At 37.8% G+C, this 144,179-nt stretch overlaps 3 protein-coding genes across 28 annotated transcripts; 1 reads left to right on the top strand and 2 right to left on the bottom strand.

Moving 5' to 3' along the window:
• Positions 1–960: 960 nt before the first annotated feature.
• Positions 961–23,026, bottom strand: LOC120423882 (calcium/calmodulin-dependent protein kinase type II subunit gamma). Of its 10 annotated transcripts, XM_052707954.1 has the most exons (10): positions 22,591–23,026; positions 19,950–20,294; positions 8,139–8,229; positions 4,760–5,305; positions 4,546–4,698; positions 4,339–4,486; positions 4,031–4,247; positions 2,735–2,920; positions 2,526–2,620; positions 961–2,471 (listed from the first exon to the last, which is right to left on the bottom strand). In XM_052707954.1, exons 2-10 carry the CDS (start codon positions 19,981–19,983, stop codon positions 1,431–1,433), a joined length of 2,511 nt encoding a protein of 836 aa, XP_052563914.1. In that variant the 5' UTR covers positions 19,984–20,294; positions 22,591–23,026; the 3' UTR covers positions 961–1,430. The 10 variants fall into 10 exon arrangements, with proteins under 10 accessions (XP_052563914.1, XP_052563912.1, XP_052563913.1 ...); XM_052707952.1 differs by having other exon boundaries at positions 2,526–2,920; XM_052707953.1 differs by having other exon boundaries at positions 961–2,620.
• Positions 23,027–28,534: 5,508 nt separating this feature from the next.
• Positions 28,535–38,507, top strand: LOC120423880 (transient-receptor-potential-like protein). Of its 3 annotated transcripts, XM_039587841.2 has the most exons (9): positions 28,536–28,758; positions 31,940–32,243; positions 32,313–32,550; positions 32,617–32,759; positions 32,817–33,967; positions 34,027–34,150; positions 34,224–34,587; positions 34,651–34,873; positions 36,801–38,507. In XM_039587841.2, the coding sequence occupies exons 2-9, from the start codon at positions 32,062–32,064 to the stop codon at positions 38,261–38,263; spliced, it is 3,888 nt and encodes a 1,295-aa protein (XP_039443775.1). In that variant the 5' UTR covers positions 28,536–28,758; positions 31,940–32,061; the 3' UTR covers positions 38,264–38,507. The 3 variants fall into 3 exon arrangements, with proteins under 3 accessions (XP_039443774.1, XP_039443773.1, XP_039443775.1); XM_039587840.2 differs by having other exon boundaries at positions 28,535–28,758; positions 34,224–34,873; XM_039587839.2 differs by having other exon boundaries at positions 28,535–28,758; positions 32,313–32,759.
• Positions 38,508–42,689: 4,182 nt separating this feature from the next.
• LOC120423878 (plasma membrane calcium-transporting ATPase 1) lies at positions 42,690–139,698 on the bottom strand. 15 transcript variants are annotated; one of them, XM_039587836.2, is made up of 6 exons: positions 139,422–139,698; positions 139,334–139,359; positions 137,552–138,035; positions 67,977–71,914; positions 67,671–67,769; positions 42,690–50,322 (listed from the first exon to the last, which is right to left on the bottom strand). In XM_039587836.2, exons 4-6 carry the CDS (start codon positions 71,224–71,226, stop codon positions 50,285–50,287), a joined length of 3,387 nt encoding a protein of 1,128 aa, XP_039443770.1. In that variant the 5' UTR covers positions 71,227–71,914; positions 137,552–138,035; positions 139,334–139,359; positions 139,422–139,698; the 3' UTR covers positions 42,690–50,284. The 15 variants fall into 15 exon arrangements, with proteins under 15 accessions (XP_039443770.1, XP_039443762.1, XP_039443771.1 ...); XM_052708492.1 differs by lacking the exon at positions 42,690–50,322 and adding an exon at positions 65,334–66,615; XM_039587828.2 differs by having other exon boundaries at positions 67,671–71,914.
• Positions 139,699–144,179: the final 4,481 nt, after the last annotated feature.

Genomic DNA, 144,179 nt, shown 5'->3' with positions numbered 1-144,179 from the left:
GGAGGTTGACGATTTCGCATCACCGCCATCATCACCAGAAGACGTATCAATTGACGATGTGGCTGGACCAGCAAAAGAAATGCCTGCAGGTGCAGATAATCCTCACGATAATGGAACACGATACCATCCTTCACGAGATGTTGCGAGTGCCAGCAAGGCCGTTTAGGTGATGTGTGGAAGCTGCTTAGATAGTGGTAGATTGCATCAAAGGAACTACAGAGAATATTTCAGCAGACAAGCTTAAGAAAGTGACAGCGTCTTCGGTACTAACAAGAAAAGGAAATCAGCATAGGAAAGATTTCGTACTGACTGCACCAGCTATCGACGACACTGGTTCGATTTCGTGGGTCATCGAGAATTATGTTTTGAGCGAGTTCCAGCAAAAGTTTTTTTTTAATCTATAACGGCTTCCTGTACGCCGAAAATAACGGAAAACTGTTGGATTAAAAATACAAACACATCGGATCCTGCGGCGAATGAAGTTGAGCTGACACCATCGGCGATGTCCAGGACGTTGATAAAAGCAGGGAATCCTACTGTGTGGGCCGTGCTCCTCAAGCGGTAGCTAATATCAGAGGAACTACAAAAGCCATTTCAGCAGAAGAGCTTTTACAGTGTCTTTTGTACCAATAAGAAGAGGAAATCAGCAACTGAAAGATCTCATTCTGACGGCCCTTGCTTTAGACGACACCGATAAATAGCTTTAAATGTCTCTGCTGGATCGATATCCACCGGCGTTAGAAATCAAAGTTTCCTGTAAATGCGTTATATAAAATTGCTCAAGAACCTGCTGTAGCTACTTCTTGAAGTCCGTTTTAGAAACTGTTAAATTCAAATATCAGCGTTCGCAAAGAAAACGCCTACCGTTCGGCAACACGCACAACACGATGAAAAACGATCAGTTCGCTTGCTGCTCCCATGTTTATGGCAGTTTCTCTCGAAAAAGTACACCAACTCGGCCATAGATGATACTTCTTTATTCAAGATTGAATGGTACTCTGATTATATACATTTCAGCTACATTTGTTGTGATTACAGTTACTTCAAGCATTCTTTAACAATATCTGAGCCTAACTTAACGCAACATTTATCATGACCCTAAACCTTTTTCTCTCTTTTTCTTGCGTAACTTGTAGTTTTAATGAGACCTGACTCGCTTTGCTACTAGAACTAACGCAACGAACAATTTGAACGTTATAATGAGTGTAACAATGATGGGTGGATGATGCTGCTAAACAACGAAGAAATGTGTTTGGTTGAGAAATGCAGAGAAAGAAAAAACTAACGACTAACATTGAAAGGGATGAATTAAGCACAGACTGACGATGAGAGGAAACGGGATTCGAGGAAGGTGACGGGATGTGTGCTTGTGCGATGAACATGGAATTTAAGCGTATTGTCCGCAGTTCGAGGACGCTGACCGGGGTCGGTTATTTGTGGATGCTGGCCTCGATCTGTGCCTGGATCTGCTTGACGGCCGAGCTGGTCGTGGACGAGGAGGTGGAGGTGCGCTTGAGGAACGAGTTGATCGACTTCATCGATCGGTTTTCGACGGCATCCTTCGCGCCCCAGTCGACGGAGATGCTGCGGATCTTCATGGTGTTTTTCAAATTGTTGGCGCTTTCCGTTTCCGACGTCGTGTGGACGTGGCTTTTGTGGAGCTTCTTCACCAGACAGTCGTCTTTGGGCACGGTCAGTGCGGTTTCCGTCGCGAAGATTCGGTTCTGCTCGAGGTATCGCTTGGCAACGCTGTTGATCGCTACCGGGACGTCCCGGCTGCTCATCTGGTTGACGCGGAACTTGGTTCGCTTGACGGTTGCGCTGGCCGTGGACGATTCCTTGGTGGGCGTCGTCGTCGTCGCCGCGGCCGATGTCACGTCCTGCTGTTCCTGTTCGGTGATCTTTTTCTGTTTGACGATCGTTTTCTTGACGGTGACGGTTTTGGTTCCGTCGGCGCTCAACTTGCTGCTCTTGGTGGTTTTGGTGACGATCACCTTGGTGCCTTCGGACACGGTCGTCGTGGAGGAGGTGGACGACGTCGAGCTCACTTCCTGGTGCGATTCTTGAATGTGGGTAGGAGGTAGAATGGCGTTGCGATCACAGAATTTGGTGTAGTTCTCTTTGAACACGGAGTCGTCGTTGCACAGACTGATCGATTTGGGCAGGAACTTGAACGTCGGCAGCTTGAACGGGTCATTGGCGAGGAAGTCGGGCTGCTGGGCGAGCTCGTTTAGCTTGTTCTGGGCCCGGGACGTTTTGACCTTCAGTTTGGATTTGAGACTCTCGAGGTCCGAGTCCAGGTCGGCGGTACTGAGAGTCGTGGGGCTTAATGGGCTGGTGGGTGGTTTTGGTGGGGTGGTTCCGAGGTTGATGTTGCTGTTGCTATTGTTGTTACCATTCAGTGTACTGTTGTGCTGTTGTTCTGGGAGGTGTTTGGGGTCACAGGTCACGGGTGGTGGTTGCTGATCCTCCTTTGGGGTTTTCATTTTTAGTAAGTCGGATAGCATTCGTAACTCATCACATACCTTGATCTTGGTGGTGGTGTTGGTTGTGGGAAGTTTTGGAGTCACTTCCGGTTGCGCCTGGCCTCCGGTGGTCACTCCGGCGGACTGCGAATGATCTGGGAAAGATGAACGAGAGTGATGATCAAGTGGGATCGCCGTGATGGATGAGCTTTCGAGACTACTACTGAAATCGCTAGCACTACTAATACTACTAAGTTTGTTGGCATTACTGAGTTCGCTGCTGTTGCTGCTGGCGCTGCCGGTGTTAGAGACTACTTCTAATGGCGCTAGTGCGGGGCGATGGGGCGATGATTGTGGTGCGGTCACTTCCGATGAGAGTGGTGGCGGAGGTGGTGACAGGGTCGAGCAACAGGAAGTCGACGACGATGGGGACAGAAGCAGCGGGTCATCCTCGTCTGTAAGTGATATACACAGAGAGAGAAATGGATTTGGTTTGTGTGATTTTGGTGGTCTCCTGTTGCTCTTTGTTCGATTTAATTTTATGGCCAATTCGCGCTTTGACGCCGGAAGGGGAAAATCGGGAGGTTGGTCGACGTTTGATAATGGTTAGTAGTTGATGCTCAAGGTTCTGGCGTAAGCCTTCGCTTTTTGTAGGCTGGTTTGAAGATGAGTTGATTAGACATTGTGCGAAAATACAGTAACGTTCAACACGAAAGTAAAAAAGAAGAGGTGTTAGTTTTAGTTTGTTCATAAAGTTTTGTATTTTGCGATCAAATTGCACTTAAATCTAATATCACTTGCAGCAATTATAAGATATATATTTACACATTTAAGAATTTTCGGAGGGGCCCTAACAGCTATCATCGCGATACGAGCTAATAATACTAATCGGTCAAAGTCGATTCGCTGGGATTGTGTCTTCTTTGGGTTTCGGTGGTCGTTGGTGATGAACTACACGCACACACAGTTATAGATAGATTATGCTGGAGTCCGGAGGTTGGTTGGGAGATTGGGAGACGTTGGTTGAGGAAAAGAGTAAGATACAAAATAACTTGGATCAATACTTGTTGCAACAAAGAGTTTTACATTCAGACTAATTTTTGAAACGTTCTTCCGAATCATTGAAGATAAAACAAATGCATGAAATTCGTTAGATTGAATGCCCTCCGTGATCCCCAAATGGTGTTTGTTAGTTTATTTCTAAGCTATTTACACAGGAAGCTCACATATTTTAGCTCTGCTTTTTCAGGCTGTTAATGTTCCACCAACACTGGCAAATGTAAGTCTCGAGCAATGTCTCGATCTGCAAAAAGTACAAAGAACAATCAAACAACGAAAAAAAAGTCCATTTGGAACGTAAAAATGCGATGCGATTAAAACTAAAATCTCGATCATCGTCTGCGTCGTCCTATTCGTCCGAACCTGAGGGGAATCAAATTTGAGGCAAAAAAAAAAACAAACGGCAAAAGCGCGCGCTGGCATTCCAACAACTACTAAGCTCTGGCCAATCAAATTGTCATCAGTTTGTACAACTCTCGGTTGGGTCGCAGCACCGACCAACTTACCTCTAGCTAAGCTGCCCCTCCGGCCTCCGCTGGCATCGCCACTGGTTCGCCGCATCAGGAGCGCCCCCGCAGGAATCAGGTCCCCACTGGGCGAGATCACACTCTCGGAGGCCTGGTCGAAGGCGTACCGATTGTTCGGGGACTCGTTCCACTTGGAGACCAGATCCTTGAGGTTTTCCTTGTCGATCTCGGCGTCGTTCTGGCGAAAAAAGATCAACTTTTGAAATTGAGACTTCGATGGAGAAGCATGGTCTCTTACTAAAAACACGAAGAAACCATGCGTTTCCACCGAATCACAGCCTACTTACGTGTACATTGCTGTTGTTGTCATTGCTGTCCTCTAGCAAAATTGGTTTGAAAACGGGTATCGAAGGTCGCCGAGGATTCGTCGGGTAGTACTGAGGTTTCCGCTTGATCCACTTGTGTTTAAGGGCCTGCTCTGCGTTGATTCGTTCGCTAGAAAGGACGTCGCTTTTTATTGAAAGCTTCTCAGTGTTGAATTTAAGGCCACTCACTTGGGATCCTTCACCAGACAGCGGTTGATAAAGTCGATCGCTTCCTCTGACACGGTGTCGAACGCCTCGTCCAGGAAGTCGTACCGACCGATCGTGATGTTACCCATGGTCTGGATGTCGTCCTCGCCAGCAAAGGGAGAAAGACCGGATACGCTGTCAAGAAAAAAGAAGATCAAATTCAAGTTATATCGCACTTTAGTCTAGTACAACTCACAGCACGTAGGCAATTACGCCGACGCTCCACATGTCCGTCGCGAATGAGATCGCCTCAAAGTTGACCACCTCGGGGGCCACAAACTCGGGCGTGCCAAACAGCACCTGCAGCTTGTTGTCCGGGTCGTACTCGCGGGCCAGCCCAAAGTCGATAATTTTTATCCGATTCCCGCTCTCCGTCAGGCACAGAATATTCTCCGGCTTCAGGTCCAAGTGCACAATGTTGTTGCCGTGGATGTACGCGATGGCGTCGCAAATCTGTCGCATAAAGATCGAGCAGGCCTTCTCGGTGAGCAGGAACTTTTCGTCCAGCACGCGGTCAAACAGCTCGCCGCCCTGGACCAGCTCCAGCACCATGCAGAACGTCCGGTCGTACTCGTAGGCCGCGTACAGCTGGGCTATTTTGGCGTGCCGCAGCACGTTCATCATGTGGACCTCGCGTTCGATGTTCTTGCGGTCGCCTTTCTTCTCGATCTTGATGAACTTGGCCGCCAGCCGGAGGCCGGTTGATTTGTCCGTGCATGTGTGAACGACGCCGAATTTGCCCCTGGTGGAGGAAAAAAAAAAATCAATAAACATTTACTTTGCAAACAACATTCAATTTTCTAAATTATTTTTTAAGAAACCTAAATATGTGTAAACTTTAAAAAAAGAAATTTAAGCCATCATGCAATTTCATACAAATCCAAATTATACACAAAAATCCTTACAAAAATCAGGCGATTAAAAAATCCTCGAAGAGGATCAAAAAATCGTACGGAAAGAATTAAAAACCGTACAGTTGGTAGCCTAAGGCATGAGCCATTAGGGTGTAATATGTTTGTATGGAAAAAAAAAATAAAATTGTCCAAACTTAGTGAGCACAGTACATTTTCAGTTCCTTTTGAGGTCCTAAACAACTCCTCAAAATTTGGGAACGATTGGTTAAGTCCTTACTTTGCGCAAAGCGATTCAATTTTATATGGGAATTTGTATGGGAAAGGGAAATCCAATTTTTTGGATTTTGATTTTTATAAAAATCACGTTTCACGCTATATTAAAAACGGATTCATATTCGGATGCTCTGGTTCTCTATAACTTTGCCAAAAAGAGTATGGTGCTAGTTTGCTCCTAAAAAGATACAGCGTATTCAAAACTGGTCTAAAACGTGATTTTTGCTCTAAAAAAAGCAGACAAACGTCAAAAAACTAAAACAAACCGAACTAACCTAGGGGTTATTGGATGAAAAAATCATGTTCAATAAATAAAAAAACACTTTTTTCAAACCTTTATTTAATTTCAAGTCATAATTAAAGAAACATGAAAAGTAAGCATTGTAAATAAATTTGAGTAACTTTTACTTTAATATTTCATCAGGAAAATATTATGCATTGGTGGTCACCTTGTCATTTTTCGTTCAGCCCAGTTAACGATTATCATTCGGTGACTGTGGGCTACGTTCTCAGCCCATTTACCGAACAAGTACTGTATTGAGGAAAATTTATAAAAAATAATTTTTTATTCACATTTAAGATTCTTTGTAAAGAAACGTCATTATGGCAAGTAAATTGTTAAACAACTCCATTTCTTTAAAAAGTCAAATTTCCACTTCATTTTGTGATCCGGATCACCCAGTGCATTGTTGAACCAAGATTATTGAAACTGTTTGTTTTCTGAGTGCATAAAATGTCCTGAACTCAATCACTGAACTCAATGGTTATGTAGACATTAAAACGCAATATGGTTCTTATATGCAATAAAGTAATTTATTTTGCCTAAAAACACTATTCTATAACATTTCTGATTCAACTAAACAACATCAATTTAACACGATGACAATCTCCAGTGGAACTGCGTGTCGTCCCGAGCGTTGATATTTCCACGCCACGTAAAGATCGATCCCCGGTTGGGGTAGTCCGCCGAGTAGAGGAACTCATTCTCGTGGGTATTCCTGATCAGGTAGCGTCCATTGCCGAGTTCCTGAATGTCCCAACCGCCCTGGATCACGGGATGGCTTAGCTCCCAAACAAACACGTGGCGACGATCGCTGTCATAGGTGTAACCTGCCGCGTACAACTCGTTGGCCGTCCGGCTTGGCCGGATCCGGTAGTTGTCTCCGTCGCGGACAATGTTCCACTGTTGCAGGTTGTTGGACACGGTGACGTGACGCCGATTCTCGTTATAGCGACCACCCAGGGCCAGATACTGGTTCTTGTGGGCACTTTCGATCTCGACACAACCCGTCGGAATGGCCGCTCGGATGTTCGGGATGACCGCCAGGACCAGCAGGGTGGCCACTGCCAGAAATGGAACGGAGCGCTTGAAGATCATGTTGGAGCAGGGTTGTACTGATCTATGGCTGAGCTGAACTGTGAACGCTGTTCTGGAGAGCCACCGTCAAGGTTGAAAAAAAAATCTCTATTTATAGTTGTACTTTCACTTTCAGCCTTATCAATCTAGTAAGCGTTGCACTGTCGTAGATCCCTGCATTGTGTGGATTTCCCGTAATCAATTAATTAGACCGGTGTTTTGATCAACGTTTCTCTCGCGCGATTATTCTGTTGTGACAACATTCTTTGCTGAAAATGTTAGTATTTTCCAAGATGAAGTGTTTTTTTTTATTATGCTTGGTAAACTTTTTTTTCTTGATCTTTTAGGAAATTTTGATTAATTTTGAATTATAGCAAATTATATAGATTTTTTGAGGATCTGCTCAATTTATTGAACATTCTGGTATGCTAATGATTCGTAATTTTTGTCACAGTTTTTCAAAAATATTTTCTTTGAGCTGACTAAAATCTTTGTTGAGCTGCTAAAAGATGGAGGCACAAATGATCTTGGTCAGGATTTTATAATTTTCAATTATCGTTGTTCTCCTCGGAATTTTTTGACTGCTTTCTGCTCCAATTTTATGTTTTTTTGCTCCCTTAATTTGTTTATAATTCCACCCAGAAAACGAGTTCATCATTCACACCGCATAGCAACGGAGAGTTTTCTTTTCGCTGGTCAACGATTTTCACATTTTCCAAAATAAAAAAGGAACAAGCCAGCTGACAGCTTAGTAACAGCCGTCGCCTACTTTACTAGTGACGAAATAAAAAAAAACGTTGCAATAAATTATATTTCGGCGCAACCAACAGCCTACTTGACCGACCGAGTCCTGTGTGTTGTGGCAACACGTGACAACAAACCGTCCCACCACAAGCAAATTGTGAATAATTCCGACGCACAGCCGCCTACTTTGGCGACGTCTTAGACTGTGGTGCCACGTGACCACCTAGTACAGGTCACCTACTTTAACCGTGGCGGCGCAAACAGAACAGGTCGCCTTGGCATTGAGGGTAAATCGGACTTTGAGAGGAAAAACTATTCAAAAAAAATTGTGTCGCGGAATCTCTTACCTTCCGATTTCGGTGCTCAGCTCGTACAGCTGTTTGGCATCGACTCCGCGCTGAATTTCCACCTCACGATAGGGAAACGGTGGTGGCACATCTGTGAGAAAAAAAAAAATAGAAAAGAAAAGGGAAGTGGTCAGTCAAATTAGTGAATCCCGGCAGCAATCAACGTCATAGTCATAGAAAGTAAATGTTTCGGAACGTCCCTGCCCCTGCCCTGATGGCAAAACAAGAAAATGCATCACTCTTCTTCAATTCTTCAGCGGCAGATGTGCGCTGCCAACTTGCCAACTTGTGGGGTGGGTGCACGAGCAGACCGCGATGCGATGAGGCAATTTAATTAAATAAACCAAGTCTGCCGAAACGACCTGCCCCGGGATGACCCACCCTTCCTCTCCCCTCACGTTGTTGAGGGAGGGATGTTTGGTCCGACGGAAGGGCACTGAATTCTCTTGACCGTCAAAAAAAGACGACCAATGGGGGAAGTGAAAAAAATAAAACTTTCGACGGCTGCCAAAAAAGAATCGATTCATTTCACACATCGCGCAGTAGACTTTTCGGGGTGAGCATTCATCTGTTTGGCTACTAGGATCTCGTACTCGCACTCACACATACGTGCGTGACTAGTAGACGGATGTGAAAATAATAAACAACAGCAGCTAGTGCAATTTGCATAGTAGGCGCGAACAATTTATTGTGGGGTTGGTCGTGTGTGTGTGTGTGTCTGTGCGGAAGTAATATCTGTCTGTGAGCTGTTTTGTAGCACCGACGTTGACGTCCGGAACTGAGAAAACCACGCACGTTGGGTTTTGGGATGTTTTTATAGATGTTCTGTGTACATTTTTGTGTGCCCACTCACTTGATGGGTTTTAAATTAATTGTTTAGGAGTGTATTTTTAAATTAAATACTTAGAAACAATATTTGAACCATTTAATGCGTATTTTAAACAAGGTTTGGGGCCAAAAAACTAACAAAATTTGAATTTCAATTCATTGGTCCCAAAATTTAAAATCTGCAAAAAGTTGAAAAATAGTTAAAAAAACAAAAAAAAAGTCATTGTACATTTTTCTATGACAATTTAAATTTTCAGCAATAATTATCATTTTGCCTCCTGATTTTTTTTTGAGGAATTTGTAAAGGGCGAACAAATAAACAACATAAAATAAAATTGGCAATAGCCTTGTAGTTTAAACAAAAACAAATATTTTGAAAGAACTAGATAGAAAAATATACGATTCCACGTCAAACCAGTAGGATCCATACGATTTCTTTTGTTCCGTGAAAAGGGTTGTCTTAGCCAAGTAGCGTTTTTGTCGATTTTTGCAAAGGAAAAGTTTTTTCGACAATATTACGCCCTTTTAAAATGTTAGTCTTGGTTTAAAAATGTTGAAATTATTTTTATTCGAAAAGATCGGAAAATTTAAAGAATGTTTCATAATTTAACATTGTAAATCGGACCATTACTTGCTGAGATATCGACATTAGAAAACGGTGGGTTGTTTGGGTGAGACTTAGAAAACATCAATTTTCCTGTTTTTAAACACTTGCATGGCAATATTTCAGCAACTAAGGGTCGTATTAACAAAGTTCAAAATCGTAAAATAAAGAGAATTTGCTCAGCTTTTCAAAACTATTTTTTTCAAAGGTGGGCAAACATGTGCACTAATTAAAAAAAAAATGAAAAACTGCGACTATTTTCAAAAAAGTTACTTAAAAATGGCTTTAACTTGAAAACGGTGCACTTTATCAAAATTTCACTAGAGTACTTTTTGATTGCAAATTTGATTTTACATTGAAAAATGAAGTTGAAAAATTTTTGCGATCAATATTTAAATTTTTTGAAAAAATCTGTATTGATTCAAAAATTCATAACTCTGTCAAAGATTTTATGCACAACCTGAAAATTTATGGAAAGTTGGCATTTGATGTCCTCTAAAACATATATAAAAAATAGTGTTTTTTTTTTGCAAATCAGGTTTTAGTGCCAAAAAGTTAAATAAAAAATCACCAATTTCTTTTACCGTGTGTCATTCTTTTTCAGTGTACTGCCGTTCTACGCATAATTGTCCCATGTCAGTTTTGGAAGATTTTGACTTTATGACATTTTTAAATTTAGTTAGATGTGTACTTTAAGAAAAACACATAAAATCTGGTACTTTGTTCGGAAACTCATTAAAAACAACACCAAGTCTGTTTGTCCCATCGTTAAACTTCTACGCATAATTGTCCCACCAAGTATTTTTTTGCACGGAATCATTAGTTTTACTAAGCATTATGTCTTGTTTACCCGTTTTATAGCAAGAGAATCACAAATAAGGGTGATAAACTGCTAACTGGGGAGATTAGGGACACATAGGGCGAATAGGAACTCACGGGACAATTATGCGTAGAAACACAGAAATCGGTCGAAAAATTTCAATCGCGTTTTTCTCAGTTGCACTTTTTTGAACATGGGACAATTATGCGTAGAACGGCAGTGTAGTCCATAACCATATCCATACCTACAACTTTGCCGAAGACACCAAATCGATCAAAAAATTCCTTCAAAAGATACAGATTTTTGAATTTTCATATATCGTTTTTGTATGGACAGCTGCCAAATTTGTATGGAAAATTATATGGACAAACTAATGATGCAAAATGGCTTCTTTGGGCATACCAAGGCACCAAAAAAGTTCGGATTAAAAAATACAAAAAATCGAATGAATCTGAGAGAACTTTCAATCAAATGTTGTCTCAAATCAAAATTGGCCAAAACTGCCTATCGCATTGTTTACTGCAAAAAAAGCCTAAATCGAAAGACATAAACCTCTTAAAGATATAGAGAATTTACCTACAATCTTTCAAATAGTAATGAAGTCCACAACTGGTACTGACAATCCTTTAACTTTCCATTTACTATTTTTGCACATTCCAAATTTCATTTCGTACCCATGCAAACAAGATGAAAATATATTTAGCACCATGCCCCTCCCCTCTCTTCCCCATACAACGTTTTGGCATCGTCTTCCGTGGAAAATATTTTTCTCACAATTCGAAATCCACAGGAAAACGGATGCTGGACGTCGTAAAAAAATGGCGCGAAATTAATTCATGATTTTTTCTTCTCTATCTTCCTCTCCTGCTCCAAGATTCATCAACCTTTTCCCCCAAACATAGCAACAACCCGAGACTTGTTTTTTGGCAGAGGTCACCACGATCTCGTCGTCACCACGGAAATTATCACCAGCGCCAACTAGATATTTTCATCGTGATCATCGCCCCGTCGTGCCGGCCTGCTATGTCGACGCGAGTTGGCGACGAGACATCATTGACAGCGTTGTCAATTTCGTCACTTGTCGCCTTCCTGCTTCAAGTCGTCATCTCTGTGAGCACATCTCATGAGCTGCTTGAAAATGCTTTTTGGCAAAGCACTCTGAAACATTCCTAGCCCGTGTTGGTTCGTTTCGTTCCGGGCTGCGGTTCTGTTTTCGAAAGTGGCAGCTCCCGCGGGGATGTGAAGAGGGTGGCAATTATTTCTGCAAATGCATCTCTCTCTCGATATATCCCCGAAGGTAATGTCCCGTGGCTAATTGAGTGCGATTGTCAACTGGGACAGGTTTAGATAAATTTAATTTAGTGCTCTTGAGGCACCGACACTGACGCCGCGGCCATTTGGGTGGTGGCAGATCACTGCTAATTAGGGGTTGCAAAAACAGGTAGTTGGTACGGAAAAATTGGGTGCGGAAAATGGGTGCTTGTTTCGGGGTTTTAGCAGCCGCCAAACGAGCGATTTATAAATAAGCATGCGGAAACATTGTAAAGCTTTGACTAATGGACAAGTTGGATATCCGTTTTTGAAGTGACAACTGTGGATTTTTTTTTGCATACGGCCACTGCACATTTTATTTCAAGTATTTGTCAACACCCTTCAAAATATCCCCAAAAATCAGGGGGGAAAAAATGACTCAAATTGAAATTGTTTTATACAAAAACTTGTAAAATCGATTTTGAATTATTCAGAGTAAATTATATAATGCTATTTCATGCATCTTAAACCACATAAATAAATTTAAATCTCTTAACAAATTTTGAAATTTAAGACCACAGATCGCGACCGCGGTAAAAGATAAAGCAGTTCAGAAAAAAAATGATTGATTGTTTGCTGATTTTTGATTGTAGCATAATTATAATGATGTACAGTCTAGACTCGATGATCTGAGACCTCGATAATGTGAAGTTTTGATTTTCCGGATATGGGACTTCGGATAATAACGGATTTTGTTTTCTTTTTTTTGAGTTCTGCGAACCCATTCTAGGCAAATTTGAAGGGGTTTTTGCCTTTCAAATAACAATATTCATTTTCTCAATATTTCATAACCGTCATTTTGGCCGTTATCTTAGATCAGGCCTGTGCAACGTCCGGCCCGCGATGGCTTTTCAAAATAGTTCTATGACCGGCCCTTAAGGCTGTTCATGAAATATTAAATAAATAAAATGATTGTCGGAATTATAAAAAAAAGCTTAGGATCAAATTTTTCCATATTATAACAACATTGTTTGAATTTAATTTTATGATTGTATAATTTTATAATTTCTATACTGTTTTTTTTATTGAAAAATGGAGCAAGAAAACAAAATTATCCATTTCGTAAAAATTGTGAAATTAATGAAAATTTAGTAAGAAAGGCAAAAAGTTGAGTTGTTGTCTAAAATGTACAAAATGACACTCAAATTTAAATTTCTTACAGTTTTAATTGTGTTTTTTCTGTTTTCTATTTTTTTAAATAAATATTCAAGCAAAAACTCCTGTATTGTTTAGAACAACTTATCAGTGATAAAGTTTTTTCAAAGCTTTAAAAAGCAAATTATTCATACCAATCGCTGCAAATATATATGAAAAAATAAAAAAAATGTCAAGTCAAGAAATTAGGCAGCAAAAAATTTTTTTTTTCATAAACTTTAAATTTAGAAGAATGACGAATTGAAATTGAATTACCTAGTATATTTTTTTAATTTTTTTTTATTTTGTGTGTGTTAATTTTAATATATATTTTTTTAATATTTGAATAAAAGTGCACAACAACGCAAACTTTGTTTGAATAAATTTTATTATGTCTCTTTAATTTTTTATATTGTAGTGTTGAGGAAATTTTACTTTAAAAAATTGCAACGACGATTGAAATATGAATGTTTTTTTTTATAAAAAATAATATCATGCTATTAAATTGCAATCGTCAAAAACAAAATCTAAACAATTAAAAAGAAACAAGAATAAAATAAGTCAAATAATCGCTTTTTTGAAAGTTATCTTTGTTTTTCATTTCTTTCAAGATACATGAATCTTTTTTGCAACACTAGTTCTTTTATTTATTTACTTCAAAAGATTCCAATCATAAAAAATGTATATATAAAGGCATGTGTTTACTTTTTAAACTTTTATCAAATATTAGTTCCGGCCCGTCACTGCTTCAGAATAATCAGATCTGGCCCGCAGGGCCAAAAGGTTGGGCACTAGAGTGTAACAAAATTGAATTTTTGGCGGGCATTCAAGGGTTTGTTCCGGTGAGCATACTGAGCCCAAATCCCAAATATGAGCTTGATTGGACGCAACAGGAGCTGGCGCTCCGCCCTTCAATTTTAAATGGGATTTAACCTGTAAAAAAAGAGAAGATGCGCATCTTCTCGGTACAGACCTTCAAAGTTTGGCATTTTTTCGAAAAATCGTCCCCGGCAAAAAAGATATGCGTCGCACCTCGCGACGCCCGAGACGCCATTTGATTTTGCTGGGGCCGATTTGTCGAAAAAATGCCAAACTTTGAAGGTCTGTACCGAGCTCCAGGGTGCTCCAAACTTCAATGTTATATATACCAAAAGATGCGCAAGGATCTGGCCTACACGCCAATGATGTTTTTGGCAAACGCATTGGTGGCCAAAATGCCTCAAAAATAGACATTTTTGAAAAAAATCTTTTTTTACGGGTTAAATCCCATTTAAAATTGAAGGTCGGAGCGCCAGCTCCTGTTACGTCCAATCAAGCTCATATTTGGGATTTGGGCTCAGTATGCCCACCGGAACAAACCCCTGAATGCCCGCCAAAAAGTCAATTTTGTTACATCCTATTGGGCACCCCTGCTTAGATTCTTCATTTCTAAATCACTTTAGAGTAGTTTTAAACTAATCTGGGGTCATAATTAAGTTCGATCAAAAATAAGACTTCGATATTTTTTTCTTTATTCGATTATCCGAAGTTTATATTTTACATTTATACATAGAAAAAATAAATGATGGTAATATTCATCAGGAAATCGTGACAGATTTTGTGGCAAAATAAATGATAAATTTTACCCCAAAAAATGATGAATTTTCATCAGTTTTTGATGAATATTCATCAGGTTCACATTTTTACATATTTTTTATGTAATATTACACAAATAAAGAGGTAATATTCAACCTACCAAATTTTCAACATTCCAAAATTCAACTTTTTTTTCTGTGTAATACAAGTATAATAGAATTATTTTAATATTTTACTAAACTGAAAATTTCCCTGCTCTTTTTGGTGCATTTTATTCAACTTTTAATTTAAATAAAATCCTAAAAAAGATTGTTTTTCCAAATAAAAAATCAATATTACTTTACAGATCCTGAAAATTATAGGTCAGCGTTAAAATTTTGAAGCTGTGCAGATTTTTTTTAGAAATTTAATTTTTTCATGTTTTTTTTATAATTTTTCCTGTTGGAGCCGAAAACCCCAGATTTTACATAAAATCTTTGAGAAGTTACGTAACTTTTTCGACGATTCGAACAAAAAATAAAAATGTTAGAATGGTCTAAATCTTGAAACAATGAAATAAAAAAATATCATGGTTTCTCAGGAATTTAAAAAATTAAATTAAAACCTGTTTTTAGTCAACTTCGCTCTATTTCTATGTGTCTTAAATCGTTTTTGTGGATATTTTTGACGTCTCACAGAATTTTTCACAAGTGCTGATTAATTTGATGTCAACGGCCGTTACAGATCACCACCATTGAAGGTAATGTTGGCGACTATGTCGTTAAAAAACATATTTTTTTATTTCCATGGCAACTCAAACGATCAGGAAAATGCTAATTAATTGTCGGACTCTCCCAAAGTTCACCGAGATCGGTTTCCCACCCAGTTCAGTGCTTGTGTATGATTTAAAAGAGCATATTTTTAACCACCAACCTTCTCCACCGACATCGACTGCTACTCATGGCCTGCTGAACACGCGTGTGTTCGAACGATCGCATGCTCACTTGCTCACCGTCACTCGTCGACCATCTCTCAGCCTACTACTACTGCTACTAGCAATGCTGTACGCTATCTGGCAGCATAATTTGCGGGTAAAGGAAAAGTATTTTAGTGAAAAGTGCAAGGTCAAATTCTGGCCTTAGTTTGAGCGGAACGCGCCGCCGCCATCGTCTGAAAGTCATCGCCGTGTCGTCGGTGTCTAAACTGCCATTCGACAGCTCAGTTGGTCGAGTTCTGCGTCTTGACACCTCACCACCCGCTCGAATTCAGATGTTTTGCACTTGTACTACCCGTTTGGATGCCGTTAAATTCAACGTTTGTTTCTTTCTAGAAACAAGAGGGCTTGTAGTCTCGTCTCGTCGATAGAAGGTGCAAAACAAACCATCACCCAACATGAGCGTGCTTTTGGTCGTTAGAATCGATCGCCAGGGAACGTGTGGGGAGGGACACCGACTGCCGCTGAATAACTGAAGGAAGCCAGTGGCCGCTAAAAATAAAAATCGAGTGGCCAAAAGCGTTGCACAAAACGACGGCAAGATGTGGAAAATGAAAAAGGAAAAAGAGAAAGAAAACAACACCACAGAAAAAAAAAACGAAAAGAAAAAAACAAATCGACTGAGTAGGCTGCGCGACTGCCGCTGGGTGGAAAACCGATAGACAATTTGTTTATAAGTAAAATATTTTCCTTCTCGTCGCAGCGCCAGTTGTTTTGGCATGGCTTGCTTGTGTGTCTATAGGTACCGACCCTAGCGCGGCGTCAAGTTCGAACGAAAAATGACAGAGTCTTGGTCTGGAAGTCGGCAATGCAATGAGATGACGGGAAAGGCTCACTCGGTGATGCGTTGAAGTAGGTCGTTTTCAACTGGGTGAACTAAATTTTAAGGGATTATTGTCTTGTCAGAAGGGAAAGTAGTACGTTGGTTGTAATTGGTGATTCATTATTCGTTGTAGGTAAGGACTTCTCACAAAACGAAAAGTTGTTTCTTGAGCAAAGAGTCAAATGTAGTATTTCAGATGTTTCAAAACATAAGGGTTGGTTTTAAAATATTTACAGTATTCTATATTTTGGTATAGTTTCAGATTATCGAATAATAAAAATAACAATATTATTTATTTTTTAGCGTAAAATTCCGAGTTGGGAAATTTAATGTACTTTTCGAATCTACATTGACCCAGAAGGGTCATTTTTTCATTTAGAACAAAATTTTTCATTTTAAAATTTCGTGTTTTTTCTAACTTTGCAGGGTTATTTTTTAGAGTGTAACAATGTTCTACAAAGTTGTAGAGCAGACAATTTCCAAAAATTTGATATAAGGGGTTTGCTCATAAACATCACGAGTTATCGCGATTTTACGAAAAAAAGTTTTGAAAAAGTTACTTTTTGCGTTTTTCTTCGTTTCGTCGTCCGTGTCTGTCGCGGGTGACTATGAACGGCCATGATCGATGACGACCAACGAGATTCGAAAAGTACATTAAATTTTCCATAAAATAACATGTTCCAAAAATTTTTACAGTCGAGTAACGGAAAATGGGAGAATTTTTAAAACTTTTTTAGTGTTTTTTTTCGATGAAAAATACGTTTTTTCGGAATTCTGAGTGCGCCATCAAATCGGGCGTCTAATTTTACATAAAAGTCCCTTTGACACCAAATTTCTATCTCATCACCGTTTCAGGCTGCAAATTATTGAAAAACACCTCTTTTTTCGCATGTTCAAAAATGGAAGGGGTCGTACCGCCCCTCCGTCACGAGATATCAAAAAACGGACCTCGGATTCGTGATCAGGGACAAAAGTTACCCCTTAGGACAAAGTTTCACGCAAATCGAAGAGGGGTCGGGGCAACTTTTCCCGATTTCGTGTGAGTTGGTAGAGAATTACCCAGTTGTAAATTTTGGCTATAAATGCTATGATTTCATTCTATGAAACCAAGCGCCTCCATTGTATTTCTCTTGTTCAGAATGAAACCATAAAGGCACCTGGCTTCTTCGCACGGGATTGTGTCATTTCTGGAGTTTTTTTAAAGGTCCAATAAAGGAAATTGGCAAAATAAACAAAAAAAAAATGAACCTTTAAATAAAAACTTTGAATTTGTACTCAAGATATCGCTGGAAATTAACTAAAAATTAAATTCTATCGTGTTCTGGGTGCCCAAATCTATCATACCTTGACAAAACTGAAGCGTTTACTGACATCAACTTCATTTATCACCGTATTGCCGCCATCTTGAAAAAAAAAAAACTCCTCGCTCACTTTAGAGTATTTTTGTACCAGTTTTGATCGGAATTCTTAATTTTAACCTATTGATACCTAATACAGTCGACTCTCTGGCTGCGATCTTCTCGATATCAATATTACTCCATGTACCGATAAATTCTTCAGTCCCTTCAATCTGCATACTTCGATTGTCTTTATTCCTCGATATTTTCTCTTGCTTGAAGGATCTCTTCCTCGACGGCCCCTTGGATTCTATTTGCTTTAAACGTCTATTCCGGTTGTCAATAATTTCACTTTCTCATGGCTTGCATAGACATTTTTCTTTGAGAATCGAAGCTTTGAAGGGTTAAATTTAATTTAATGTTTAATCATACTTATATTCTTTAGAAGTTTTTTGTTCAATATTTCTTTGTTTGTTTATATTTTTAATGTAATTGACAATTATTTTCATTTTAAAATTGGTTTGGAAATGCTGTTTGATTGTTGATTTTTACATTTTATGGAAAGTGTTTGATTTGAAATCATTCTTTGGGTAAGAAATACTTTTGCTTTTTTGAACATTCAATTTATGTCCACGCAAAGCCGAGATATTTGCATTTTAGTGAACAAAAAGTGTCGAGTTTTCAAAATTTATGGTAAGGCATATATTTTGGAAATTTTTATTTTGCTCGCTCAAAAACGATATTTGTTAATAACATTTCATGAAAAAACATCAGATTTTCTCACAATGTGACGTAAACGACAAATAATCATAAATCAAAATTAATTTTATTAAAGTTCATATCTCCAAGCTGTGAACGTGATTTTTTTTATGTATGTACATTCGAATGAAACAAATTCATTTATAAAAAACTTATTTTTTCAAAAAAAGTTACCCATTAGAGCTTTATTTGTTCATATCGAGAAGAGCACAGAGCAGTACTTATAAATATGTCGTTTACGTCACATTGTGAGAAAATCTCATGTTTTTTCATGAAATATTATTAACAAATATCGTTTTTGAGCGAGCAAAATAAAAATTTCCAAAATATATGCCTTCCCGTTTGTTATCATAGAAGCCAATGTTTTATGCTAAAAACGCTTATATACCAAGAATTTTGAAAATTCGACACTTTTGTTCACTAAAATGCAAATATCTCGGCTTTGCCTGGACATAAATTGAATGTTGAAATTTCCTATAAGCTGAATGCATTAGTTTTGGCTGCAAAATGTTTTGGCTCGTTTTGGGGAGTGATTTTTGGAAATTTTTTGGCTAAAAAATAAAATTTTTTCTTCCAAAAACGCCCTGCCATGCCCAAACACAAGCTTTTATGGACTATGTCTGTACAGGAATTTGTTCAGGGGACATTAAAGTATAACTTGAAGCCCAAGGCGACCAAATTTGAATGACTTTAGTATGATTGTTACTCGCATTTCTGAAAAATACTCGAAAAATGCACTTTTTTCATTCAAGCTCCGCGCGCGAGTTGTAAACCATTTTTGGGAATTTGAGCACAAAGATTTGACAACTTTTCATTTTTTTGGGACGGCCTAGTGACCACCCTGTCGATACCTTAGTCACTTTCAACGAGTTGAAAATATTTTAATGCCCTTAAAGTTAATTTCAAATACTGTACAGAATCGAATCATATATATTTGTATATTTGACCATAACCAAAATGTAAAAAAAGACCAAAGTGATTGTTTTTTAAATATTTAAATCCATGAATGTAAAGTTAGTCAAACTCAATACCTCCTCTTTAGAGTACTATTTTTGCAACTGGGTCAAAAAACGCATGCACTTATTATTACCCTTTAATTTTTCATCCATCCACGTGTCAATTCGCTCAACCATGCCGCGTCGCGTCTGGGCCAACAGACATGGCCAACTGCGTGACGACCTGGAATTCGCACACACGACCGCCAACCATATAGAGATTCTGCTTGCGTCCGTCCGAAGCGCGTAAGCCCTACCCCCGCACAGCAGGCCATGTGGAGACGCACGGTGCCTCATTTCCAATTACCCGATATGTATAGGATTCTGTTCAAGATCATAAATTAAAATTCCACTTGACCGTGCGAAATGGCCTGCGCTGCCCAGAGTGCCACTGTGCACTCTAAATATTTTTTGTTTACACTGTGAAATTTGAGCACTTGGGTGAGGGAAAATATAGAATCCAAACGATCGCATGTCGCCAGGAATTTTATTGGACTTTGCGACCGACCGACGACGAAAAAGAGTGGAATCTGAGCGGACAAATCAACATCACGAGCGTCATCACCATCTTGTTATTAAATATATGCAAAGTATATTTAGTAGGAGGAGAGTCAAATATTTGCGTTTTTCTTATTCTTATTCGGCTACTTACCACCGACGGGATCGGATTCGTCCACGTGAATCATTTTGTGTCTGCTGTTTGTAGGTTGAAAACTTAAAAACTGACGCTTGTTGAACGAGCTGTTAGACAGCACTGTTGACTAGCCAAAAAGGTGTGAAAACTATCTCCACTCTCGCACACGATATTTTTTGTTTGCTCCTTTCGATGGATTAGAGGAGATCTTTTTTCTCACTTTTTACAAATCGCCACGCCACAGACTAGAATGGCATCCAAGGTTGGCACCGGTTACCGCACAAAGTTGTCACACTTCACTTCTGGGTGTTTGCCCTTATTTTGGTTGAGCTCGTTGCGTCACTTTTTTTTCTTTTCTCTCAGCTGGAATGTTGACGGATGATGCGTGTTAAGAATTTGGCGTGTCGAAGGTTACGGTTTTCGTGGAAGAGAACGGAATTTTCCGATTTCGCATAGGGACCATCCATAAACCACGTGGACACTTTAGGGGGGGGGGGGGGGGGTATGGCGATTGTCCACGCTCCATACAAAAAATATTTTTTTTGTATGGACAATTGTCCACGAAGGGGGGGGGGGGGTTTGAGATTTCCAAAAATGTGTCCACGTGGTTTGTGGATGGTCCCATAGAAAGCGCACGGTTTCTCACGTGGCTCTTTCATTCATCGAAGTAGGCATTTGGTAAACTTCTTCTGGCATATTTACAATTACTTAACCCTCTACAACACAACCCCGCTTTTAGACGGGCTTCGATTTAAAAATCGTTAAAAATCAATTTTCCAACTAATTTTTGATCTTTAAATGCATTAAAAAGAAGAACTCATAAAATATTAGATATTTTTTGGGTTGAAAGTTTTACTTGTTTTTAAAAATGTCCTTTTCACTAATTTTCCTACATTTTATGTAAAAAAAGTATGCAGAATTTTTTGACACAATATTTTTGCAATTTTTTAAAGCAACTTGCTTGTATTGTTCCAATTTACAATTAGCTTAAAAAAGATTGCAAAAATATTGTGTCGTTTCAAAATAATCGAAGAATTACAAAGCGTAACGCCTGCGCACTATGCGAGGTTAAACTGTATACCTCCACGCGTTTTTTACAATTTAAATGATAATGGTGCCATTTTATAGAAGAATAGGCAAAATTTAATGATAGGAGGTGGTAGAATAGGCCAAATACTACCAAAAACAAACATAAACTAAACAAGATAGAAGCAAATTAAATTACTAAAAATAAAACTAGAAAAACATAAAACAAGAGAAGTAATGTTTTTGTAGTTGTCATTAGAGGGTTAACTTCGAAAATTGTAATTAGCATAGAAATTTGAATTTACGGAAAGGAATCCGATCTCCTTCAATGGAAAAGTGATTTAGCGGAAATATACCCATTTTAATGACTCTAAGCCGCTTGACCAATCAACATTTCTGGATTTTTTTTTGCAAAGGTTCAATAAACCAAATTTCCAGTTTTTGCTTTTTGGATGTTTTTGAAATCGCCTTGAGTCATAGGTATTAAAAAACACTCAAAAAGCAATAACCAAAAATATTTGGTTTATTGGACCTTTTTTTAAAAAAAAAACTCCAGATTTTTAGATACATCAATAATGCAGAGTTGCTTGCTCATTTTTATTAGAGCTATTTGCGAATTGCGGATCAACTATGGAGAGTTGTTTGCCAAAAACTTTTAAAAATATTTTTACCAGCCTAAGAGAACACTAACAAAACCACAATAATTTTGCTTTGATGACAAATTTCTAGGGGGCTGGCTTTCAAGAATGAACACAAACACAAATGTGTTTTTATTTTTGGAAAGAAAAACATCAAATACGCTGTAACCAAAAAGTAGACAAGTCGAATACTCGTATTTGCACACATATTTTTAAAACCAGAAAAATGTAAAGATTGACCGAAAGACACATGCTCCGCTCCTGTCATCCCATTTTTAAAACAACTCGAAATTCCTTTGGCGTTATTTTTGTCAACTCCGCTTCTTTTTTCCTGGCAATCTGAATGACTGACAGACTTCAGACTTCAGGTTCGGTCCATCGCCGCCATTGATTTGCTCATCTTTCCAATCCATTCTTCTTGTTCCTTCGCTCTATTTTCCGTGTCCGGTTGTTTTCCACCCTTCAGTGAGTGATGTAATCAACCTGACTACTTGGATCACGATCAAGAATAATAACAAGAGGTAGAAGGGTGCGCTCCCGATTAACGCGAGATCATTTTTCATTTCTGGGCCAACTGCGCAGCGAAGATTCTGGTGGCGATCGCAGCAAGCTGCACGACACTTTGCTACCCATTAGAACAAACGGACAGATTGAGGTTTCATGATTGTCGATTTTTATGTCGAAAGTATTTCTTTCTCTTGTAAAAAGTCCGTCAAGGAAAGTGTACAAATGCCTCCTTCGATCGAATGCAGCGCCGGTTCCCGAAAAGATCGTAAAGTTAAGTCTTCTTGGGTGATGAGAAAATAAACGTTTGCGAAATTGGTGGATTCCTTCACTTCACACAGACGCACGCACGCATTGTGGCTGTGTGCGTGAGCACACGTGTGCCGCCGTGTAGCGCACACACGTCATTTCTCACGGCAGTTTTCACGATCACATCACAACGACAGTGAAACCTCTTTGTAGCTATGATCTGCGATCGCGAATCTCACTACCTTAATTTCTGCAGATTTTACGCACTTTTTCTTGCTGGATTCCCCTAAACTTCCCAGCCTCCTTCGATCGTTTTCGATATTCGCAATGTTGCCCGCAGAATCGCTCACTTTCCGCACGTTTTATTCTCCTTTTTTATTTTTGGACAAAATTTATAGTTATGTATTTTCCCCGCGGAGAAAGCAGAGTTTTCCCGTTTTTTCCTTTCTCTTTCTTTCTCGCCTAGGCACTAGGAGTCGCGTCGCAGTCTTCTTCGCAGTTTTCCTCTTCCGCCGTCGAAACTCGCGATCATCGTAGTCCGACTTTGCACGCGCTAATTCGTTTGGGCTTTTCCCTTTTTCCTTAACTATTTCTCCTACTTTTGCTTGCTTCTGGGCTAAGCTGCTGCTTTTTGCTGCTGCGTCCGCCAGGCAACAATATCGAATGATCACTGACGGGCGGAAAATCTCCGAGCTGCGCTCTTGGCTTAGCTTTTCACTGGGTGAATTTTCCCAGGCGGAAAAGCGCGGCGAAAATCCTTGGGCCGATGGTCATCATTCTGTTGGCACTCACTCTCATCGTAGTAGCCGTTGACTTTCGCTCTCATGCTCACGCTAACGCTCAATGACCATGCGTCTCCATCGTGCACCACCACCGCCTGCTTTGTGGGATTTCTTTATAAATCTGCCCGTGCCGCGAATTGTTGTGATTCGGATGAAAATGTCATAATCTTAACACGATATCATTGGGTGCGTTCTTGGGCGGCGGCGCTTAGTTGCCGTGGGGGGTGAGTAATCAAAATACATCCGGGATGTGGCGGAAGTAAAATTGGACGGCCCCCACGCGATGGTTGGGAGCCAAAATAAGTTAATGGCAGGATTTATTCATTCATGTTTGTTTCAGTTTACATTAACACCAGCATGTGACGCTGTATGAATGAACGATTTCTATAAAAGGAGAAGCAGCAAGTTTGCAACAGAAACAAAATCAAGTAAAATGTTTTATTAAATCTTTTAAAGGTAGTTTAGGGGTCATACAATCATAAATATGAAAGCTATTTTTTACGTGCCGCGATTATCCGAAATGAAATTTTTCCAAGGCATTCGGATAATCGAGCCTGAATTTGCATGTTTTTGAGGGTAACATTCAAAAATACATTTCCTTCAATTTATTTCAATTGCAATTATGGTTTAGATTTTGACATAATACACACGACTTACAGTATGTAAAAAAAGTATTTACACCCCTTGGGCACTCATTACAAATTGTGCTGAAAGTATCCAAAATAAAAAGATTACCAAAAACCTAGTACTACGTTTTGTTCAGCAACTAATACCGAACATTTTGACTACACAAGTTCTTAAAATGTTATGTTCTATAAAAATTTCCAGAACAATTACCTAAAAAAACGCAAAAATGGCGCAAAAAAAGTTTGTACACCTTTTGATTTGTTTACAAAAATGAAGTGATTTGGTAGTAAATCATCATTGTTTTTCTTTTGTAGCTTACAATAGTCATTCTTAAGCCTTTTGCAATTGAATTTAGTTTGAATATAGAGTTTTACAACAATTTATATAAAAAGTTTGTTAAACTTTAGATATTTTATACAAAACTTATCAAAACCTTTTTTAAGAAACTTTTTTTTTGTCAAATATTTATATAATGTCCCAAAAACACTTAAAACACATTTTGGAGTAGATATAAAATGATTTTAGCCAGTTTAGGATCGATGAAATTCATTTTTTCTTGAATTTTAGTACCTTCTCGGAACAACGCCGTCGGGAAATCCGCCGGCACCGGAACCGGTTCGTTTTTCGGGTGACCTGCTATGTATCATCGGAAAGGGCATAAAATTTCCGTTCTTTTGATATATAAACATCTAGGGTTTCTATAAAATCCATCGTTTTAAACACCTAAGCAAAAAGTTTTTTAGTTAGTTACCGCGCGGTGGAAGCCTTGCCGTGAATAATATAATGCCGTGAAATAAGGAAATCTCTTCGTTTGATTGATGTTTGCGATGGGTCGATAGGATTTGGATTAAATGGATAACCTTTATGTTATATGGGGAGGGGGGGCATAAGGACCACCCCCCCTCCCATTTTCAAAGGGGTCATCCACAAACAACGTAATTGTGCTTTTTTTTAATGGATGGTTATTCTGTGGTTTTATCACTAAGCCAAGGCGTCTTGGGGATTCTTTTCGACGGGATTGTTCCGGATCGGAAGAATTTTGCAATTAGGAGTCAATTAATCAAAACAAAGAGTATTTGCATGGCAAAGTAACGGACAAATTCATCAATTCTTTATTTCACTTAGTGCAACAGTATCTTCTTAAACTAAAAAAAACGAAATTTACGGCAAGGTTGTCAGGACATGACAGTCTATCGTAGAACCTCCCCTGGCCTCAATTACAGCCTTAGTATTTAGTGTGACCTCCCTTGGCCGCAATCACAGCCTGGCACCGCCGTGGCATGGACTCAACGAGCTTCCGGGTTATTTCTGGTGTGATCTTCTCCCACTCGGCCACAATTATCTTTTTCAGTTGGGGGATGCTACTTGGGCGCTTCCGGCTTACGTTGACCTTGAAAATTGACCACAAATGTTCTATTGGGTTCAGGTCAGGGGATTGCGCCGGCCAATCCATCACGTCCATCTTTTGCTTCTCGAACCATTCTTTAACGATTTTGGCCGTGTGCTTATATATACGCAACATTCCCCGAGAGCAATTCTCTACCAAAACCGGAAATGGATTTTATTTGTATTTTTTTGATTTGGCTCAAACTTTGTGGGGGCCTTCCCTATGACCAAATAAGCTATTTTGTGTCATTGGTTCACCCATACAAGTCTCCATACAATTTTGGCAGCTGTCCATACAAAAATGGTATGTAAATATTCAAACAGCTGTAACTTTTGAGTGAATTTTCTGATCAATTTGGTGTCTTCGGCAAAGTTGTAGGTATTGTTGAGGACTTTTGAGAAAAAAATAGGTAAACGGAAAAAAATTGCACATTTTTTAATCAACTTTTTTTTTTACTAAAACTCAATTTCCCAAAATATATATTTTTTTATTTTCGAGATTTTTTGATATGTTTTAGGGGACAAAAATCCGCAACTTTTGAGCTATAGAGAAACATGGTCAAAAAATCTGCCCCCTAGTTAGGCTGGTACAAATATTTTTAAAATTTTTTGTCACCCCCCCCTTCAAAATTGACCCGAAAAATCAGGGGGCAAAAAAAATATTTTTACAATTAACTTCAAAATTTCAATGATAATTCAAGTGCAACCAGCTGAAATCAAATTAAAATACATTCTCCTGCGTTTAAAATCATTTTTAGCATGTTTGGGTTTATTAAAAAATCTTAAGATTTTTTGAAAATTTTCGATGCAAAATCATTTTTTTCGATACAATTTTAGTTTTTGTCAGATCTTAGATTTTTTGAAAACTAATGATTGCAAAACAACTGAACTAGTGTAAAATGCATTTTAAAACACTTTTTTCATTTAAATGTGAAGACTGTGGCTTGTTATTTAATTTTTTTATTTTTTTGCCCCCCCCCTTGACCTCGGCCAGGGCCGAGGGACAAATTTTTTTTTAAATATTTGCATCGGCCTTATGAATTTTTGAAAAAAACAATGATTTTTGGAAAAAAAATCGAAGTTTCATGCAAAAACAAGTTCGACATTATTTTTTAAAGCAAAACTGAATTTGCAATCGAAAAGTACTTTACAATTTTTTTTTGATAAAGGGCTCCGTTTTCAAGAGATAGCCACCGAAAGTTTGATTTTAGCGATTTTTTGCAATTTTTCAATTTTTAATAATAGTGACCATGAGTGACCATTTCTAAAAATATTTTTTTAAGAAAGGTTCAGAAAATTTGCTATGAAATTGTCTAAGAGACATTGAAGATTGGACCTCGGGTTGCTGAGATAGAGCCGCTTTAAGAAAAAGAAACACGAAAATTGAAGTTTTCTAAGTCTCACCAAAATAACCCACCATTTTCTAATGACGATATCTCAGTAATTAATGGTCCGATTTTCAATGTTAATACATGAAACATTCGTGAAATTTTCCGATCTTTTTGAAAAAAATATTTTGAATTTTTTTGAATCAACACTAGCATTTTAAATGGGCGTTATATTCAACGTTTGGCCCTTTTAAAATGTTAGTCTTGATTTTAAAATTTTCATTTTTTTTTCGAAAAGAAAAAAAAAATCGCGAATGTTTCATGTTTTAACATTGAAAATCGAACCATTGGTTGCTGAGATATCGTCATTAGAAAATGGTGGGTTGTTTTGGTGAGACTTAGAAAACTTCAATTTTCGTGTTTCTTTTTCTTAAAGCGGCTCTACCTCAGCACACCGAGGTCCAATCTTCAATGCCTCTTTGACAATTTTATAGCAAATTTTCTGAACTTTCCTAAAAAAATATTTTTAGAAATGGTCACTCATGGTCACTATCTTTAAAAATTGAAAACTGCTAAAATTTCGCTAAAATCAAACTTTCGGTGGCTATATCTTCAAAACGGAACCATTTATCAAAAAATCTGTAAAGTACTTTTCGATTGCAAATTCAATTTTGCATTAAAAAATAATGTCAAACTTGTTTTTGCATGAAACTTAGATTTTTTCCAAAAATCACTATTTTTTTTTAAATGTATAACGCGGCGGCAGATTTTTTGACCATGTTTCTCTATAGCTCAAAAGTTGCGGATTTTTGTCCCCTAAAACATATAAAAAAATCTCGAAAATCAAAAAATACGTATTTTGGGAAATTTAGTTTAAGTGAAAAAAAAGTTGATTAAAAAATGTGCATTTTTTTCCGTTTACCTATTTTTTTCTCAAAAGTCCTCAACAATACCTACAACTTTGCCGAAGACACCAAATTGATCAGAAAATTCACTCAAATATTACAGCTGTTTGAATATTTACATACCATTTTTGTATGGACAGCTGCCAAAATTGTACCTATGGAGACTTGTATGGGTGAACCAATGACACAAAAAAAGCTTATTTGGTCATAGGGAAGGCCCCCACAAAGTTTGAGCCACATCAAAAATTACAAAAAAATGGTCGAAATCGGCCGATTTCGTAGAGGCTCAATTTTTTTTATTTGGCTCTCTAAGATCAAAGAAGCCATTTTGTGTCAATTATTCTCCCATACAATTTTGTTACAAAATGTTACGAAAATATTCGAATTTCCCTAAAATCATATTTTTAAATTGTTTGTCAAGTTTTTCAGGTTGAAGTTTTTTGCACTAAATTTCAACAACATACCATCAATTTTCCTTTCGATTCCTTTTTTTTACAAAGTTGCCACCCACACCCCTATGTTATGACTACTTACAAAACATCAGCTTATCCGCGTAACACAATCGAGGAATCGGTCGCCACCCGACCACAACAAGCCGTGCAACATTGCAACGTCCCTATTGTACCGAGTTTGTCAATAAAAATAAACCTGCAAGTAAAATTAGCATTGTCGTCGTCGTTGTCTACCTTGACTGAAGGACACACGACGGCCAAAGTGCAGCAATATTTTGCAAAACTGAAAACATGTGCACCAGGATTTAATTTCTTCAATCTAAGTAGGCATTGCTTACTGACTCAAAGAAATGCACGTGGAACGTGAGTGTTTTCAAGCTTCTTTGCTGGTATTTTCTTGGAGGATTCGTTAGGGTGGATCACATTTTTGCTTAACAATTTTGAGTGAATGAGACAAACAGCATTTTTTAATTTATGAAAGCTAAAACCTTCCCGACAAATGTTAGCTAATTTTGATGATTTTTAATTGATCATTCAGTGAAATAACTAAATGCAAAATGAAGGAACAGTTAGAATCACTCTAGCAAGCCACAGTAACATCGCATAGCAAATCAGCTGTCGTCGTTGGTTCAATTGGATTAGAACTGGAGGAATGCCCGGAACCCGAAAATCTATAAAACCCCGACCGGCGGTGGCCAGCCTTTTTGATGGCTTCTGCAAGTCACAGTGGACAGATCGCGGCCGTTTGCTTCTAGTCTAGTCGCTAGAGGGGGACCTCGCTAGGGTGCGGTTCTTTGGCGGTTTTGGTGCGGGTCAGTGTTCGGTGGGTTCGGTTTTCCGACGGGGAACACTGTGGATTGACCGGACCGTGAAGAATCCTCTCCGCATGGTGGCGGAATTTGTCTAAATCGAGACAGCTGGAAGAGAGAGGTGTGTGATACGTTTTTTTTCTGAATTGTGTCAACTCTAGAGGATTTGGCCTTCGTGAAAGTTTTGTGCAAAACATTTAGCAAGGAATTTCAGTGTACATGGACTGGACTGTTATAAACGGCGATCAAAGTAAGCGCAGTTAAAAAGAGAAGGCGACCATCATTCTGAAGGAACAATGATCATCACCCTATCTTAAAAAGGAATGTGAAAATCATCACCAAAATTTGTCTTGATTTGTGGATAACTGTTCCAAACAACTTGTAGATGTATACAGCAATTTTCCACGAAAACAGCATGATTCGAAAAAAAGTTGTCCGATCGGGCCCAATATTGGTGTACAGTCGACTCTCTGGCTGTCGATCTTCTCGATATCAATATTGCTCAGGCTGTCAATAAATTTTTCAGTTCCTTCAAGCAGCTTGCTTTGATATTTTGTTCTATAATTTGATACCTCCCGCTCTCGAAGGTCCCTTCAATATCGACAACGTGAGAGTCTGTATTTATAATTTTTTTTTGTTTTCCCATTAGGGTAACCTATGTTGTGTTAGGGTGGTCCAAAAAAAGGCCAATTTCGTCAATTTTCGCAAATAAACACATTATCCAAAAAATCATAACTCCGCGTAATTCCAAGTGCATTCAATGTCACCCGGAAACAAATAAAAAAAAAATTACAAACATGTAATTTTTTTAATGGAATTTTAAGTGCAATTAACTGAAATCAATTTAAAACGTATTCCCCTGCGTTTAGAATCATTTGAACAAGTTTGGGTTAGTTCAAAAAACATTTGATTTTTCAATGTATAAAACCGCACAAAATGTTTTTTGGCAAAAACTAATTTTTCGTTAAATCTAATGATGCACGGTGTGTTTCCTAGAACAAACTTAAGATAAAAAATTCGGCATGTCTGATATTTGGCACTATGAAAGGAGAGCTCTTTCTTTTTCTTCCATTTTGTAGGATTTTTCTTCAGAAAAGTTAATGAAAATCGAGGGTTCATGTTCATATCCTTCAAATTGCTTATGAATATGCCTCAAAAGATTCTTAATTACATATTTGACCGCCAAAAAAAATGTTTCCAAAACAAATTTAGCAAATTTCTAGGCTTTTTTAAATTACCCCAGAATCCAAGCTGGAAACTTAAATACGATCGAATAAAAATATTCTATTTATACAATTTGTCATGAAAGAACATCAACAGCTAGCCCAGATACTAAATCGAGCATAACACATTGTAGAGGACAGTTTTCTGAAAATTCCCACAAAACAAGTATCAGTTTTGGTTCAATTTAATCAGAAATATTCCCAATTTTGTAAAATAAAAAGCGACTTTCTCCAAAATCTGGATTTACTTCCCATTCGAATAATGAACACCGCCTACTTAGATATTTCGATGCAAATATTTTTTGAAGCATTCAACTGTTATCAAATTTTGATGAAATTTATGGAAATTATTTCTATTATAATCATAAAAAAATCTAGTGTGAAAAATATGGTTTGTCATTTCAGTTTTTCAATTTCGACTTCGGCCTTTCATAAACGGCTCGAAAAATTGAGGGCAAAATATTTTTTTAATCAATGGAAATTGAAGTGCAATCAGCTTAAATCAATTTAAAATGCATTCCCCTGCGTTCAGAATCATTTTTAACATGTTTGGGTTTATTAGAAAAAAAAAAATCGATTTTTTGGAAATTGTCGATGTACAGTTTTTCCGCTAAATTTTTTGTTTTTGTCAAATCTTTTTTTTTTTACCAATGATTGAAAAACAACTGAACTAATGTAAAATGCATTTAAAAACACTTTTTTTTTATTAAAAAACAACGATTCTTAACCTTCTAGGCTGGTACCCCCTGCCATGTATATCAAGTACACAGCAAAAAACCCGATGGTAAAATCGCATGCAAAAGCATGCACATCACCTTCGTCAAAATAAACACTTAATATTACACACGGCATGTACATTTTTTGCAAACAAAAAAAAAAGTTGCAACCGACGGGATTCAAACCCAGCACCAACAGTAAGGACTGGCGCCTAAGCCCACTCGGCCATCAGACCGATGAAAAGCTGTAAGGATAAACGCATATATGAGCTTGTCATTTCGGTCAAGTAGGTTTCCCATACTGTTGGGCTACATATTTCAGGGTGTAAAATCACATAAAATTGCAAAAAATAATGCAATATTTATTTTACACCCAGGCCTTTTACACGCAGCTGGATTACTATTTTTTTAGCTGTGTAGGCCTGGTATCACCGTTGAGAATCGCTGATTTAAATGATGAGACTATGGCTTGATATTTAAATTTTTGAAAAATTTTGTGCATGGCCTAAGCTGCCGTTCTACGCATGATTGTCCCATGTTCAATAAAGTGCAAATGAGAAAACACACGATTGAAATTTTTTGACTGATTTCTGTGTTTATCACTCTTATTTGTGATCCTCTTGCTAAACAACAGGTAAACCCGACATAATGCTTCATAAAACAGGTGATTCCTTATAAGAAAATACTTGGTGGGATAATTATGCGAAGAGTTACAACGATGGGACAAACAGACTTGGTGTTGTTTTCAATGAGTTTCTGAACAAAGTACCAGATTTTATGTGTTTTTCTTAAAGTACTAAACTAAAAATGTCAAAAAGTCAATATCGTCGAAAAATGACATGGGACAATTATGCGTTGAACGGCAGTAAGGAACATTCAAAAAATATTTACAAACGGATGTCAACATTTCAATGGAGACGGTCGTACTTTATGACTTCCCTGTAATTCGTCATAACGGACAACAGAACATCACAATCTGCTTTTATTTATTTATTCACAACATTCCGGCACAGCTTTTGCTGGTCATCATTCCTTACAGCGAGGGCTACATACTTACGGCAATGCCACCACACCTTTCGATAATTGGATGAAAACCAGTTCACGTGTTTTTTTCCTGTTTTATCCGAAACGATTATTCATCATTTCTTCGTGTACCATGCGGCGACGACGCGCTGCAGCCCTGCAAGTGTGGCAATTTTCCGCGCTTATTGAACGATTATAATTGGGATATAAGTAGTACACTGCTGGTACTTGCAAAACGCAAAAACCGGATGTAGGTAGTGAGGGAAAAATCGATCGCGCGAAAGCCAGATCCCCGAGTCCGAGTCGAGTGCAAATTCTTAGAGTGCTTCTTCGGTTTTAGTCGTTTCAGAGCAGGGACCAACAAGAGTTAGCTCGTCCAGTGCCACGGCGACACCGCGAAGCGCGTTTCGATTAACGAATGCTGCCATTTTTCGTGATCGCTAACCACTGCTAAAACTGAAGATGTCCAACGAGAAGAAAGACCCCGGAGGGGTCGGCCTCCAGATCGAGGCACCCTCACCGGTACCCTCCAACTCCATCCTGACCATGCCCATCGGCAACATCAACCTGCCCGTGCCGCTGTCTCTGGAGGAGAAAAAGTATCTGCTGGCGGTCGAACGAGGCGATCTTGCCACGGTGAAGAGGTAGGACCCGGCTGCGTGATTTTGCTTTTGAGGATTGTTTGAAATATTGGGGTTTTTGTTCCGCTTCAGAATCCTCCAGCGTGCCCACCGGAAGCATCACATCAACGTGAACTGCGTGGACTCACTGGGTCGTGGTGCGCTCACCTTGGCGATCGACGGCGAGAACCTGGAAATGGTCGAGATGTTGGTGATTTTGCAGGTCGAGACCAAGGACGCACTGCTGTTAGCCATCAACGCCGAGTTTGTGGAAGCTGTAGAGCTGTTGCTGGAGCACGAAGAACTGATCCACAAGGAAGGGGAACCTTACGTAAGTTCGCCTTTGTGGTGTGCTCTTGAGGTGATCATTTTGCTGACTTTCGATGATCTTTCGCAGAGCTGGCAAAAGGTCGATATCAACACGGCCATGTTTACGCCGGACGTGACGCCGCTGATGTTGGCGGCTCACAAGAACAACTATGAAATCTTGAAGATTCTGCTCGATCGTGGAGCGACTCTTCCGATGCCCCACGATGTCAAGTAAGGGGATCGGGTGCGCGATCACTTGGATTCTGGTTCTGATTAATTTCGTTGCAGGTGCGGTTGTGATGAGTGTATTCGTCGATCGTCGGAGGATTCGCTGCGTCACTCGTTGGCCCGTGTCAATGAGTACCGTGCGTTGGCGAGTCCGTCGTTGATCGCGCTCAGTTCGCAGGATCCACTGCTGACGGCTTTCCAGCTGTCTTGGGAGTTGCGTAACTTGGCCTTTGCTGAACAGGAGTGTAAATCGGAATATCTGGAGTTGCGTCGGCAGTGTCAGACGTTTGCCGTGGATTTGCTGGATCAGTCGCGTAGCTCGCAGGAGTTGGCCATCATTTTGAACTATGACCCGGAGTCGCCGCCGTACATGGATGGTGATCATATGAAACTGACTCGGTTGGAGCTTGCGATTGACTACAAACAGAAGAAATTTGTCGCTCATCCGAACATCCAGCAACTGTTGGCCGCCATGTGGTACGAGGGAGTACCCGGATTCCGTCGCAAGTCTGCGCTGGACAAGATCGCGATCATCACCAAAGTGGCCGTCCTGTTCCCGCTGTACTGTATGCTCTACATGATCGCGCCGACCTGTGAAACGTCCAAGTTTATGCGAAAACCGTTCATGAAGTTCTTGATCCATGCGTCGTCGTATTTGTTCTTCCTGTTTCTGTTGATATTGGTGTCCCAGCGAGCTGAAGTTCAGGTGGTTCTACTGTTTGGTACGGAGAGTATGAAACGAGCCCTACAGGAAGAGTTGGCCCGCCAGCGAGGCAACGGTCCAACGTATCTCGAGTGCCTCGTGGTCATCTACGTGATCGGATTCATCTGGGAGGAAACTCAGGAGATCTTCGCCGAAGGCATCCAGAGCTACCTGAAGAACATGTGGAACTTTATCGACTTTTCGCGAAATTTCCTGTACTGCTGCGTGGTTTTACTTCGAGTGATCGCGTACATTCAGCAGACGTCGGAGGTTAACAAGGACCCGAGTACGGCGTACATTGCACGTGAGAACTGGGACGACTTTGACCCCCAACTGATCGCGGAAGGTCTGTTCGCGGCGGCCAACATCTTCTCGGCCCTGAAACTGGTCCATCTGTTCTCGATCAACCCGCATCTCGGACCGCTGCAGATCTCGCTCGGTCGCATGGTCATCGATATCGTCAAGTTCTTCTTTATCTACTCTTTGGTACTGTTTGCATTCGCTTGTGGTAAGTGTGTGAGATCATTGGAGGTTGAAAACGCCCGTCTAACGATCTTCCCCCATCAGGTCTGAACCAACTGCTCTGGTACTTTGCCGACCTGGAAAAGTCAAAGTGCTACAGCTTGAAGGGAGGACTACCGGATTGGGACAACCAGGGGGACGCCTGCATGAAGTGGAGACGTTTCGGAAAGTATGACCATCTCCCCAACTAGGTCTCGCAGGCCACGATCACCACCATCTCTCTCTCTCTTTCATTCTTTCAGCCTCTTCGAGTCGTCGCAGTCACTGTTTTGGGCCAGCTTCGGCATGGTCGGGCTGGAGAGCTTCGAGCTGCAGGGCATCAAGTCGTACACGCGCTTCTGGGGTCTGCTCATGTTCGGTTCGTACAGCGTGATCAACGTGATTGTGCTGTTGAACCTCCTCATCGCTATGATGTCCAACTCGTACGCCATGATCGAGCAACACTCGGACACCGAGTGGAAGTTTGCCCGGACGCGCCTCTGGATGAGCTACTTTGAGGAAAGTTCGACGCTGCCGCCGCCCTTCAACATCTTCCCGACCATGAAGCACCTGCTGCGGATCTTTGGCAAGAAGAAGAAGCGCGACATCAAGCGTGAATCAACGATTGTAAGTCGTTGCAAGAGTAACAATTTTCTAGCAAATCTCACATTTATCTCCTTAAAAAAACAGCGCCGCAAGGAGGACAAGGAGCGGGCCGAGCGTTACACGAACGTTATGCGGGCGCTGGTGTGGCGTTACGTGTCGGCCATGCACCGCCGCATGGAGGAGAGTGCCGTTACGGAGGACGATATCAACGAGGTCAAGGGTGAGATCTCCGCCATGCGGTACGAGCTGCTGGAGATCTTCGAGAAGAATGGCATGGATGTGTCGGCGGCCGATCGCAAGGAGAAGAGTGAGTGGGAATTTTGGTTTTTATCGCTTTTAGTAATGCTTTTGTTTGTATTGGTCCGTAAGCGAACCGTCTTTACGAGGTCCACACCACAAGAACCAGACTTTCACGCACAGGAAACAAACAAATCTCGGGTGAGTTTTCAAAAAGCCGTAAGAGCCACCGTGACCTCCGACCAAAATCTCATTCATTTTTAGTTTGGGGCACTTGAAAGACGTGTAGATGAACAATCCTAAGCATTTTTGAAATTGGTTTTTCGTAAGTAGGTCGAATACCGAGGCAAAAAAGGATTTGTTTACCATTGGTTCTTACGGCTTTTTGAAAACGAATCCGAGAAATTAAGACTAGGTTTTTATACTAGAACTAAAACGAACGACTACAATTCTTGCTTACTTTTTCAAAAGGTCCTATGTGCATAGGCAACCCATAGCGCATTGGTTGTTTTGAAAAAAGTAATCTAGAATTATTGACGATCAATGAACGAATCAATCAAAACAAAACAACACTTTAGAATGACATTTCACATCTATGCGCTGTCACGACATCAACCAGTGACAGCTATGCTGCCACTGAAGCGTCAAGCGGCGCGTAGATTTTGCGAAACGACACGACTAGGGGCAAGGGGGGGGGAGGGGGGCAGAATGGTCCGCCTAAGTAAAGTGCGCCAAAAACCATAGAAAAACATAAAAATTTATGAATTCAGTGTAGTAGGCTTATGCTTTGGGATGTTCCCTTCAATGTTGTATACTTGGTTGATGAAAATTTTGAGCTTAGAACTATTTTTGAGCCACTTTAAAAAAAAATGTTTTTTCGACTACTTTTCCAGGGTGCGGGGCAGAATGGGCCACATTAGAAAACAAGCCATTTCGTCTAATACAACGTTGAAGGGAGATAAGAAATGACTTGAGGTACCTTTCTAACATAGTTGCCATGAAGTTAGACAACTTAACAAAACTTAACAAAACAAACATTTTGAAAATAGTGTTAAAATGTTGAAATAAGACACTATTTTTACAAATAAGCATCAAAACAAGTAAAAAATCAACTAATGTTGCATTAAACGTGATTTGTGAAGCTACAAGGAGTGAAACAATCCATTTAGCTCAAATTTCGTGACTTTTGATTGTTTTTATAAGGCAGGTAAAGGGTGGTCCATTCTGCCCCCAAGTGGAATTTAACTTAACACTTCCACCACCAAGCCTCTAAATGATTTGAAGGTTCCGTTGTTGTTTGTTTACCTTCGTAGTAACCTCTAGTAACATTATAAGCATTGAACAAACTTTTACAAACAGTCATACTTTTCAGAAAGCTTATTTAGAAACCTCGAAATAAACAACATTTGCGTGGTTTTGTCAATTATTTACATTTTTGCTCATAATTCGAAAAATACAATGAATTCAAACGTCGTTTTCGGTATGGTGATGTTATTTGACGTCCTTTATAAGACCCTTGCCTTACAGTTGGTCTAAATCCATTCTAAAACCCAAAACCAAGGGTGGCCCATTCTGCCCCCCCTGCCCCTATTTGTCAAACATTGCCGTCCACAACAGTCAAAACTAAATTTGGAATTGTAACTTTTAAAAAACATCCTGTTCTGTTGTTCATCTGCTAGAATGATCGACACTTAAATCGTTCTTGATGGCAGAATAACTGTCATTCTTTGTCAGGATTGGCGTTCATATCGGATTACATAAATCCAATAAATCTTTTGGATGGGTGTAATGTTTTAACAATTACTTACCATTCTCATAACTTTTCTAAAACATTCCATGAAATTAAAATTATAAAATAACGGTTAAATCTTAAAATACACTTAAAAATATTTAAAAATAATATACAAGGGAATCTGCTGTAGTGCTAAACGCGTAGAATTTTGTTATTTTTGAAACAATAACTCAAATTAATTGTTTTATAACTCGAATACACGCAGCTGTCCTGGCGAAGCGCATGAAGGTTTGGGAGCGTCGCCTGATGAAGGACTTCCAGGTGGCCCCGATAGACGTGCAGAACGAATTGGCCGAAGAGGACGAGGAAGCGCAAGAGGACGCCAATCCGTTGGCCAAGTTCCGACGTGTGGCGAAGAAGGTCGCAACCCAAACAGCCTCGGCCAAGTGGGGCCAGGTCATGTCCGGGGTAGGAATAGAAACCAACTCGCAGATTGGTCGATGTCGCAACTGGGACAGCTTCAAGCAGCAACAGCAGCTCCAGAAGGCCATGCACGAGGCACGCCGGTTGGTTGAGCGAAGTCCGTTGCCACGATCCCGAAGTGCTTCACCGTCGATCAACGGATACGCGGACGAGACGACCAACACGTTGGCGATGCTGATCAACCAGTTGGCCGAGGAAACTGGAGGCTCCGTCGTTTCTCCGTATGCCACCCTGAGACCGGATGACCATGGTCAACGTTCCGTTACCCCGTTGGATCTGCTGACCGCTCAGCTGCAGGTTGCTCTCAGCAAGAACCCTTCGCCGATGATGATGAGAGGATCGCCGAAACCAGGAGATAAATCTCCGGCCAACAAGGCCGGTACCCGTTCTCCAGCTCCACCAACGATGGCTTCAATTGTTGGCAGTTCGCCAACATCTCCGGAACCGTGCAACGATAAAAAGATTACTTCCCTTGATGTGAGATCCCCACCAAAGGTCATGTCACCTCCCCCAGCTAAGAATCCTCCAATGTCCCCACCACCGGCCATTCACGTGACTTCCGACATACCTCACCCCTTCAAGAAGGCCGGTTCCAAGGACAGTTTCGATTCTATTCCCTCGGTTGAGATCAAGGGCCCAACTCCGGCCCCATCCAAACCAGCTTCCCCGGCAAAGGCTAAATCTCTACCACCTCCTCAACCCTCGGCCCCGGTCGTCGCTGCCGATCAACCGGCGGCCACCGTTGTCCATGCCGACGATCCGTCACCACTCGTCTCAGGTGTCAACTCACCGCCGAAGGTCGTCAAACGTAAGTCGGCTGCCCCAGCAGCCCCCGAATCCTCCAGCGACATCTCGGTGTCCCGCCCAGTGGCCAGTAAACCACAACCCGGCCAAGGAATGATCCCACCACCACCCTCCAAAGAGGAACCAGCCCTCGTGATCCCAACCCTATCAACCACCCCAGCTACACCCCTGCCCGTCCCCAAGAACCTGGGAGCGATCCCAAAGACCCCACAATCCCCGCCAGTAAAGGCTAAATCTCCGTCGCCGCCGCCGCCACCGGCCTTCAAGGTGGACACGATGGCCGACCAGCAGCTACCGTCGGACGTCAACTCCAGCTTGGAGCAGCTCGTGCCGGCCGGAACAGTGGAGACCGCTCCGCCGTCGCCGACGTGTCTCCGTCCCATAAACAAGATTGAGGACGTGAAGACCATCAAGCGGCAACCCAAGAGCGGATGGCTGTAAAACTAAACCGTTGACATTGTTGTACTACTGTGACTACTTTTATTCTGTGAAATTTGATATTAGAAAAGTGATTTAGAGGTGCCATTCGAGATGCCAAAGAAAGTGATTAGAACAGTGTGAAATAATGAAGAACTGTGAAGAGAAGGAATTGTTTTTATACTATTTACTAGGTGTTATCATGAAATATTCCTTCAAATGATTGTATCGATATCTGGCAATAAATAGAAAATATTTAATGATAAAACTGTCGTTTTTTTAAGGTAGCAATTACGTTTCTCTAAAAGAAGCTAAAATTATTAGACACAGAGTGTACGTGAACACATATCACAATATCCTCCTATGTCAATGTTTTTTTTACGATTAAAAACTACTAAAACATCCAATTCCAAATTGTAAAGTACCTTTAAAAAGAGTTTCGATTTTCAGGAAAGTGCCTCAGGAATTCTGTTGGAAACAAAAAAATTGGTCGCTCGGATTTTATTTTAATTTTTACATAATTTTAATCAAAACATTTCTCACATCACCCATTTTTTCTAAAACTTCGGTTCCTGAACCGAGTTTTCCGCGTTTCACAATCAAAAGTTCTCCCGAAAAAATCCAAATCTATTTTGGATGTTACATATCACAATATACCCGTATCGTGAAGACTTCCATCATTGCTATGATTTTTCGTTCAAAGATATAAATTTTGCCCCGCTATAAATATTTTGACAAAATTCCTTTGATAAGTTGTTCAGAATACTTTTTGATAACGATTATACCGTTCCTTGTAAAGTTGTGGAAATCGTCATTAATCAATGATTACCAACTAGGGCGTGAATAATTTTACCACAATAAAAAAATACTAAAATAATCAATTCCAAATTGCAAATTAACTAAACAAATAATTTCGATTTTCAGGAAAATGGCGCAGGAATTCTGTTGGAAACAGAACAACTGGTCGCTCAACAGAATATTAATTTTAACATTATTTTAATCTTAACATCATTTTATTAAAAACATACCCTGGGCTTTGTCATAATGAGTGTCGTAGGTTTGATGCTTGTTTGGCAAGGAGTATGAATTGATCCGATGTGGAATTAAAATCGAAGTGTTCAGTATATTGCTGAAGCTTCCATTTTTACACATGGACACCACTTCATGCTGCGAGAACCCACTTTGGCGCAGTCTCAGGGCTTAATCGATGGCCGGTAAGCTGTCATCGAGACAAGGAGGTTCTCTGATAGTGGAAATATCACATTTGTACAATGAACCGCTACATATGTGATTTTTCCCTATCTTAATGTGGGTGTCAGGTTAGGATGCGGGTTTTTAAAAATTTAGTATAAATATCAACTTTTAATGCTTTGCCTTTAGTTATTTAGGGACAAAATTAGTAACAGTGAATTTAGTAATTCTATCAGAATCGGTGATTTTCATTCAAGTAGCATAAAAACCATTATGATTTGTCAAAATTTCCGTAGAGTCTCGATCAATCAATAGTGAAATGATATCGGACTAAGTTCGTTGATCTGTTGAACTAACGGTTGTCGGATTATGATTTTATCGACCATTGTTGCGAATCGAGGATCTACTGGAATTCTGACGATCAAATGGTCGTCTCTATTTCAATTCACGACTTGTAAAATATGAACTGTTACTCATTTTTTTTTGTTTTTTTTTAAAGAAGCCAGACAGGTTTTAAAAGAAACGTTTTTTTTGGCTATTAATTAAAATGTAGTAGCTTTCAGATAGCTTGCTTTAAATCTCGTATTAAATTCAAGTTAGGTAGTTATCCGCAAATGAAAATTTGGACTTATATGAATGATTGAACATTTTGGACTTATGAATAACACACAACTGTGCATTTATTCTAGAGTCAGATCCATACAGCGTCAGTGTTTATTTGGTCGAAGTGTACTAATTCATTGGCAGATCTGATTCTAGTTGTAATGTACGACAAACTACTGACGGACGTGACAGAACGAGGGCCCAGTTTAGAGGTTTCGACATCAACGATGTGCGGCTGGATCACCCTCCCAAAAATCAGCATGTGCCGGTTATTGCCTTATTGGAATCAGCATGTGTAGGGCACTATTCTAAACAACTTGTAGAAGAAATTTTGTCACAATATTGAAAGCGACGCAAAATATAAATCTTTGAACAAAAAAGCATGGCAATGATGGAAGTCTTCACGTTAAAGCCAGTTTTAGGTCAAATTTTCACATTTTTTTTTAGGTGCTGTCCTGACTCGATTATTCAAATGCCTTGACAAAATTTCACTTCGGATATTAATCGAATCTTCGAATAATCGAATAAGAAAAAAATATTTTCTTTGTCTCATTTTTGATTGTCGAGCTAAAGTATGATCCCGAAACTAAAGTGATTCAAAAATTTTAAATCCAGTATGATGGTGGCCGAAATGGTGGTGACGAAATATTTAAAAATTGTAATCAAAATTTAAATTTCAAATGTAAATCGATTTTTAAAATGTTTAAAAGTTGAACTCGTGAGAAATTTTCAGAAGGGCCAAATTATTTAAATTGCACAAATACATTTTCTTACAAGATTAGAATGGCACTCACAGTAAAACATAACATTTTGATAAATAAATAAATGACGAGCATCAAGATTTCATTTTCCCGCTAATTCCTGGAATTTCCGGGACGCTGGATTACGATATCACACAGCTAGAAGTAACTTACAAAATCTGGATTATTAATCAATAAAACCGAACTGATTTTAAATTGTTTTTAATTAAAATGGTTACACAATTTCACTAAAATTTCAGTTTTCATCTTCAGAAAAATGAGAGCAAATTAGCATTCCGGTCAACAAAGATTGAGCACGAAAATTGTAGGAAATGTCTATCCTTTTCGAATATTTTTTTTTCTTTCATAGAATATTTCAGAATATTAAAAGAAATTCTTTTTTTTATTACCTCAAAACAATGCACTATGCAAAAAAAAATAAGGGCGTTTTGGATTGAAAATTAGATTTTGCATTTAAAAAATAATTTTAACATTTTATGCAGCCATATGTTCGTTGATTTCCTGAAGTCGTCTTATTTTAAATATATGATAACTCTTGTACCAGATTTTTCACCAACATGAACTCAAGCATATAAAAAAATCGAAAATAAGGAAAATAAGGAAAATAATTAATAAATTATTAACATCATATCGATCAGAATATCCCTTTTCAAGATACAGATACAGATTTTTTAATATTCCCTTTTTATTTAAATTTCTTATAATAATGAAAGCCTTCAATTCTGGAAAAAAAACTTGTTATGCAAAATTACGTCTTTGAACAAATGGCGTGGACAAAATTCATCCATATTATAATTACAAAAGGTCTCGAAAAAATGCAAAATTCTAGAAAATCACAAATATTTTATCAAGTTTTTTTGTCCCCAGCCCTTCAAAAATCACCGGCAAAAAAAGCAATTTTCAAGGAAAACAAATTGTACAGTCTATTGGTAACTATATGAATACTTGTTTAAATTTGATATTTTTTATTACTCTCCCCTCGACCTCGACAAGGGCTGAGTGACAAAAAATTTAGTTAAAATTTGCTATATCCTAACTGGCAATATAAATGTCACCAAAATTTAATAAAACCAAATTTACAGTTTAAATATATTCAGAAATTTTGTTAAGAATGTATGTTTTGATAAAAGGTTCAATTCTAGAGTTTTTTTATTTTCATTTTTTGCTTTTTTGAGTTTCTGAAATCGCTTTGAGTAAGGAGTATTCAAAAACACCCAAAAAGCAAAAAAAAAAAAAATTGGGCCATTAAAAAAATCTAGATTCATAAATGCCACCCTGTTTTCCACGATCCACTCTGACATTTTGATGCACCATGCGTCTCCATGGAAACATTGATCTCAACTCTTTTTGAAGGAGCCGCATGGTACTTCTGCTTGGAAAAGCAGACTTGATCATTTCCCCAAACGTCACGTTCAACAACAGATCCCACGGAAACACTACAGAATAAAACAACTCCGCAAATAGACCCGTTTTATTTTTGTTTTTTTTTTTGTATTTTCACTTTTTTCTCTTTTTTATGTAATATATCTATGATTTAATTCAATAATTAATAACAATGTACAATAAAATCAAAATTCTTTTCCTAGTTCGATTTTTTCTTTTCTCTTTTAAATTGTTCTTTTTTTGCTCTTTTGGTTTGCTCTTTTTAAAAGGAAATGAAATGGTTCGAAAACTAGTTAGTGTTCCTTTTCTTTTTCATTTTTTTTTCCTGCAGCAGCTGCACTTTATCTTCTTCTTCCTTTTCTGCTTCTGCTTCTGCTGCTTACTGCTGTTCATCTCGAGTGAGAGAGACACACAGGAACAGGGCGGGGTGGTGGAGAACATTTGCGCTTCTGCCGGCTTCTGCTTTTTCCGCTTCCGGGGGGTCGCCACGAACGTCCGTGCGTTTTTTTGGGGGGTGCGGGGGGTTTGTGTATTGTTTTCCTGTTCTCTCGATTTTATTTTTCACCACTTTTTTTTTGTTTTCTCGTGATTTTTAATCTCTTTACTTTAATGACTATTTGCTATACAATTTTATGTTTTCTCTGTTTTGTTTTTTTTTTGCATCATTTTTTTTTCCTTTTTTCACTGAAATAACATTGATAGAATGAATTTCAAGGCTTTTTAGTTACTTTTAAATTTACTTTTTACTTCCATGGGTTTCATTCTTCTGCTTTGTTTATTTTCATTAAATTAAAAGTTTAATACTCTTTCTCTCAGTGTTGTTTTGCTGGTTTTGCTTGTGTTTGGTTTTCCAATCTGTCAGTTTTATCATATTTGTTTTTGTTTTGTTGTGAAATATTATCAAACGTTTTTCTGTCAATCGTGAGAATCAAGTAAACAATTAATAAGAAATAAAACTGTTTTGTGTTTTCTTTTGTCTGTTCTTGTTTATTTTGTTTCTCATTGGTTTCAACAACTATTTAAAATAAATAACATTTGTTTGTTTTTTTTGTTCTTGTTTTTTGTTTGTTTGTCATATACTAAGGTAGGTCACTATATTTAGCACTAAACTCACTTGAAATATTAGTTCGAACCTAACTGTAAGAGTTTTCTTTTGTTTTTCTTCCATTTTGTTTTGGTTTGCTTCCAAGGGGGTTAGGAGGTTAGAGATGGGAAGGGAAGGGAAGTCGGGGGACAGGAGGATTTCTCGAGAAGTTTGAGAGAAAATAGGGCTGGAGATCAGTGTTGTATTCTTTGTCGAGTTTAATCGGATGATGCGCGGTGATCTTAATTGAGTTTACCTACATATAACAAGTAATAATAAGTTTTTGTTGTTTTTTGTTGTTGTTTAATAGTAATGACAAGATGAAGACCACATGTTGATACGAAGAGAGAAGGAACCTAGTAGGCGTGTTTGATTTTCGTTCATTTTTATAGGTTTTTTGTTTTGGTTGCGCGCTGACGGTGGGCTTGCTTTGTTTTTCTTTTCTCTTGACTTTTGTTTTCTTTTGCCAGGGGCGTATCCGTTTCGGAAATTGGGCGTGGCCAACTTGGTTGTTGTTTTGTTCTGACCCTGTTCCGTTTGTAAGTTGTTGTAAGTTTGGTTGTTTGTTTGTTTGTATGTTTTTTTTTTCATTCTCGTCGCATTACATTTATATATATGGGGGAATATCGTTCTGAACACATGCATGGCATTTGTTGTGATTAAAATCGTGTCGCTTGTCAGTTGTTTTTTGTTTGTCTGTCAACGTCTGTTCGTCGATTCGATAAGATCTTTTAGAAGCATTAGCCGCATTTTTTCCGCTTGTGCGTCATTATAACAGTTGATATAATACACAGTACCGAAAGGGGAACCGGAAGCTGCTGCTTATGCTCTCGTGTGTGTGAGTGTTGATGTTTGTGTGTATGTTACGTTAAGCCCTCTTCGATTGCTTGGCAAACCAATAAACCCACCGGGCGCAAACATAGGAAAAACCATCAGGCAAAAATTGATCCATCAGTTCAAAGTAGCTGCAACATTTTTTAAGTATCTCTCCTATCTGATTTTTTCCTTTAGAAAAACATTAACAAAAGTAACAAAGTAACAGCGAATAGAGAGTAGTAGAAGTAGTAGTATCAGTAGATAATGACAAATAATGTACATGTCCGTTTAGTTTTTTTGTTTTGTATCAGTGTTGGTCAGCTACAAAACTACGAGTACTTATCAAAGTTGGCTCTGATGCGCGAGTTGCGATCAGATCAAAGGCGGCTGGTTTCAAATAAATATCAGGCTCAAGAGGGGTGGGGCGAGGGGGGGTTGACCATAATTTAAATGCAACAATCAAGTTAGCCTAACTTTCTGTAACCGGGTGGGGGAGTTTGGGAGGTTGCTATGGTTTCGAGAAGAAAACCAGCTCGTTTTGCTTTTTTTTCCAGGTTGCTTGGATTGAACGCACTCTGGGTTCGCGTATTTTTGTGTGTTTTAAACTAAAAGAAAACACACACAAAACATAACTTTGGGGAAGGCTACGCTGTTCGCACTCATTCGTGCGCACTCGTTATTCGGCTAGTTTATTTTTTTCTCGTAATAATTTCTTAAACTACTACACGGCTTCTTCAAAGTAGCTACACTTCTTCTTGCTTGTGTTTTACCCGCGAATTTAATTTTTCCTAACAAACGTGTATGCTTTGACTTTATTTTGGCTAATATTCAGCAAAACGTACAAATTCAAAGCAAGAAGATTTCACCACGAATGAAATGTTACTTGGAAAAAACGCAAAATCTAACAAATTCAACGGAGATTTTGTGAGTGAATTTTTATTTTTGTTTACTTTTTTTTTTGGATAGGCGCTATTAGTGCTGAAGAAGAGGATTTTTTGTTTCCTGTTTTTATAATGTGTTATTACTTTTGTTATTTCATTTTTATCTATCCTGTGAACAACTACTAGTAAACCGACGTGTGTGTGTGTTTGTTTTTTTCTGTGTTTCGAAGTGTCATTTTTTATATGAAATAGTGTTTTTTCCTCTCTTTTATCAAGATGGTTCATCTTAGGTGACGTAAGTATTATACACACATATGCTGATTTGAAGAAATCTGTGATTTTGTTTTTTGGTTCCTATAGAGTTATAAATGTCCATAAAGGTGTTCGAACGATGTCATATTTGCCTCCCTTTCTTGTTTTGTTTACTTTATCGCTTAAGTGTGTGGGATTTTATTTTGGTGTTACTTCGTTTTTTTTTTTCTTTCCTTCTTTAAATGTACGTGCACAGTAGAATGTGTTGTATGTGGGTGTATCTGTGAGTGTGTTTGAGTTGCTTTTTTTAAACTTCAGAAACGCGACGTTCCGTTATTTTATGAAGTTTCACTTTAAAAATGCTTACTTGGTTTAGTTTAATAACCCCCTCCCCAACGATGTGTAGGTTGCTCACTTACAATAAGTTTACCACTTTTTATTTTGTTTTACTCTCTTTTGCACTACAAATGGTATTTTCTTTATTGTAACAATTCTTGACTCGCCTTATCGCCTACCGATTGATGATTGGTTGATGGGAAGAGTGCTTGTGGTGAGCAACGTAAAACCCCTTTTCTTTTGGGAATCGAGAGCAACAAGGGAGGCGGGGAGGGATCGGATGAAAGCAAGCCCTGCTACTGAGATTTACTCTTGGCGATGAACATTCCCCCATACAGTATAAAATGATCCGGCTGGTGGTGGCCGGGCAGGTCGTAGCAGGCCGAACTAAAAATTTGAAATCAAAATAGATTTTTTTAAAGCTGAGAAAAAAGTTTAACAGATTGGTTGGAAATATGCGCTAAAACCAGGAAATTGAGTTTTTTTTTCAAATATAATTTAATTTCAAAACTGTATTAGTGATGAAACTCAGTTTTGGTTGCGTACTTCAATGAGGTTCTCTCAACGTAACGTTTTTTCTGTAAATGTACTCTTGAAATCGGCTACTCCCAATAATCTTGAAAAGGTTTTATTGAGTTTCGTTTACGAGTTTCGAGTGAGTGTCAAATGAATTTCTTTTAATGAAGAATCTCCAAACGCTGTTCTGCAGATCTTTGCAAATCTAGAGTTTTTTTTGATTAGGTCCTATAAACATATGAAAGACAATGGTTTATTGGTCCTTTTCAAAAAAAACGCTGGAAATATTCTAGAATATTTTGAAATGTATGCTGGCATTCTTACAAGGAAACTCTAAGCAACGAAAACATTCTCAAAATCTCACAAGAAAATATCAATTTAAGCCAAAGTTAGAACATTTAAAAATCTCGACACTTTTTTTTGGAACTGAGAGTTTCTGACACAACACAACGGTGGTTGCCATGGTAACACCTCAAAAGCTACTCAAAATGACAATTTATCACAGAATCGCAGAGTGCAGAAAAAAGAGAGGCCTACTACGATCTGTCGGCGGTACGACGGTGAAATCCAGGTGGTTTTTAATTTTCTTCTTTCAAAGAGTCGAACTTTACAATCCGTTTTCTGAGTGTGTCTGTGTTTTTTGTGTAGGAGTGTGTATTTTAGCTACTAAGTATTAAACTTGTCTCAATCTAAAGGGTTCATATTTTTCATCGTATCATTGTTACTTGTTTTGGTTTTACACACTAGTTGCGCTAAACTCGATAGTTCTTCTAAATGTCTGCTTTTGTTTCCTTTTAGTCGCTGATTTTCTTTCTCTTTCTTTAATGTTATTGATTTTATTGGATTAGCTTTAACGTTATCTCCTTTAAGATTTCTATGTTTGCGCTTAAATCAACAGGTTTTAACCCTATTTCCTCTTTACTTGGTTTGCCTTTATTTCATAACACGAAACTTATTCCTGGTTTTATTTATTTTTTGCTAGGTTCGTCGATTTTTTTTTGTTCATTTTTATCGCTTATTTGATACTTCCTATAACTCTGTAGCTGTCATTACGAGATTGTGACTATTTTGGTTTTCTTACTGCAAAGGTTTCGCGCGCAAGTTTAACTCGCACCACACCTCGTTTTTTTGTTTGTTTTAAAGTATTTCATCGCTAGCGCTTGTTTCTATCCGCAAAAAATTACTTCGCGAATCATGCCCGTTTTTGGAAATCGGTTGTAACAGTAAAAATACCTTGTTTTTATTTGCAGTTTTGTTTTTTGCATTCATAGTGTAAAAATGTGTATTTTTTTGTTCATTATTGCGTAAATATCTCGACCATCGTTACAATTTAAGGTTGTGTTTTACTTTTTACTCATTAAGTATAGGTTTTTCTTTATTTTACAAGAAGTGTCGTTTGTTTTTTTTCGCATTTTTGCTATTTTTAGCAACTCGTGCGTGTATCATTTACTTGTTTTTTTTTTTTTGTTAAATACAATTGGTCATATATTTTAAGTGTTCTATGCTGCTGCGTTTTTGCACCACACCGGTAGCGACAATCTGCTTTCTCTTTTAAAACCGAAATCCTGTCGAACTGAAATTGGTGATGGCTGATAAATAAAGTTAGGTTCTGCATCTGGCTAGAAATCTTCCAAGTTGCTGAAAGAATCAACTCAAGAGTTAGTAATTTGAACCAGATTCTAACTACCACCCCGAGGCAATCGCAGCAACCCGCAGCTGTCACCTTGACCGCGCCGCGCAACTGCCACGTGCTTCCTTCCACACGCGGTCATGACATACCACGACCTACCTAGATTGTCACAAAGCTTGAACTAGGGCGATCCCCGGATTTGGCGCGCCCGGTTGCAGATCCAGATCTCGTGTTGCATTACAATCCACTCGGTCCGCTTGACGATGTCCTGGAAGCTAATAGCAGTCGTTTAGAGGAGGTCACGCACGCACGCACGCACAACAACGAGTTCAAGACAACGATCAATCAACGCTTTTCTAATCAACATCAACGATTCGTTGCAACACTCAGTCCAGTAACTATGGTGACGGTTGGGCGCGGTGGTGGTGGTCAACAAGACTAGTCTCTCTTTTAGGATTTTCCAGTGTTCCGGGTTTGTCGTCATGATCTTTTGTTGTCTCAAGTGTGTGTGTTCATTTGTGTGAGTGTGGGTAGAAGAAGAGTGGGATTTTCTTTTGAGGGGTAGGCAGACAGAGAAGAACAAGAAGAAACGGGGAATTTTCAGGCGGGAAAAGCACCTAAAGCTTCGACTCGAAATTTGCAATTTATCGCCATGGTGACGCGGCCTGCTTCGATGGGCGCTACACGGTCAGCCATCACGCCAAAAGCTACTAAAAATCAGTGTGTGTTGATTAGATCTGTTTCTCTCGCTGGTCCTACCGGAAAGCTTACTCGCGCGCGGCCTACTACGATCCACCTGCGCCGGTTTTGACAGGTGCTGTTGTGTGAGTGATGCGATAGCCTACTTTGCTTAGCGGGTTGGCTCTTATCAAGTCGCGGCAAAACATCCGTGTTTGCTTTGATTACACTTTCAACTCCGACGGATGTCGTCGTCGTCGACGGCCCTGTTTGGTTTGGCCTTCAGCCTCAAAGGGGGGGTTGTCAACTCTCTTTCGCTTGATCGCCTCTTTAGCTACTTAGGTTTTTTTTGGTTTTAGTTTAGTTCACTTCCTTCGCTCTCTTCGCGTCTTCGTGCTCGACTCTAGTGGGTAAGCTGTCTTTTGATATTCATTAATTGCTCATAATTGTTGGATTTTTTGGGGCTTTGTTTGGGTTTGCAAGGTGCTTCACCTTATTTTGCGTTTTGTGTTTTTTTTCTTGTTGTTTTCACTATAGGTCGATTTAAGACTTTGTCACCTTTCTTCATTTTCGATCTTAACTATAAGGCAGAAAAACAGTACTTTAAACATTGTGTTCTTTTTTGTTGTTTTTTTTTTTATCTTCACTATATACGATTTTTTCATTATTCAACTTCAATGGTTCTTCTTACTTTTTTCGTTTAAAGTAAAGTAAGGGAGAGGGGGGTATACATGGAAGGAGGGGGGTGGGGACAGAGAGAAGGATTCTTTCCTTTGTTTTGATGCTCGCAAAATAGACTAACTAAAGCTGTCTGGTACAAGTTAAACGATAAATGCCTCGGCAATTTGTCGCCAATTACAACGCCCTTAAACTTGCTTAACTTTTAAGTTTTATAAATTTTTAAAAGAAAAACTGTCGTATTTTACATCGTATTCATTAACTTATGATTGAACTATTATCATTTGTCTAATATATATGTGTATAATCAATGCTTTTATTTTATACAAAATTAAGAACAAACAGTACCCTGAAACTTTCCGAATTACGATTGCAAAGTTCATCCACTGTTTTCTGGTGTAGATTAAGTTTACTTAAAGATTACTGCAATTTTCCTTACGTGCTTTCCATTATTGTGTGAAAACGATGTAATGTAATTGTGTGTCTCGTGTGAGTGTATGTGAGTGACTTCCAACGCAACGAATGAGTTCCATGTGAGTGAGAGTGTCAAACAGTGAATTGTTGTGATTGTTTTCCTTTAATGTAACTGTCATGGTGATGTATCAATGTGGAGTGCGCGTTTCGTCAACTCTTTCAACTTCTTTTTCTTTCTCTCTTACGGTAGCTTGCTTGCTCTTTTTATTTTGTTCTGCTCAAACATAATACTCATTTTGTTATTTCCTTTTCACTGTGTGTGTGTTTGAAACATTTTTTTGAATCGCTAAACCAGCAAACTTGATTAAAGAAATCTTCTTCAGAGACGCACAGCATGCCGCGTCACTATTTGAACTGTTTTACTTGGTTCCTTTGTATTTTTTTACTTTTGATTCTTTAAACGCGTGGCCTACTCTGCCCCTAACAGCGCAGCATTCTCTCTTTAAGATTGCGAAAATTTTAATTTAAGAAGTTTAAAAAAAATGTTAAAAAACGAAATGCATGCTGTTTTTTCTCTTTCTTTGCTTTCTTCTAGTGTGTAGCCTAATAATCCTTCACTTTTTTAGTTGTTCTGCTGTGACAAAATCTGTATTGCTCTCTTCTTCTTGTGTTCTTCTTCATCTCTCTTTAAAAAAACCGTCGCATTTAGAAACTAGCAACAAAAAAGATCAAACTGAAACGCGCGAGATCTATCGTCTCTCTCTTTCTTTTTCTCTCTCTCTGTTTTCTGTTCATCCCTTTTGCACAATCACGTAAAGGAATTTATACTGTTGTCGATTTTGTCCAAACCGCGAATTTCTCTGTAAAAAATTAAAGAAAGTAAATTTAAGATTTTCAGAATTTGAGTTAGAAACAGGTGGTGTGAAGACTTTTTTTGGTGTTAAATTTAGATAGTTGATTTTTCTTACAAAAAGTAAATAAAATAAAAACACAACAACTGATAGATTACGTTTTGTTTTTGCTTGTTCCACATTGAAGTAGGCATGCAATTTTATTTCAACCAAAAAGTGTTTTTTTTGCGGCTGGTTTGCTTATAATACAAATTATGGCTATACAACAGTAGTAGTAAGAGTAGTAAGATAATAACAGTAGTAAAATTAGCAGAGTAGTACTGTCAAACAGTGCCGGGAGGTTTTCACTACATTTCCGTTTTGCAAATGGGTCAAAATTGGGTCAATTTCAGTTCGGTTAGTCGAAAGGGGGGTTGGGGGGAGGGGGTGCATTTCACACAAACACACTGCACACTGCACTGCAAATGTTGCTAGTGAGGTCACCGCCAATCGATCGAAGAACAGTCGAAACGAACGCGCACAGATAGAAACATCCCATTCTGGCCACCCAAAAGTTAAGGGAAGGAAAAAGTTTTTTCTCCGAGATTCAAGGAAGGAAGGAATCTCCGGAAGACAGCATGGCCCGGTTGCTACGATTGTGTCAGGCACACATAGGACGTCATGCAATCGATCTCGCGAGGGAGGAAGAGGCAAAGAGCACAAGCACAAGAGCAGTTGGCCATGGGTTTGGCTTTGACTTTCACGTGCGCCAGCTTTTGCTTCTGCATAAAACATAATTACAGCGGGGGTTTTTGTTACAGTGCAATCATAGAGTAGGAATCGAGATATTTTGAATGCAATATATTTTTTTTATTTTTATTTTATTTGTCTTAAAAATAGTGATTTTTTTTTCTCTATAAACAATGAAGTAATTTTTGTCCATACAATCCTACATACAATTGTGGCAGGTATTCATAAAAAAATTAAACAAAAAAAAATCCAAAATCATTGTGGACGAATGAAACTTTAATATTTAAATAACAACATTGTAGATAATTCAAAAACAAAGCCTTTGTAAAATTATCTAATTTCTTGAGTAAAAATATTTTCCATGTTCTAAATCAATCCTTACTGTCAATTTTTATTTAAAAAAATATTATGGGCCATTCAGTTTTTTTCCTGAATTCTTCTCTCTCTGACTAGATAAAAAAAACAGTTCTGATGATGCTGTTTTTTTTATATTTTGACTGCTGTCAAAATTTCGTGAAATATGGACAAAATAATTGTGCAAAATGGGACAGTCCTGACACGATTGTCTGAGGTTTGATTATACAAAGGTCTTCATACAAATTTAGGAATATTAAATTAAAATTTAAATTAAAATAGTTCCAAAGAGCTTCACTATTTTATTATAACATAAGTTTTAAAACAATAATGGTAGCAAATCTTTAACTGCTGTAATCTTGTGAAGCAGAAAAAAAATCATAAAAAGTGAAAATGCCATAACTCTGTAACGTCACCAGAGTAACCAGAGTTTTCAATTACACGGTCAACAATAAATAATAATAAAAATACAATTTTTAGCAGCAATCCACACAAAAGGCTATTCAAATGTTTAATAATCAATATCTTGAGAATGAGTTTTTGGATCGATTAGGCGGAGTCTACGGCAAAGTTGTAGGTATCGCTTAGAAATTCTCAAAAAAAAGTAACACTCGCAAAAAATTTACCCACATTTGTAATTGGGCACTAAAATGAAGCTTAGATTGCTGATATTATTGTTTACAGCGATAAAGCTTATTTTTCTGAGTACAATGACCCTTTGTACGACCACAAAGAGTTTAAAATGGATTTTTAAATCAATTTTGAAAAATTAACCTCGCGGTCCTTCTTGACAGAAAAGCTCCTACTTGACAGCTCGTTCCAAGGGGACCATAGTTAATCCATCGAAAAAATGTTGTCTTGTCAAAAAAAAAAAAAAAATATTTGCATTCAAATGAAAAAAAAAGTGATCAGAAATGGTTTTTAATCGTGTTTTTTACCATTGTACATAAAAATTGACATAGGGCTTTAGTACCCAATTCAACATTTAATGCAAGAGATGGACTGCGCAAAATATTTTCTTGAAAAAATATCCTTTTCCAAAATGATTTAGATAAAAAAAATGCCATCTTTTAAGCTATGGCACAAGTAGGTCAAAAACCATTTGGCAGTGCTGCCAATTTTTCGTTTTTTTTTTCAAAACGTGGAAAATCGTAGAAAAATTATGTTGACTTTAATTTAAGATGTAAAATCAACTTTGCAATCGAAAAGTACATAAATTTTGATATCGAATTCTTGTAGCCAACGTGAATTTTTACCTTGTTAAAGTAATGACCAATCAGACAATTTCCCATAAATTTGCTTCAAAGTTGTTGAAGACCAATGGTTGCTGAGATACGGACTCGGAAAAACAAATCACATGAAGCTTTTTTCTATACCAAAATAGCGTTGAAACATGCATCCAATTTTCAATGTCAACAAATGAATGTATTTCCGACCATATCTCGGAATTTGAAAAATAGTTCGAGCTGGCAAAATGTTATCTACCAGACTGGCTTATTGTTATATGGAAAATTTAAAAATGTTCAAATCATACCAGGACAATGTTTTTTTTTATTTATTTTGGACCTCAAAACAACACCCTAAAAATTGGAGCTGATTGGTTTCGTCTACATTGCGTAATTGCTTTTATTTTTTTAAATTTTGTATGGAAATTTGTGTGGGAAAACTCACATTTTTCTGATTTTTTTAATTTTTATTTTAAAATGAATTTTCGAACCAACAAAATGACGTTTTCTAGTTTTGCTCAAGGTTGAATGTTCCGTTTTGGGCTATTGATTAAGAATTATGACATTGTGAAGGCTGATAAATCTGTAATGCATAAATTTTTCAATATATCTGACATAACAAAACAATGAAATTGAATTTGTAGGAAATACTTAATCAACAATTGAAAGAAAATGTTGTTCAACTTTCTCAAAAAGATATGAAAAATGTTTCAAAAGCATGTTTTTTAGTACAGATTGCTCCGTCTTAAACACCCGTCTATGATGCAATCATTTTCCTAGCTTTTCCTTTGCGACACGTGCTTCTTGCATAACAGTATACCGCTGGATATTGCTCATTTCGAGAGACCAGGGCCAGGGCAACACGTCAATCGTCGTGCTTTGCTGGACAAACCCTTAAGTAGTTTTGCTCTTCTCTGCGCCCTAAAAGAGACACACGTGTTTCGCCAAATTCCATCTTTTCTTCATATGTGACATAAAAGTTCTCACACAGTAGGCGATGGAGACGGACGGTGCGTCAGCTTGGGGTCCCACTTTTGTGACGTTTGACGATTTGTTTGGAACAAGTGAAATCCACCCAACACTGCTCGCGAACAGAAATTATTATTTTCACTAGCTTTACACAAAAGTTAACAGATTTGCTCGGTAGTAAAACTTATAATTACAGGTTTTTTTTTTGGAAATCAAAGATAAACGGCTAGCCTAGCATGTTTTTTTTAGTTTTCTCAACGCAACGCAAAAGGGAAAATTGTGTGTGATATTTGAACTGAAAACGAAATTATAACAAAAAAATTATTCAGGCAGCGGTGTGTTCAGCAAAACAGGAAAATATTTAGACAACCAAAAGGGAACAATTTCTTCGTGTGAGTGGAGGTGCGTTTTTGTTTAATTTCTCGGAGTGGTTTCTATTGCTGCGTGAATTCAACAACAACAACGATTTTTAAACGGAAAGTGGGTGGAAAAAAGAAAAAAAAAACTAGTTGTGTTTACAGTGTGGACAACATAAAAAGAAAGAAGGAGAAAAGAAAAGACAAACCAACTAACTAAACCATAACATGAAAACGCAAGGCAAAACAATAAAAGTGTTACAGAGAGAACAATACAATATCAGGAAACTTCAAATTTTCAGTGTTTCGAAAATCGTTTTTTTTTTTGTTTTTCATCAACTTCAATTTACAAAAGAACGCTTGAGCGTGACTTTTCGTTTTACATCAAAATATGGTATTTAAAAAGGTAACCAAACCAACTGATTTTTACAGAAGAAATATTGTGTGTGGGTGTGTTTAAAACTTTTGTCTGTGGTGCGAGGGGGAGGAGGTGCACACTGTTGCTGTTTTAATTGTTCCAATGAGACAACAATAACAATCCAAGTAGGGTTAGCAAATTTCGAGAATGCACGCTCGTCACTCACACACGCACGCCCAGAAAGATAGACGAGCGGGGGGTTTTTGTACAGATTTTAGAAGGAAAAAAGTGTTAAACAATAGGAAACAAAATGGCGGGAACGAAACAAATGCAGACAACAAAATCAACAACAGATCGTAATTGTACAATTTTAGTGGCGGTTTTGTATATTTGTTTTGGGTTAATTTGCGTTTGTATTGACATAAATTTTGCGTTTTGTTTGTTTTGTTTGTTTGTATTGGTTGCTTGGTTTTTCCCACAACAAACGAAAAAGTACTACTTCTAACATGTCAAAAACAAGTAACTTGGTTCTAACGTAACAACTTGCCTTTGTTTACATAACAAATAACGCAACGAAATGAAAGTAATCCAAAAGCCGCTAACGTAACAAATTGAAACACCAAAAACAACTCGCTCGTTTTGGTGCGCAAAAAAAACAACAAAACAGAAAAAGGTAAACAATGCCAGCATAGTATTATGTCAACTATTTAGTATAAACACAGTCAAAGGGGGTTCAACAACATCATTCGATCCGAACAACTGTTAACAAGCAGCTAGTTTAAAGAGTGTATCAGTGTGAGTGTGTGATTGTTTCTTTGATGAGTTGAGGGTTAGAGAGGTGTTGGTGATCGCAGCAGGCCGCGTTAGCGGCGATTGTTCTTGCTGTGATCGCGTCCTGTGTGGGTGGATGAATTTCCATGGTCTGCTTCGATCGACTAGGGTTGTTCGTGTGTTGTGGGGTTGTTTTTTTTCGCTACAGCCAACTATATTTACACTACGAGAAAGGTTCGCCTGGGAATCGGTCGATTTTCTTTTTTTTTTTTGCACAATATCCAAAACACGAGTAATTTTTCTTGTCTATCTATCCGTTTCTAATAATAGATAATGATGCAGTGTGTGAGTGTGTATGTGTTTGGAGGGTAGAACTACGATTATTTTTGCTGGCATCTCTCGATTAGCAAAAAAACTGATGCAAAAGAAACTGTGCGAGTGGGTGAATCTCTACTCTGATGAAGGGGGATGTTGTGAAAGGGTGGGGGTAAATCCTCTCTCTCTAAATGAAGGTCATATCGAAAAAGGGAGGGGAGGGGGCACAAACACACACACACGCCTATCGATGATGTATGGAATGAGGCCAAGTATGGGGAAAAATCAATGACGGCAAATGCTAAAGAGAACAAGAAGAAGAAGAGAGAAAAGAGCTGGCTTCTGTAGCAGAAACAAAAAAAGAAGTTTTTTAAAAAGAGAAGGAAAAGTAGAACGATGAAAGATATAGAGAGCAATTATGATTTGGATGGCACTACTTTTATTATGTTGAGGGGACGGGTGATGTTGGTTTGCCATGCCAGATGGAGATGAAGGGGGGGTGGCGACATCATTTGAAGAGATGAGACAAGGGTGGTATTCACAACTCTGTTTGTTCGACGCTTTTCCGGTGCTTCAAATTTCATTCAAGGACTCGCGCAGACTGCCATAGGTATTAAGGTCAGGTGACACAGCATGTATATTAGGGTGGGTCATTTTTTTCGAAAGTGCTCGGATCCGACTGAAATAGGGTCCATCTTGTAGAGGGTACCCATAGGGACTCTCATACCAAATTTGAGCTCATTTGTTTGAAAACTGGCTTGTCGCTCGGGGGTTAAAGTTTACATGGAAATTACTACACTAAAACCCCCGTTTACGCGCAGGCGTTACGCTTTTTGTTTGGTTGATTTCTCGAAAACAGTGTAATGTTTTTACATTCTTTTGAAAGCAATTTGTAGATCTGCACAAGACGTATAAATCGCTTCAAAAAGTTTGCAAAAATATTGCGTCGTTCCAGAGAAATTGACGAAATACAAAGCGTAACGCCTGAGCGTAAACCGGGGTTTTAGTGTATAAGAAATGAGTGATTTTGCTTCAAACGCTCCTACAAGCTAAGCGACAAACTTTAGCCCACACTTACACTAGGTAGCCGTGTCGGGGGTGGTCCAAGGAACATTTTTCTCTAAGGGTTCATGGTCATCCGTTCAACCCTGAGCTTGCGCAAAGCCGAAATATCCGGCGACGCCGGAATTCTTCAAAATCTCAGTTTTGACGGTCAACGCATGCTACAAACTATGACAGAAGCATCGTTTGAATGAATGGAAAACGCGACGCCAAACGTCAACTCACTGTTTAGAAGCAAAAAAAAAGGGTTCATAATTGTGGTTTTTACTTTTTGTATTAAATAACAAATTATTAATATTTTTTTCATGCTTATTTCTAGAGCGAATTATTTGAATTAAGGTGTGAAACATAATTAAATTAAAAAAAACCCTTTATGTGGTAGGACATCGTGGACGGAAACAGTTAATTGTCACACATGGCCAGCGGAATCGACGGCGAGGGGTTCACCGGAGAAGTCATCGGGATGGACAGGACATGTAGAGTTAGTTACGGTTGGAATTCGTGGAGGGAAGTGGTTGCTCGACGCACAGGGCCAACAGAATAGCCGACTTGGGGTTCGTCTGGCAAGTCCAGCGGCATCGTCGGCGGGATGTTCACCGGAAGACTCATCAGGATGGACAGGACATGGTTTAATTGACCTTATTGAAACGGTAGCATCGGTTTATCAGGATAATATTTCTATTTGTAAGAAACATACTAAGAAAGTATAGCTTTTTTAATTTTTTTTATTTTTTAAACCAATAAAAGTTATTTTATTAAAGTTTCATAAATATCTTCAACTTTGTATCACTTGAACTTCTACTGCACGCTTATCTTGACCGCGTTGATGATATGGCTCTTGTAGAAATCGAAGCTCCGGAACGTGCAGGCGGACCATCCTGGACTGGACCAGTTCCACCTCGTCACTGTCCTCTTCGGGCACTCCTTCCAACTTCTCCGCCACGTGTCCTTTTCGAATCCGTTTTTGGCCTTTGTTTGTTTGGCCGGAATCACAGGAGGCCCCCCCATCTTCTTCGACCCGATCCATGTTCGCTTGTCGCGGCTGACACGCTTCTCGCCCTCCTCGCTTGCATATTTCTCCAGAAGATCCTGGCAGTTGAGATTTTCCTCCGGTTCCCAGGTGTTTTCGGAATCCTCGCAACCTTTCCACTTGATTTAAAACTGGATCTTTTAGCGCCGAATTCTCTTTGCAACGACCCGCTCAACCACGGACTCGGATTCGGAGGCCATGTTTATTTTCAAAGAAAAAAAAAGACACTTTGTTGGAAAGGCGCAAACCCTCAGATTAGCTTCTAAACAGTGAGTTGACGTTTGGCGTCGCGTTTTCCATTCATTCAAACGATGCTTCTGTCATAGTTTGTAGCATGCGTTGACCGTCAAAACTGAGATTTTGAAGAATTCCGGCGTCGCCGGATATTTCGGCTTTGCGCAAGCTCAGGGTTGAACGGATGACCATGAACCCTTAGAGAAAAATGTTCCTTGGACCACCCCCGATACGGCTACCTAGTGTAAGTGTGGGCTAAAGTTTGTCGCTTAGCTTGTAGGAGCGTTTGAAGCAAAATCACTCATTTCCCATAGTAATTTCCATGTAAACTTTAACCCCCGAGCGACAAGCCAGTTTTCAACCAAATGAGCTCAAATTTGGTATGAGAGTCCCTATGGGTACCCTCTACAAGATGGACCTTATTTCAGCCGGATCCGAGCACTTTCGAAAAAAATGACCCACCCTAATGTATATACTTTTTGTGAGATTTTTTTTTATTCGAGTGAAATGATGACTCTAGATAAATTATGATCAGCTATCAGAAATCGATGCGAAAACTTTCCCGACTAAATATGGATGAAAATTATGCTTTTCTAGGTGAGTGTTTGTGTGAAACTGGCTCTAAAAATGAGTTCAACTCGCTATCGAGTGTTTCGAAAGAGTGAACGAAAACAACACATCGACTCACTAACGAAAAACCAAACTAGAAGACTTCACTCGCTAAATTTCACTTGTTTTCAACTCGATTTTAGCTCTATAACTAAAGAAATCAACTCTAACCAACACTTTTCGTTAATCAACCAACCAATAGCTTGTGTCGAATTGTGTATTTTCCAAATCTTCCAAATCGAATCAAACTGAAGGGGAAACTTCAAACTAAAACAAAAAAAAATTAAGGAAGGTCAAAGGTGTACAGGGACGATTACTCACCGAGACTCATTACAGGTTCAATTTAGAATTAGATTGGGGAAAAGGGTAGGAAGGGGAATTGAAGAAGAATTGCAATTTGCGCGCGCGCTGTGTGTGAATGTTCTAATTGAAACTGAATTGAAGAACCATCAAAGATTCATTTGGCACAAGGGAAGGAAGCGCACACACACACACACATCGGCCGCACACAGTCGTTGGCTGCACCCCGCGAGGCGGATCGATAACCCTCCGCTCCGCTTGCCGTTGAAATATTCAGATCTCGGAGCAGCACGCGTTCGGTGGAGACGCATGGCAGTTGGAGCGGTGCCAGCTAGATAGAGTTGAATGCCGTTTTGGAGTAAACGCCATTTGCTTCATACTGATTTTCAATAATTTAGCTGTCAGAGCCATAAAATCAAATTGAAGTATACGCCATTCTGCCGTACAAAACGTAAGAGCACAAGTGATTGCTAATAGCACTAAAGTGCTGACGATGGTGGTGGTGGCGGTGGCGTCGCAATCACTGTTTGGATTGATCGATTCTAGGAATTAGCAGAGTTATTAAAAAATGGGTTCTCATTTGGAATAGTTTCAAACCGGGACAGTAGTGCTGGTCAATCGATACGGAATAACCATCCATACTGGACAGAGGTAAGAGAAAATCAACACCAACAAAAAATATTTTGAAAAAAAAACTTTGGTGACTTCGGTTGAGGTTGTCGTTGAAATTCGTTCAGATAATTTTATTATCGATTTTCGTCCAAACCATTCAAAATTCAATATCTCGCAAACTAAACATAAAACATTGATCGAAATTGGAAAACATGTGTCAAATTTTGTCAGGAGCAAGATGGTGCGGTCAAAACATTAATTTTGATGGTATCACCAAATTTGAACTTGATCAGAAAATGTTGATTTCGAGTGCTGTGTACGTTTGGGGTTGAATAACCCGAATTTAATTTTAAATTCACCTCGCTTAAAATTATATTAAATTACGAATCGAATCTAGAAAATTTAACGGCTTTTTATTCCTTTGTGTTGTACCAAACATAATTATTAGGATATATCTTGTTGTTCATTTCATGCTTGAAATTTGTCTAGTGTTCCAATGTTCGTCAAATTATCTCAAAGGTCTATAAAAAAGGCAAAAAAATAAAAAAACTGAATTTTAAATTTAAAGCCCAACCTTCATTAGTTTGATCCAAAAAGTGTCACAAAAATTCGTTATATTTTCTACAGTAATGCCACCACCATACATTTCTAATAAATATATTTAAAATTTAATTTAATTCATTTAATATATAATATTTCTTTAAATATATTAATTCCGATCTGTGGTCCAAATGTTCTAAATTTGTGAAAAAAAAGTCTGAAAGTGCCCTATTTGATTAAAAATACAAAAATAAACGTTTCCCAATGTAATTTTAACAAGAGTATTTTTTAAAAAAATATTTTGATTTTAACAATAATATTTTTATGCCCCCCCCCCCCCCCCCCCCCTACACAGTTGAACATGTTGAATTTTAAAAGGGTGAAAATTTGATGGTTTTATTTTTTTTTTGTAATTTTACCTAAATTAATGTGTAAAAAAGTTAAATTCAATAGAAACTGATGAAAATTTCACCACCTTTTTTGACACAAAATCTGTCAACATTCCCAGCTGTAATAGTATTTGAGGTTATGTTATGCCTTTAATAATCTCTAGTTATAGTGATTTTTCACCGCCAAAAAATCAAAATTTCGCAGCATGCCAAATACAAAACATTATAATTTCACAGTACTTTGAAATCGGCTCTAAATAAACATAAAAACGTACTCCTTTAGGATTTTAGGAAATTTTGCAGTAGATCAAGATACAAATTAAAACCCCGCTGACACTAAAAAAATATTTGAAAAAAAAGTTGTATTGGATTAATTTGGAAATTTCGAAGAATTTCCGTCAGTTCAATTTATAATTCAGCAGTTTTAATTTTATTGAGATTTTAGAAATAAAATTTATTAAAATATCTCCTTAACGAAGCTCATCCTAAACGTCATATTCATCAAAAGTAAAATCAGTAAAATAAGTGTAATCAAATTTCTTATTTTCTAAAATATCAGCAACAGCAACATACTTAATATTCAAACAAGTTAAGGCAAAATTCTTCAATTGAATAAAAAACATAATTATTTTGATAAACTTTACATAGATTTGCAAATTAAAAATTTCACGCTGTAGTGTTAAATAATGTTCTTTTATAATCTTTTTTGGAATTTTGTTAAATATCTAATCTAATCTATGTTAAATATAGACATTTAGCTGGAAACGTACAATCAATTATCTGCATTTCGTAAAATATTCTTATGAACAATATCTTTAAAAAAAATCTTCATCTGACATGCAATATTTTTTCTTTAAAAACACTTGATTATGCGGCTTCCGCGCGAAAAATCACAAGCCTTAATAATCTCTCTTAATAACATGATTTCTGGAGTTTTTTTTAAAAAAAGGTCCAATAAACCAAATTTCCAGTTTTTGCTTTCTGGGGTTTTTTGAAACCACCTTGAGTCAGGGGAATTAAAAAAAAACACCCAAAAAGCAAAAACTGAAAATTTGGTTTATTGGACCTTCAAAAAAACTCCAGATTTGTTATTCGTTTTGCATTCTAACGCATTTATTTAATACAAGCTCTTCCCGGCAAACTTCGTCCTGCCCTTTTTTGGTTTCCTGACGTTTCTTGCTTGTTTGCTAATTCAGCCTCCTGTGATCAAAATTTGATTTTACGCAGCTTTTCCCATACAATCTGCAGATTTTCCGGAATCGATTCCACAGTGGCCAAAGTTGTCACTTTTTGGCGTAAGAACCTTCCTTGGACTTTAACGAACCCAACGCAACAAAAAGTTCCCCGATACGACGCTCCGTATTGAACTGATTCGCGTTCGAACAAAACCGTCGAAATTTTATATATACAGCAATTCCCCACGAAAACAGCATGGAAAAAAACAAAAGTGCTCGGATCGGGCTCAAAATTTTTCTGGGGGTTCCCTGGCCGAAATAATTAGACCCGTATTTTTTTGTTTGGCCATTAGGGTGACCTACGCCGTGTTAGAATGGTCTAAAAAATGGCCATTTTCGTCGATTTTCGCAAAAACCACTTTTTTTGAAAAATCATAACTCCTCGCCATTTTAACCGATTTCAATTGTCTTATACGCAAATGAAAGGTGATAAGTTGGCATTTCAAAGAAAAATAGTAAGAAGTTTCAAAAATCTAGCCTAACATATGAAAAGGGCGTATGAAACATTAAAATGCCGTTTTGGCGGTGTCTGGACCAAAGAGCCTATGTCTGGAAATATTTTTATCGGATTCCCCGGACATTTTTACATAACATACTAAAATATGGGAGGAGTTCATTAACAGGATTCCGAGATATGATTTTTTGAAAATAAAATCCGTGTTTTTTGACGCGCCGCGCGCAAAAACCGGAAAATGACGAAATTGGCAAAAAATCAACTTTTTTCACTAAAACTGCGATAACTTCAAAATTTCAGCGATGACCTATACATGTCTGGGTATCAAAAGTTGCGTCTTTTAATTACGAAAATTTTGGTACCCAAACATCTATAGGTCATCGCTAAAATTTTAAAGTTATCGCAGTTTTAGTGAAAAAAGTTGATTTTTTGCCAATTTCGTCATTTTCCGGTTTTTGCGCGCGGCGCGTCAAAAAACACGGATTTTATTTTCAAAAAATCATATCTCGGAATCCTGTTAATGAACTCCTCCCATATTTTAGTATGTTATGTAAAAATGTCCGGGGAATCCGATAAAAATATTTCCAGACATAGGCTCTTTGGTCCAGACACCGCCAAAACGGCATTTTAAAGTTTCATACGCCCTTTTCATATGTTAGGCTAGATTTTTGAAACTTCTTACTATTTTTCTTTGAAAGGCCAACTTATCACCTTTCATTTGCGTATAAGACAATTGAAATCGGTTAAAATGGCGAGGAGTTATGATTTTTCAAAAAAAGTGGTTTTTGCGAAAATCGACGAAAATGGCCATTTTTCAGACCACCCTAACACGGCGTAGGTCACCCTAATGGCCAAACAAAAAAATACGGGTCTAATCATTTCGGCTAGGGAACCCCCAGAAAAATTTTGAGCCCGATCCGAGCACTTTTGTTTTTTTCCATGCTGTTTTCGTGGGGAATTGCTGTATATATAGATGGTTAAAACTATGGAATAATATTTACCAATTTTCGGTCATTTTTCTTCCACCAAATGTGGTCTTTAAACCGACCTATCCAAACAAAGTTGAAATTTGGAAAGATGTTTTTTTTTTATAATTGATATATGCACTCCGTAACAAAAGCCTTGTCTTTTCTTTAATTTGATCAATTTTTGGTCATAAAATTTAGGTTTTAAATTGAAACATTCATGCAAGGTTTAAATTTGGGAAGTTGACTTTTTTAACTGAGGATATATCCCCCAAGGGATTTTTGTTGTAAGTGTTCATAACATACATTGTTATTATTTTGTCTTTCTTGTAAGGTTAGAACTCAAGGGTGATTTTGGCCAATTTTGTCAGAGTTACTTGATTTGGTTTTTTTGGTTTTATAAAAAGTAGAAATCTTCAAAGTTGTGAATTGATAAATTTATTTAAAAAAATTCCAAATAGTCCATAGAAACCTTTTTTTTATTTTGTAAAATATGGCTGGAACCAGGAATCAAAAAAATATGGCTGGAACCAGGAATGATCTTGAAAGATCATTAGTCAAAGTTGAGCAAGACCCCGGAGACGGAGTCGATGTCGGTTAATTTTCAGCAACTTTGTATGAGAGTTGTTTTTGGGGGTCGGAGTCGATTTGAGGGATTGGCAAGGTACCATTTTTTAATATTTTTCTCATCAATATCATTGTTATTATCAGAAACGTCAATAATCTTCAAAATTTCCATAAATAGTCTATACTGCATGAGAATACCAGTTAGGTACTCAATTGAATCCCAAAATAGGCGCTGAATCAATTTTCGGCGCTAGAACTGCCATGCGTCCCCATTGTTCGTGGTAACTTGAACGAGTGTATAGAAAATAAACGTTTTCAACAAACTTTTTTTTTTGAACAAAATTAAACAAAATCAAACTTATACCAAAAGAAATAAAAAAATCTCCTCCCTGCTTTTCGAACCAATTAACATGATCTGTGATTTCTACTGTTTCACTTTTGAGTTTTTTGTGTCTGCGAGCGAGCCTATTTGGTTGCTGCCATTTTTTTTCTCAACATACACAAATCACCTCACTCACTAGCCACCTTACCAAAGTAAGTATATTTTGTGTTATTATACATGAAAAAGAGAAGTGATGGTGTAGCTTGCTTTCCAGTGGACCTGCTGATTTTTTTTACAAATTTTCGAGCCGACTGCTGCTGCTACCTACGAGGAGACATTTCGAGGGAGGGTGGGGAGTAATCTACGGACAGTACCACACTGACTGGCTGGCTGCGAAAGGCGGGGGTTGCGGGTTTGCAATAGAACAATAGAAGATTACACAGGGCGTAAAGGGTGGGCTTGGGGTTGGGGGGAAGGTGCCACAGAAACAACACACAACCGGCAATCGAGAGACTTTTCTATAGATATATTCAGAGATTATGGATACACAACACAATATAGTTTTTAGGGTGGAAGGACGTGTGTTGGTTTTTTTTGTGTGTGTCTCTGTGTGTCATTGTTGCAATCGTGAAAGTTGGTGATGTCTAACAATTTCGTGGTGTTTGTTGTGGTACTTTTTTTTTGTGTGGAAGGGGGTGGTTATTTTTTTTGCTGATTTTAGAAACATTTCTAGCAGATTTATATATTTTTTTTTGTTCAAAGGGGTTGGGTAGGGTAAGGTAGGCTATATCCAAAACAATATACACATGCAGCACATCCTAGCTTCCAATTGGCAAAGATAGCTTCATCGTAATCATCGTCGTAGGGCGCGCTTTGGTCACAACACACGGGTGGTCACTCTCAATCGATTAACAAACAAATTTGGACTCTTTAGCATTTTCGTAATCTCTCTCTCTCTCTCTGATTGGCCGGTTCCTGGACTACGATCTTGTATGAAAGTTTTTTTTTGTTTGATTTCGCAAGTTTGTTTTTGCGCTAAGCTCGCTACTCTCGTCTAACATCATTTTCGTTTTGGAAAGGTTATTCAAAAAGTTTTAGTGTGTAGAAAAACAATAAACAAAAACACATATTTTTGTAGTTTTTTTTTATTCTTGGAGAAACAAGAGGAAGGCACTAGAGTAGTGTGAGTACGAGTGTGTGTGTTTGTGTTTGGTAGTTGAGGGTTGAAAGGAAACAAAGAAATCAATCGGAAAATCTGACAAAACCGCAAACTGAAAAAAAAACAAAACAGGACGAAGAAATTAAGAACAATCCCTCACTTTTTCTCTTTCGCTTTGCGACTTAACATATCTTAGGGTCAAACAAAGAAGTCATTAAGTGAAAGAAAACGGTCGTCTGCGGACACGGTTAATGGTCGGTTGCATACACGGCACGCACACACACAAACATAGAATAAACAACAAAAGAAGGGGAAAATAAAAGTGGGTATAAAACACAATTACTCCACGGGGAATTAAAGTTCAGTGTTTTAAGCTGAAGATAGGGTAGGGTTAGTGAACCGCTTACGACTATAATTTAGTTTGTGTTAGTTAAAGGGATCCAAAAAAGAATACGAACAACAAATCAAACTGAAACGGTTTATTGGTTCTGATCTATTAGCATTTATTAAAAGCTTTATCTTACTTAGATGGGGTAAAACTTTACAAAATAAATAAAATTAACAACGAATTTTAAAGTTGGCGCCCTTTGTGTATCCTTCAACTATCCTAAAACAATCAATCTTAGTGTTAAAGTGTGTTTTTTTTCTTCATTTCATTCCGTATGATAACTAACTTTTCTATCATTTAATGTTTTTTTTAAATCGTAAGAAAAATTAAGTTGGTCTATTCATATGGCTTTATATCAAAAGTGTATAATATTTTCTTTAAATTTGTTCTCCTTTAGTTTCTTTTATTTCTCTCTATTTTAACAAACATGTTTTCATTTTTAAACTCTAGCTTGGCTTACATCGAAGTTGGCTTTGAGTCGACTAGGTCGCTCATTTTCGCTTTAATTTTTCGAATCCTATCTTACTGTTTCTCGTACTAGCTCTTAGTTGTGTTTTTAGTGTTTTTTTTTTCCTAGCCGTGTGCTTCCTAATATTGAAATTATAAAATAAATGAACTTAAAAGGAATGTTGAAAACTGATAAATGAGACACCGAATAAGGGGGGACACGGGACTTTAAGGGTTAAAATACACGGAAAGACAATTCATCGCCAAATCAGCAATTATTTTTGCTAAGCCAGCCATTTTTTTGCAGCTGCGTAAAGTCAATTCTGGCAGCTTCTAGCTTTATTTTCTGTGGCTGGATTAGGCTGCTAAATTAATGTTATTTTTTCAGGATGAGAAAAAAGCCTTTTTCAAAATTTTGGCTTACTTAATCTCGATTTGACGATTAATCCCCTGTCCGTGTGGTGTTCAAAAAATAATTTTCATCACCAAGATTCATTTGACAGTTTGATTTTTCCCATATGGTCCAGCGGCCAGGATGATGGTGACATAACTACCGTCAACAACGAGCCAGGTGTTGTGTTGTAATCCGCGAGATAAGCGTGCAGTTGCCGCTCCCTCAAGTGGCACACTTGTACAACTCTTGAAACTCTGCTGCTCAGGGCAACAAAATTTCCAGAATTGTTGACTTTTTCCTACCTCATTTTTTTTTTGAAATCCTTTAAATCCCGTACCGCCCTCATTTGGCGAAATTTTTCCTAACTTTTTTTGCTTGCTTCTTCCGATTTTGGGTCCAATCCATCGCAGTAGGCCTGACTGACAACTCTCTCTCTCTCTGTGTTTATGTGTGTGTGCTTCTGTGTTTACCCTGCGCGTGTCGTGTAGGGAAGCCTACTGTGTTAAGCCTTTCGCTCCTATAGAAAAATAAAACAAAGTAATGAAAATTAAACAAGAATAAAATAAACTAAACGAAAAAAGAAACTAATACGCACACTAAGTTTAAAACACACATCAATACAGGTTCGGAGAAACGCAAGACTTGTTGTAGTTTAACTTTTTTTTTTTTGCTCAACTCGAAACTAATAAATCACGTGGTACACACAAAACGACGAAACGGTGTTAATTGGCGCCTTCGGCGCGGCTTGCTCAGCTTTGCAGCAGTGTTGTTAAAATGTATTAATTTGGCGCTTTTCATGTTTATGTTTAATTTTTCGGGGGGCGCAGCAGTATCATCATTGTTACGACGCGGGGGTGGAGGAGGAGCGTGGTTTTTAGTGGTTTTGGGCGGTTGGGCGGGGGTTGCGGTTAAACAATTAAAACAAACAAATAAAATAAAGGGGACACACGTTTATACGGGGGTTGGTCGGACGGTTAAAGTTAAAATTAATCGTAATTAAGATAAAAACTAAACGAATTATAGACTGTACACAGCAAATGTTTATACGGTATGAACAAATAAAACAGAAACGGTAGATATATTTTTGATTTCGTGATCATCGTCGGAAAAAAATATGTTTCTTGGTGTCACAAGAAAATGGCGACAGAGTGGGGGAAGAAAAGGGAGTAAGAAGTAAGAGGTAAGAAGAAGAAAATAGTGAGACAGAGTGTGTTGGTCTTGTTGGTTGGCACGGTACAAATAGAAAAACAATATTAATGTTTGTTTTTTTTTGTTGGGAAAAGTAAAAAGAAGTGAAAATAGAAGAATTTTTTTTTGCGATATTTTGCTTTCAAAACGTGATCCAAAAAGAGGTCGAAAAATTTTGTTTTTGCAATCTTTAATAAGTAATAATTTTGTCGTTAAACAGCGTGTTTTTTTTTGCTTTTTTGAAGTTTTCCTATATATTGTTGTTTGTTTTCGAATCGAATACGAATTTCCAAATATATAGTAAATGTATAGAATACATATGCATATGTGTGTGGAAATATATAAATTAAATTTATATACTGTATTCTACTTTATTGTTTATACCTATAATATGCTGATTATTATGAAGTCTTTGATCTTCATCAATATACTTAAGATCGCCAACATTAGTACCTATTAGCCGGCCGGTTGGGATGTTGGAACCTGGTGGATATAAGAGATTTGAGAGACCTTGACTAGTCATTGTACCACTCGTGCTCATGCCTCCGGGATGACTGCGTGAACTTCTAAGACTATGCAAGCTATGAATGGAACGACGTTCTTCTAAATCTTCTAATGTGGATCGAAATGCACGTACAACACGAAGCTGGGTCTGCAGCCTAGTAAGGCCACGGATCCATAATATCTGACCTGCACGGGGTTTCTTGTCATTGTCCAGCGAGTCGTAGCGTTCCTCGCCGAGCCGGATCGCTTCGGCGTACTCGGCTTCGCCCCGGCCCCACGCCATCTTCTTGGGCATCTTGCGGGTCGGGATCGACGTGACAATCTGGCCCCAGATAAGCGTGCCAAGGCCGAAGAACACACTCCACAGCCACTGTTCGACGTTGAGTGCTTTGGTGGAGAAGGCCACCTTGCCGAACTGGATGATGAAGATTTGCGACACGAGCGTAATGATCCAGATGCTGTAAAAGATCGGGTTTGTGAACAGGCCCTCGAAAATGTTCCGCTGGCCGTGGATCTTGCGAGCGTTCAGCTCGTTGAACAGCGTCATAAAGACGAACACGTTGAAGATGATGGTAAAGTGCTGGGTCGCTTCGGAATTGAGTGGTTGGCCCCGGCCGGACTCGATGTCCAGCAGTCGGTCGCCCACGAACAGCAGGCCAAACACGATAAACAGTTGGTAGAGTGCTTGGCCGAGGATGTTCTTCATCATTGTGCGTGAAATCAGTGGTTTCGTTCGGCCGTACGGCTTACGCAGCAGCAGATCCGGCGTGGGCATTTCGGTGGCCAATGCAAGCGAAGCCAAGGTATCCATAATCAGGTTCATCCACAGCATCTGCACGGCCTTCAGCGGTGAGTCCTGGACGGCGCACGCTCCGATGAACGCCACAATGACCGCCACCACGTTCACCGTCAGCTGGAACTGCAAAAACTTGGCAATCGAATCGTACACGTTGCGGCCCCACATGACGGCCTTGACGATACTGCTGAAATTGTCATCGGTTAGAATAATGTCGGAAGCTTCCTTGGCCACGTCCGTGCCGGCAATGCCCATCGCAAAGCCGACGTCGGCCTTCTTCAGGGCTGGTCCGTCGTTGGTTCCGTCGCCGGTGACGGCCACAACCTCGCGATTGTCCGACACCGCACTGTCGATGATGCCCTTGACCAGGTTGTACTTGTCCGTGGGGGATGAACGCGCCAACACTCGCAGCTTCGGCCAGACCTTGTCCAGCAAGTGCTGCTGGATGTCCCCGTTGCTGTCGCGGATGCGTCGATTGAACTCCTTACCCTCCAGGATCAGGAAGTCGTCCTGCGGCCGGATGATGCCACACTTGGTGGCGATCGACCGGGCCGTGTTGATGTTATCGCCGGTGACCATGCGCACCGTAATTCCTGCCCGTTGACACTTGCGGATGGCGTCCGGAACCTCCGGCCGGACCGGATCTTCAATACCCACGACGCACAGACAGGTCAAGTTGCTCACGATGTTCTCCTCGTCGTCCCAGTTGGGTTCGCCGTCGCAGTGAACCTGGTTGATTTCGGCCTTGCCCGGAACAAACTCCCGGTACGCGATCGAGATCGTGCGCAGTCCGTCGCAAGCCATCGGTTCAATCACCTGGTGCAGCAGCCGCTCTTGCATGTCGCGGGTAAACTTCTCCAAAACCCCATCCTGACCGTAGATGAACGAACACTTCTTCAGCACGATTTCCGAAGCTCCCTTGCAGTACACTCGGTAGCCACCACCCGGTCGCGGAATCACCGTACTCATCGATTTGCGCACCGAGTTGAAGGTGTACACACGGGTGAACGAGTTCTCCGGATGTTGGTCCCGGATGGATTGGTAGCTCTTGCCAACGCCCTGCACAAATCCGAGCAGCGCACATTCCGTCTTGTTGCCGACCTGCTGGAGCGGATCGCCCGGGTTCGTGCCCGGCATCAGACACGTCGTGTAGGCCGAGTTCAGCGCGATTCCTTCGATGACCGCTTCGCCCACTACCCTCGGAATGTCCGAGAACTTGGGCGTCACTTTGCAGAGCTTTTCGCAGATGTACGACTGCACGACGGTCATCCGGTTGGTGGTCAGCGTGCCGGTTTTGTCCGAGCAGATGGCGGTGGCATTTCCCATGGTTTCGCACGCGTCCAAATGACGCACCAGGTTGTTGTCCTTCATCATTTTCTTGACGGAGTAGGCGAGCGACAGGGTGACGGCGAGGGGGAGACCTTCCGGAACGGCCACGACCAGCACGGTCACACCGATGATAAAGTGCTTCACCAGGTTGTTTGCGTACGAGTTCTTCCAATGTCTCTGCTCGATAACGAACGTCTGAATGCAGAACTGGATGATGAGGATGATCACGGTCAGGACGGCGATCGTCGATCCGGCGTATCCGATTTGGATGGCCAGTTTGGTCAGCTTCGCTTGGAGTACGGACTTTTCCTTGGCACCTCCGTGGCCACCGGCAGCCTTACCTTCCTCGCCATCGTCCGAAGTGATCGAGTCGACCGTCGTTTGCGACTTGAGTCCCGGATGGTGGCTGTTGTTGGTGATCTCGTCTCCGTCCTTCGGCTTCTTGCTCTTCTTGGCTTCCTTCTTCTGGGCCTTGGCCGCCGCTTCGTGCTCGTCCACAGCGGCTCCCAGCAGCGTGAAGATGATACCGGCCTGCGAGTTGACTCCGACGGCCGTCACGATCATCTTGCCGCTACCCTCCATGACGTGCGTTCCGGACAGCACCATCGGGTCCGTCGATTCGCTCTTTTTCACGTGGTCCGACTCGCCCGTCAGCGAAGACTCGTCAATCTTGAGGTCGTTGCTCGCAATCAAAATTCCATCAGCCGGCAGCAAATCGCCGTACTTGATCTGGCAGATGTCACCGACCACGATGTCCCCGATGTTGACCTGGACGGCATCACCGCCACGAATCACCGAAAACTTGTGCTCGCCCTCGATCCGCGACTGCAACCCTCGGAACTGCTTCTCCTTGGAGTAATCGTTGAAGGCCGTCACGATCACGACCACAAACACCGACACCAGAATGGCCAATCCCTCGATCCACGCGTAATGCTCTTCCTCCTCCTCGCCCAGTCCCTCCTCATCTTCGTCTGCAGGCTGATAGAACGACAACAGCAGTGAGATGATGGCCGCAATCTCCAGAATGATCAACGTCACGTCTTGCAGCGCCTCCCACACTAACGTCAGGAACGCCTTCGGGGGCTTCGGAGGGATGATGTTCGAGCCGAACGTTTCCCGCCGGTGCTCAATGTCCGCCTTCGATCCGCTCAGGCCCTCGTTCTCCGACGTGTACAACTTCCGGCAAATCTCGTGCACACCGCCGTACTCGGTCACCATCGCCACCCCTTCGCGGCCCCGATTCTCCATGATCTCGCGCAGATTCTTCAGCGTGATGCCGTACTGCGCCGGCCGTCCGTCTATCGTCGCCATCGTTTTGTTGTTGTTGTTGGTACTTGTTTTTGCTTAGCTCGAATTAACTTACAAATTACTCTCTCTCTCTCTTAAAGCAGGGGGGATGTGTGTGTGTTTTCTTGTTACTTAGTTTGCGAATTCCTTAAACTACTCAAAACTCCTCGCTCTGCTTCTGCCTATCGTAGCGCGCCGCGTAACTGGTAGGTAGTTAACAGTAGTAGCTAATAACTCTAGTTATCATCGAGTGTTGTCAAGTTGTGTAGAGGAGCTCCTTCCGGTCGTCGTCGCGGCGTTTCCCGCGGGGGAGTGGATCGACCTTGACCCACACGTCGTCCCACACACACACACACTCACACGCGCGCGCTGGTTCTTAACTGACCGCCATCCTCGATTGCTGGCCGGTTGTCCGTAAGATCGATTCCTGAAGTGCCCCCTTCCGCAGGAGGGGGAACGGTAAGAGGGTTTGGGGAGGGGAGTCGTTTACACAACGCACACGCACGCACTTTTTTAACCCTTGGTCAGTCAGTTGTTACCCGGCTTGCACACTACAACGACACCATTTTTTTCACTTTTCTTTTCTTCGTTTCACGGAATTGGATCGATTTTTTGATTGTTTCGATTTCCACGGGCTCCTTTTGGTGCAGCAGCTGGCTGCCTGCGGTCGTCGAGGTCTTCAAAGCGCCTCACTCGGTCGGTCGATTTTTATCTAAAATTGAAAAGGAGAAGAAGGAAAAAGGTAGAAATGAGAAATCAATCCTCCGGGGGTTACATCATACTGAGTTGGAGGGGGGGATGTTTTTCCAAGGTGAAGAAAAACAGCGATTCTCATCGTGTTGTTGCAAAGGAAAGGACAATTTCGGTGGCTAAATTTGTAATGTTGATTTGAATTATTGCGAATGTTTTCTTTTTGCCATCGGGGCCCCCCATGTTTTGGTATCCTTCATCGAAGTAGGCATGGAGAAGCATGGTAGCTGAAGGGGACAACAAATCAAACGAGCTCGAAACATCACAACTCCGTCCAAGCCTGCTTTGTTTGAGTTTTCATTTTCAGCTCAATTTGCAACAACACATTTTGAGATTCCAACTGTTTGGATTTTTCCAAGTGAGGTGATTAACAAGATTTTTCCGCACCATGCTTCGCTTCGTATTTCACTCGGCTGTCTTAAAACAAGGTGAGTTGTGTGTGTGTGTTTGAGTGTAAAAATTTCAGTTTCCAACAAAAATACCCCACCACACCGAGGCCCTACTCAAATATTCAATTCGAGCAAATTTCATTATACAAAAAACACTTCAATCTTCCATCTTGTTAGTCTTGTTCTTCGACAACATCATCTCTTCCAAATTCTGAGCAGTTTTGTCTTACTGCTCGTGGGTGGCATTATATTCTATACTTCTCAGTGTTTTCCTCCCACATACTCTCTCTCTCTCTCTCTCTCTCCATTTCTGTATGTATGCTAATATGATGCTTTCCCGTCTTTTGTATCTGTGTGTGGTGCCTCTTCCTTTGATCTTAAAATACATCCACCTGCGAGAAACATTTTCCGAATTTTCGTTCCCTCTGGCTGGTGAGATGGAGAGATGGGCCCACAACCTCCCACCTGGCAACTACCCATCAATTTCACCCACCCACCAAATGCTGAAGTAGGGGGTGGAGGATCGGGGCAAAAAACATGTGTGAGCCATGAAACAAGAGAGCATCACTTTTACTTTACTGTGTCTAACTTGTTGGGTTGGGTTGTGTCGGAGGGGAAGAAGCATCCAGTGAAATCAAGTTTCAGATTTTATTACATTTTTCAAAGTGTTTCTGGAGTAGTTAATTAGGCTGTTTAAATGTAGAACAAAGATTTAATATAAACCTCCAGTTTTATGTAACTAACATGACTAGAATTGAGAAGATCACAAAATTTTGCTGAAAAATCATTTTCAACATTGAAAATTGAACCAATAGTTTCTGAGATATCGTCTTTTCGATTTGGTAAAAAAAATGATATTTAGTTTTTTTGTAAAGGTTTTTGATATTTTCCAACAAATAATGTCCCCTTAAACAGGTTAGGCACAATTTCGCACTATGGCTTAGAAAAAAAAATTAACCCCATATAACATATCAAAAAATTTCGATAATAAAAATACTTATTTTGGGAAATAAACTTTTAGTGATCAAACAGTAAAATAAAAAAGATTATTTTTTGCATGGTACTACACCTTTTTTTGAAAAGTCCTAATCATAACCTACAACTTTGCCGTAGACACCAAACCGATAATCCCTTCTCAAGATATAGAATTTCAAACATTTACATATACACTACCAGCCCTCAAAATTGTATGGAGACTTGTATGGAAAAACTAATAATACAACTGAGATTGGGGAATGCATGGAAAAAGTTTCATCCAAATAAAAAAAAAAACAAAGAAATGTCGATTTGCAAAAACGTAGAGAACACCTCAATTTAAAATCTTCCAATGTTATGTTACTAACATGACAAGAATGACAGATTACTATGTCAAAACTCATTTCACAAAAAAAAAAAAATGTTGAACAATTTTGAAATCTAGAGTTTTTTTGAAAAGGTCCTATAAACTATTGTCTTTCATATGTTTATAGGACCTATACAAAAAAAAACTCTAGACATTTTCTGGGGATTATACTCAAGGTCAGCAATCCTAAATTAGTTGAATTTGAGTGGTTGATTATCTCTGGAGTTTTTTTTAAAGGGTCCATTAAACAAAATTTTCAGTTTTTGCTTTTTGGGTGTTTTTTAATACCCCTGACTCAAGGCGGTTTCAGAAACACCCAAAAAGCAAAAAGTGGAATTTTGGTTTATTGGACCTTTTCAAAAAAAGAAAAACTCTAGATCTTAGGATTTTTTTTGAAAATCGGGAGAAACAACCGGTCGATACGGTTTCAAAATGGTCGACTTTTTTATAGAAATCCGCTTTGCAAAAAAAAAAAACAAAACTTCCTATAGTGTTCGTAATGTCCTACAAATAAATTTCCTAGCAATACCTATTTTTTTCCAAATATTAGACTTTAAAGGGTTAAGCATACAACAAATTTGGCTGAAATTAATTATTTTTTAGCCTGCAAATATTCATACTGAAAAGGCCAAAGGTTAGATGATCCTGTATAAAAGAACATTTACTGACAAAACACGACAAATTACAAAATGATTCGCAATAACCAGAATCAACTTTCCAAATAAATGCCTTCTTTTTCCACGGAAAAAACATGAATTCTAGAGTTTTTTTTTCAAAAGGTCCTGTCTGCATAGGAAATTCACTGAATATAGGACCTTTTAGTGGCAGTGCGTGGCCGAATGGTTACGCTGTCCGCTTTGTAAGCGGATGATTCTGGGTTCGATTCCCATCTGCTGCAACCTTCCATCGGATGAGGAAGTAAAATGTCGGTCCCGGCCTTGGTTGTTAGGCCGTTAAGTCATTCCAGGTATAGGAGTCGTCTCCATGCCATAAGTACAAACAACACACCAAACCAAGCCTACTCCGGTGGAATCGCTGGCGGCGGTTGGAATCGCAATCCGAAGGTCGTCAGTTCAAACACTGGGGTGGAAGGTTCCTTGGAGTAAAAAGAGGTTTGGGTGCTCTCCCCATTCAAGCCTTCGGACTCCTAGGTTCGAGCAGAAACTTGCAATAGAGACCACAAAAGACCCGGGGGTCGTTAATGTGGATGGTTTGATTTGATTTTTGAGGACCTTTTTAAAAATTACATTAGAATTATAGCTGTGTCAGTTGTATGAGTTTATAATAAAAAATGCAAATAAACATTTTGCTTCAATTAAACTATTTTACGACACGTTTTGTTTAAGAAAAAGACACTAACTTTCATCGATATTGTTAAATATTGTGTAAGGCCGATGTCAGCCTCCGAACAACAATACAAAGCGGTAGTTACCACTGGCCTAAAGTGGCGTCTGGCTCCTAAGATCATTCACCTTTCCAAAAACCTTCGAAATCCAAGCAAAACTTACTTGAAGATGCCGTGGAGAGTTTCCCTTATCCTCTTAAAAAGTGGAGAAGATGAAGGGTCTTGCTTTTCGAATCTCCAAATCAGCAGAGGGAATGTTGATAGTTGATATCTGTTGGTTTATTCAAATTGTTTCGAAGTACTAGGCTTCCATTCTACCAGCCATACCAAGTTGTTTTTTTAATGAAGCCCGGTATCGAAAATCAAGAATTTTGATACTCATATTACTCAAACTCGTATAGTTAAAAAATGTTGGAAAAGTTGGAGTGCTTGACTATGTAAAAAACTGACAACATAAGAATTTGATTATAAAATTATAAAATGTTCAACGGAATACACGACTAGATAATAATTGTATGCCTCGACAAATTCCATGTAACTTTTATCACGTTCCAATTCCAGTCAAGGGAATTCCAATAATCGCCCCAAGAATCGATTGTCGAGTGATCCGGACTCGAAAGTTCAAACGACGAATAAAATGACACAATTTTATTGCCTCATCCCTTGCAAGTATCAACAACAACGGTGCAACCATCAACACGACATGCATCCAAGTAGCCCGGGGCCACACACACTTCCCATTGCATACATATATTGCATCGGCAGGTGACACACAAGTGACAACATCAAAGTAGGCTATCAAACGCGATGCGTTTTGTTGACACTATTCGATGATGGTCCGTGCACATGGCCTGCTTCGACGCGATAGGTCACTTCGATCGACCATCTATCATTGTCCAAACTTTATCGCGGCCACACAAACACACACACACACACAGTGCCAAACTTTTGTTATCAATACGCTGATATTTGGCACTCACTGATAGGGTAGAACAGTTTGGATCGATCACAAAATCACTCACTTCGTTTTGGACACGACAACGTTGAACCGGTTCTTGGGCGTTGAAGACACGGACTGGTGGCAAAACCCGCACGCGCGCTTATCACTAGTGAGCTAGTGGAACTAGTATAAAAGTTTGGAATCATTGCCTGGTTCTATTTATAATGTTCTTCCCTGTGCCGTCACTCGGAGTGAGTGAACCAGACTTATCTTGAGGGCTTCGAGGAGCGCGGGAAAGAGAAGGAATGTCATAAAGATAAGCGATTTTTTTTCTTCTACCAAGGCTCAGTATGTGTGTGAAATGATACGGTTATGGCTCTGCAACAACACTCTGGAGTATTGTTAGTAATACTGAGTTGTTCGGTTAGTGCCTGCATTGCGTCTCGGAGCCGCACAAATACACAGTCAATGTCGCACAAACAATCTGCGCGGCTGCGATAGTGTGGTGTTATCGAGTTGTAACAACACGAGTCACCATGGCGTCCCTTATCATTCGTCATTCCTCTTCTTTTTTTTTTCGTTGCTAAATTCCTTCACACCAAGAGTCTGCCTCGAGAGCGAAAAAGAGATGCGATAATTTATCTCCGATGAGGATGAGAGAGAGAGAGAGATGACGAAGTCGAGTCATCTTCATCAGCATTACCCAAGAACCGGCAGATTTATGCGTGCGTGAGGGATGTGCGAGGACACTTCTTACGTATAGCTTAATATATGGACTCTGCTGCTGTTGTATAGATAGTAGGTGCTGTACCTAGACCCCGACAACAGCTGGTTCGATTAGAAACCCCGTTACTTGTAGTACAGATAAGATTCCAACTGGTCAATCGAATGCCGTCTTGACGGTGCTATGGTCGTAATATGGTTATCTAAGATAACGATAGCGATTTGCAATAAAATGTGTCAGGAGTTCAAATTGATAATGATACATTGAACTTAATTGTGAGAAATTCGAGGCATGGAATCAACTTTCTGTTGAGAAATTTTATGTTGAAATCGTTTCAAATTTAAAATTGAAAAAAGGGTAGGGAACAAATACGTTAAATCTTGTTTGTATTGGCCTGTTTAATCTATAATATACACAGAAAAAAATATGTGAATTTACTCGACACGGAAAAAAATAATTTCATGTAAACTCAGTTGATGTAAACTTGAGATTCGAGGTAAACGGTTACACATAAAATCATGTTTTTACGTATAATTTGCATTTAAATTTGAATGTTTAATGACGTGCAACAGTGTTACATCATAAGTTATGTAACATTCGGAAATATTTTTTTGTGTGTAGTAATAGAACAATAATTGCTATTGAATTATTCTCTACAAAAAACTGGAAATGTTTTTTTTTGTTTTTTATTAACTATTTGGGAGACTTCGCAAGTCTCCATACAATTTTCAAAAATCTGGATCTCGGAAAGGAATTTTCTGATCGATTGAGTTTCTTCAGCATTTTTTTTCGCACAGACAGTATTTGGTAATGACAATTGTTCATGCTCAATGCAAAAGGTTTTTTTGCAAATTAGTTACTGCCTTGACGGAGAATTGGTGACAAACACAAATACGCATTTATCTCGGAATTCACAGTAAAAAATAATGTGAATTTGGAAAGTTGAATATTAAAATGTGACATTATACCAGAAAAGTGGTAACATTACACATTATCAGAAGTAAATTTACTCATTTTTTTTCTGACATATAGAATGATTTTTTTAACTGTGTATTTGATTTGGCATAACAGCCGAATTTTCAGATATGATGTGAAAAAATAAAAACATTTGTGAAATATTCTGATTTCTTATAAATAAAATATTTTGAAAATTTCAATTTCTTTTTAAATATTGGAATGGGCTTTGAGTATTATGTTTTATTTTAATGTTTTAAATTAAAAAAAAATTCTGTCAAATATTTGTCCGTACTTCTCTATGGTTCAATTTAGAGTTTTTTTATTAGGTCCTATAAACATATAAAGACAATAGTTTATTGGTCCTTTAAAAAAAACTCTGGAAATGAATATTAAGAAAATACTTATTTCGGGAAATTGAGTTTTGTAAAAAAAATGTTAATGCAAAAGAACATACGACTTTGTTAAAAGGTTCATACGTAAAAAAGTGAAAACTTTGGCCACTCTGGAACCGATTCCGGAAAATCTGCAGATTGTATGGGAAAAGCTGCGTAAAATCAAATTTTGATTACAGGAGGCTGAATTAGCAAACAAACGTCAGAAACCAAAAAAGGGCAGGACGAAGTTTGCCGGGAAGAGCTTGTTTAAATATAATATTTTTAATAGTTTTTGTGCGTTTTTGCATCCTCTCAAAAATGATCAAGTAATTGGGTTTTCTTGAATCAATTTCATGAGCCCTCCAAAAATATTGTTTTTTAATGCTCAAAAATGAGTTCAACTAAATTTAAGAGAAGAAAATTCATGCGATTTTTAACATTCATTCAAAATGGGCAATTCCGAAGAATAGAAAAAAAGAAGAGTTTTCTTGGGTTTTTGGGTTGAACATAAGATGTTTCAATTTTTTGTAAGATTTTTACATTTGTTACACAGCAAAAAAATCCGATGGTAAAATCGCATGCAAAAGCGTCCATCTTTGTGAGAAAAAGCAATGTGATGATTTATTTGGGGTGTGCGAAATCTGTTTTTTTCTTGCGTACATGCTTTTTATGTACACGTTTTCTCATGCAATATTACATGCTTTTGCTCACAAAGGTGATCTGCATGCTTTTACATGCGATTTTACACGGAAATTTTATGCTGTGTACTTTCAGTTTATTTTAATCATTAACAATTCTTTGAAAATTATATAAAGTTTGAACTGTTAGTCTTGGTTTAAAAAATTTGAAAATATTTTTTTCGAAAAGATCGAAAAATTTCACGAATGTTTCATATTTTAACATTTGAAATTAGACCATTAGTTGCTGAGATATCGACATTAGAAAATGATGTGTTATTTGGGTGGGACTTAGAAAACATCAATTTTCCTGTTTTTAAACCTTTGCATGGCAATATCTCAGCAACTAAGGGTCGTATCAACAAAGTTCAATAATGCAAAATATAGAGAATTTTCTCAGCTTTTCAAAAATATTTTTTTAAAGGTGGGCAAACATGTGCACTAATTTAAAAAAAATGAAAAAATTGCGACTATTTTCAAAAAAGTCACCTAAAAATGGATTTAACTTGAAAACGGTGCACTTTATCAAAATTTCACTAAAGTACTTTTCGATTGCAAATTTGATTTTACATCGAAAAATGAAGTTGAAAAATTTTTGCGACCAATTTTTCGATTTTTTGAAAAAATCAGTATTGATTCAAAAAATCATAACTCGCTCAAAGATTTTTTGCACAATCTGGAAATTTCTGAAAAGTTGGCATTTGATGTCCTCTAAAACATATCGAAAAATAAAAAAAAAATATGTTTTTTTTGCAAATCAAGTTTTAGTGACAAAAAGTTAAACAAAAAAATCACCAAAAATGTTTTTACCTTGTATCTTTTTTTTCAGTGTTGTCCATATCCATACCTACAATTTTGCCGAACACACCAAATCGACCAAAAAATTCCTTCAAAAGATACAGATTTTTGAATTTTCATACATCATTTTTGTATGGCCAGCTGCCAAATTTGCATGTAAAATTATATGGACAAACTAATGATGCAAAATGGCTTCTTTGGGCATACCGAAGGCACCAAAAAAGTTTCAGTTGGATTAAAAATACAAAAAAAATCGAATGACAAAAATCTGAGAGAACTGCTCATATGCGTTTATCCTCACGGCTTTTCATTGGTCTGATGGGCGAGTGGGCTAAGGCGCCAGTCCTTACTGTTGGTGGTTTGTATCCCGTCGGTTGCAACTTTTTTTTTGTGTTTGCAAAAAATTTACATGCAGTCTGTAATATTAGGTGTTTATTTTGACCAAGGTGATGTGCATGCTTTTGCATGCGATTTTTTGCTGTGTAGAGATTTCTTCCTTTCCCTGCTAGGTGGATTCGCCTGCATTTCCAAGCATCCACGCGCACATACTGTGCAATTGCATAAACAAGTAATTCGAATACTCCGACGAGTCAACGGGAGACAAACGTCTTCGATTTTCCGGTCGATCGCAGCTCCGTCGCCTAGCGCCCGATTTAATTACATTCAGTATCGTTTATTAATGCAAAACTAAATCGCATTTTTTAAGTAGTTGTTTTGTTGGTTGATGATCATCCGACTGACGGTGATGATTATGATGATTGCTGCATTTCAAGAGGGTGTAGTACTGCAGTAAAGATATCGCTTTGGCTGAGCTATGGCACTGCAGTTGTAATAACGTCAATTGGAGTAGGTATCTCTCTCTCTCTCTCTCTGGTGGGTTGAGTTGGTAAGCAAATAATAATAAAAATTTGGACGGATTGCCCGCACTCTAACTGGGCTAATGAAGAACGTGCACTTCATTATCTTTACAACTATGCGGACGGAAATAAACCACCAAAAAAAACTGACATCGCCGAAATAATTGTGGTGATAAGGTAGACTTAATCTCGGCCACACGCACGCGCATTTCGCAACAATATCCGCAGCGTCCGTCAAACTGGATAAATCCCGGATCAGGCGCCCAGTAAATCAGTTTGATAAAGTCGAAAACTCAATTAGGTAATATTTCAACTGGATTAGCGTAGTAGCCTTTAAGATAAGACGCTCAAAGGAAAACCGGTCATGGCCGGCTGCGATGCGATGACCGGGAGCAACTTTTGAGAAGGTCGTATTGGATAATCTGGTTCGAAATCGTCTTCTCAAACCAATTCAAACTATTACGCTGTGTTTGACGCCAAGCTGACGGTCGAGGTCCGCTAGACATCAAAACATCGTTTCGGCTCGGTGGTCGAAGGAACGTCACACTTCCGGCTCCGGAGCTGCTCCAAGGCGAACATAAACGGCAAACACTTACAAATGCCAGCAACGGCGAAGGCGAGGGCGGATGGATAAGAAGAGCAAACATTCCGTATTTGATGCAATGACGCGACCTGCGCCGTGAGATAAGTGCGTTTGTTTACCGTCACGTGGCGTTGGACGGAAATGTCAACAAGTCCAAACTTACCCCATCTGAAGGTTCGCCACACTTGGCATGAGGAGTTCAATGGTCTTACGCGAGAGAAAGAGAGAGATGAGACGAGATGGTTACCCCAGGTGACAGGCTGCTGCGATCCGTTACAAGTTCCCGGTTGCCAGTATTGTCTAGACAACCGACAAGACGCCTACTGTGTGACGTGACGGCATCGGTTACCGAGTACACACAAGTTTTGCTCTCTACCAAGGAAAAAGTTTTCCACCACCCACCTCATCATCGTCGCCTACTGTGACGGCGGGAAAAACAGCCCGGAGAGAAGAAAAAAAATCTATCAATTAGTGACGCTAATTCGGACGCCGCCGCCGCCGCCGCACTTTTATTTTGGATGTTTTTTCGCGCGCCAAAAACTTTTGCACCCCCCCCAAGAGGGTGGCAGCAAAGGTGCGAAAAACAGCCACCACCTGTGCGGCGCGAGAGAAGAACAAAAAAAAAACTCCGAAATATGGTGGATGGACGTTTGTTTTGTCATTCTTACTTACAGAATGACAGCCACGGACAGACAGGATGGAGCAGTTTGAACGGTCGTGTTCTTTTTTTTCGTGTGACAGTGACGATGGCCAGTGACCAGTCAGTAGCGGTGACGGTGGCGTGCGGTAATTCAATTAGACAGCATCATTGGCGCTTGACGAAGGGAGCAAAAAAAAAGGGAACCATTTGCGGAAATGGGGTGTAGGTCACAAAATAAAAAAGTGTTAAGGGAAAACAAACAAACCATCAAGGCCGGTTGGGTACATTGTCCAAAGTTGATTAAAATTGTGCAGAGTGCCCTTTGAGCCCGGAGCGATTTCCAATCCATCACTCCAGTAAACGAAAATCAGCATAGAGTTATTCGCTAGAACTTTGCATTTTTCCCATAACAATCTCCATACAATTATGCCAATTTTTTGTTCACTTAAAGTTGACTTCTAATGTATTTTTTTAAAGGTCTAATAAACAAAATTTTATTTGTTTTGTTTTTTTTTGTGTTTTTGAATACAAAACACACAAAGCTTATAAAAAATGTTTTTGAACCTTTAAAACAACTCTGAAACTTCGTATTACGGGAAATATGAGGTTGAAAGAAAAATGATCTAAGGAAAATATAACCAAATTTCAAAAATAATTTTCATGATGCAAGATAAGATTCGCAATCGAAATGACTTTACACATTTTTTTTTTGAAAATATGGTTACCGTTTTCATGTTATAAGCATTTTTGGAAATTTTGAAACATTAAACTATTGCTATATTATCTACTTCTTTTTATATTTTTCCCATGTTTAAAAATCAGCCATTTCAAAAAGTTTATTTTGATTTTTAAATTTCAAAATAACTTTTATAAGAAAAGAGCAAAAATTTCACGAAAATAGTTTCCATGATACCGCAAGTTGATTGTCACAGCCTGAGATTTTAAGAGAATTTATTTTGCTACAAAAAAAGAAAAAAAGTGAATAAGGCCGTTGCAAATATTTTTTAAAGTTTATTTCCCTCGGCTCTGACCAAAGTCGAAAAATTGAAATTACAAGCCCAGGTTTCAACATTTGGATGAAAAAAGTGTTTTAAATGCATTTTAAAAATATCGAGGTATTGACGGTTTTTTTTTCGCAAGAAAAAACTTTTCGTGGGACTGTACTTTGGTATTTCATGAAAATTTAAAATGTTTTCAAAGGAGTTCAAACATGCTGAATATGATTATAAACGCGGGAAATGCATTTTAACTGGTTTTCAGTTGATTAAACTTTAATTTTCATTAAAATTTTGAAGTTTTTCGAAAAAAAAAATTGTTTTGCCTTTGATTATTCCGGCCATTTTTTAAGGGGGGGGGGGGGGGAGACTAACATTTCAATAGGGCTCGAAACTTATTATTTGCCTTTTTAAATGAAGTTGGTTATACTTTGAAACGGTGCACTTCATCAAATGTTCACAAAAGTTCTTTTGAATTGCAAGTTTAATTTTATATCCAAAAACGTCTTTGAAAAAAATCTAGGATAGTTCTCAAAATTAAAAAAAAAGTAAATTTTGTTAAAAAATTTTGTCCCTCGCTCTTTAAAATGTCCCTAAAAAATCAGAGGGAAAACAAAAATCACTCAAATAGACTTTTTTATTGAATTTTTTTTTAAACGGTTGTAAACTATTTACAATACATTCATTATGTAATGTAATATGTATTCGATTTTATCATTTTTAAATCAATATGTCGATTTAAGGCAACAATGTTATTTTGTCCTCTGATTTTTAGGTGAAGCTATGTACAATCAATCAATTAAAATTCTTAAAAATAAATAATTCCGGGATCAGCGAACTGATGTTATAAAGCATTTCGTGATAGTTTTCGCCTACATTTTTAAAATATCAATTATGAAATTTGGAATTTAGTTTGTTATGCCCTTCTCCTCTCTCAAGGTACAGGTTTTCGTACGTTTTTATAGCGGTTTTTTCTTCGGAAGCATCCAAGTGTTTGTGGAGACTTAATTTGAGAAACTAATTATGCAAAATTACTTATTTGGACATAAAGAATCGATAGAAAAAGTTTCATCAAAATAAAAAAGGCAATGAAAAGTCGACTTGCGAAAACAAAAATAATTGCTTTAAATGCTCTTGTTAATTCTTTCCATTCCTCAATTGTCCGATAGCCGAGCGGGCTATCTTCTATCGAATCTTCTCAATTCCACAAAAGTCATTTGTTGTTATGAATAATATGCTCTGACGTTTAGCGTTGATACAACAAAAAAATTGTTTAAATCAACAAAATGTTTTGTTGATACTAAATGCCTTATTTTTTTTTGAATGTTATGCGCTCCAAAAAATAAAACGAGGGAAAATTGAATTATTTTAACAATATTTAGAAATCTCAGTGCTATAACCGCAAATTCCCATTATTTAGAGAACTACAAATGAAACAACTTACGCGTAAGTTTTGCATCAAACTTTGCGGCCACCATCAGAATGGGCAAAACACGACCGATGACGAAGGTAACCAAGAAGTCGAAGATGGAGAAGAAGTAGTCGCCGGTCTAAACAGAGTCATCGCCTTCGGCTTAGACACAACTCGAACTGACAGCTTCACACGTAAGAGCACAAACACCACCATCAGATGACGCGAGTTTCGCGACCCTGAAAAGGTGCAAACAAATTCGTGCACTTCCAAATCGAAAGCAGCAGTTGTAGAAACCGCCACCACTTCGTTCGCTGACTGTGCTGAACTGAACTAACGCACCCCGCACACGGAGAGACCCGGCTTAGCCGTCTGAAAACGCGCTGAGCTTGAGTTACTTTTAGCATGCTGTCATACCGTCACCGTCACCATCACCACCGCTGCAACGCAAAACTATTTACCTCCCCGCAGGCGAAACATATTGCTCCGTTCTCCAACAATCCAACTACCTAACCCAAGTAGGCAGCTTTCAAAATAAAAGAGAGAAAAAAGTGACACCGACGACGACGACGACTAACACCTAACTAAGCAACCACTGACTGCACCGAGTGACCACCACTTTACCTGTTTTGCCAACGACTACTATGACCAGTTTTGATTTGACTCACTAATTTTGCCCGATGCTGACGGAGATACCTCGACACTCATGACACACTGCGATCTGCGATCTATAACGTCACACACCCTGGACTGGTCTGTGCACTGTGCGTCACACTTTTTGTAATCAAACTTCATCAATCTGATCTGGAAGCACTGCCATAATCAATTTGGAAAACCAGCAACCCTTCCCAAAGCAGCGTGGAGGTGTGGTGGGTGACACATCCAGCTGAATGAAAACGGTCGTCAAATTGGCAACAAGTTGGCACGGCGGCTACTTTACTACTACTAAATAGCAAAGCGTTTAATTACAATTCAAAGAATTCTTCGATACTACCTGTTCGCCGTACCCTCCCTCATTCTCTCTCTATCTCTCTCTCTTTGACTCTGCCGGTGCGATACCAAACAAACCGGTTTGTGTGTGAGTGTGGAGTGGCGGGGCTACTCAGCCGTCGTTTGCTGCTGCATAGAATGCAACCGGACAGTGTAACGATGCAACACAATAGGGTGGTGCAAATTTGGTTTAACTGAAAAGTTTATTAAAGCTTGAAGCAAGATTATGAATGGCTTCAAATTTTAATTAGGGAGGTTGCAAATATTTTTAGAGATTATCTTGTTCGTTTGAACCTATTTTAAAGGGGGTAACCCCTTTAAAAAAGGTTCAAAAACAAACAAAACATTAAAATTTTTATGGAAAAAAATTAATCTCAAAAAAGAATATGAACTCAAAATTATAAAAATGATAGAAATACTCAAAATTTTAAAATACTCAAAAAAAACCCTAAATACTCGTAATACTCAGAAAATTTAAAAAAATATTCACAATATTCAAAATATTCAACTATTCAAAATATTCAAAATATTCAAAATATTCAAAATATTCAAAATATTCAAAATATTCAAAATATTCAAAATATTCAAAATATTCAAAATATTCAAAATATTCAAAATATTCAAAATATTCAAAATATTCAAAATATTCAAAATATTCAAAATATTCAAAATATTCAAAATATTCAAAATATTCAAAATATTCAAAATATTCAAAATATTCAAAATATTCAAAAACTTCAGAATATTCACAATATTAAAAATATTCAAAATATTTAAATATTAAAAATAGCCACATTTCATGTTTTCTTTCTATATTTTAAACAAATTAAAAGTTCGTTATAATAAACTTTTTTTTTAAATTCTAATTGTTCTAAAAATGTTGAAAAATCTAAAAATTTCTGATTTTTTTACATAACTCTGTAAATTCTTAATAACTTTAAATTCTGAATTTTTTTTTAAATTTATGAAAATTCTGAAAAATAATAAATTTTAAAATCATTTTGTAAAGCAATCAATCAATCAGTGGTTTTAAATTCTATTCTATTTGCATTAACATTATGAAGCTTTATTTAAATACTTTTTTTGCTCCCTGTTTTTTATTCCGATGTTGTTGTTGTTGTTATTTTATTTATTTCCGGCAGCTTTAACCTTTCGGTCATTCGCTGCCCTTTATTCCGATGGTTTTTCTAAATATTACATTTACAAATTCTAAGATGTTCTCCGTTCTTTAAATTTGGTAAAGGCCAAATTTGATGGTTTTTGAAGGGAGATTTATTTTTAATTTTATAAAGATGAGAAAATCTTAGGAAATAGGAATTTATCATTTTATTAGAAAATTCTTCTGGTTTTTTTCGATAACAAAAAAAAGTTTAATATTCATTTACAGAAAAATTCCAGCTCAAATCGAGATTTTTTCTGGGACTTTTGTACCCGACCCTCTCTGATTTCAATGAAACTTTGTAGACATGTTATCCTAGGTCTATATAAACCATTTTTGTGTATATGAAGCCAATTGTACTCGAAAATAACATTTAAGAAGGCGTAAGTTATTTAAATATTTTTTTATTTTGTAATTTAAAAAAATACTGTATCTCGAAGCCGTAACATCGTATCAAAAAGTGATCAAAGACAAACTTGTAGGAAATTGAACGGGTTTTCTAAAAAAAATCATGCCACTTCTATGAGATTTTTCAATTTTTAAGTTCAAAAGTTAAATTTAAAGTGATGTCACGATTTTTAACGGAATAACTCTCATATGTTTGGTTTCACCAAATTTTGTCGATAATAGAGCAAAAATTAAAAAAAAAAACTTCGAATATTTTAAACTGAGTTAAATTCTTACAATTAGATAAGCGGAACCACCCTAACGTTACATAGCGGTTTTCTAAAATGAAAAGAAACACTTAATGTTCAAAAGTGACACTAAACCCTTGGCTAATCGGTGCTGTTCGAATTCTTCAAACGCTGTATGCCAACTAAAACCTCCCCTACTCCCTCTCTCAAAGTACAAGGAATGTCCACGTTGTGCTGGTCATGGTCTCGATCGGCTATCGGCATCCATCTCTAGTACGAACCCCTGCCGCGTGTGTCGCTCGTCGTCGTCTTCGTGATGCAGTCACTCTGATTAGCAGATTGGAGACACACGAAAAACATCACGTACGTGAGCACAATCTGATTTGTGGAGTTCTTTGAAGCATGGTCTACTTGGATTAGCAGATAAGAAGGTTTCTTTTTTTGCAGGGTAGAGTGTTTGAAGCTTTATCGGTGGTAGCCTACTTTGACCAGCTGTGATTTTTTTTAGGATGGAAGCAAAACTCAGCAACTATTTCTCCAGGGTGAATCCCCAAAGCCACTAGAAGTGAGTACACCAGGGTAATAATAATCTTCTGAAAACGTAAAATTTTACTGTCGTCAGACCGGCAGACCCCGAACAATCCGGTATTGAAGAGCGCCCAGCACAATACAACAATGTGTGCTCACTCAGGGTTTGCAGCGAAAAGCACAATACAATTTCATTCCCGACCGGGCAAGAATTTAATTCTAGATTCTACTCACGCTTCTTTGGCCACTCTACTCTACTCGACGACTCGGAGTGCGGCCATTGTTTGTCACTTTTATTGTGTGTATGCAATAATAGTTGCACTCTGCAATCAACTTTGGTCGTGGTAGGAGGAAAAAAACGAGGGCTAGTGCTCCCAAAAATGACTCAAAAGCCACAAATATAGTAACCGCTAAAAAGCGCTTCCAAAAGTAGGTACCTCTACCCTATGGTTTGTGTAGGTGGCCCACCCCCGGAAGGGCCATAGGTGGTGGAAATGGCATCATCATCATCACCGGACAGAACTTGCCCCCCTCGCGTCCTCTCTTCCCCTGAGCTAAATGGCTGACGCTGCTGGCTCTGGCTTGATTGTATTTTTTTGCATCCACCCACGTGCAACCTCCTCGCCAGCCGATCATCACAGCCTACTGCCTTCTGGATGACGGTGCTTTCTTCTGCTTCTTCTGAGGCAAACATAATAAAAACTTTATGGCGTTTGATACTATAAGCCACGCTTCACAAGCTACAATTTACTTTCTGACAGTTTTCGCCACGTGGTTCGGTGAACTTTGAAGAGGTTGGTAAATCGAACAAGGCACACAATTTGAGCAATTAGGTATACGGCGAGGAGTTTGAAGGCATTTATTTTTTTTCAATCTTAACTTACTTTAAACCAGTCGTTCATATTTTGAATGAGCCAGTTACCTGAAAAAGAAGAAATAATATTATAGAATTTATCATGTTATTTGAAGCTATCGACATTTTCAATCAAAGTTAAATTTGGTAAGTATTGCAAATTTTGAGATATTTGATATGATTATCCGAATTGAGTTTTTTTGCGAGGACTTTTTCAATTCAGATTCTGTGGACAAAATTTTGTCCAACTGTGTATGATGACTCAACTCCGTGTCCCCTACAGAAAGTCTACCTTGCAGTATTACTAATTAAAAACTTGTTAGACATCAATTTTCACCACCTAGCAAAGTGTCCATCTTTCTTTTATCATCTGGATGTTAATTTTTCGCTGAAAGCGAACCGGTTTCAGCGCGGAACATTACTCAAAAACCCACCCAGAAAGATCGCTTCAATGTCACTTTTATAATCGTTCAACAAAAACAGTCCAAAATTGCTCCACTCTACACACGAAAAGAGGCGCTGTTCCGGATGGCCAACGGTGCTGATTACCACCTGCACCAGAATGAGCCTTTGCCTTCGCGGGAAGGACCTTCCTTTTCAAGTTTTTGTTTTTTTTTTTTTGCTTGGACAATGAGAAAAAGGTCTTGTTTACCTTCAACTCGGCGCTGTTTTTCATTTATATTACTGTTTGTTTTTGCTTTGTGAGCGCGTTAAACAAAAAAAGGAGAGAGGTCATACGCACTTTGGTCCTTTTTAGAAATTTCAGCGGAAACAAGCAACAGCCGAAAATTACTTGTTTGAAGTTGGAGATTGATGTCAAATTAATACTTAGTATTTAAGTTGAATTGGAATATTTGGAATTTTAGTACAATTTCGATTCACGATTAAAGTTAGAACGTATACTTTCTGAAGTGAACTCGAACCAAGCGGAAAGGATTCTTTCGAAACAATTTGGGAATGATATTTTCCAACTAAAACGACGACTTTTCATCAGTTTGAGTGTATCATTTAAAATTCCATTAGCAGGCAGCCCCCTGTTGGGTACTGAGTAAGGATGGTGGTGGATGGTGGCGGCAGCGGAAATAGATAATGAATTTGTTGAACTTCACGGATCACAAACTTTGAATGAGGTAGTCATTTGTTCATTTGTAGCTCAGCGGAGTGCTGATTTGAGCGTTAATTTTGATGGCTTTGAATGATTGGTGGGAAGCAAACCTTGACGAGTTTCGTGTTTTTTTTTCTGGCTCAATGACAAAATATTGAGTGGTTCTACTCGTAGCGTTGACTTAAGTTCATTATCAGTCACACTTTTTAAATATTTTCAGCGTTATTCAGGTGATTGTCATTTGCAAAACATTTGGTTATTTCAAGTTGGTTCAAGAGTTGGTTAAACATTTATCAAATTCTCTATGAAATGCACAATGTTTGTTTTTATTTATTTTTTCTTCTGCAAAATTTATTTTTAATTTTTCATTCCAGTAATTTTCACAATTCAGAAAACACCTTTTAAATGGAATGTTTAGTCACGTGTGCATGCGTTTAGTCAATCCACCGTTAAACTCAAATCAATATTGAAAAGTTTTACTTTTCAATACAAGTGTTGGAACGTTACAAGTATTACTTTTCGATTTTGTTATTTTTAGTAGAGAAAAGTAAGCCGTTTCATGCTTCGAGAATGACAGGAAATTTAAGTAATTTTACGACAAAATTACAAAAAAAAGTATTTCCGCGATTTTTTGGATCGAAGCTTGTATTATGGTATTGTTAAATAATTTATTGTTGTTTTTCTACCCTTAAATCTAGGCAAATTTTACCAGTTTTTGATCATTTATCTCTTTCTTTTAGTTAGTTCAGGTTATAATTTGGGTTTTTGAATTTTCTCGATTTCACGGACGGCGTGAAATTCGTGAAATTCAAAGATTTCCTTGAAATCCCTTGAAATTGATCAATTTTCTTAAATCATCATAATAAATATTTCATTCATAACGACTTTTTAAGTAAATTTTCTTAGTTTTTGATTGAAAAGCGTGATATGAACCATTTGAAGAATTGTTAGCAAATTAAACATAAACATGAAATTGATACAAAAATTACTGAGAAGTGCATGCTGCGAATAATTAAACGATGTTGACAAAAATCAGCCAGAGAAGAAAACAATTTCTCAAAATTTATTTTTGATAAATTTTGTCTTTTGCCACTAAAACTTGTTGAAATTGATTGAATAAGTATATTATGAAATGTTTTTTTTAATTGCACAAATATTTTAAAAACTTTACAATAAACTTCAAAATTTCAATGAAAATTCAAGGGCAACCAGCTGAAATCAAATTAAAATACATTCTCCTGCGTTTAAAATCATTTTTAGCATGTTTGGGTTTATTAAAGATTTTTTGAAAATTTTCGATGCAAAATCTTTTGTTTCGATACAATTTTTGTTTTTGTCAGATCTTAGATTTTTTGAAAACTAATGATTGCAAAACAACTGTACTAGTGTAAAATGCATTTTAAAACACTTTTTTCATTTAAATGTGAAGATTATGGCTTGTTATTTAAATTTTTATATTTTTATATTTTTATATTTTTGCGGCAAGGGCCGAGGGGCAAAAACTTTTTTAAATATTTGCATCGACCTAATAACAATTTGACTATTATTTAATTTGAATTTTAAAATAATTTAATTCCAAATTCTATTGAAAGATTCAAGCTTGGCTCATTCAAAATTAAATAAATAGTTTTTATTATCTTCAAAGTCGCATTTTAAGAACATTTCTGATTTTTTCTGAGTCCTGTTTAATTTTCACGATTTTTGATTATTTAGGTGGATGGTTCCCTTGGAAGTTAAAAAAAAGTTTTATTTTGGTTTCTGTTCTGATTTTGAATAATATTTTGATGATTTCGTTACAGATAACATAATTATTTTTCTTGAGACTTCAATCCAGTTTTGTTTCAAATTAAATTAAGTTTTTTTTAGTTTATTGAAAAAAATAAATATAGTAAAGTAATAGTTTCTGTAAGTTTAACATCAATATTTCAAAGTTATTTCAAAATTTCCGTCAAATTTGATGTTTTGAAATTTAGGTACCCGTGAAATATGCAATTTTTTAGCGGGAAAAATCACTAAGCCTAGTTACAATTAACCATTTGATTGTTAGATTTACCTCAGCCAGTCTGTCTGTATGGAAATGTCCAAAATGATCTGGGAATGTAAAATTACTAAAATTTGGGATAGCTAAACTGGAATCTAAACTCTGAGGTGATTCTAGATGTAATCAAAGATGTTATTTTATACCAAAATTTGCTTTTTACCATTCTTAAATGAATATAAACATTACAGATGTTACTGTTGAATGCTACTATGAAATACAAAGATTTTAAAAAATGCCGATTTCGAAGAGAATCGCACAATTGTGTCGTGGCCATCGTCTCCGTCGCCGCACGTAAATGACACTACGAAAATAGCACCTCTAATTAGCCATTGATGGCCCGAGTTTGCTGATAATTATGAAAATGCTAAGCCGGTCCCCCCGCAATCTACCACCCACTCAATCAGAACCCACCACGCCAGGTGAGTGTGCATAGGCAAATTGAGGGGTGACACGGGTGTGCTTTTTTGAATTTTTAATAAGTACAAGTGTGTGCTTCGTGTTGTGTTTGGGGGGACGATGACGATTGTAGATTGTGGGATCCCCGGCACCTGAGAGCGTACTCGATGGTAATCGAAATTGACGAGTGTTTTGTACGTGCATCATTATTGTTCTCGCGCGAGGAAGAGATGCAGTGGAAACCTTTATCGGTCAGCAAATTGCGCAAGATGTGGTGGCGCCGCGACCAGATCCAAGCGCTCGGTGTGATTATAGATGTTTAAAAAAAATAAAAATGCTCATCAAACGAATGTCGCTGATAAATATTCCATTAACGAAGAGACTGGTTTCGATTGAACCTCGCTGGGGTAGTTAATTATTCCCCGCCACCAAATGCAATATGCAGCTCGCATAAACCCATCAATATGCATGCATTTAACCCATATAAATTTTTATGCATTTCATTTTCTGCGTACATCGGTGGTAATTTATTTGCCACGAGTAATTTGTGCGATAAAACGATGCATTGCTGTGCGCGTGAAACTTGGTTCGAATACTGAATCGAACATTTTTGTGTGGTAGACTGAGTAAGAGTTGAGTGGGAAAATTAAATGAACCTATTTGAATGCACTACATGCCGGGGAAAGAGTGCAAAGAACTTTAGGTTGAATGGGTGGATATTGCGAGAATTGGCATCATACCTTTGCTGATGAGTTCAGGTAACTTTTCTAGTAACAGTTAAATTCCATTGATACGCATTTAAAAAAAATAATCTCTTCATGTTTTTATGTACAGTGCAGACTCGATTATCCGAACATTTGATAACCCAAAGGAACTTTTATTAAGTTTCGCATTGTTTTAAACCAACTATAATTTCTGAAATTATGTTAAATGGATGTGCAGAGGGTGACAAGAAACGTGTTTCGATTGGTATATTGCAGGGTGGTCATAACGTAACGTAATTTTCAGATGAATAATCACATTTTAAACCAACAAGAAATTCGTTTTTTTTTGTTTAAAAAGTGACTTTTTTGCCAGTAGAAGTAATTAAGCTTGTCAAACACGAAAAAAGTTGTAAAATTGCATATAAATTTTAAATTAAAATTATAAATTAACTTAGGTATGTTTGATTGTTTGACGTTGAAATCAAAAAACTCAAAACGTTTAGGTAGATTTTACTGCTTAACATTTCCCAAATAGCTCATTCAAAATATGTTAAGAATAAAAAATAATGAAATCTTATTAATTTTCAAGTAATTTTTCCTCGAAGATTTATCATCAATTGATTAAGTTGCTTAATGAAAATAACATAATCTAGACTTTTTTTTTTATTCGGTCCTATAAACATATGAAACACAATACTTTAAAGGACCTTTAAAAAAACTCTAGAAATATTCATAGCGAAAAAAAATTAATTAATTTTAAGTGTTTTTTTTATTGTACCAAATGATTTAAATAAAAGATTGTTAAATATTATACAGTTATTTATCAATTTATATAGAAAAACATTAAAAAAGAATATGAATTCATTCGAAAGAAAAGCTTAATTAATTAATATCGAATTTTAACTAATCGGCTCGGATCATGGTCAAGAGCGGGCAAAAAAAATCTTATTTTAAGCCAAATTTTGAATGTTTTTGAAGCAAAATGTATCACAAAGTGTTTTATACACTATTATTAATTACAGTTATAATACTACCGAAAATTTGCAAAAATTCTATTAATTTATGAAAAAAATCCTAACATTTTATTTCTTGCGTGCAGTTTATTTTGCAAAGGCCTAAAGTTTTATAGTCAGTCAAGTTTTTTAGCAGATTTCTCGCGGTGGAATCAAATTTCTAACTTTTTCCTGGATTCCCAGATAAATATTGATAGAAACTACTCACAATTTTTATTTGCAGATGTCTCAGAAACGGCAAATAAAGTTATAGTCCAAAATCGGTTATTCGTTATAGTTGCAAAAATTTCACTTCATATTATCTTTGGTCGTTGAGCTAAACTACACAGCAAAAAATCCGATGGTAAAATCGCATGCAAAAGCATGCACATCACCTTCGTCAAAATAAACACTTAATATTACACGCTGCATGTACAATTTTTGCAAACACAAAAAAAAAGTTGCAACCGACGGGATTCAAACCCAGCACCATCAGTGAGGACTGGCGCCTTAGCCCGCTCGGCCATCAGACCGATGTATAATGGAGAGGATAAACGTATATATGAGCTTGACATTTCGGTCAAGTAGGTTTCCCATACTGATGGGCTACATATTTCAGGGTGTAATATTACACAGAATTTCATAAAATAATGCAAAAAATATTTTACACCCAGGCATTTTACACGCAACTGGATTACTACTTTTTTAGCTGTGTATATTCTTAAAATGATCCAGAGTGATCTAGGAATACCGAATCCAAGATGGTGCCCAGAGAACATTCATTTGTTAAAGCAAAAATTTCGAATATGATGTCAAGATGGAGAAAATTAAAACTGAGACTCTTTTTTCATGATGAAATGAGTTATCCAGAATATATTTCGGATAATCGAAGCTGGACTGTAATACCAATCAAGAGTTCAACAAGTTCATTCTTGACTCACTGATTGCAAAAAAAAAAACAGTTTTGCACAAACTTGACCAACCTTACAAACCCTTGACCACAAAATCCCTTTTTTGTACCAATGGCAACTAAACATTTGAAGAAGAGAAAAAAAACTCATCTCCTATTCCATGAAAATTGAAAAACCTCAATCCCTGACCCAACTGACGCACACGGGAGGAGAAAATCCTTTCCGTTCTGTTTTTTTTTGCTACCTTTTAGCTACTGATGTTGGGCCTCTTTTCTCTCAAGTAGCTTCAAATATCGACAAACGGCTCGACTTCTGCTGGTGGCGGCATTAGTGAGTGAATTCTGAAAACCAACCAGAGAAGAGAAAAAACCAGCAAGAATAGCGAATTTTCCACACATCACTTGATTGTCGAGAAAGAGAGGGAAAGAGCAGCAGGGTTGGAGAAAAACGCAAGAACATCAACCGCGAGGAGAGCATCATCATCATCAGGAGCAGGCAGAAGCATTTCGAAGGCATGTTCTAAATTTAGAATCGACCGAGTTTTATAATACCACCGGCCTATACAAGCAGCAGTCACTTTTCCGAATCGCTCTCTTTCTCTCTTTCACTCTGTCTGTCTGTTTTTGACGATGACGAAAATGATGATGATGATGCTGCTGAGGGACTTCCCACGTGGGTGGAAATTGGTGGTGGTGGTGGTGGTGGGACGGTTTTGCCAACCAGCCAAACGGTCGAAATATGTTTCGGAGAATAATGAAAACCAAGCGGACTGCTCAACTGGAATTCCCACGTTGGTCGGTTGGGTAAGGTTGGTTCTCTTGTGTTTTCTTTTTTTTTTTGTAGAACTATAAGCGACACCGCCGACCGCTGAAGCAGCGGCGAATCTCGGCTTAAATAGGTTCTGCGGTGGCCGTCAGGGATGGGAAAAGTTACTTTTGATAAAACATTGTTTTTTTTTTTAAATTACATCCAGAATTAAAAAATTAAAACCTTTAAATTATTTTTTCAATCGTAAAATTAAAAAAAAACACATGTTAAGGCTTCTACAACCTCATGACATCACTGTCGGTGTCATCATCCAGTTTCTGGCTGTGGGGGAACCGTGGACAGTGGCCACAACCAGATCCGAAAGGTGGGTAGGCGTACAAAAGACCAGCTGAGTCTCTATGTGTATCTGACCCAACACAGCAGCAGAAGGAGGACCGACGACACATAAAACGTATTTTTATTTTATCGTTTTCTCGTTATTATTGCCAGCAGCTTTTCGCTGACGGACTCTGCTTTCCCCACGCTGCTGGTGGCCAAACTGGCTGCCGGCTGGTTTTGGCGAGTTTGAACCAAGAAGCACCGACTAGCGAAAGCTAGTCTTGACTGGCGGAATGGATGATGTGTGTGTTCTATAATCCCGCTAGCGGTTATTCATGTAAAGTAGCGTTGACTTAATTTTAAAGCCCAGTTTTAAAGGTTTTTTCTAGACAACAAACAGTTCAATATCAAATTTCCTTTCGGTTATTCTGTTCTTTTGAAGTAAATAAAGAATTCCTTTCAAACCAGTTTGTAGTACATTCCAGACTCAATGATCCGAAGGCCTTAGAAAAATGTCTCTTCAAATAATCCAATCAAGAATTTTTGTTGTTTTTGTTTGATTTTTGATTGTCAAGCTTAAGTATAACTCCTGAACTACTCTTAAACTATTTAGAATGTGTAGATACAAGATGGCGGCCAAAATATTAGCAAAGAAATAAGAAAATGTATTTTCCACTATTCAAAAATAAGGTCACCGAACTCGAATTCAATGTTAAAAGTAAGAATATAAAAATAAGATTTTTTTTGTTTATGATTCGTTACTCCAAAAACCAAACAAACCTTCGGATTATCGAAGCTTCTACTTTATTGAACTGGTACCAATGAGTACATTGAAAACGAAGTTTTCATTACTTTTTACTGATTTAAAAAGTGTGTCTTCGACCCTTTTTTAGAAGAAACGGTAAGTCGGCCAAAGCTTTTCATGAACATAAAACTCTAGAAAACCGACATAAAAACGTAATATTTGAAAACTGAAGCATTCATTTTTTTTAATAATACACACCGAAATGCACATTTCCAGACATTTTTTTCTTCACAATATTCAAAAATGAATGTAATAGCACGTTATTAAAAACTTGAATAAAATAACTCAGAAAACTGTGTGACCTTTCTTTATTTTTAAATCTATGTACAAAAATTTAAAATTGCGATGAAGAAATTACGTGAGGAAAATAATAAAAATATATATTAGAATATTTTTGTTTCTTATTAATTGTTTTAAAATACATTACATATTGAAATCAAATGTTTTATAAAGAACATCCTGGAATTATTTAAATATAAATGTTACATAAATATGCATTTTTGCCTAAGCGTTTTAAGGCCGTTGCAAATATTTTATCTCTGACCAAAGACGAAAGAGGGACAAACAAATAAAAATAAACTTAAAAATTGAAATTGCAAGCCATGACTGCAACATTTGGATGAAAAAAGTGTTTTCAACTGTAAAATCATGTTTTCAAAATATCTAAGTATTGACTTAACATTATTTTTTTCTTGAAAAAGAAAATCTTTTTTTGCGGTCCTGTACATTAAAATTTTACGCAAATTCAAAATATTTTTAAAAAATACTCACACATGCACACATGTTTTGTTCAACAAACATTTACGAAAACAATCACAATTAGATGTGTTTCATTGTGGAAATATTTTGTTACATTAAATGACTTTCAGAACAATAAGAATACCTGAATCAATCAGCTGACGAAAATTCTGCCATATTTTACAAAAATCAACCAATATTTTTTTACAATCCCGGGCAGACGGTAATAACAAAGGTAATGCCATTTCGAATAACAAATACTGTTAAAATAACAGAAAGTGTTATGAAATCTTCTTAAAAAATCAGTTTTTGCATAAGGGTTTAGTAACAGTTTATGCTATCAAAAAAAAAAAAAAAATTATTGGTCTGATATTGGTTGAAAGCCAAAACAACTTTGAAACAACATTTTTTGTTATGGAGGAGTACCTCCAATTGGGATGATCGGATTAGTAGTTAAAATAACAAAAAAATTAAAACAAAGATTTGTAAAAATGTTATTAGTCTGTTATTGCAATAACAATCCAATAACAAAACATCATAACGACGAATAACAAATCTTGTTATAAATAACATAAAATGTTATTCCCAAGTTATATTCGTCTGCTCGTGATCAATTGTTTATTTGTGTCAGGAGGTTTCATTTTGGATCTTGAACTACTGCTAACTTTATTAGCCGAAAAAACGAAAACGAAACTATTGGCACTACGCCCCCCGGGGCATGGCCTTCCTCTAACGTGGGATTTCTGCTCCAGCGCCTCTGACGAGACAGGAGAAACCGGGACCGACGTTTTACTTCACCATCCGATAGAAGCTCAGTGGATAAGGCGGGAATCGAACCCGCGTCTCATAGCATCATCGGGATCGGCAGCCGAAGCCGCTACCCCTGCGCCACGAGACCCACTTTATTAGCCACTATTGGTAAATAATAATGCTAAAATAACTAATTTATACGTTTTTTTCAAGCAAATATTAGGGTACTGTGAAAATCACTAGCCCTACTTATAAGGTACAATATCATTAGTTTTTTAGGTAACTTTTAACTAGAGTTTGGTCGTTTTACCTTAACCTCTCCTACGTTTGAAGTTTGAATTTGAATATATGCCAAGTGACTGAAATGTGGCCATCCACAAACCATATTTGAAAAAAAAAAATAGTGATGACTTTTCAAGATATTTTTAAATGCCAAGCCAGTTTTATTATTTTGTTTAAAAACAGAATAAATGTTAAGTTTTAAATATTCTGCTTTACGAATAATCAAATAACAAAACCAAATATTTCGATTGGAAACTTGTCACCCAAGATTTTTGGGAATGTTTACATGATGATGTAACAGGTAATTCGCTGAACTCGAATTTGATCTCAAAAATAAGAAAATAAAACAAAAATTCATGTTTCGATTACACGAGGTTTATTTGAAATTCATTCTGTGACACATTTTGCAATAGAGCAATTTTCTACAAAATCGGCCTTTTTTCTTAAATTTTAATTTTTGTATTTTTTAATCCGACTGAAACTTTTTTGGTGCCTTGGGTATGCCCAAAGAAGCAATTTTGCATCATTAGTTTGTCCATATAATTTTCCATACAAATTTGGCAGCTGGCCATACAAAAATGATGTGAGAATATTCAAAAATCTGTATCTTTTGAAGGAATTTTTTGATCGATTTGGTGTCTTCGGCAAAGTGGACACACTGGACTACACTGGAAAAAAATGATGCAGGGTAAAAAAATTGATGATTTTTCATTTAACTTTTTGTCACTAAAACTTGATTGGCAAAATAACACTATTTTTTATTTTTTTTTATTTTTTGATATATTTTAGAGGACATTTCCAGGTTGTGCAAAAAATCTTTGAGCGAGTTATGAATTTTTGATCAATACTGATGTTTTTCAAAAAATCTAAAAATTGGTCGCAAAAATTTTTCAACTTCATTTTTCGATGTAAAATCAAATTTGCAATCAAAAAGTACTACAATGAAATTTTGATAAAGTGCACCGTTTTCAAGTTAAATCCATTTTTGGATGACTTTTTTGAAAATAGTCGCAGTTTTTCATTTTTTTTTAAATTAGTGCACATGTTTGCCCACCTCTGAAAAAAATATTTTTGAAAAGCTGAGAAAATTCTCTATATTTTGCTTTTTTGAACTTTGTTGATACGACCCTTCGTTGCTGAGATATTGCCATGCAAAGGTTTAAAAACAGGAAAAATGATGTTTTCTAAGCCTTCCCAAACAACATACCATTTTCTAATGTCGATATCTCAGCAACTAATGGTTCGATTTTCAATGTTAAAATATGAAACATTCGTGAAATTTTCCGATCTTTTCGAAAAAAAATATTTAATTTTTAAACAAAGACTAACATTTTAAAAGGGCGTAATATTGAATATTTGGCCCTTTTGAAATGTTAGTCTTGGTTTAAAAAAATTGAAAATATTTTTTTCGACTTTTTTTTTGTTTTATTATAGAGACTTTACACCATTGTGCGTTCATCTCTTCAAGGTGGATAGTGGAAGAGGAAAGATTACAGAGTTTTAAATCACTTGGCTATATTTCAATAATTGTTACCATGCCTTATTTCTAAACATTTCTGTCTATGTTTCAAATATTTAGCGGAAAATTTTGATCTTAAATTATCAAGTTCTTCAATTTTATCTTCGTCCTCTTCCTCCAGGGATTTAACAGTTATCTCATAACACTTATTCCTATAATATTTTGCTTTTATGACAGCTTCTTTTGAACTTTTTGATTGCAAATTTGATTTTACATAGAAAAATGAAGTTAAAAAAATTTTGCGACCGATTTTCGTTTTTTTTTTTTTAAATCAGTATTGATCAAAAATTCATAACTCGCTCAAAGATTTTTTGCACAACCTGGAAATTTCTGAAAAGTTGGTATTTGATGTCCTCTAAAACATATAAGAAAAAATAAAAATAGTGTTTTTTGCAAATCACGTTTTAGTGACAAAAAGTTAAAAAAAATCACCAATTTTTTTTTACCGTGCATCATTTGTTTCCAGTGTAGTCCATATCCATACCTACAACTTTGCCGAAGACAAAAAATCGAATGACCGAAATCTGAGAGAACTGCTCAGTAAAAAACATGCTCAAAAATGGCAATAAAAATTAAAAAGTGACTCTCTCCATATAACATCGCATGGAAAATGTGTCTGGAAATATTTCATTCTCACCCAGACAATTCAGCCTAACAATGAAAGGCGAAAAGTCAAAATTTGAACTACCCTAGTGTACAGTACGAGTGTCATCCTATAAATGTATATGTGGGGATCATAGATTACTGTCAAGTAAAATTGAATTGATTCAATTGAAAAATGAGCGATGAGCGTGCATTTTGCAGAAAATGTTAGAACTAAAACAAGAGATGCAATTCATAAAATTACCCCATTGAAAAGCTTTAATTTAGTCATATTCAATGGCATAATCTGCAAATTTTATGCCATGAAAATGTATTATTTTATTTATTCATTTTATCAAAAACTGATCTGTTATTTCCATATTAAGCTATCATATACTTCATATGTTCACATAAATGTCCGATATGCATTTTTGCCGATTTTGAGTTTGATGTGGGAATTGTTATGTTACTTTAAGTTACATTATTAATATTTACCATTTTGTTCAAAAAACATATTCTCAGCGGCAAGTTTTTTTTGTCCCATCTTGCAAATGTTTTCAAATTTACCCCGCTTAGTAATAATAATAATTTCTTCCTCACTGATTCTCCATCTGTGACGATGTCCCTTCAAACGATGTTCGTTTCAAGCATCAGAATTGGTTAGTTCAATTCGGTGTAGTTTTCTTCCTTTCCCCAATCCTCTTCCTCTCTTCCACATCTTTTCAAGTTGACTTTCTTCCACAGTTTGGCCAACACGTTGGCGTGTAAAACCAAAATATATATACACACAACACACAGTCAGTGCGCGGTATAAACAGGGCCCCCGGAATAGCATAAACATGACTTGATTTATAATGAATGCCCCGCAAAAGACTTTCGACGCTCAGCAGCTTTTGGAAACACTGACCAAAATTCGCAATCTTGGCCCGTTTTCGATTTTATTTTGTCGTCGTTGATTTTGCGTGTGTGGTGGAGTGCAAGAGTTTCGTTTGTAAAACACCGCAAGCCTTGTATGGGCACCTGTCCTGCCGTCGACGTCGTCGTAACTTGGTCTTGGCGGGGAGGCTCAAGTCAAGGGGAATACCAGTTATGGAAGTTCCGCGGAAGAAAAGGCTACACGATTACGACGATGATGAAGAGGGCGCGCGCGATGCCATGCCGCGAGGGACCATGAAGCATAATTAATTTGCTTCAAAAGTTCCTTGGCGGTGCGCGGCAAGGTGGACAGGGAATTATTGGAAACTTGAAGGAAATGTTACAATACCGCACACCGAAAAACATGAATGGGAAATTTGCAAGACGGGAATTGTTGAAGCTCCAGTTTTTTAAAGAGGATAAGGGAAATTCTCCACGGTATCCTTAAGAAGGTTTTTCTTGGGGTTGGATGGTATCAAATTACTCAAATTTCTTGTTCCAACACAGCGTCCCAAACCCAACACAACAGGTAATTTACTTTAACCATAAATGTGTTACACGCACATAGCACCCAATTTTGACGTTGTTGCTGGATGCTTCGTATTGTTCCAACTTCACGCTGGCTGCTGAGAAGGAAGTTTCGCCTGGCATATCGGTTCCGTTCATCAGCAACGAGAGTGAAAAGGATGTTGAGTTTCATCCTTGAACGGTGCTCCGTTCAACATCAAGCAAGGTGAAACAGAGAAGAACTTTTGAGACTGACTGTATTTTCTGTGGCATTCTAAGAGGGAAAAGTTGGACCATATGTTTCAAAATGTGGATTTAGTGCATAACATTGTGTTTAATAGTTTCATGTTAAATCCAGCTTGTTTTTCCTTCAATATTGACAATCGCAAATATGAAATGCTATAAAAAATCGCTCTCTGCTGTCAATTTTCAACCCAAACAATGTCTATTTTCGTCCCATGAATGACCTTGTCGCTCCACTATCAATCTTTATGAAATTCATATTTAGCACACCTTTTTTGTTTTTATTCTTCGTTCTTTCCAGCTTTCTGCTTGGCTGCAGTGTCGGGATATTTTTAGATGGCGAGTGTCACCTGCTTTTATATTCGTACAGCCAAAAGCAAGTTCTAAAATTGTTTCGTCGCCAATGCAAGATGCATTGTCCTGGATTTTGTTCTTGCTTGCTTTTTCGAGGTTATTTCTCTTATGCAAATCACCGCAAGGTGCTCGATTGGAGTACATTATCATGAATCATACAAAAAAAAACCCCACGCCACCTCGGAGACCGTAAATAAGACCCCCCCACTTCTGCTGGCAGCGAATCCCACAGTTTTGCGTTATTGATGCAGCTGGAACCTAATTAGCTGACCCGCCGCCACGCCACGAGGAGCAGCAGCACCAGATCGATCCAAGGCCAAATCGGAATTTAATAAACCATGATAAAAATATCGCCGTGGCGTGGCAGCACGAGCACCTTCTTCTTGAACCCAACCGACCGACCAATGTTTGCTGATTGCTTTTGGTTGAAAAATCACTCAACCCGACACAAACGTGCACAACACACACTCACTCACTTCTAGATGTTTGGGGAAACATTGCCGAGAGGTGGAGGGGCCTCGCTTGGTGTCGATTTGGTCGATCATAAACTGTATTCTGCGGGACTCGCGGGAGGAAGTAGTGACTAATGTGCACATAAGATCAAGAAAAAGTCATTAGTTAATTTTTTTTTGCATGTGAAACAGAAGTTATGTTTTCCCAGCAAACTTGTTTTGAACTTCATAACAATTGTTAGATAATTAATGTCATATAAGGCCATTGCAAATTTTATTTCAAGTGTTAGTCCTTCCTCCCTTTAAAATTTCCCAAAAAAATACATACAAAAATTACAAAAAATATTATTGTCTAAAATGAAAATTTGCATTGAAAAATCAAAAATCAAATCAAATTATTCGCTCTACAGCATTGCCTTGGCGTTCTCGATTGCGAGATTCCTACTCGAAACTAGGTTTTCGAAGGCTTGATTGTTGAGTCAATTGCAAAACTCTTTTTACACCTTAGCTTTCATCCACCCCGGGATTCGAACTGACAACCTTTGGATTGTGAGTCCAACTGCCTACCAGCAATTCCACCGAGACAGGCCCCAAGGAGACGACTCCTACACCTGGACTGAGCTATCGACCTAACCCTTTAGGTTAGACCGGGGCCAACATTTACTTCCCCATCCGACGGAAGGCGTGGTCAGACAAATCTCGTCTTGAAAGATGCCACCGGGACCGTCCGGGATCGAACCCAAGCCGACTGGGTGAGGGGCAACCATGCTTACCCCTACACCACGGTCCCGGAAAATTTGCATTGAATAAACATTAAAATCAATTGTAAACAACTCATAATACATTTTATTATGCTTAATAATGTCTTTTCAATCAAATAAAGACTTTTGGATCTTTAAAAACGAATTTTGAGACCACACATCCCTAAAGACTTTAAATCTACAGAAAAATATTTTCATAGATTCATCGATTATCCGAAGTTTCGATTATCCCAAGTTCATGATTCATCCGAAGTTCCATACAAACTTGCGGATAATCAGGTCACGAACAAAACAATTTTTTTCGATTTTTTTTAATTTTCTTATTTTTAACATCAAATTCGAATTCTGCGACCCCTATTTAGTAAAATTTGAATAGTCGGTTGCCTTAAAAATACAAAATGGATTTTTCAATATTTCATCGTCGCCATTTTGGTCACCATCCTGGATATAAAAATTCTAAATCACTTTAGAGTAGTTTGGTGGTTACAATAAGCTCAACAATCAAAAAATAAGACAAAGAAAATAAAATCGTGATTCGATTATCCGACGTGAAATATTTCCGAAGCTTTCGGATAATCGAGTCTGGACTGTAGTGTAACTTAAAGATTTATCATTCTGTTATTCTTTTCGGCCAAACATTTTGAAAAGCAGGCAAAAAAAGCAAAAATGAAATTTAAAATTTAGATTTGTTTTGCTTGAAAAAAAAATTCAATGCAAATGCTTAAAAGTTTACCTCTTAACGAGTTACATACATGTGGGTAATTCTCTACCAACTCACACGAAATCGGGAAAAGTTGCCCCGACCCCTCTTCGATTTGCGTGAAACTTTGTCCTAAGGGGTAACTTTTGTCCCTGATCACGAATCCGAGGTCCGTTTTTTGATATCTCGTGACGGAGGGGCGGTACGACCCCTTCCATTTTTGAACATGCGAAAAAAGAGGTGTTTTTCAATAATTTGCAGCCTGAAACGGTGATGAGATAGAAATTTGGTGTCAAAGGGACTTTTATGTAAAATTAGACGCCCGATTTGATGGCGTACTCAGAATTCCGAAAAAACGTATTTTTCATCGAAAAAAACACTAAAAAAGTTTAAAAAATTCTCCCATTTTCCGTTACTCGACTGTAAAAAATTTTGGAACATGTCATTTTATGGGAAATTTAATGTACTTTTCGAATCTACATTGTCCCAGAAGGGTCATTTTTTCATTTAGAACAAAATTTTTCATTTTAAAATTTCGTGTTTTTTCTAACTTTGCAGGGTTATTTTTTAGAGTGTAACAATGTTCTACAAAGTTGTAGAGCAGACAATTACAAAAATTTTGATATATAGACATAAGGGGTTTGCTTATAAACATCACGAGTTATCGCGATTTTACGAAAAAAAGTTTTGAAAAAGTTACTTTTTGCGTTTCTCTATGTTTCGTCGTCCGTGTCTGTCGCGGGTGACCATGAACGGCCATGATCGATGACGACCAACTTTTTCAAAACTTTTTTTTCGTAAAATCGCGATAACTCGTGATGTTTATAAGCAAACCCCTTATGTCTATATATCAAAATTTTTGTAATTGTCTGTTCTACAACTTTGTAGAACATTGTTACACTCTAAAAAATAACCCTGCAAAGTTAGAAAAAACACGAAATTTTAAAATGAAAAATTTTGTTCTAAATGAAAAAATGACCCTTCTGGGACAATGTAGATTCGAAAAGTACATTAAATTTCCCATAAAATGACATGTTCCAAAATATTTTACAGTCGAGTAACGAAAAATGGGAGAATTTTTAAAACTTTTTTAGTGTTTTTTTCGATGAAAAATACGTTTTTTCGGAATTCTGAGTACGCCATCAAATCGGGCGTCTAATTTTACATAAAAGTCCCTTTGACACCAAATTTCTATCTCATCACCGTTTCAGGCTGCAAATTATTGAAAAACACCTCTTTTTTCGCATGTTCAAAAATGGAAGGGGTCGTACCGCCCCTCCGTCACGAGATATCAAAAAACGGACCTCGGATTCGTGATCAGGGACAAAAGTTACCCCTTAGGACAAAGTTTCACGCAAATCGAAGAGGGGTCGGGGCAACTGCTGTGTGAGTTGGCGGAGAATTACCCATGTAGAAAATCTCAAAATTTCATATTACACAGAAAAAAATCAATTCTCGTAATCGTGAATTAAGTTCACGAATGTGAGAACCACGAAGGAATTTATTCATGAGTATGGTGCATTTGCACTATAAACGTGAATATATTCCTTCGTGGTTCTCGCATTCGTGAATTTAATTCACGATTTCGAGAATTGGTTTTTTTCAGTGTAAGGCAAAATCGTAAATTCCACTAAAAAGATGATTTCAAATCACTCCTGAATGTTCCATGAAGATATTTCATGATTCAAGTGAGTAACAGACGATTTAAGTTTGAATTTTTGCCATGCGCAATGCGAACTGTCAAACTTTGTGAGCGTTTTTCTCGAAACACAGAGTTGATTCACGGGTGCCACGATATCTCGAGATGGTATACGCTGAAATTTGGGATGAAGACTCTCAAGACATATTCCGTGTGCATGACGAAGCCCGATTTTTTAATTTTGCTTTTTCAAAAAATACAAAAATCAATAACTGACGATTTTTAATATGAAAAACATAAAAATATTTTTAACTTTTTTTAAAATAAACTTTTTGAAAAACGGCCTTCGTCATGCACACGGAACCGGTTTAGCAAGTCTTCACCAAAATTTTGAGCCGATTTGGTCGAAGCAGTGTTGAGATATCGTTGCACCCGTTTTTTGAAACTGCTTACTTCAAAATAGCTATATCTCGGCAATGATTCAACCAAATGTCTCCAAATTTGTTTTGTTAAAAGTTGAAAATGTATACTTTAATGCACTGAAAAAAGATTTACAAAAAATGTAAGTGTGTGTTCATACCAATCTCTGACATTTTTGCCGATTTACATGTGGTTACCCCCTTAAGCACTCAAATTAATTATTTTGTAAATTTCAAGAATGATTTGTAGGCTATTTTCATTTCATTTTATTAGGTTGCTTTAACAATTACATTGGTGCAGTTGTTATCCTGAGCTGAGATATGGACTACCTTTCAACAGCTGATTTGTTCGAAATGAGGGGAGAGTTTACTGGTACTAAGGAGAACGAATTGGACATAGAAGGAAAAAAATGCAAAAAAAAACCTTCTAAATTGAAGGCTATTTTGAAATTGGGTAATTCATAACCTTTTCGCAAATCGACTTTTCTTTGTATTTTTTATTTGATAGAAACTTTGTTCATGCAGGCATCACCTATGTCAAAAGAAGCAATTATGCATAATTAGTTTTTCATACAAGACTCCATACAACTTTACGGGCTAGTCATATAAAATGGGCATGTGAAAATTTGAAAATTGTGAAAAGATTTTCTGATCGATTTGGTGTTTTCGGCAAAATTGAAGGTTCTCAACCTAGGACTTTTCAGAAAAAAGTGGTGCACGGAAAAAATATATTTCTATTTTTTTGTATTTGACTTTTTATTACAAAATGTTAAAAGGGACTACAAAAGGTACCTTTTGCGCTAGAGTTGAGGATGGTGCAAAATCTGTTACTGTTGTGTTCATGAATGTGATTTTGTGTTTATGTGATTTATGAGGAAAAAAAAGTCAACTGCACTGTGCACTGTTTTCATGTTTTAAATATTTTTTTATTTGTAATTTAAAAAAAATTAATGAAGAGCACCCTGCAAAAATATTGTCGATAAGCTAAAAAATGTGCTGGTTGCTGAGCTACAACCTATTAAAGTTTTTTTTTTTCAGTGTCACATAATTCTTCATTTTTCAACTAGGGATAGCTCGGAATCTCTTGGTACAATTTTTAATGTCCCAAAGATATGCAAAACTTCCAAGAAACTAAAGGTGACTTTCTTCAAAATTTCTGAAATTGCATTCTGAGAGAGGTTCTTCTACTTACTATAATATGTATTGTATAAGTCTGATGCAATACCTGTAAAAGAAAAGAGAAAATATTTCATTAGAAAATAATGTATTTCTTCTGTACCTTTGGTGTTTGAATTTACCACGCTACTACTAGAACTCTCTCTTCCTCGAGTAAAGAAGAGATAATGTAATGTAATGTTTTGTTTAGTTGTAACAATGATTAACGAAAACATTGAAAATGCAACCACTTATTTCTAAAACTCTTTATGGGACAAATATGCCTTCATCAAGCCATTAAAAAACGCACACGTGATCCAAGCCTCACCGAGAACCCAGGCAGTATTGAACTGTGTCCTCCTATCATCCCTTGCCGGCAGTCGATGGCCGGCGTGGCGTGGCGCTCAGAGTTCGCTCGATGGTGCCGGGGTCTGATAGACTGATCCAATCCAACAACACACCGCCACCACCACCGAGAGAAGAAACGTGCTGTGCTGAATTATAAATAATGATGAGCAAGCAAATGTTTCTCTCTTCTTTATTTTTGTCTCCTTTTTTTTTTTTATCCACGATACTGGCCAGTGTCGAGGGACACTTGTGTGTCCAATCCATGTCCAAACACCACACACGGGGTCCTGCGTTCGGATCCGATGGAGTGCCAGGAGGAAAATTTATACATCCCGATAAGCTTTCGTCGGGTGTCCCCAATTCGGCGTGTCACGAGGGACGCCAAAAGGTGACACGCCAGCGACTGCGGTTGGAGGAGGAGGAAAACCACACTCCGAACCAGCGGCCAAGAGTTGGACAATTTGGAATTCTTGGGGTTTTCGCATTCGAAATTAACCCGAGTCGAGCCGCAGTCTCGTGGTAAGCAATAGTAAGACGATTTCGTTGGTTGATTTCTTGCGTTGCAGTCCGCAATGATTTACTATTTGTGTGCTGGTCGACCTGCGGCTTCAACGCGAGGTCTCCTCGGTAGGTTGGTTTCTGTCTGCCGATGCAGCAGTAAAGGGTTTCTCAAAATTTGATTTTTTTTTATCATTTTTTCAATTTTAAATTGTAATCTTGCAAAATAGATATAATATTACATTCCACATTAAAAATTTTGAGAAATTATCTAAAACTTGAAGGTTTTATTTTACGATTTTGATACTTAAATAATATCACTTTCTAAACGATCAATCGAAGAATTACTTAAATTTAATCAATTCTGACCATCGTTTTCAGTTAATATTTACAAACATTTAGATTTTGTTAAGTCAGAGCATTGAACAGGGCTCTCGACTTTAGTCAAAATTGTCAAACTTTGGTCAGGGCTGAGAAATTAAAAAAAAACCCTTTTGGGTTCAACAGGTAGGTATAAGTGAAGGTGGATAAGAAGAGCTATTTGGAAGGCGGGAAGTGTTGAAGCTTTTTTAAGAGGACAAGGGAAATTCTCCACGGTATCTTCAAATAAAATTTGAATGGAGTTGAACGGTTTTGGGAAGGTAAAATATCTACGATACGCCCTAAGCAAGCGTTATGACCATTTTTGGAATGAGTGGATGCTGTTTTAAAATTTTGTTGTCGTTTTACCAACTTTATTTTTAATTTGTAAAACAAAAATCTTGACATCTTCAGCACCCCTGACCAAATCGTCACAGCAGCGATTCCAATCAGCTCGGCCACCGCCACCACCATAATAATATATAGAGGTATCCCCTGAACAACTCGCGACCCCGCGAGACGACAACTCAAGGGAGGAGGATAAAAATCCCACGTGACATAACCTGGCCACTATACCCGAATCGATGACGTCATTCTGACAACCGACTAGCAGAATGGATGAATGTTTTTTGTTGTTGTTGGTTGGATTGATGGAATAAATTGCAAATCAGGCTCATCGATAAAATATCTGCACTTCGTCTGATCCGGATCGACTGGTGATGTGTTTAGTTTCGCGTTGACTTATTGTTTAAATTTCAGTTCGAATTCGTGCTTTTAGAGCTAGCAGTAGGAGCAGCAGCAGCAAGAAGCCGTGAAATGTGTCGTTAAATCGACAGTGAATTATGGATAAACGGATAAACAATGTGTCCCGTCGACGACGTCGTCGTCGTCGTCGTGTTTTTGCGCTAAAAATAATATCCGCGTGCTCTCCTCGGTGAGGAATTCGCGCGGCTCGATTTTCTGGCAAAAATCAATCGGTGTTTGGATTAGGGAACTATCGTCCGTTTGCGCCGTGCCGTAGTCGATTGCGAACGGGAATTATTTTTTGTCTGATCAAGGTTTCGATCGATTCACGGCTGCCTCTCTAGTTAGAGCGAGATGTTGTGCTGTGTAATTTAGTTATGCAATGTATCCACCAGCCAGCAGTTCAGTGTGGGTTAAAGGTGTTCAATTTACTCATCTGTTATTCCGAATGCCGTGATCATTGACGCCTACACGCACACGGGATGATTTGCAGGGATGGAATAAAAATATGGCGATTTATTGCAATAATAATCATGCAGATGATTCACTAAAAAATCACTAAAAGAAACACTAAAAGAATCACGAATCGTTTACATTAGCAGTTTTTGATGGAAAAGCATTTTTATGACCTGGTGATCAATATAAATCATTATGAACAGATCTGGCAACCCTGTCGAGAGTTAATCTTACTTATGAGACATTTTCATTAAAACTCGCGGCTTCAAATTTTAGGAAAACATGATTCTAGTAACAAACTTACTATATCTTCCAATCCAATATCAAAATACCAATTACATTTATAAATACTGAAAATCTGCCACAATCCAGTCACGCAGAAAAATATTTTTGTTGTTTTGAAAAAGTTGCTTTGACGTTACAAAAATCTTGATTATCATATCAACAAAACGTTTTGTTGATTTAAATATGCCTTATTTATCACCGTGGTTATAATTATTACAGGGTGACCACTCAAATCTCATCTCAAATTCCCGACTTTTTCCCGACTTTTCCAGAAACTCATTGAAAAGAATGATTTCAACCAAAAAAGTATTCATAAAACAAAGTCAATATCAGCCATAGAGAAAAGTCTAAAAGAATTTAAAAAATCAAACTATCTACAATTTTCGTAAAAACACAAACATAACAACAAATTGAAAAAAATCAAAAACGAAAGCATTATTTTATTGCGGAGTAGAAACATAAACAATTCTAGTGTTTTTTTAAAGGTCCTGTAAGCTATTGCGTTTCATATGTTTAAAATGAAGAATAAGTCTTTGAAAAATAATCGAAAGCTAAAAAATACTTATAATTTCAATGTTTATTCAAAAATTTGCCAAACGTATAGTTTGTGTTATTTGTTTCAACTGAAAATGGCAAAAAGTTAAAGATATCTGAACTTAGAATTTTTCGATTTTTTTTTTCAAAAATCGTTTGAAAATGATTGCATTTATTATTCTTTTAAATTATTTAGAAAAATACCAAAGAAATCTTTTTAAAATGAAACTAGGCTACCCTTTTTAATTTTGTGAGTAAGTTTTGTAAGTGAATATTTTGGATTTATTTTTTGATTTTTTTTTATATTTTCAAATCATAAAAAAGTTTTTTGAGAACGAATGATTGGACAAAAATGAATGGATTTTATTCGATATTTATGTTTTGAGATAACTGAAAATCAAGTTTTATGTGAAATAATTTACTCATACCCACATTCTCACAAAAAAAGTTCAAAGGAAAAATTTGGGAAAAAAAATAAATGGCTTAATGAATTAAGTTAAACAATTATAAATATTTACCTACCACAGAAAAAACATTGACAAACTCAAGTTGGAATCTTTATTCAAATATTCAATCAATTTGACAAAATGAAACAGACTCATTGCTTTGCGCTGGCCATGATCTTTAAAAGTAGGCTCTAATTTAATATAAGAATTTCATTAACTTTGTTGTTGTTTAAAGTTAGATGCTACGCCATGTTTGATTAACAAAAATTTAATAAAAATCAATTGTTTCAGATTTTTGTGAAGTCCATTTAATATTATTTAAGATTATTAATGTCTTAAATAGCCTTTATTCTCAAAAAAATTAAAATAGTGAAAGGAAACTTAAATTGAAAGCAAGTTACTAAAGAACGATTGAGTGAATTTAATTTGAAATTTGTACATAATATTGCAAAATTATTCAAGATTCAGAAAATAATTTTCAAATAGGTATGCTCGGGATTCCCAACTTTTTGACAAAAAAAGTCGGGATTCCCGATTAAAGGTGGATTTAAGCGAGTTCCCGATTTTTTTCCGACTTGAGTGGCCGTCCTGAGTCTTATGCAAAGAACATTTAAAAGATATTTACATGAAATTCTTCAATAACAGTGATGTAAACACGAATGGGTTAATAATCTTTCTGATTGGTTTTCAATATTGATGATCTGGCAACACTGCCATAAGACATCGCTACTCTTAGGAATTTTATTGAACTTTTCTACGTCAATTGATGTATATTTTAATTAAAATTCCTCCCGAATCCGTCTTCAACATCCGAATAGTAATAAGAATTTAATAACTGGCAACTCTGTCGTGAGGCATATACTTGCCCTAAGTTAGATATTCAAGAACTGGCAACCCTGTCTAATGTTGAGGACATTAAAAAAAACTCGACAGTATTGTAAGTGTGGTTATGGTTAGTCAATAATCTTCATGATTAGTTAAAAAATAAATATTGAAGATATAGCAACACTGCCGTAAGAACTTTTCAATGTTCAATTTTTTTTTGATTAAAATTTCTTCTGAATACGTCTTACTGTGCATCGCTAGTCAGTTATTTGAAGAACATTCGGAAGAGTCATATCAACAGAAAATCTGGCAACATTGCCATTGAGTATTGATTTCATTGAAATTTAAAATGACGATTGTAATTATTTGACTTGAAAGTTAAGTAACAATCATTTTTTTTGTTGTTGCAAACACGAAAAATAAATCTTCGCCATCACAAAGAGTACATTTGCATGGGCACCATTCTAGGGCTGACTGATTGTTTTTATTTCAAAACATCAACTCTCACAACGGCAACGTTACTATTATGCCCCATTAAATTCACATGAATAGTATTCATTGAACGCGAACCCAGAACCAACCAGTGTGTGTGTGTGTAGGTGTGTATGTTTGCTTGCCGGTGTGCCACTAGTAGAGTATATTAAAAGCGCGCATGTGATAACAATAAAAAACAAAAATGTTGAAATATAATGTACGTGTTACACGCTCGATTCTGCAGGTGGTGGAGGAAAAAGGGCGGGCAACAAAAATACAATAAATAAAGTAGTGCGGTAGACATTTAAACACACACACACACCCACTGACACGTGGTGGGACGACCAGAGCTGTGTAGTGATGCATTTGCACAGAGCGGAAGAGTGGTGAGAAAGAGTAAAAGACAGGTACCGTGAGGGGAAATTGATTTGTGACGATTCAGTTTGGCTCGTGTGTGTCGGTGGGACAATAAAAACGTCCCAACTTTTATTTTTACACCAACTTACTCGGCCTACAATTTCACAGTTGAAAATATTAAGGAAAATTTCAGCATAATAACTAACCTTATTGTTCATCAATCAAAAATAATTGAATTTTCAATTACTAAAAAAAATATGTAGAAATCACATTAAATTTGAGCATCTTTTTTCCACAGTGCACACGATGGTAATAGAGCACGTTCGTGACGAATTGGTTTCGCAAATGTAACGATTTGTTGCTCTCCCAATAGTGGTACTAATTTTGAATGGTGAACAGTTTATTAGAAACCGGTGGGATAACCAGTGGAAATACGTGTTTCAATCTGGCACGTTATTGAGGGTTGGCAATATTTTTTTTCTATTTTCCTTTTTGTAATAAACGTCAAAAACTGAATTTGCCATTTGAAAAAAAGATGTTATTAATTGAATAATAAAAAATTGCGCTGAATAAAACTAAAAAATCGAGTTTTTGGTACGGTATGTCCACGTATTTCTCCTCTCCTGTAGATTCTGTGATCCGTTCACAGAACCCTCTCTGCGGTAAACACGACGCAGTAGGGCTGGCCGCTTTAGCTGGCCTTTTATAGTCCTTTTAATCGATGGGAGCAAATTAGCATTTAGCAAATCGTCTTCACAAAAATGTGGAAAACTAAACCATATTTCTCGATTACCAAGCTACGGTGATTTCAAGAGTCAACAATCTGGATTTGCATTGATTGTTGTTAAAAATTCTTATTTTTTATGACTTAAGACAAGTTGAACCCAGAATATGTCTTAATTCACAATTTTTTTTCTGAGTAAAATATTCATATTCATAAATTAAGAGTTTTGGAAAAGTTTCCCAACATTCTCGATTAAGTGATTACCGTGGCCAAATGACAGATCGCGAAAAAAACAATTTCGCTTGCGAACTTTCTTCACCCGCAAAAGAGAGAGGAGGCAAATCACGCAAAAGAAAATCGCTCCCGAAATTCTCCAAGAAAATCAATCTGTTGATGATTTTTTGTGAATTTCCTTACCACTCAAAAATATTTATTTCACTTTGTTTACACAGATTGCCTATCTACAAAATGTGACAGGTCATTTTTCGACGTGTGACGTTACACTTGCAACTTGCAAGTGTAGTAGTGAAAAAGATGTTCCGCGAATAATCAAGATGATGATTTTTTTAAATTCTTTTTACCGATCTATCGTGCGCGAGAGAGAAGAGCCATGCTCCCTTCGGATTTTTTCTCTTGATGAACATCCAAAGTTTTTTTGATGATGATTATTCCATCGTTGTGGGAGAGTATCGTAAAGTGTTTTTTTAAATAACTATTTTCGTGGAAATATGTACAAAAGTTTAACGTAAATTCAATGAGGAACATTTCAAAGATTTTGAATAATTACATTTTTAAAGAAATAAATAATTTAAAAAAAACTTTTCCTACACCGACGGTGATTCGCAAATGCTCGAATCTAGTAGAAACGAGAAAAAAAACGAGCCTTAAATGTTACACGTTAAATGCTAAACGATCAGCTGGCTTCAATCAACTTACATTTCATTCAATGCTCTCCCACTCTTTCGCTCTTTTGGCCTTCGGTCTTCCCATTTTCCTTCTCATTCCTATTAAAATAAAAGAGAGAGAATGTATAAAAAAAGAAGCTCACACTTGGAAAGAATTTTCCATTTTCTCCGCCCGAATGGGTTTTTCCACCTTCACTTGTGACGCCACCAGACGTATTAGCCACTTTTGATCTTATTCTTCTTACTTTCTCTTTCTCTCTCTGCACTCACATGACTTGACTTTGGTCATTTTTTTCACTTCACCCGCCACCACTTCCGAACAGGAAAGAAATCATCTCCTTTGGGATTCGTCTTTCCTTCTTAGCAGTTAGTGGCGTCATTGGACCATCAAACAAGAGCAAAAAAACCGACGATGAGTTGACTGAACATGACGGAATTGTGCGGTTGCGATTTTCAACGGCTCGATGAATCTTGCCTTGCCGATGAGTGAGATATACCGCGAATCATCGTCTATCTCCCCCTTTTTTTGTTGTTTCGGGAAGGTACGCGAAAAAATGTTAATTGCATAACACAACTTCACCGTGTTTGGTTTAGTGATTCCGAAGCAAAAGTGGGAGTGGGTCGTTGAAGATTGGATAAGGTTGGAACCTGCTTAGGAACGTCGGAAAAATATACCCCTCCGTTAAATCTTTGGCCTTATACCTTCACAAAAAACCGTACAATTCCAAAAGAAACTTATGTGGTGAGACAGTGGAGAATTTCCCTTGCCCCCTTAAAAAAGTGCACGGAGAAAAGGCAACTTCCAAAATTGTGAACAAGTGTTATTGAAATTGATTTGATTTTTCGAATTTGTCAAATTGCTTGTTTTTTCTAGCATTTTATTTGGGGTTTGCATTTATATAATGTAAACATAAGTCTTCATCAACCCCACCGTGCTCCACTTTCTCTGTGTAAACGCTGACGCTGCTCCTATCGAGTGTTTGTGTGGGGGTGGGTGCCAAGGCAGTTCAAACTCCTTGCTGCTTGCTTCCACTGTATTCTTATCAGAAGGCAAGCTTTCCATTCCAATCCATTGTGCTTCTGTGTAATGCGCGCGCCCATGAAGCAGCTGGAGAGTGTGACTAATACACCTTTACAGCGAAATAAAAAGGCCAGGCCAGAGAGAGAAACCGGTCAATTATCGCCTCGAGGGACGTAAACACAACAATTTGGAAAATGAATTGCTCCTTATCGCGATGAATCACACGGTCAGGGGCCACCGAGCAGTGCAAGGAGTTGGGGAGGTTACGGGTTCCGCGTAGGCCAACCCAACCCAACTCAGGCTCGAGTGATAAAGAGTGAGATAGCAACAGCAGCAGCAGCTAGAATGGTGAGGGGAGAGATTTGTAACTTTTTGCATTATGAATGACGGGCATTGATCGAGTCCTCTTTTCCTCTGCGTGTAAACGTTTCTTCGTCCTTCGGGCGGCATTTCGATGCAAATAATAGCGATTGTTATGAGATGGGAAAGGTCGAAAAGGGGGTCTAGCTCATTTCCCCGAATGCCATTTCCCCGAAAATCATTTCCCCTAATTGGCCACATCCCCGAATACCACTTCCCCTAATCAGCCACATTCCCGAATGCCATTTCCCCGAATATCATTTCCCCTAATCGGCTATATCCCCGAATGCCATTTCCCCTAATCGGCCATTTCCCCGAATGCCATTTCCCCTAATCGGCCAGTACCATTTCCCCGAAGTGACACTTACGCCAATTGCCGTTTATTTAAATTTTCCCGAATTTTTATATGCCCTTATCATCATTTTCGTTAAAGCCTTTTTCCGTGAATAACAGATATTTTCTTTCTCAATTTTACCGAACAAACAGCTTTTTCGGGTATGCTGTTGATTAAATGTTGTAAATTGGGTAGTAAAGCCCTTTGTCAATGTTTATGAACAACGGTAAGAAGCATGGTTAAAAACCATTTCAGATAACGTTTTATTCATTTTATGCAAAAAAAAAGTTATTGACAAGACAACATTTTTTCTATGGATATGGTCCCCTTGGAACGAGCTGTCAAGTAGAAGCTTTTGTACCAAGAAGGGCCGTGAAGTGAATTTTTAAAAATTGAATTAAAAATCCATTTTAAATCCTTTGCGGTCGTTCAAAGGGTCATTGTACTTAGAAAAATAAGCCATATCGTTGTGAACAATAATATCACAAATTTAAGCTTAATTTTAGGACCCAATTACAGTCCAGACTCGATTATCTGAAGCCTCGATTATCCGAAGTTGCGATTATCCGAAGTTTGATTATCCGAAGGTTTGTATGGGACTTCGAATAATCGAATCACGAACAAAATTTTTTTTTCGTTTTTTTGAGTACCCCATTTTAGTCAAATTTGAATAGTTGATTGCCTATTAAATAATAAAATGCATTTTTTCAATATTTCAACACCGCCATATTGGCCTTGGATTTAAAAGTTCTAAATCACTTAAACGTAGTTTAGGGGACATACGCTCGACAATAAAAAAATAGGCATCATAAAAAAAATTTCGTGATTCAATTATCCGAAGTTTTGATTATCCGAAGTGAATTTTTTCCGAAGCCTTCGGATAATCAAGTCTGGACTGTACTAGATTTTTTTTTGTTCAATTAACATTTGTATTCAACCGCATAATTAGATGTTGTTTTTGAAAAAAATGCAAGGAAATTTGTCTTTTTTCGAATTTTGTTCAAGAACCCAAAAATCGAACAAAAAGGTACATAAGGCTGGTACAAATTTTATTTAAAGTTTTTGTTGGTTATCTTTTCGCCAAATCCCAAAACAGCAATGTGAATAAAATGATGAGTGTGTACGGGGTTCTATACTACGAAAATCGCACGGTATGTTTTTTGAATCATAAAAAATAACAAAACTTCTATTGCATTATTATTATCATGTCTATAAGAAAAAAGTATTTGTTTTGAGAATAAATGTATAAAAAAAAGTCTGTAACAATATTCATTGTATTGGAATTTGTATTGAATCCCCCCCCTAAAATGCTACGTCTGTTCTCAATGAAGCCAAAAAGAAAGTTGATCATTCAAGGCCATTACGAACCTTTAAATATGTAGCTTGATGTGATAAAATTTGTCATCATTTTTTTTCTTTTAAAATGCTATTTCCCCGAACGCGGTCAAGCGGAAATGCCCGGTGCCCAGGAGCGCGCGCGCTCCGGGGCACCGGGCATTTCCGATTGACCGCGTTCGGGGAAATGGCATTCAGGGAAATGACTATTCAGGGATATGACTAATCGGGTAAGTGGCATTCGGGATTGTGGCCCATTCGGGAAAATGGCATTCGGGGATGTGGACGATTAGGGGAAATGGGAAATTCGGGTAAATGGAATTCGGGGAAATGACTATTAGGGGAAGTGTCTTTTCGGGGAAGTGGCATTCGGGGAAATGTCCCTTCGGTAATATGGGTTTCGGGGAAATGTCATAGATTCCGAAAAGGCATTGTGTTTCAAGCTTTTATGATCAATTTAAATTTTGATTGCAAAACGGCAAAGGGTTCATCCCATGGGATGGTGTAACCTTTTTGACTTTTTTTTTTGCAAAAGAAAGGTATATAATCGAGATATTTTTTTAAGCACACCGTGCTCACTAAGCCCACACGTACTTGGCAAAGTTCTTCCCACCCACGTGCTCTCTTTAGTAGCTCACTAACTGTAGCTGAATGGATGTTCTCCAAAAGGAAAACGAAAATGAAGAAGCATAGCAAGGACGAATCTAAATATGTTCTGCCAAAGGGCTTACAGGCAGTATAATGACACAGTTAAGAGGGGGCTTCGAAGAGGTTGCTGAATGAAACTGACTGACTGTGGTGGGTGGAACGAACGTTGGGAGTATCAATCAACCTTCTGCTACTGCTGCTACTGCTACTGCCTTCTCCGGAAGCCGGAAAATAGAACGAAACGGAACCACCGGGCACGGCTCGGTGAACATTTTGCTGGCTTTAGTTTAAGTTGGGATTTCAAGCAAGTAAAACGACCGCCACTAATGATTCCCTGGCTGTCAGTTCCGAGCTAAAGGTTATAGATTTCATTCTTCGCACGCGCTGATTGAACCGAACGTGATCCATTTTGGCATAATAAACGCGAGCGGGGGTAAAAATACATTTTTCAATTTGGTCATAAAACGTGAACGTCAGCACACTCGGAAACCATCTCAAAACGCCATTAGCCGGGTCCTTTGTAGATCGCCCCGTCCAATATACCAATAGAGTGATGCCCAGAACTATCATCATTGATTGATGAGTGGACCATTTTTCAGCTTATTCGACGAAACGGGCGAATTTCGCGTGGTTTTCGCCATTTTCTATTGCCAATAAAGATAGAGAGAGAGAGAGAGGTGCAGCAGCGGCAGCCACATGTATGCACTCTATAGTTTCACTCTGGGTTTCGGATTCGATATTTCAGCAGCAGCAGCAGGAGAGTGCGGTTTTATTTTCAGCCCCAGTCTCTCGACTGGTCAGGAATTTATCGACGTATGTTTAAAATAGAAGGAAGTCTATAATGACCGCTAGCCAGCCAGCAAACCAACCAGCCAGCCAAGTGTGTTTACAAATAATTCCCCCTTCCAACCAGCAGAGTCTTGGTAGAAAGGTAGAACAACTTGGCTAAGCCGACCGAGCGCAAGCACCTTTCACCTAAATTCACCTGGATAATCGTACCGCGGTCGGTCGGTGTGGGATTGGCCTGCTGGTCTAGCCTTGGTCACCTCCAGCCAAGCTTCTCGCTCCTCTCGACACGGCAATTAGCTTTTCGGCGTCGATTCCCCCAGCCCGGAACGTGACTGACTTGTGTAGTAGCAGCGCAACTCGTCTGCGACTGTTGTGTGCACTCAGAAGAGGAATGGTTGGAAAATATACTGAAATTTAGGTTTAAACTCAATGCTTTATTAGTTTAATTCACACTTGCACTTGCAAAGATATAATTTCAATTAAAATGTGAGCAATTCTCAACCAAAACCAGAAATGGATTTTATTTAGAGTTGGAATTGGCTCAAAAAGAATTTTAATTATATTTAAAAATGGCTCAAGAAGCCATTCTGCGACAAAAAATATTTTTAAAATTTTTGAATCAAGACTTTCATTTTGAAAAGGTATAATTTTCAATATTACGCCCTTTTGAAATGGTGATTCCAAAATTTCAAAAATTCTTTTTACGAAAAGATCAGAAAATGAAACAAATGTTTCACGAAAATAAAATGTACTAGAAAATAAAAGGCTGGGTGGATGAGACTTAAAACATAAATTTTCCACAGCGAATATATTTCAGCTAATTTTAACAACTTTTAGAAACAAATATTTTTGGGATAGACAATCATGAATACCATTTAAATAAAATCGATAAGTTTAAATTTTACAGATAAAATAAAACTCTTAGTGGTTTTATGTTGAAAATGGTACAATTTATCAAAAAAATCTGTAAAGTACGATTGCGAATTAGATTTTACCTTTAAAAGTAAAGAATTTTTTTTTGAGTATTTTTTCCGAAAACACTATCATAACACGGCGGCAAAACTTTGTCCATGCTTTTTTATGGCTTAGAAAATTTCTAAAATGAAAAAATATGGATGTTGGTAAATTTAAATTCTGAAAAAAAATAATTTCTGTATTTTTTTTACATTTTTAACAGTTTTGACCATTTTGACAATTTTGAAAATTTCGACAGTTATGACAATTTTTTCAATTTTGTCAATTTCAACAATTTCGACAATTTTAACAATTTCGACAACTTTGACAACTTTAACAATTTTGAAAATTTTGAAAATTTTGAAAATTTTGACAATTTTGACAATTTTGAAAATTTTGAAAATTTTGAAAATTTTGAAAATTTTGAAAATTTTGAAAATTTTGAAAATTTTGAAAATTTTGAAAATTTTGAAAATTTTGAAAATTTTGAAAATTTTGAAAATTTTGAAAATTTTGAAAATTTTGAAAATTTTGAAAATTTTGAAAATTTTGAAAATTTTGAAAATTTTGAAAATTTTGAAAATTTTGAAAATTTTGAAAATTTTGAAAATTTTGATAATTTTGTCAATTTTGTCAATTTTGATAATTTTGATAATTTTGATAATTTTGATAATTTTGATAATTTTGATAATTTTGATAATTTTGATAATTTTGATAATTTTGATAATTTTTATAATTTTGACAATTTTGACAATTTTGGCAATTTTGAAAATTTTGACAATTTTGTCAATTTTGATAATTTTGATAATTGTGATAATTTTGATAATTGTGATAATTTTGACAATTTTGACAATTTTGGCAATTTTGACAATTTTGACAATTTTGACAATTGTGACAATTTTGACACTTTTGACAATTTTGACAATTTTGACAATTTTGACAATTTTGACAATTTTGACAATTTTGACAATTTTGACAATTTTGACAATTTTGACAATTTTGACAATTTTGACAATTTTGACAATTTTGACAATTTTGACAATTTTGACAATTTTGACAATTTTGACAATTTTGACAATTTTGACAATTTTGACAATTTTGACAATTTTGACAATTTTGACAATTTTGACAATTTTGACAATTTTGACAATTTTGACAATTTTGACAATTTTGAGAATTTTGACAATTTTGAGAATTTTGAGAATTTTGAGAATTTTGAGAATTTTGAGAATTGTGAGAATTTTGAGAATTTTATCAATTTTATCAATTTTGAGATTTTTGAGATTTTTGACAATTTTGACAATTTTGACAATTTTGAGAATTTTGAGAATTTTGAGAATTTTGAGAATTTTATCAATTTTATCAATTTTGTCAATTTTATCAATTTTATCAATTTCATCAATTTTATCAATTTTATCAATTTTATCAATTTTATCAATTTTATCAATTTTATCAATTTTACCAATTTTATCAATTTTATCAATTAAACAATTTTATCAATTTTATCAATTTTATCAATTTTATCAATTTTATCAATTTTATCAATTTTATCAATTTTATCAATTTTATCAATTTTATCAATTTTATCAATTTTACTAATTTTATACAATTTAAAGAATTTTATGAATTTGACAAATTCATAATTTCATGTATCTTGTGAATTTAAAGTATTTTGTGAATTTTATGCATTCGATAAATTTTATGAATTCTATGAATTTTATGATTTTTTTTAATTTTAAGAATTTTACGAATTTTAAGAATTTTATGAATTCGATGAATTTGATGAATTCAATAAATTTTATTAATTTTATAAATGTTATGAATTTTATGATTTTTTTTTCGAATTTTATAAAATTTTTAAATGTAATGATTTTTTGTTTACATTTTATGAATTTTATAAATCTTATAAATTTTGCCAATTTTTCTAAATTTTATAAATTCGATGAATTTGATGAATTTTAAGAATTTTATAAATTTTATAAATTTTATAAATTTCATGAATTTTATGATTTTTTAAAATTTATAAATGTAATGATTTTTTGTTTAAATTTATGAATTTTATAAATCTTATGAATGTTGGCAATTTTTCCAGCTGAGTAAATTTTGTAAATTTTGTAATTTTTGTAACAATTTTATCAATTTTACTTATTTTATGCAACTTAAAAAATTTAAAGAATTTTATGAATTTGACAAATTCATAATTTCATGAATCTTGTGAATTTAAAGAATTTTGTGAATTGTATGCATTCGATAAATTTTATGAATTTTGTAAATTTTATGAATTCTTTGAATTTTATGATTTTTTTTAATATTAAGAATTTCACGAATTTTAAGAATTTTATGAATTCGATGAGTTTGATGAATTTAATAAATTTTATTTATTTTATAAATGTTATGAATTTTATGATTTTTTTTCGAATTTTATAAAATTTTTAAATGTAATGATTTTTTGTTTACATTTTATGAATTTTATAAATGTTATAAATTTTGCCAATTTTTCTAAATTTTATAAATTTTGTTAATTTTGTAATTATTGTAAATTTAGTAAATTTTGTAAATTTTGTAAGTTTTGTAAATTTTGTAAGTTTTGTAAATTTTGTAAATTTTGTAAATTTTATAAATTTTGTAAATTTTGTAGCTTAAAACAAAAGAAAACTACACTCTGTAGAGTTTATAAATTTTGTAAATTTTGTAAATTTGGAAAATTTCGTAAATATTGTAAATTTTGTAAATTTAAAAAAAAAATTATAAGCTCAAATGAAAAAATATTGTTAAATTGCCTTGTTGTATTGAGTGTTTAATTTTTCATTGAAGAGATGAGTGTGTTTGGTTTAATCTTAAAATTTTAAATAATATTTTTTAAATTCTTTTTTAAAATGATTTAAACCTGAAGGTTAAATAATGATTTTGGAACTTGTAACCTTTCTCCTATTGTTCTGGAACTTGTTTGAGCCCAAGCTACCGTACAATGTACCTCAAAGTAATGTTCTGCGTGCATCGACATTCGTACATTAAAACGATCGGTTGTTTTAATTCCATGCATGAGTGGCGCCCAGCAATTTCCCCCCCGATTATAATCGCTCACAACATCCACTTTTTCACCCAGCAGCTGGTCTCTGGTATCGCACTCGCACTCACGCGCTCGTGCCTGGTTCAGAATCATTGTGGAAATGTAAATATCCTTCAGCTCAGATGGTCGGTCGTAAATTTCGGATTCCACGTGGAAATGCGCCAAACAGTCGAGGAGCAAAGAAAGAATCCATCGCGCACACCACACGAGAGGGAAAGATTCATTCAAGCGGCTCGTAAAAGTGCTTTCGCTCGATTTTTTTTGTTAATAATAACACACAATAATACCGCCGCCAAGTTTTAAAAATGCACTTGAGACATTTATGAGCGGTCGGTTTCGGACGATCGATACGCTCTTTTTTTTTGCTCTTCCCTTCAGTCGGTCTTTTTTTCAGAATAACGAGAAAAAAAATAACGCAAACTTATTGGATTGTTGGCCGGATTTATTTCGAGATAAACAATTAATAATCGTGTGCTTTCGCCGCAGGAAGTTTGCTCTCGCACTTCTTTTTTCGTTTTTGGGGTTATTTATTTATTTACTAGATGGCAAGAATAATAGTGCCATAAGTTAATTTCAGTGGCAGCGTCTGGAAGAAGCATGGGATTTTTTTTATGTGCGGACTTTTAAGGTTCTTCATTCCGTAATGAGCATATTTTATGTTTTCAGATTATTTGTGGTTTACGATCGGATGATGAGCTCAAGATTGCGTGTTACGTACTCAAAATGAAGGAAAATGATTGATTTGTGTATATAACTCAGTTCATTATTTAAACAGGGATCTCAATTTGCACTACAATATAACAGTACACATATTTTAATTTTATTGAATGTTAGTATGAATAGTTATGAATCCCTACACTCAATAAAGTAAAATATTGAAAATGTTTTTGGTATTAGAACATTTTATGTTATTTGGTTACAGTCATATATCGATTTTTAACCCTCTACTGCCCAATTTTTTCAATTTTTATTTATTTTTCCCGTGTTCTGGAGGTCATTTTGAGCAAACTTTTGTTCTAGGAAAAACTTTACATCTCTTGTTTTATGTTTTTCTATTTTAATTTTTAGTATTTTAAATTGCATTTATCTTGTTAAGTTTATGTTTGTTTTTTTGGTAGTGTTGGACCTATTTTACTGCTTTCGATCATTACATTTTGCCTATCTAATTTTTTCATGTTTTTACAGTTACTTTTACAATTTTTCCTTGTTTTTCACATATTTGGCTATAGAATGGTACTATTTATTTAAATTGTAGAAAAATACATAAAGCCATAGTTTAGGACACTACTACTGCATACTGGGTAATTCTTTATCAACTCACACGAAATCGGGAAAAGTTGCCCCGACGACGACCAAATCTAGCATAGCATAGCATAGCATTGGTGTCTACCCGTAGCTGCTACTTCGTTATTGACCAGGACCCCCAAACATTGCTCCGTGGACCACAGATGAAAAGTAGGAACCAATCATCACCCCTTCGCAATTTTCAAAGGTCCCTATCGTGCTGATCAATACCGACGCCGGCCACGACCAGTGGTAAGACACGGGGAAGTGGATGGGAATGTTAGCCGATACTTGAGTGATGGGACCGCCAAATCGACTGCGTCTCCGACAAAGTATCACATGAGTTTTGAGGGGTTAGTAAGATGGGTATGAGGTCAGGATTCACTGTGATAGGTGATGCGACCATGAGCAATTTGTTTATCGGTTGAAATTTTAAAAATCTTAGGCAGCCGGCTGCGGAAAGATACCTATCTAGGAATTTAAATATAGTATTAATTCGACCGCGATTTTCCAGAAATTCTCCGTCGGCGTGCCTTCCGATCAACGGTGATGTAGGAAGGGCTTCATTCATTAAAATTATTTTATATCATAAGCCTTAAAACATATCCGTCGACGAACCTTCCGATCCTCGATGATATGGAAAGGACTTAATCCAGCAATACGACTTGCTTGTCTCAAAAAACAAAAATCGGATCGTTTCTATCGAAAACTATATAAAGAGAACAAAAAAAAATTCATCGACCAACGAACGCGCGAACAAAAAATAAATGAAAAAAGAAGAAGAAGAAATCCAATCACCCCATGTACACAAATAGCGACACAAAAGAGACGGAAAATAACACGAAAAAACAGGACTGAGCGTCCACACAGGTACCGCACTACTGATGCCATTATTTAATTATAATGACCAATCACCCCATGCACTCGAACAGCGACACAAAAGAGACGGAAAAAAGTTAAAGTAGTTATGTCACAGACATAACCGGAATGGCGTAGACTACGTAAAGTTTTGATATGTGAATCATTTCTTAATTTTGATGAATTAGCTAGACACTTGAAATACATTAACGGAATAAGATCGTGAATGCGATCGGTAAATTCAGTCGGACCGTGTACGTACCGGTTGTTGAAACAGAATTTATATACGATTCGAATTGACTTTTACTAGAAAGAGATGGCAAATCTAATGCGAACAAAACCGCAGCTACCATTGAAACATACTTTGAATGTGTTGATAAATCTTTGACTAGACAACATCGAATGGAGGAAGGAAAGAGAAGAACGAAAAACGATTTTTTCGCGAACCGAGTGAATGTTTGGTAGCAGAATGAGGGGGAGGGCAGCCTCAGAAAGCTGTGCAATCCGTCACCCCCGAAGTAAATCGTGTCAATTCAATTAGAGGGAAGGATGACGCAGTATTCCAGGGCCTTCGGCCCGGGTTTTTAGGAGTTGGGGGCGAGAGCAGCCTCAGAAAGCTGTGCAGACTGTCTCCCCCGAAAACCAAAATTTGTTCCTGAAATTTAAACTGTAATTATTCATTGCGCTGCCTCGCCCCGGGTGGACGAGGGATGGGAAGTGAGGGAACTCCGAAGAGTTGGAAAGTTTAACAACTAGAATTTGGAAGTTTCACAACCACGGCTTGACCCACGAGAGGCAACTTTTCGGCGAGAAGGAGCAAGCGCGCGCCCCATCTTGTTGCTGCCTCGTCCCGGGTGGGACGATCCAAACGGTCCGGCCATCGAGAGGCAACTGGCTGACGGTGACGACGAGAAAGCGATGCGCACTTCTTTTGCAGTTCTGGTCCCTCTCTCTCCTGCTGCTGCTGCTCTGGTCTCTCTCCTGCTGCTGCTGCTCTGGGCTGAGCTTTCCTGCTGCTGCTGCCGGTCCGACGTCTGAGACGTGAATGATAGAATGGGCTGAGCGCGCGTTCTTATATATGATTCCGGTCTGCTACTTCCCCTCCTTTTTCGCGACCGACACTCGGTCGCGTTGCTCGGATGATTTTCCCCTCAAAATAGGTACTTGACATTCCCGTCCGTGAGTGGGAAGCGCTCATTTTGCTTGCAAAATCTTTGCTTTTTGAAAACATTTTAAAACATTCAATTGTTTCAATAGTAAAACTATTTTGCCAACAATGAAAGTTTTATAGCAAATTGCTGAATAATTTTCGAATCGAATGGAACCAAAATCGTGCCGATTCGATTTGAGGGAAGGAAGATATAAGCGATTGACGGATGACGCAATATTCCAGGGCCTTCGGCCCGGGTTTTTTGGAATGACACCCCAGTACCTTCGACAAAGACGTAAGTCTACGTCAATAGCACGAAAAAACAGGACTGAGCGTCCACACAGGCACCGCACTACTGATCAAAGTTGCCCCGACGACGACCAAATCTTTAAAAAAATTGGTAAAATCACGATAATTCGTGATGTTAATAAGCAAACCTGATGATATATAAACATACGATAAATCATTTTTGAATTGTCTACTCTACAACTTTGTAGAACATAGCTACACAAAAAAAAAACCGTACAAAGTAAGAAAAAACACGAAATTTTAAAATGGAAACTTTTGTTCTAAATGAAAAAAATTTCGATGAAAAATACGTTCTTACGGAATTAGGAGTACGCCATCAAATCGAGCGTCTAATTTTACTTAAAAGTCCCTTTGACATCAAATTTCTATCTCATCACCGTTTCAGACTGCAAAATTAGGACACAGTTTCACGCAAATCGAAGAGGGGTCGGGGCAACTGCTGTGTGAGTTGGCGGAGAATGACCCTATTTTTTTTTTAATTTAAAATATAAGAAATGTTAGTAAGAAACACAGTCAAAGTTGATTCTAAAAAATACAATTTCAAAAACATTGGCAAAGTCACATAAAACACCACAAACAGCAAAAAATCCGATGGCAAAATCGCATGCAAAAGCATGCACATCACCTTTGTGAGAAAAAGCATATAATATTGTATGAGAAAACGTGTACGAGCAATTCGAGCTCAAATCAGGATTTTTTCTGGTACTTTTGTACCCGACCCTATCCGATTTCAATGAAACTTTATAGACATGTTATCCATAAGCCATTTTTGTGTATATGGATCCAATAGTACTCGAAAATAACATTTGAGAAGGGCGTAAGGTATTTAAATATTTTGTAATTTAAAAATTACTGTATCTTGAAGCCGTTGCGTCGTATCAAAATGTGGCCAAAGACAAACTTATAAGAAATTGGACGGGCTTTCTGAAAAAAAAAAAAAAAAAAAAAAATACACACCACATCTATGAGATTTTTTGATTTTTAAGTCTAAAACTTAAATTTAAAGGTGATGTTACGATTTTTTTTCGTTCAAAATTTTTGAGGAAATAGCCTAAAATATAACCATATATAATATGCTTTTGCTCACAATGGTGATGTACATGCTTTTGCATGCGATTTTACCATCAGATTTTTGCTGTGAAGTAAAATTTCCAACCCTACTTTCTAAAATTTTAAGAGTTCTTTTTTCCAATGCTTTTTAAAGTTCAAATAGGTATTGGTTGAAAAATTGATTTTGGCGATTGTTTAAATGGAAGCCCGTCTGTTTTCTAGAAATTTGCAACCTCAACAATCAGAAACGACACTCCAAAGCATGCGATTTGATCGTGTCGATCCGCATCGTCCACATCACATGAAACAACACCGACTAATTCAATTTCATGTGACATGAATAACGATGTTGTGACTAAGTTACCGAGAAATCTCGCTGGTTTCGTGATTATGGTCAGCAGATAACACGACCTCCGTCACTACCGACCGCCGCTGCATACCACGACATGAATCAATTACCGTTGATCGGGGCTGAATGAAATCCCACCCAGCATCCCAATGACACATTCCACAATATCGATGTCGAAGACGATTACGTCACACGTTCTCACCAAATGATGATGATGATGAAGTCGGCAAAGAATAAAAAAGAGGGAGTGCTCCTTAAAATAGCAGATGATCAGTCCCGATGCGATCGTTTGTCTCACTCACTCGACGGACGAGAGTTTGCGTGCAAAAGTCGCAGCTTCATTAGCGGATATATTGTATGCGGCAAGAAGGCGTCGCGCGAAAACTTACAACTTGTTTCATCTACAACAAATAAAAAAAAACTGGCTACAAGAATGCCATTATATTTTGTGTCTATGTTTTAGAAGTGACAGGGTTTCAAAATGCTCTCGCTGCACGGTGTTGTGCTGCTATTTCAAGCTTATTTACGAGCTACCATATTGTGAAAACAATTGTGCTCACGAGACTGAACGCGACGACGACCGGCAACGCCAACGATGACGACGTTATTCACAGCTCACCGAGGGATCGTGAGTCACAATTTCGGAAGTGTTGTGCTCCTTCCAAGAAGCAGCTATTATCGCCTTCCCTCCAGACGCTTCGTACGCTGTTAAATATAACGCTCTCGCACAGCGCTAAAGTCCTACAAAAAAACACACAAACTTATGACGAGCATGAAATCTACAAGGCAACAATCATTGTTATCCGAGCATTCGTTGGTGAAGGTTGTCTGAATCAACATGACTCGTCGCGTCCCGGCGCAAAACGCCGGCAATATTGCCCTACCTGCGGCTCAAGCAGGCAAAAAAGTGGGAATTTCCAAAAGGAAGGTTGAGGCCTCAACTGATGGCCAAAAACCGGGGATTTCCAAAAGGAAGGTGCTTTTGGAAGTGACATCGAACAGCAAAAAGACGAAAAAGAGCGACGGTACTGTACCGATGGATGAGGAGGAGGAGAACTCTTCGTCGCACGAGGAGCAGCTATTGAAGAACAACAAGTTCGCTGGACTGCCTGACGAGGACCAGGTAGCGGAAGCAAAGGAGAATGAAGTGAAACAGCGAAAGGAGAAACTGCCTCCTTTTTATGTGAGGCAATCAGCAGCAACGATCGACTTTCGAGCGGGGCTGGTTGAACTCATCAAGTCTGGGAAAGTCCTAGGCAACATTCGTCTGTGTCAGGACGGATTTAAGGTGCTGGTGCAATCCAGGCAGCACTATCAACTGGTCAAGGACTACTTGACCGAAAACGAGGCGGAGTACTTTACACATGATGTCGTCATGGATAAGCCGTACAAAATCGTCGTCAGAGGTCTGTACGACATGCCAGTGGAGGAATTAGCTGCCGAGCTAAAAGTTTTGAAACTGGATGTGTTGGCCGTGCACAAAATGAGCCGACGCAACAAAGACATCAAGTACCGTGACCAGCTCTACCTGCTACATTTGGCTAAGGGATCGACGACGCTTCCTGAGCTGAAGGCAATCAGAGCGGTTTTCAACATTATCGTGTCGTGGGAGCGATACCGACCAGTGCACCGTGACGTCACACAATGCTTCAACTGCCTGGGCTTCGGGCACGGAGGTAAGAACTGCCACCTAAAGCGTCGTTGCGCCAAATGTGGTACCGATGCGCACATCACATCCCAGTGCATCCAAGATTCGCTGGTGAAGTGCCTCAACTGCAACGGTGAGCACTCGTCAACCGACCGAAAGTGCCCCAAGAGAGCTGAGTTCGTGAGAATTCGGCAGCAAGCATCGACGAAGAATCAGCCTCAGCGTCGTAGAACTCCTCCAGCCCTGGTGGAGCAAAATTTTCCACCTCTTCAACCGCGACGCCAGGTCCCGAACTTGGCACCGTTGCCGTTGGATCCCAGGAAGAGAGCTGAGATGAATCATCCACGGCCGGGTTCCAGCCAGGAGCCGAGACCGCCACCACCGGGCTTCAGCCAGGAGCCAAGACCAACCCAAGAACCAGCAGTTGAGGAAAATGGTAATGATCTTTACACCTCAAACGAACTCCTCAATATTTTCAAACAGATGTCCGCTGCACTGCGTGGATGCAAAACCAAGACCCAGCAGATTGAAGTGCTGACCTCGTTCGTCATCCAGTATGGATCGTAGGTCCCTCAAGCTGCTGAATTGGAACGCTTGCTCCATTAGGAGGAAGAACTTAGAGCTGGTGGATTTTCTTCGCGAGAAGGAGATCGACGTAGCTGCCATCACGGAAACTCATCTGAAGCCCGGTGAAAAAGTTTATCTGCAAAACTACAAGATCGCGACGCAGCTCGACAGGACCACCTCTGGAGGAGGAGGTGTGCTTGTCGCTGTTCATCGTGATCTCAAGCCACGCCGGCTGCCACACTTTAAACTGGACATCATCGAGGCCGTTGGGGTGGAAATTCCCACTTCGGTTGGCCCAGTACTCTTCATTGCTGCATACTGCCCACGTCAGGTGAATGCCAGAGATGGTTCAGCAGCAAAACTGAAGAGCGATATCCAGAAGCTGACACGGCGGAGCGCAAAGTACATCATCGCTGGTGACCTCAACGCGAAGCATGAAGTTTGGGGCAACAGCAGGAGGAATCGGAACGGAGTGATTCTGCACAACGATCTGCAAAACGGATACTACAACGTTGTGAGTCCGGATCGTCCAACGAGGGTGGCTCGGTCTGGGAATCACTCAATCATCGACTTCTTCATTACCAATATGGCTGAGAACGTGGCTCATCCTGAGGTGTTTGAAGAGTTGAGTTCTGATCACTATCCGGTGGTTGTGGAGGTTGGAGCTTCCGTTACTCCGCAGCGGCAACCAACCCGGAAAGATTACCACAACGTTGACTGGCAGCAGTTTCAGCAAGTGGTAGACGGCAACATCGACTATGATCAACACCCGGAAACTTCTGCTGATATTGATCGTTCGCTGGAGGTGATCCAGCAGGCTATCAACCAAGCAGAGGCTGCCAACGTTCGGGAGGTTCCTGTTAATTTTAAGGTAACTGATATTGACGTAGATACTAAACACTTGATTAGACTTAGGAATGTTTATAGGAGACAATATCAACGGACTGGGGACTATGACAAAAAGATTTCAGTTAACAATTTGAACAAAATCATACAAGACCGACTTGACAATATCAGAAATCAAGAATTTTCAAAACATGTAAGCCAGCTTGGGAATTATTCAAAACCATTTTGGAAACTTTCAAAAGTTCTTAAAAACAAACCAAAGCCTATTCCTCCTCTTATTGTTGAGGATTCTCCTTTGATTACATCCGAGGAAAAGGCAAATGCACTTGGGCTTCATTTTGTTAGTTCTCATAATCTTGGCGCTTCCATGACCAGCCGTAAAGAAACATCAGTTGCCAATAGTATTTCAACAATTAATAACTCTACCTTTGAATTTCCAGCAGATTCCCATGTTTCTGGTGAGGAAGTCAAAGTTGCAGTAAAACAAATGAAAAATATGAAAGCTCCTGGCTTTGATAACATTTTTAATCTGGTGTTGAAAAAACAGAGTGATCAGTTCTTTCAACATCTAGCCAATATTTTCAATAAATGTTTGCAACTTGGTTACTTCCCTACCAATTGGAAGCTGGGCAAAGTCATACCAATTTTGAAGCCTCAAAAAGATCCAACATCGCCAACAAGTTATCGTCCCATTAGTCTTTTGAGTAGTCTGTCCAAACTCTTTGAGAAGGTCATCTATTCAAGGCTTTTGGATTTTACCAACGATAATAATATAATTTTGAATGAGCAGTTTGGCTTCCGCAAGGGACATAATACTGCTCATCAGCTTACGAGAGTAACCAAAATCATCAAGCAGAACAAGCTTGAGTCTAAATCAACTGCTATGGCTTTGTTGGATGTTGAGAAGGCTTTTGACAATGTTTGGCATGATGGTTTGATACATAAACTGTATTTATACGGTTTTCCAATGTATCTTATCAAAATTATCCAGCACTATCTTTCGGAGAGATCGTTCAGGGTTTTTCTGAATGGGATTGCTTCTGGATTATTCAACATTGATGCGGGGGTTCCCCAAGGAAGTATTCTCGGACCACTTCTGTACAATATTTTTACATCTGATTTGCCTACTCTTCCTGGTAATGGTGTGTTGTCACTTTTTGCTGATGACACTGCCGTTATTTATAAGGGTAAAATAACCAGATATTTAGTTGGCCGTCTTCAGAAGGGTCTTGACGTTCTTTCCGAATACTTTGGCGACTGGAAAATTCGCATAAATGCAGCCAAAACTCAAACCATCATTTTTCCACTTTCCAAATCGGCCCGATTTGTCCCAAAGGATGATGTTTTGATTAAAATGAATGATGTTTCAATACCCTGGTCAAAGGAAGTTGTCTATTTAGGTCTCATACTTGACTCGAAACTTTTGTTTCGGCAGCATGTAGACAAAATATTGAACAAGTGCAGCATTCTCATCAGGTGTTTGTATCCTTTAATTAACAGAAAATCAAAGCTATCTTTGAAAAATAAGCTAGCAGTTTACAAACAAATAATTTACCCCGTTATTGAGTATGCAGTACCTGTTTGGGAGTGTTGCGCTAGAACTCATAAATTGAAGCTCCAGCGTGTCCAAAACAAGGTACTCAAAATGGTTTTGAATGTTCCTGGCTGGACAAGATCAAGTGAGGTTCATGAATTAGCAGAAGTAAAAACGTTGGATCAGAAGATTCAAGAGAAATGTTTGAAATTCAGGGAAAAATGTGCTATTTCTGAATACCCCTTGATTCAAGGATTGGTTTAGTTTATGGTAAGTTTAAGTTAGTTTTAGGTTAGGTTATGTTTTCTTAACATTTTTTTTTTTCCTCATTGTATCTAGTGTTACAAAAATGATAAATCATATACTTTTAAAGTTATGAAAATGAACAGTGTTTAAATCACGAAAAGCAAACTAAAGCTGAAGAGCCACAGCTGACCACTTATTATGTAAACCAAATGTAATTATTATAAGAAAGATTCAATAAAGTATATTTAATTCAAAAAAAAAAAAAATACAAGGCAACAAAATGATCACATTCCGTCACACACCGAGACTCGGAGCCGACGCACACGGACGATTTTATTGTTTTCTGCTGCCGTCACTAAAACTTGCTGCGAGGTTCGAATTTCCTCCCCTAACTTGTCATGGTGCTGCAACTCGACTGTTAAAGTGCTTAGCTTCACACAATTTGTAGCGATGAGAAATTTAGCCACGGATGACGGGGCCAACGACGTCATTGAGTTTTGAAAGTGCTGCGGCTCAAGCTGATTAGCACAAATTTGGTACTTTTCACTTTTGATGACGTAGGTTGCGTTCGAGTAGGTAAGTGATATTTGGGACTTTTGATGGATATTGGGATCTTGGGAAGGAAGCTTGAACAGAGCGATAACGAACCGATCGTGGTATGGTAACGGGTGATTATTAGCGCTCCCTGGTTCGTGCATATTTCAAACATCTGTTAAAGACGTCAGACGTGTCTGGATGATGCAAATCACGAAAAATTCTTTAACGCTGACTTCAATCCGGCACGTAAAAACGATCCATTAGTATATCATTTTTTCAAAACACGAATCGTCTATGATAGTGATTAGCAAGTCTATGGTTTAAATATTTACTCATTTGCTGCTAATTGAATCATTGTATGATATCATCAGTTTACAGTTTGCACTCAATATGTTGTAATATGATGTTTCTTCTTCGAAGCAGGGCTGGAAAGTCGAAGTCGGTAGGGACTTTTTGAGGAACTTAAATCGAAGACGGAGTCGGAATCACTCAATCTCCAGTAGCTCCAATCTCCTCCTCAAACGTATCAGCACTCCAAATTAACTTTTTCAGATCGACCTCAAAGTTTTTCCTTTTTCCCCGAAAATTCTACTCAAAGCTTTGGTCAATGTTATCTTTTCAATTCACGAAATATAGATTTTTTTCAGGCTAGAGTTTAAACGAAAAAAATATGCATTCGCATTCGCTTAGCGAATTTCGCTAGGACATTTTTTCAATCTTTTTGATTAAATTTCCGGAGATATGACTTTATATTTGAAATTTATGATTTGAAACTCCCTAGCCTATAGCAACAACTTCGGCCAAATCATTGCAAATCTCGCGTTTTTTAAAAGATGGCTTTTGCTTTCCTTACTAAGCATATACATCACACAAAAATAGTAGTTTATGCAACTAGTTGCAAAAAGAGGATTTTTTCAGCACGAGTCGTACATTTATCCAACAAAGTTCACCGAATTGGATAAATACGATGAGTGCTGAAAAAATCAAGTTTTGCAACGAGTTCCAAACAACGTTTTTTTGCAATTCCGAAAAAATCCGAAAAATTCCGAAATTCCAAAAATGCTAGAGATTGTTCATCTACACATCCTTAATGTGCCCTAAACTAAAAACAAATGCAATATTGTTGCAATTTGAAGAAAAACGTAAATTAGTGTCGGAGGTCACGGTGGCTCTTACGGCTTTTTGAAAACTCACCCGAGATTTGAACAGAATTATAAGACAAATGTCCATGCATTGAGTCAATGAATCGTTTAAATCAAATAAATGTGAAAAAGTACAAGTTTTCCTAACAAGTGCCGAAAAGTTCTGCTTTTCAGCATCCATTTCAGTGCTGAAAAGTAGAACTTTTAAGCATTTGTTTTGGGTAATTGAAACACGCGTTGGTTAATACTAAGACTAATAAGTTTTTTAAAAGTTAAGAACGGTTTGTAAGACGACCTGACTGGCCGACGGTCGGCAGGAGAAGAGGCCGATTCAACTGCGATGTCCAGCAAGTAACCTTAGTGCTATAATTCTCTATTGTTAATTGTAACGATCTGGCAACACTAGTAGGGCAAGTTGGCTGCACTGTTATAGTTGCTGGTCGAGGGACACTACAGGTTACTATTCGATTCTATTATTTTTCGTAGAGAAAATTAGGCTGTTTCATCGTTCGAGAATGACAGGAAAAGTAAGCAGTTTCACGACGGAATTACAAAAATGATCTTATTAACTTGATCCCTTAGACCCACCTTCATTTGTACTTATCGACTCAGAATCAAATTCTGAGCAAATGTCTGTGGTATTGAACATTGTAAAGTTTCATTTAGTTGTTTAAAAGTTATGATAAAAATAAACCATTTGACGACTACAAAAAGGATGATTTTTAACATAACCTCAAATGGTCGCCACCTGTCACGAATGAGCCGTGTAGAGGGATGCCATTTCGTTCAAAAGTGGTGTCTGTATTTTCTTGTCAAAAAGTCTGCAGTATCGGGAAATTTCTATTTCATACGAAATTACTATGAAAAGGAAAGGAAGGGTTTTTAAGTCAAGTTTTTTAAATATTGTAATTTGAGACCGATATTCATACAATTAGATAGGGTAGCCAGATCTTCCTGATTCTGGGCTTATTGGAAAGTTATTCCGATTACCTATCGATGGGTCGCACGACGGACATCTTTGCATCGAAATACCATGGAATCCGGCCACAGCAAATTTTATGTAAAGCATAATTTTATGCTCATAACTTTTGGTATGGCTATCAGATCTTCATATTTTGCAAAGACAATCAAATTTTGTGGCAAATTTTTCAAACGTATGTCAGAATAATATCATTATCTATGCCAGACTTTACATTTTCTGCCAATTTCGAACATCTTTTTTATTCAAATGAACGAGTTTAATTGAAAATCAAAGAATTTTATAAATATTTAGTTTAATGAAAATGTAAACTCAACCTTTTATAGACCTTTCAAATTAATTCATATCCCTTCCTTATTTATAATGGTTAGATTTTTGTTTGCCAGATTTTTAGAGTTAGAGTACTTGGCCATATTTTGACCGGCAGACCTGATTACAGAAAATGTTGTTAACGAGATAAATACTTTTAAAATATATTTACAGTGGCCTTACTAAAAGTGATTTTTATTACTAAGTCTCGACATAACGCCATGATTCGAAATCCGGACACTTAGTAGCATTTCATTTTGGTTATAGCTGGCAAAAAATCATGTTATAAGTTGGAAATGTAGATATATGTCCAGGATGTAGTATAAATCGTTAATTTCAAGAGAATGCAAGCAATATATGTCTTTTCTAGCCAGTTTTCCCCAGAATTTAAAAAAATAAAATGACTTATTGTGCTTCGAACTTCGGACACTGCTAAAGGCTGATTCCAGGCTTGATCCAGTGTATTTCAGTGAAATGTTGAAATGTCATTCATAAAATGACACAGTTTTGACAATTATTATGTAAACATTATTGTCCAGATAATTGATAAAACAAGATGAGGTGTCCGGGTTTCGATGCGTCCGGGAATTCGAATCATGACGTTAGTTTACGTACAAATAAGTGAGATCCGGCTTCAAAAACGTACTTAAATATCACTTAAGTGGTTATAACTTGAGACAGGGTTGCCAGTTCATTGGAAGGGCCATTCGATTACCTATCCAGCGATATATAACTTGTTTACTTTTGGTACGATTTCAGGTCATTTATCTAAAATCTAGGTTTATGCGAAAACACTTTTTTATACATAACTTTTGAACTACTTATCGAAACTGAAATTTTATTGAAACTCTTTATTAAATAAACTTATTAAATAAATATCTAGAAGTCATGCTAAAGAAGTGCAGAGGCAACTCTTATCGTTATAACACATAATGGATTTGAGTGTTATCGAAAAAGTTTCATTTTACCATAATTTGTTCCTTTGATTTTGTTTGAGGATAATGTCACACAACACAGAGCTTCAAAGTAGATCAACAATTCTCACTACAAAAAAGTTTTGAAATCAATCTTTTACTGTAAATGAGTTTTTAAAATTTTTACTCTTCTCTAACAGTGTCCTGCATTAACCGCAATTAACCCAGAACAACCTTCAAAAAAGAGCTACAAAAAAAACTGTTCAGTGTCCAACTCAAAAATTATCACCACGTTTCCCACCTTCCTTCCTTCCACCATTTTTTGCAATTCTGACAAAATAACCTCGCAAAACTCTTTCAGCAAACCATCGCCGCCGCTGCTCCGTCCCATTCCGTGTTTACGTAACCCAAACCAGGCCAGAGCCCAGGTCAGAGACCACCCGCAACCCGTGGTCATTCCCATCCGTTTAGTCCATTTACTCGTTCCCGTGTGTTACCAGGTTTGCGCTCCATCAAATCGCAATCAAGATTAAAACAAAACGACCAGGCAGGATTCACCCAGATCAAACGGTGGAACGTTACCTGGGTCGAGACCTCCCCCACAGCACAGCAGCACACTCAGCTGACCACCCCAAAGTGCAATCTACTCGCTCTCTGGCTTGCTTGCGCTGGAAGGGTCTGAAATGTAACGCGCGACGGGTTATTGTTATTGGTCGCCGCAGCTACTACACACTATTTTTTGCCTTCCTACAAAACAGAAGTTTCGTGCAGCAAGAGTCAAGTCAACGCGGCTGGAGAGTGGACGGTCGGACGACGAAGCGCGCGCGAGGAGAAAATCGATTTTTCAATAATTATGTAAAATCTGCACAATGTGTGCTTCTTCTGCCATTATTGCTACTGCTGGCCCACAGCACAGAACCACTCCGTCCGTGACTCTTTTGTGGGTGGGTGGAAAACCCTTCGGAGATTGTGTGTTTGTGTGCGGGGAGAGAGGAGAGCGCACTCGAGAGAATGGGGACAAAATTGACACACACTCGACGACGAGAGGACCTCCTCGACAACCTTCGAAAGAGGTCTTCTTCTTTGTTTTTTTTTTGTGTTTAGTGATTAGAAGATTCTTGTTTTTAGTGAGTTTGTTGCGGGTTGATTTGACTTACCTTTTTAATATTCGCTGACCTGGCTGGTTCGGGATTTGCGCGACCTCCGTCAAATTGTTCTAATCCATTCGAGAGCACCGAGATGCTGGTCCTGTTTTTCCTCGCGGTCGATTTTTCCACACACTCAACACACACTGTCGTACTTTTCCACCAGCGCGCGCTCTCTCCGACTCCGAGTTTTTCTTCCACACAAAACTTTCTCCCACTCTCGCGCGCGCGGCAAGAACCGCTCTGAGCGTAAATCCGTCGTGTTCCGTGGTTACAGCTCCGTCGTGGGTTGTTCCGGTGCGGTCCAGGTTTCCGGCCGCTTCATTGGCCGCCGCCGCCGCGCTGCTGCTTTCCGGCGCGCTGTGTCACGCGAGTGGTCCTCTGTCAAATGGACGGAGCCATTCGAGCCAGCAAACACGCGCACGCGGATCACCAGGAGAGGAGACCCGGAGCAATCTCCGGCGATGGACGTAGTCGTCGTCGTCGTCGGCGCGCTCTGTCAAAGAGTGTGGTCGGTTGGGAGAGTGAAAATATAACAACTTATTACATAATTTTCCTCGAATTCGAGCACAGACACAGACACTTTTCTTTTCGGTTCGCGTTTTTCTGCTTTGGGTTTTCCGCCAGCGCACGGAGGTTCTTCTGTTCACTCAAATGCAAATTTCTGGCCCCCCCAAAAAATCTGCATGCATGCACGCACGCACGCACGGCTCGTGCGTGTGTGTTTGAGAAGGCAGCGCACGGCACACACAATCCCTAGAAAAAGCAAAAAATCACACACAATTGGAGCAGCAGCAAAAAATTTCTCACTTTCCACGGCACACGCACGCACACACACACGGCCGTGTGTGTGAGTGTGTGCAGAGTTTTCCGCCGCTGCTGCCAGCGCACAAATAATCGATCCGTCGTTCGACGGAGCAGAGCCAAAAAGTTCTTCTTTCCGTTTCCCCCCAGAAAAGCCAGCAAATTCTGCCCAATTACATCAGCCTCAGTCCCTTTTTCGGTGGCCACACATTCCATGTAAGGGCACACACAGAGTTTCCCTGCGCCAGGGACCAAGTTTTCAACTAATTTATTGATCACTGTGAAAAATTGCATGCACACTCGTGAACTCGTGAATTTTCCGTCGGTTAATCCCTTCTCACAGTCACCAAAAACTGACCACTTTCTGGCACAATTTTCCACCGGACAGACACCAGGTTTTTCCTTTTACGGGGCTTCCTGGAAAATTTTCCCTTCTAGCACAGAGTGTCCACAACGACCACCACCACCACCATAGGCAGGCAGGCAGGCACCAGGGGGTCGAGAAACGGGAGTGAAACGGCCTTTTCCTCCTCGGGTTCACTCAGCGCCAATGGACAGAACTCGACTGCGAAAGGTTTTTCCTTTTTCTCGCGCTCCTGGCCAAGAGTTTTCCACTGGCATGTCGGTTCAGAGAACCGTTCTCCCCGATATCGCGCTCTCCCGCTCGCGCGGAAAAACCCACCGTCGGAAAATCTCACCGCACAGGTTCTACTTTCTCCTGGCACGCGCGCCTCGCAACGACTTTCCCAGCCCACCCCCACATTGTTTACATCTGCGCGCTGTCAAACTCCGCGTTTGACAGCGACTTCTGTCAAACGGGCGCGCACTCAGCTGTGAGTGCCTTCCTCTCACACAAACACACACACACACGCACGCACGGCCTGCTGGAAAATCCCTCGGCAGAAAATTCCTTTGCATTGAAAATTATCCAACTTGTTTTTGCTGCAAGGAAAACCACCGGCAGAAAACGCTCCAAAATTTTATAATCACCTTTTCGTCGAACGCTACGTTAAGTACTGCAAAAAGAAATTCAAACATGTCACAAAAATGCAAACCAAAAAAAGTTACACAAACTTACCACAAACACACTCCCACCAAAATCCCCGATCGCAGTAGGCGTTCGCGCGAGATAACACACCAAAAAAAAACGAACAATCGAAAAATTTCAACGCCACCAAATTTTAATCGCCGTCATCACATCGGAGCGCGCAAAAACTCAATCGAACAAACTAGAAACGAGAAATTTGCTGCTGCCGCGGCTGCTCCTCGAAAACGGGTTTCGGAGCGCAGGAACACACACGGGGTACGACGGTACGGGTAAGTACAACACGCCACGCCGAGCGAACAAACTGCAATGACAGAAATGTCGGCTGGTGGGTTGCGTTGATCGTGCGGTGGTCGCGGTGGTGTTGATGTAGGTTTTGAGATCCCAAACTCCCGAGTGAGTGCCAAAAGGAGTGACCTGTCAGATGTGGATTTGAGTGCGAGGGGGAAGACACTTATTTGATATACTTTATTCAGTGATAAGAGTTTGATATTATGTAGGATAACACAGCGGGTAGCACGTAAGATTTAAACAGATTTTTAAATCAATTTAGAAAAATTATCATCATTATCTTTTTTGACAGAAAATATCTTACTTGACAGCTCGTGCTTTGGGGAACATAGTTGATACATTGTAAAATGTTGTCTTGTCAATATTGTTTTGAACTTGCATCAAAAATAGAGAAATGGTTATTAAGCTCTTTTTTAACATTGTTCATGAAAATTGACATAAGACGAAACGAAACTATTGGCACTACGCCCCCCGGGGCATGGCCTTCCTCTAACGTGGGATTTCTGCTCCAGCGCCTCTGACGAGACAGGAGAAACCGGGACCGACGTTTTACTTCACCATCCGATAGAAGCTCAGTGGATAAGGCGGGAATCGAACCCGCGTCTCATAGCATCATCGGGATCGGCAGCTGAAGCCGCTACCCCTGCGCCACGAGACCCACATAAGACATTAGGACCCAATTGTAGACCTCAACCCTCCATCACGTTTCCCATAAAAATCCAATATTTTTGATAAGGGCGTAAACAAGCCTTATCCCATCCCCCCTCTCCTTCCCTCACTGAAATAACACTGCCCATTTTTAAACTCCCTTCAAATGAAATCGGAAACCACCACAGGAACGGAACAATGTGAAACGACCTTAATGATACCATACCAGGTCACTCACCAGAAAGGCACTCACAACCGTTGCATAAATTTGGGATTTTTGTTGAAAAGTCAAACGTTGAATTATCGCGCCAAAATGCTATTGTTACAAGCAAAATAATTCGGTTCTAGTTAACTGTATGTGCTTCTGATGTTAAATCCTGGACCTGATAAAAAGTAGTTGTAAACTCACAAGATTTGATAAGTGAACGCTAAAATTATAATCTTGGTGCAAATCCGAATTTTCTATTCTTTTGTTGTGATCGATCGAAATCCAGCGTGGCCCCCGTGCTTGCCGGAAAAGGAAGAGGAACCTGCCAACCACCAGGAAGAGCGCGTGTGTGTATGATTCGTGTCCGAGTCCCATGGCGGGTTACTACATTTGAAGAAGGCCAAACTTCAGTAGTGTTATTACCGAATCTGGACAGAAAACACCATACGGTAAGTCCCGCTTTTATGATCAGAATAGCTTTTGCACATTGCAATATTTACTCACAGTAAAACAAATCCCGTTTACAAAAGCGGCATGTTTTTCAAAATTCTAAAAATTTAAATTTTTATAAATTTCAAAATTTTATGTAGTGGAATTCAAGTTGAAAAAAAAACAAATTTTGCAAATAATAAAAAGCTCTATTCCTACATTCAAAAATCCTTGAATTCCTGAATTTTTAATTGTTTAATAATTAAACAATTAAGAATTCTGGAATTCAAAGATTATTTCTAAATGCCGTCTGGCATTCTGAGATACATTTTACGTTACAAACAATAAATACCATGATTTTTAATGTTTTTGATTATTGATTTTTTTTTAAATTTGAAGTTATAAGATTATAATTCCATTTTTACAATTTTTGATGTCCCTGGGCTTTGTCATAATGAGTATCATAGGTTTGATGCTTGTTTGGCAAAGAGTATGATTTGATCCGATGTGGAATTAAAATCGAAGTTTTCAGTATATTGCTGAAGCTTTCATTTTTACACATGGACACCACTTCATGCTACGAGAACCCACTTTGACGCAGTCTCAGGGCTTAATCGATGGCTGTAAGCTGTCATCGAGACCAGGAGGTTCTCCGATAGTGGAAATATCACATTTGTACAATGAAACGCTACATATGTGATTTTTCCCTATCTTAATGTGGGTGTCAGGTTAGGATGCGGGTTTTTAAAAATTTAGTTTTTGTAGAATTTAGGACAAATTTAGGATTTTAACTATAAATATCAACTTTTTATATTTTGCCTTTAGTTATTTAGTGACAAAATTAGTAATAGTGAATTTAGTAATTTTATCAGAATTGGTGATTTTCATTAAAGTAGCATAAAAACCATTCTGATTTGTCAAAATTTCCGTAGAGTCTCGATCAATCAATAGTGAAATGATATCGGACCAAATTCGTTGATCTGTTGAACTAACGGTTGTCGGATTATGATTGTATCGATCATTGTTGCGAATCGAGGATCTACTGGAATTCTGACGATCAAATGGTCGTCTCTTTTTCAATTCACGACTTGTAAAATATGAACTGTTAATCTATTTTTTTGTTTTTGTTTTTTGAAAGAAACCAGACAGGTTTTAAAAGAAACGTTCTAGATTTTTTGTCTATTAATTAAAATGTCGGGGATTTGAGATAAGAGTAGCTTTCGGATAGGTTTCTTTAAATCTTGTATTCAATTCAAGTTAGGTAGTTATCCGAAAAATGAATATTTGGACTTATATGAATAATTGAACATTTTGGACTTATGAATAACACACAACTGTGCATTTATTCTAGAGTCAGATCCATACAGCGTCAGTGTTTATTTGGTCGAAGTGTACTAATTCATTGGCAGATCTGATTCTAGTTGTAATGTACGACAAGACTACTGACGGACGGGACAGGACGAGGGCCCAGTTTAGAGGTTTCGACATCAACGATGTGCGGCTGGATCACCCTCCCAAAAAAAAAAAAATCCATTTTTACAATTTTTGATGTCATGAACCAGTTCTGATTTCTAAGTTAGTCGAGGTTAGGTTAGACTAACAAGTTAAAAAAATAAAAAAAACAATATAATTAAAAAAAATATTCCTAAAATATTGACTGCGTCTTTGTGAAAAGCTAAACCGTCCTCAGAAGGGCGCTGAGAGTCCGAAAATAGAACTTTGCAAATATGCCAAGTCGCTGATTTATGCTGCGCGGTAATTAAGGGGTTACATACATGTAAATCGGCAAAAATTTCAGAGGTTGGTTTGAACACACGCTTGAACTTTTTTTAAATCTGTTTTCAGGGCATTTAAATATACATTTTTATCTATCAATAAAATCAATTTGAACACATTTGGTTGTATATTTGCCGAGATATAGCTATTTGAAGTTAGCAGTTTCAAAAAACGGGTGCCTCGATATCTCAACACTGCTTTGACCAAATCGGCTCAAAATTTTGGTGAAAACTCATTAAACTGGTCACGTGTGCATGACGAAGGCCGATTAAAAAAAATATAAAAAAAAAGATAAAAACATTTTTGTGTTTTTCATATAAAATTTCGTCAGTTTTTGATTTTTGTATTTAAAAAAAAAACAAAATCTCAAAATCGGGCTTCGTCATGCACACGGAATATGTCTTGAGAATCTTCACCCCAAATTTTGGCCAATTTGGTCTATCCCATCTCAAGATATCGTGGCACCCGTAAATCAACTCTGTGTTCAGAGAAAAACGCTCACAAAGTTTGACAGTCCGCTTTGCACATGGCAAAAGTTTAAACTTAAATCGTCTTCTACTCACTTAAATCATGACATATCTCCATGAAACTATAAGGAGTGATGGGAATTCATCTTTGTAAAGGATTTAATAAATATTCGGAATTATGAAATATTGTGATTTTCTACATGTATGTAACCCCTTAAAAGTTATGCCGCCCTCAGGAGGGCGCTTGGAGGATAAGCGTCTAGCTTTTGGGTACCATTTTTGTTAAATTAAAATAAGCGAGTTGTGGCGCTATAACCACGGAATATAATGTCCTGGGCATTTGTGGAAATACAATGTCCCATCCCTGAGGGTCCCGGAGCACCAAAACTTCTTAGCATGGTGCTCCCAACGATTAATTGCCTAAACAAACAGGAACGTGAGCGGGGGATCCCCACGTTTCTTCCTCCCCTGTAGATTCAGAACTGTATTGCTGTTTGAACATTCGTGTTCAAACTCAATCCAATTCAACGAATCATCTTTGCGGTTAACTTTACGCAGTTGGCCTGGCCGCTTTAACGTTTGTGATGTTTCGAAGCAATTTATTGCATTGGGGCACGGCAAATGTTAATAATGACAAGAAGAGTGCTAGGCGTTAATCAACCTAAGGCATTTTCCAGGATGCCCTCGAAAGACTGGCTGCGATAGGGTTAGACTAAAAAAAAAAAGACTAGACTAGACTAAAATTAAAATAGGCTAACATTTACCCATTAAAAGACCAGGACTGAGCTGTAGGTTAGTCGAGGTTAGTCGACCCCTTAATCAATTTGGCGCCCTCAGCTGGGCCCATTTATTGAAAAATTACTCGAAGGTAACGTTTGTAGGAAAAAAATCGAATGAATCCCTTACAACTTTGTCGAACATACCAAAACTGTAAAATTAGACCCTGAAAAGATATTAGCGATTTAAGAAAGT

Source organism: Culex pipiens, chromosome 2, assembly GCF_016801865.2.
Source record: "Culex pipiens pallens isolate TS chromosome 2, TS_CPP_V2, whole genome shotgun sequence".
Lineage (NCBI taxonomy): Eukaryota > Metazoa > Arthropoda > Insecta > Diptera > Culicidae > Culex > Culex pipiens.
The sequence above is the reverse complement of the archived record's forward strand: the minus strand, read 5'-3'. Positions and strand labels throughout refer to the sequence as shown.

What these genes read in the sequence shown, in the direction of transcription:
- LOC120423878 (XM_039587828.2), bottom strand. Translation starts at nt 71,226, where the DNA reads ATGGCGACGATAGACGGACGGCCGGCGCAGTACGGCATCACGCTGAAG. An exon ending in TAATAATCAGCATATTATAG is followed by an intron (nt 50,323 to 67,670) that starts GTATAAACAATA and finishes AATTTTTTACAG; the next exon opens with AGAAATTCGCGGTTTGGACA.
- LOC120423880 (XM_039587839.2), top strand. Translation starts at nt 32,062, where the DNA reads ATGTCCAACGAGAAGAAAGACCCCGGAGGGGTCGGCCTCCAGATCGAG. An exon ending in GATCTTGCCACGGTGAAGAG is followed by an intron (nt 32,244 to 32,312) that starts GTAGGACCCGGC and finishes GTTCCGCTTCAG; the next exon opens with AATCCTCCAGCGTGCCCACC. An exon ending in ACTGTTTGCATTCGCTTGTG is followed by an intron (nt 33,968 to 34,026) that starts GTAAGTGTGTGA and finishes TTCCCCCATCAG; the next exon opens with GTCTGAACCAACTGCTCTGG.
- LOC120423882 (XM_052707949.1), bottom strand. Translation starts at nt 19,983, where the DNA reads ATGATTCACGTGGACGAATCCGATCCCGTCGGTG. An exon ending in CGAATCCGATCCCGTCGGTG is followed by an intron (nt 8,230 to 19,949) that starts GTAAGTAGCCGA and finishes TTTTTCTCACAG; the next exon opens with ATGTGCCACCACCGTTTCCC. An exon ending in GGCGTAATTGCCTACGTGCT is followed by an intron (nt 4,699 to 4,759) that starts GTGAGTTGTACT and finishes TTTTCTTGACAG; the next exon opens with CGTATCCGGTCTTTCTCCCT.